We start from the raw sequence: 144,179 nt of genomic DNA, 5'->3' as shown, positions 1-144,179 counted from the left end.
AAATCCATTAGTGCCAGTTTATCACTAATATTTCTGTTTCTTGGCAGACGTTCGAACCAGCGAAGGACAAGGCTGCCCCGATTTCGACCAATAGGAGGCCAAGCACCAGCCCATTACGGTTTAGAGCACTTCATTATTCGGCATGCCACTGTTGTCGTAACAGAGTGCAGCTCGAAACGACACTTATAACCTTCCTCTTGAATTCAATTTAGCCGTGCGGGGACGGGGGGGGACGGGGGGAGGCGAGCGGGAGATTGATGAGGAGAGAGTTTTTGTGATTATACACAGAGAAGCGCTCCTTGAGACCAATAGGGGCCTACATGTAATATTTGTGGGAGAGAGCCCACCTAACGTATGCGCGCATATCGCAACGGAGACAATCAAATCCGTTCATAAAAAAACTATTACCTCCCTGGAACGCCAAGAAATATTTCATAATTATCGCTGCATTATTCTGCTGCGGGATTACTGAAGAGCCCAATAATGGATCTAGCGGACCGTTCCTAGAAGAAGCCAAAATGTCCGCCTGGAAACAAATGGAAAGAGCAAAGCGGGCGGGCTCTCTCCACCTGGCGGCAATTAAATCCCGATTCCGTTTCTCTCATCGCGCTGTTTAGGCAAGCGGCTACCTTAGCTACCTCCTACCTCTTCCCTCGGAGCTCCCCACGATCGAGCGAACGAGGAAAGCCCTCAGCATCTCCGCAATTAAACCCCGGCCTTTTCCCCCACCCCCACCCCCACCCCCAATACGCCAGACGCTCGAAAGTTGGAGGGAGCCGCCAGAGTAAATCATTACTCGTTACGGGCCGCGCTGGAAAGCCGGGAGGGCGGAGGAGATCCGCGCGGACCCCCCCGTTAAACCGCCCTCAGAAACCGTAAACAAACGCGTCAGAGGGAGCTGGCCGCCCCGGCCCCTCGGGGAGCGGTGGGGATTCATCTCCGGCTGGCAGGAGGGACGTTTGGCCTGCGATGCGGTCACCGCGGAAACAAACTGCCAATCGCCGATGCTAATGGCTGGTGCGCCAGGCACATCCCCGGGCCCAGGGTGCATTTAGATGACTGGATATACTTTTCTGTGAAGGGGTGGGGGGGTACTTCAGCATTGTACATTAAGTCCTTAACACTGGCCTACAGCACACAGCAGGTTCTCAGACTGGGGAAACCACTTGTAGCTAGACAGGCGCTGTCATGACTCCAGAGAGGCCCGGGTCGGGCTGTAGCGTCCGCCTGCGGAGTCGTTCCACTGGCAACGAAAAAAAGGTCACTCTGAACGTTTCCCTGGCTCCATGGCAACGCGAGCCTCTAGGAGCAGCGCGTACTCCGACCGGCCGTGTTTAGAACACAATGGCGCCCTGTTTCCCCCCCGATTCGCTTCCAATCGCGCCCGTGCTTTCGAGGGTCCTCTGTCCTCTGTCCTTTCTCTGAACATGGTTATGATCCAGCGAGCCAGGGGAAGGAGGGGGTGGTGGTGGTGGTGGGGGGGGGGGTTTAAAATGAGAAAATAAGAACACACGCAGGAAAGGCTACGTAGGCAATGAGCCGAAGCCATCGCTGTCCGAGCTTTGGGGAAGGCGTGAGCCCGCAGGAGGAAACCGAAGCCGGGGAGCGGAGGAGAAGTAGAGGTACGGAGAGAGGCCGCGGCTTTTTGTTTTTCGCCCCTACCTGTTCAGACTCACCTCCCTCCCCTCGCTCGCCGGGCCCAGCGAAAGGGTGATGAATGGCTTCGCAGATAGCGATCTGGGCGTGCTGAAGTAGGGGGTTCTGCTGTCTGAGCTGCATATAAACCTGTCGAGGTGGGGGGTGGGGGGGGGGGCAGTAACAGGCTGGGCGAGGGGGGGGGGAGGGGGGGGGGGGGGGGCAGGGCGTGGGAGATCCTCACGGACAGGCAAAACCAGAACCGCCACCACCAACGTCACCCGAGCCTACGCCCTCCTCCTTCTGCAGCTCCTGGCGTGTCATATCCTGTTTCCTCGTCCACCTCCTAACACCCCGGGCCCGACGACAACACAGACCTGAGCAAACGCACGCCGCAGGTTTCGGTTTTCTCGCTCTGTGCCCTCCGCTCGTAAAAGGCGTTCCAAACGACCAGTGCCGCGTTTCGGCGGTGAAGAACGGCCCAGAGACGTCCACGTTGGCGTTCCCTTTTTCTTTTTTTTTACACCGCGCTCAGCTTACTACAGACCCGGGCTGTTTGTTATCGTAATTAGCTAGGAAGTTCCATGGCCACTCGGGGATTGTAAAGCAAGACAGGGTTACAATCTGGCCTGTCCTTGATTTTGTAGCACAATAATTGCGCTACAGCTCCTAAGCACAGAGGATAATGGAACACATTGTGCCACAAAAATAACAGCTTTATGCAGATTAGCATATAAATGCAACCTGGCCCTGCTATGTTTGGAGGGACGGGAGAAAAGATTTCGCACGCCTCCCATTCATCAGTCCTTGTTTCCGCCTTGTCCGCGAACGACGTTTCAATAAGGCATTTACATGAGAATTACGTAAACAAATCAATAGGCGGACGTGGGTGTTTCAAATTCTGCAGAAACGGCTGATTGACCAGGACGTAAATAAACAAGGTAAATAAATTTAAAGTTCTGACTACAGAGCTTACAGGCGTCCTTCAAACAGGGCATGACCAGATATGTTTACAAACCACACAGCGCGGGCATTGATTGAAACGCCAGCTGGTATTTACGGTTGGGAAAGGCTAAACTAAGCTCAGCATATGCCTGTGGTAGGAGATAAGTAGCTCTCTCGCTGGGTTCCCATCCGCGATACCATCGTGGATATTCTCTCCCACATCGCCGAATCTCCCGACAAAAACCCGAACCGGAATTAACGTTATTTCAGGGGATGCTGGGTGGCTCACCCTGTTAAGGTGCTGCTCAGAGTGCGGATGAGCCCCGCGGCTCGGGTTCGGATCCAGACTGCACCGCCCAGTGAGGGGAGGAGCTTGGTGGGCCAGGACCAAGCTGCAGATGAGGTGCGGCAGGCTCAGCCTGGGACTGCAGTAGCAAAAGCAGGGGCAGTTTGACATCATGCATTTTTGAGGCAGGAGAGCGCATGCATGAGCCTGCTGGTGAATAGGACTGGCCATTTCCACATGAGGACAGACAGGACAGAAAGGCACTGATAAACACTAGCGCCTTTTCCGCCTTAGAGTATATTTACTGTTAAAAAAAAATTATGTTCCAACAATGTGACTTGTCACTTAAATCAAGGGAAAAAGAACACCCAAAAAGGCAAACCAATTTGGGAATTTTTCCTTTTGGGAATATTTACCCTAGATTTCCAGAAATCTTCTGGGAACTGACTGTGAGCTGGACAGGTATACTGTGAGCTTGGACAGGTACACTGTGAGCTGGACAGGTATACTATGAGCTGGACAGGTATACTATGAGCTGGACAGGTATACTATGAGCTGGATAGGTATACTATGAGCTGGATAGGTATACTATGAGCTGGATAGGTATACTATGAGCTGGATAGGTATACTGTGAGCTGGACAGGTATACTACGAGCTGGACAGGTATACTGTGAGCTGGACAGGTACACTGTGAGCTGGACAGGTATACTATGAGCTGGACAGGTATACTATGAGCTGGACAGGTATACTATGAGCTGGACAGGCATACTGTGAGCTGGATAATTATACTATGAGCTGGACAGGTATACTATGAGCTGGACAGGTATATTATGAGCTGGACAGGTATACTATGAGCTGGACAGGTATACTGTGAGCTGGATAATTATACTGTGAACTTGGATTGGCATTTAGGAGATCTGGCCATTACCACACAGTGGAACTATTACAGCATCTATTACTGGATCAGCCTATCCAGTATGCAAAAAAGGCTGACAGGAGTAGGTGGATCATTATATCCTTTATTTATGTGTAAATAGTTTCTTCTTCAGTTCAAATTTGTTCATGTATGTCTCTGCTTGTTTGCCTGTTTTAGAGAAAAGACTCGATTAAAAAAAAAACTATGATGTAAAGGAAAAATAAGGGCAGACAATATATCACCATTAAAAGATGCTTCCTGTGCTTGTTTCCTGGCACAACCAACAATGAAAACCAACTCTGCCCACACACACACACACGCACACGCACGCGCGCACACACGCACGCACGCGCACATGCACACACACACACACACACACTGCCCTCTGCCCACATCCCCATTTCGTTTTTCTCCACAGGAAACCCGTTGTCTGATCCCAGTTGTTTAACATCTCTTTTGATTAGTACTTTAATCAGAGGAAAAATTTCCTTCAAAAAAAAAAAACACAACACACAAAGCTCAATGATCAAATGCACAGCAGGTACTGCCTTTCTGTTCAAAAGGGCTCCTTTCATTCAGAGCCCGGCCTCAGTGGAAAGGTCACTCGGACGCATCAGTGGGCAGAGAGAGCATTAAAGATGTCTCCTCAGGCTCGTCCAGGACGGGCTTCTCAAAACGCGACGTCAGCGCGGGAGCCGTTTACCGTTCTCAATTAGCACTTTGGGCGGGTCAGTCTCTGTACAGTGTGGAATGAGCTGTTTATAGTGCGAGGTATACCCCATTCATACTGAAGCAATGACCCGGATAAAAAAAAAAAAAAAACCTTTCTTTGACGTTGGTGTGAACGGGCCAACCCGCGTTATCGAACCCAGGTCCACAACATGGGCCATGACCTGGGATTCACATGGGCTCGATGCAGCTTGGCTTCGATATGAAAGGGGGGGCATGGGTTACTCCATGCAGGTTTTGATCAAGTAACCTCACTGGTTCTGATGAGAGGTGCACTAGTTCACATTCATCTCTTTATCGCTGTGTTGAGGCTCACTTAGCAGCCACGCAGGACAGCAAAAAGACTCTTCTCCACTGCTGGCAACTCCTAGCGCTCTCAGCCATATATTCTGCTCTTCTTGATGGCAAAGATTCTTTAAATAGATTGCAAACCATAAGTATTTGCATTAAGCTCTCATTAGTTTAAGTCTAGGATTGTCTCACCAAACACCAGATATCCACACTGGCCACCATGTTGAATCCCCGGTGTAAACATTTTTTTTTTTAAATTTTAAAATGTCCCTTATGATTTAATTTATATTTGTGGACCAGGGTCTTGTGTGAACAGCAAGGACCCGATACTAACCCATGACCACAGTTACATTACATTACATTACAGGCATTTAGCAGGCGCTCTCATTCAGAGTGACTTACATAGCATTTACATTGCATTCTTTTATACAGCTGGATAAGTGCACTGTGAATGGGGCAATGTTCAATATCTTCTATCAACCCTGGGTTTTGTGAGTGAAAGGGGTATAAATCTGGCTTTGCCTCCCAAGAGGACCCTCCCCCGCCCCCAGACAGGTACTGATGTCACTGAAGCTCACGGGACCAACCATCCAAGCACATGTCCCAGATGCAGTCCTTTTTTCTGGAAGACCATCAGTCTGCATCTGCTTCCTGTCCACAAAATTGATACACTGTAGACAGGCCCACCCTCATCCGTCTGTTCTCGGATGATGCAAATTACTGAAAGACTCCCCTCTCGTCTTCTTTCACTCCCATGATGCACTGCAGCACCATGTAAGATTAGGCCGGTGGCTCTGCCCACATCCCAAGATGCACTGCTCAGGGTTACTGCACACGTGTGGACTCCCTCAAGCACACTCTTCCTGGAAATGCCCAAGGGACTGGCACAAGTGTTAAAAGACGAACAGGATTCAAGTTCACTCAAAGAGTAAGTTAAAGAGCCACGCCTACTTCATTCGACTCTTTCTAACCTCTCCATCTTACCTCCCCTCAAAAAAAAAACATCGCAGCTCCAGCATTTTTGCATCTTATATAAGGCATTTAATACCATACAAAATACATCTGGCCTACATTTGAAACCAAAAACATCATGTCCCTTTTCTTTTTTTTTTTTTGCTCTCATTCGTCATTTAGCAGCGACGTCACAATTTCGCATTCACGGCGTGAACGGTACTTAAAAGCCCGAGCGTAAAAAAAAGCCGAAAGTCCAAGGTGAGATCCCTGAAGACCGCGCGATAAAAAACCCTTCCCCCGCAGACGCCAGTCGCTCTTAAACAGAGCCTCTCGCTGACCGCGCGTCAGGCCGTTCAGAAGCCACCGCGCAGAGACACCGAGGAACGACGCTAACGAATCTCTCTCGCGGCGCTCTGAAGGGTCTTTCGCACGGACGCTCGGAGAGCACGCTCCCGTGCGCTCGGTAAAAAAGGCGCGGTCTGCTTTTTCGAAAGGAGTAACTCCCGTTAAGATCCAGGCACAGACAGGAATGCAGAAGGAGTGGGCACTGACCGAAAGACACCGTCACTCTGAGGTCTGGCTCCGGAACCCTGCCCGGCAGAGGAGGCTCACAGCCGTAGTCTGTGCCGAACTCTCTCACTTACGTCTACTCGATCATCACCTTCACAATCTGCTACCCCGAGGGGGGGGGGGGGAAACTGTGCCTATTTAATACCACGGCATCCATTTTCAATACGACACAAGCGCTTAAGAATCTCAGCCCACAGACGCTCCAACGAGCGCTGTTCTGTGAATGGCCCGGTTCTCATCACTTCCTGTTTTGGGTTTCCAGAACTGAAGCTGGAAACCAAATATTGTGTGGTTGGTGGTGGGATAAATCAACAGTTTTTTTGGGAGCGCTCGAATGTCTTGAAGAAGGTGAAGGAATAAGAGAGTTAAGGCCATTCAAAGAATTTCCGGAGTATAACACTGTTGTCTTTGCACTCCCCAGCTATCGGCAAGGTAGGGGAGACAGAAGGATCCTTTTCACGTTTCCCGTTTTAAAGGGAAAGGAAAATATCCGAGATGTCCATCAAAGCAAGCCGAGCACATTCGGAGGTAATGATCACCGGCAATTACCGCGCTTGAAAATCCGCTACTTTTTGCCAGCAAAAAAAAAAAAAAAAAAAAAAAAAAGAGAGAGAAAGAACCAATGAATCATCAAAAGGATCTCAGTTTAATGTGTTGCAGGTTGTGCAGCGAGATCACGGAAGGGTCACGCGAGAGCGATACTGACAGCCGAGCGTGCGGGGGCGCCGCCTCACAGCCAGTAAATCAGTGCGCGGGACGTCCCGGGAGAGACGCTCTCCGCCACAGGCGGGGGTCTGCTTATTCTCTCAGGGCGGGTCTGAGCGGGGAAGCGCTCCTCCGTCTTCCCCCCCGACAGAGCGGCCGAGCGGCCGAGCGCCCTCCGGACCGGACAGGTGCACCCTGAGCTCCGCTTGTCCCTTGGGGCCCGGTTCAATTCGTCCGCGACTCGTTCCGACCTCGGCTTCGAGCGCTCCGCTTCAGCCCTAAAATTTTCACGTTCTGTGCGACCCAGCGGTTCTCCGCGCTCGTAATCGCGTGCGAGAAATTATTTTTACAAAAAGGCAAGGTCCACTGAAGTGAGCCTGAAGTTAGTTAAGCCAATGAGCAAAGGACAAAGGACACCGTGGTAATACTGAGGGAGGTATTCAGGTAACACTGAGGCTCATCTGTCCAACTCATTTTCCAGAACAGGCAAACAAACCCTGCCCTAATTGAGTCTTACCTTTGTGTCACTTCTTCCTCTCGCAGCGTCTGTAAGTCAAAGTTATAAATATCCAGAGGGAAGGCGTTCGCACCTCTCCCGTTTTGTCAGCGTAACAACAGCCGCGGCGAAGAAGAAAAAAAACACCTAAACGACAAAAAAAACGTGCGACTTCTTCTCTTCCCTCCTCTTTTTGTGCTTGCTCATTAACATGGCGAATGTCATTCTTTCAAGTCAATCAACACCTGCTCCACTAAATGAGTGCTAAGAACAAAAAACAGAGAAAGCGAAGCGCGCGCTGATCCACGAGTCTATTCAGCTACCGCGGATTTATCCGCGATTCGCCACCAGGCTAACCATATTCAGCAAAATATTTTTTACATATAATGTTAATTAACTGAAAAAAAACATGGAGCTTCTCTAGGGCCAAGTGTCACAGAGCGTACAGAACAATTCCGTGTTTCCTTATAAATGGCAAAAGATTAGAAACTGAGAGCCAAATTAAAAGCGGTCACTGTTCATCAGGTCTATCCGCTCTTGGGACACTGAAGAGTCGAGTCCAAACCGGATGGCTCTTGCTCTTACACTTCTAAGAGAACTTCGATGACCTCTCATCATGGACTTCTATGTAATACATGAAGAAAAGTCGCCACTTACTTGAAAGAGGAAGCACCATAATATATAGCGGGAAGTGGTTCAGTTATATTCAAACCACGCTACCGCTACTTATGCTCTGCAAAATGTCTGAGGGCAGAAACCATATAGAAATGTGGCAAGAAGCCTTTATTTAATCAAACAAGAAATCATGCATTACAACATGGCACTGGGCATGACACAGAAGGCAAGGGTAGTGGTCCAAACAGGTGGCCACCAACAAACAGCCAATGGCGACAGCCACTTGCCCCCATGTGACACTTAGCAATACTTTTCACTCAGTCTGGTTTTCTCCCGGAGCAGGATAGGCCAGCCGTCTGCGTGCTTGCAAAGAACTGCGCAAAACGCTTGTTTGCGTTGCACAAAACGAAGGAGTCACACATGTTTCTTTTTTCTGAACCCAAAAAAAAAGAAGTGAATCAGCGGGAAAAAACCCACCTGTATCGCATCGTCTTGGACCCCGTGCACCGCCTCGAGCACCAGACTAGCCAGAAACACATGGCCAGTCTCTGTGTCTACCTCTCTCCTCTCTACACTGCTTCCATGAAAACAAACCTTCACACTGGCAAAATGCCTCACTACTCTCTCTCTCTCTCTCTCTCTCACCCTCTCTGGTGTGAAAAACATGATATTGATACAAAAACATGATGCTTGATATTGTATTGGTGATCGATTTCTACAGACTGTTTCTTACGAACATAATTTTTCATTTATTTTACTATCATTTTCTTTTTCCTTCTTCCTTTTTTCCCTCTTTAATCTCTGTTTTTTGGTTTTGGTCTTGCTCAATATTGAAGATGTCTGAGTTTCTTTTTGTCCTTGTATTGTTAATAAAGGCAACATATACCAAAATATTAACCAAAAAGTTCAATCTCTCTCCTCTCTCTCTCTTTTGGTTTCTCTCTCCCTCAAAATTCAATCCGATTCAATGGTGATTTATTCACGCACAACAAATTAAACAAATAACCATGCACGACACTCACAGTATAAAGCATATCTGCATATCTATAAGCACAATTACCAAGCACGTAATTGTGTTTGTTCATTATTATGCACCCTCAGAAAAAAAGGTATGAAAAAGTGCCTCAAAAAGTACAAATGCTTGTCACTGGGGTGTTACCCTATGGGCACATAAAATTATACCCCTAGCCAGCAATATCAAATTCGTTTGTACCTTTATTGCTTTTAAAAGGTGTTTATTAGTACCCAAACAGAACATTATTGTACTTTCAGGGTACACTTGGGAAATATCTTCCTTAAAGGACAAAAATGTATGATGTCATCGTCATCATAATCCTCGAGCTCAGTCTCTGTCTACGCGTCTCTCGTGGTCAAAGGGTGAGGACTTGGTTGGGGGGCCACATTGGGGATTTATTTCCCCCTCTCGGGTTTGAAGGACTCTGCAGAGCGGGCGTATGACTGGGCTTAATCTGGCGGGGGGGGGGGGGGGGGGCTCTGAATCTATCACAGAGATGAAACTGTTTCCACACAGCCAACGGAGCTATCACAAGCCAACAAAACACCGAACCCAGACAGGCCGTGAAGGAGGAGGAGGCGCAGGAGGAGGACGAGGAGGGGGGGGGGGGGGGGTGTTCGCCAAAGTCACTTATTTGTCCATTTCATCACGCTAATGGTAGCAGCTATCATCCCATTATAGAGCTGCCCCGAGAAGGTTAAACAAATGCTGTTTGCTTAAGGTCAGCGCTTTTAAATCACGCACAGCTGAACTCCCCGCTCTGCCCTCAGCCAATCATCAGCTTGTCTATATCTGTTTTATATCTGCAACCCCCTGAACCCTCCTCGTCCTGCTGCGGCTCTCTCTCTCTCCGACTCTCTCTCTCTTTCCCTCTCTCTCTGTCTCTGTCTGTCTGTCTGTCTCTCCCTCTCAGTCTCTCACAGTCTCTATTGCTCTATCGCCCTGTCTCCCTCCATATCTCTCTCTCTCTCTTTCTCTCCTATCTCTCTCCTCCATTTCCCCCTCGATCTTGATCTGGATCTCTCTCTCTCTCTGTCTCTCACGATCTCTGTCGCATTCTCTCTTTCTCGCTCTCAAATTCAAATTCAAAAGCGCTTTATTGGCATGAAATACATCCGTAAATACTGCCAAAGCACACATACAGAAATACAAAGATACATAAGTGCATCTCTCTCTCTCTCTCTCTCTCTCTCTCTCTCTCTCTCTCTGTCTATGTCTGTGTCTCTCTCCCACTCTCGTTCCCTCTCTCGTCCTCTCCGTCTCTCTCCCTATCTCTCTATCTTTCTCCCCCGATCTCTCTCCTTCTCCCCTGATCTTGATCTGGATCTGTCTCTCTCTCCCCTTCTCCATGTCTTTCTATCTGAACTGGGTAGCTGCCGGTCACGTGCCAGCTCTTAATACGACACTGTCTACTGGCCAGGCTTTCGCTAGCCTTACAAGGGTAATTAATTGGATTAATTAACCAGTGTTTACAATTAAACCCAGAAAATTAAAACCCTTGGTAAATAACCATTATACAGACCCAGTTGCGCTCACTTAGTTGAGCTACACGGAACTGGGCAATTTGAAGAAATTAATTTAACGAACCTATGCCCTTGCATGGAGAGTAATTACTGGCGTGGCGGACGATTTTAAGGTATACTAATGAAAGCAAATGGAAGGTTTGTTTTTTCGGGTTGGGCTTTACGTCTGACCGTTGCCGTGGAAGCGGCGGAGGGAGCTCAGGTATCGGAGATTCGCTGCGACTTTGATTGCACGCAAAAACCGCAGGATGAGGGAAGAGGCTCAGCTCCAGCGAGCAGAGAGACACCACGGACATGTGACCCACAAAAGGCTGAAACCATTACGAGCATCTCAGCAGGCTGCCTAAAAACTTTAACTATGAAACTAAATTTAGACATTATAGCAAGAGCGAAAACTTTGGGACGGCTGCGTCTGTTTCTCTTAAAGCCTTGAACCGTCAACACAGCAGCAAACAAGCCAGCTGCCTGTACATATTACTGCAAATTGCTGAACTCTTTTTTTTTACTTTGCCCTTGGACCACCGTGGGTGTCCGCAGATGATAGTTAGAGAACCACACACCTCGATCATTTCGCCAGGAGATCAGCACGTCTTTCCACACGCAGACTCAATTCCTTCCAAGTGTTTTCAACGGCCTTAAGGAGGCCAGAAACCTGCAATGGCACGTGTTTCTGTTCATGCTGTACGTTTGTGATTAAACGACGTAAGAAACGGATAACGCGGAAAACCAAACCGCCGGGCTAGCGATGCCCACAGACACACAAAGAGCCGGGGGACAGGAGCAATCCATCCGCTAAACAACTCCCCCCTTCTCTTCGAGAGCTTCGGAATCGCGGGCAAGCGAAGGACGGAAACGCATTCCTGAACGAGGCTAATTTAAGCCGCGTTAGCATTTACATCACAGCCGAGCAGAACTAAAGCCCAGCTCTAGAGCAACCACGGTCGCTACGAGCAATATTCATTCGGATTCTGTCGTTTTTTAAATATGAGCTAATGGCAAATCAATACCCATTTGGTTCGCTCCTACATATTTATTTGACACAGGTGGAATGCTGGCAGACTGCCGGAACAGTGCCGGCAGAATTCTGGAAGGATGAATGTTGATAGAACGCTGCTGTGACGTTCGCAGAAGGCTGGTATGACTTCCTTATTAGCTCATGTCACGCACTAAAAACAATGGGCAGGGAATGATTATTGAGACTCAATCTAACTGCATTCCATTTTAATGACACGTACTGGGTACAGTACTCTTAATTGTTGGAACGCAGCTGTGGCATGAATATGCAGGTTTATCAAAGCACTTATTAAAAATATGCTTGAATCTACGCAACAGCAGAAGAGTCTCGGTCTGTGAAAACCCGTTCCATCTGCAGTCCTGTTCAGTGGAGGGCACACTGAATCATAACCAAACGCGGTAAAGCCATCACCCCTTCCCTAGCAGTCAAAAGTCACCCACGGGACACAGTACTTAAACACCGCAACTCGGAATTATGGGAATATTAAATAGAATTATTTAAACCAAAGAACATCCCAGTTCAGGATCAGAATTCCAATTTGGAATCAGCGTTCCTCAGGAATCAGTGCTTGGTAGCGTTTTTCCCAATCAGGGGTGTTGACAAGGAAGGAAGGTGGCATATTTCCATTGTAAAAAAAAAAAAAAACAACATATCTTCTTTCTTGGCTTCGCTTTCTTCCCAACAATGCGCTGCCTTGTGCAGCAGGGCCTGGTGGAGAGCCACCGCGGGCCAGGAGCCTCATCAGCATTGCGCCGAGGCTCTCGCCTTTGTGCTCCCGCGGTGCCGATGGCCCGGATTTGGCATGTTTTAACAAAGGTTTACATCGTGCGCAGGACGCCCGATTAACTGGCAGGAAAGGGGGGGATTGGGTAAATGAAAGAGCGAGGGGGGTGGGGGTGGGGGTGGGGGGGACCGGCGAAATGAACTGGCGTTGAAAGGCGGCCCCTGTCGAGTCCAGGAGAGCGACCGTAGCTGCGGCGGGGGGGCTCCGCCAGTTCCTACCCCCCCCCCTCTTCCCTGCGAGGGGTGGAACCCTACGCCGCCCAACCGGGCGCGCTCACTCAAACACCCGCTCAGAAGACGCTGGTCGCCAAACACAGAGAGCATCATGGGATTTCAGACAGTCACCCGGGCGATGCACAAGTATTGCATTTTATTTACACTCTTTTTGTTTTTTTGAAGGAGGGGGTGGAGGAATGTGGCTTAGCGGCAGTTAACCCATTCAAAGAGATGAGAACCAGATTCTGTGGAGCCACAGTGCCCTCTGGTGGACGGTCTGTGTAACAGCGGCTGGGTAACGCTTGCCGTGGGAAAAGTACCGCAAAGCAGGATGTGTACCGTGTCCTTCAGAGGAGAAAAGCCACCTTCAGTCAACTGCAGGTGATGGAAAAACAACAATGGCAGCACAGAAGGGAAGACTGTGGAATGCATGGATTCATGTTACCAGCGCTGTTCTCCAACCACATTATCACTTCGAGTGGCAAAGCCGCTAATACGTCCTTCATTGGACAGCGTCAGGACTGAAGCGGGAACAAATGACAGTCCCGGCGGTCACACAACACCGTAAATGGAACCGCAAGACGAAAAGAAACAGGCGGAATATCACAGACTCGACAGCTGTGCCTTCACTCTAAAGCAAAAGTAAACAGGGCCTGGGCTAGGCCCGATGTGAACTTTGCGTTCGGCATTTGCATTTTTGGCCGAGCGTCACAGTCAATAAGAACCCTGGGAAAAGCCAGCTGAAACGGATACGTGCGTCAGGCGCCGATGGGATATTTACACACGCGCAAATGTGCCCAACGCGTCTTCAACTGAAACGGAGAAGGCCGCCCGGCAGAAGAAGGCGGACTCGTTCCAGGTCAGCGCGGTCATTCCGACACATCACCGCACGGGGGGCGAAATGTTCTTCTGGTTTATAAAAACAATATGAAAAACACAGATACATCCAGAGCACGAGGGCCTGGATTCAATCAACATTCGTCCTGTCGATTTAAATCAAACGCAAGCCCCGGTTTTATTCGAAATTTTTATTCCCTCGCAAAACGCTGTTCGCACCGCCGACGTTTATTTAGCGAGTCAGAGGGCAGACGCTGACTGGATCCAGGGCCCCCCCGCGGTACGTGGACAAAATGGCCACCGACACTACCGTTCTCGCTGAACCCGACGCGTGTCATTTCCTGCGCCGCGCCCGGTTTTCCCTAAATCATTTCCAGCTCTTAAAGCAGGAGGGGGCGTGGGGGGGTGGGGGGGGGGTGGGGGGGGAGTCGGGGCCGGTGCTGTAACGGTCGACGGGCGCGGGGAGAGCTGGCTAACGTCAGCCACGGCTCGCCCCGGCTCCCCGCTAACGACTCGAGCGGCTGAGGGAGGATAATCAGCGGTTCAAAGCGCTCCACCCGGACGGGGGGAGGCCAAACGCTGAGGATGGACGGCCGGACGGTTTTGGACAGGCTCCCCCCCCTCCCCTCCCCGTCTGAATTATGCGAGCTGTCAGCGGACGGGGGCGAGAGGACCTCGGAGCGGCCTGGCCGGGCTTAGGCTCGCCCCCGTCCGTCTCTCTCTCCTCCGAACGCGCCGCTCCGGTCGTAGCTCGTTAGCGCTCGATGCGCCGCGCCGCGCGGCCCAGGAAACAGACGGACAGCCTCCGCCCCCCCGCCCCCCCGCCCCCCCCCCGGCCGCGCTGCTCTTCGTCTCCGAGGCTGACAGATAAAGCCCAAAGCTCTCCCGCGGGTCAGAACGCTGATTAGAAACACGTGAAGCTCGGAGGAACGATCTCAGCGGCGGCAGCACCCCTCGCTCCTGCAGCACGAATCTGCCAAGCCTGCGCGATACTGCTTCTAAACACCGCTCCTCATTGGTCAGGCCTCAAACAGGTCTTACCAATGGGGCTCTCTTTTTGGCAACCGCGGAGACCAATCCGCCCTTCCTTCGCGAACAATAAGCGCTCTGCCGTTGGCCTGAAAATCCTTTGCGGGCTTACCAGCAGTTCTTCTGAGAAACGTTATGTTATTTTATCCTCCGAACATCCACCCAGGCTTCAGAACCCCGCTGACTTACACTTTTCACCCGTAATACCTTTCAAATGGAAAATGCTACGTTTCGGAGCGCCGTTTTGGCAGGCGAATGAATGCGCGCTGCGGTTACTGTGCCGTTCGAGGAGCCCAGAGACTGCCTCCAACCGGAGAGGCCATTACTGCCAGTGCCTCAGCTCAAAGGGCGAAGGCCTGCTCCATGTTGTGAACACATATCAGCTGTAAGGCGTAAACACCGAGAGCAGCCGAAGGAAACCGCCTCGCTCGTCCCGTTGCCCGGAAACCTTCATTCGCCCCCCCGAGTCGCAGGAAGCCGATCGCATTAACTGCGGATCTGCAGCCGGGCCTCTGATGCGGCGACGCAGCAGAGCCGTGCGCTCTCCGGTCCGGCGCAATCGATCTCCCCTCCCGCCGCAGACATGTGGCGTCCATGGCGACAGCGAGCAGACCGCCAGTCTCTGACCTTTGACCTCTTGTGAGCCAGGCCTGGGGACTCACAGGAAGCTGCTCGAGGTGGCCGGCAGTGAACTTGACCCGGAGGGATGCAAAAATCACTTCATTGCTTGTGCGTGTGCGTGCGTGCGTGTCTGCATGTGCGTGTGTATATGTGTGTGTGTGTGTGAGAGAGAGAGATAGAGAGACTGTGTGTGTGTGTGTGTGTGTGTGAGAGAGAGAGAGAGAGAGACTGTGTGTGTATGTGTGTGTGTGTGTGAGAGAGAGAGAGACTGTGCGTGTGTATGTGTGTGTGAGAGAGAGAGAGAGAGAGAGAGAGACTGTGTGTGTGTGTGTGTGTGTGAGAGAGAGAGAGAGAGAGAGAGACTGTGTGTGTGTGTATGTGTGTGTGTGTGTGTAAGAGAGAGAGAGACTGTGTGTGTGTGTATGTGTGTGTGTGTGTGTGTGTAAGAGAGAGAGAGACTGTGTGTGTGTGTATGCGTGTGTGTGTGTGTGTGTGTAAGAGAGAGAGAGACTGTGTGTGTGTGTATGTGTGTGTGAGAGAGAGAGACTGTGCATGTGTGTGTGTGTGTGAGAGAGAGAGAGAGACTGTGTGTGTGTGTATGTGTGTGTGTGTGTGTGTAAGAGAGAGAGAGACTGTGCGTGTGTATGTGTGTGTGAGAGAGAGAGAGAGAGACTGTGTGTGTGTGTGTGTGTGTGTGTAAGAGAGAGACTGTGTGTGTGTGTATGTGTGTGTGTGTAAGAGAGAGAGAGACTGTGCGTGTGTATGTGTGTGTGAGAGAGAGAGAGAGAGAGAGACTGTGTGTGTGTGTGTATGTGTGTGTGTGTGTGTAAGAGAGAGAGAGAGACTGTGTGTGTGTGTGTGTGTGTGTGTGTGTGTGTGTGTAAGAGAGAGACTGTGTGTGTGTGTATGTGTGTGTGTGTAAGAGAGAGAGAGACTGTGCGTGTGTATGTGTGTGTGAGAGAGAGAGAGAGAGAGACTGTGTGTGTGTGTGTATGTGTGTGTGTGTGTGTAAGAGAGAGAGAGACTGTGTGTGTGTGTGTGTGTGTAAGAGAGAGACTGTGTGTGTGTGTATGTGTGTGTGTGTAAGAGAGAGAGAGACTGTGCGTGTGTATGTGTGTGTGAGAGAGAGAGAGAGAGAGACTGTGTGTGTGTGTGTGTGTGTAAGAGAGAGAGAGACTGTGCGTGTGTGTATGTGTGTGTGTGTGTGTAAGAGAGAGAGAGAGACTGTGTGTGTGTGTATGTGTGTGTGTGTGTGTGTGTAAGAGAGAGAGAGACTGTGCGTGTGTATGTGTGTGTGAGAGAGATTGTGAGGATTTGCTGAGGTGCTTCAGCTCTCCAGAGGCACTGTGTCATGGTGCACTAGCTGTCCAGGATCTGCCAGCACTTAACGGAAAACAGATATTTTATTGGCATCATCAGCCTTTGCCCTCACAATGAGTGCCGACGCAGGGCCAAAACTCAAACGCACCGAAGCTAAGGCCCCACTAACAGAGACAGAACTGAAAACGTGTCACTGGCACTGCGCATTCGTTCCGTACGTGCACAGAATTAGTGCGCAATCATCGCAGATGAGCACCAAACGAGTACAAAGTCATTCCAGATGTGCACACCGTTAGTGCCCAATCATTCCAGATGTGCACAGCATCTCCATTTGTGGATGAGCGACTGGACGAATTGCTCTCCAATCAGCATTTTCACACGGGTTCAGCCTGTTTGCTGTTGGCTGTAACTGTCACATTACGCAAGACTCCGGAGGAGAGAGCCCAGCATTCAAAAGACACAGCACCACCAACGCAAGTTACAGCACAGGATTATGGAAACAATGTAATGGAGCGTAGCTTTCCTACGCTAGAGAAGATCTGTGTAGGTGACTGCAGACCTCGGTCTCGAGTCCATGTTTAATTATTATTGGGGAGAGTATCCCCTTAGCACGAGTTACGAGTGTGTCACAGGAGAACGCACATAGCGCACTGTAACGCACAGCGCCCCTTTGACCTGAGGCAGACTGGTACAGCGCGTACGGTAACCCGAAAAAACATCAGCACATTCATCTGGGGTGTCAGGACCCCAGAGCTGGCTTTAACACAGCACCCCGTCACCCCTTACCGGAGTCACACCTGGGGCCCGGCAGGTGTGCGGGAAGAGGGGGGGAGAGAGAGGGGGAGGGAGGGAGAGATACAGAAAGAGAGAGACCAAGGCGGGGGGGGGGGGAGACTGAGGCAGGGAGAAAGAAAGAGGGAGAGAGAGACAGAGAGAGAGAGAGAAAGAGAGAGTGAGGACAACAAATTACCTCTGATTATAAATGACTTCGATGACTTCACAAATAAGTGAAAGGAAATTACAAATCCTGCTAGGAGAAGTGCCAACAGCTCCATTAGCAGCAAAGTACATCTCTGCCTGCCGTTATTTGAGGGACAATGTTTGACCACCAAATGTATTATATTTTATTTATTAATGTATCGATTTATTATTATTAATAATAATAATAATAATAATAATAATATTATAGTCTTCATTGTTGTTGTTACTACAGTTAGATATAGTAATTGTTCTGTTAAATTTATGTGAATGTTCTAATATATTTCTGTATTTCTATATGCACTTTGGCAACATTTACTAATGGATTTCATGCCAATAAAGTATTTTGAATTTGAAAAATTTGAATTTGAAAGAGAAAGAGAGAGAGAGACAGAGCGAGGGGGCCAAGGTGAAGTATAAGGAGAAATGCCTTTAAAGTGTCTGTGTGCGAAGAATTTGAAAGTAGAAGTACAAACCCAGCAGCGTTTTCAGGAGAAGCACGGAGTCTATATTTCACAGAACGTTCTTCCTTTTTTAACTTGGGTGAGCACCAGTGAAAGAGAATGAGAATGCTTTCCACCCTCTGCATCTACATTACTGCTCCCACTAACTGGCCATTACACACCAACCATAACTTGCCCATTTCAGACAAGCAGCGAGGAGGTACAGAACCATCCTGCACACTTTAAGCCCAATTACACAATGCTTTATCCATTCCCAAACAGATTTGGCACATTGGCGCTACATCACTACAACAAATAATAATTACTTGGCAGGTAATTTCGAAAGCGTTTCAAATTATTTTTTTGTTGCGCGTGTTCACCCATTGTAACTTAGGCTACACGTCTCTAATTCATGAATACCTGCTCCTGAAGACAAGCCTAACGTACTGGAATCATGAAATAACCGTTGCGCGGAGAAACGGGCATTACGCCGGCGCATTCAGTCATCCAATCTCATCTGTTCCTCTCGTTCACCTGGCTGAAGCCACTCATCACCCCTCGCTCCCCAAACCGGCCCGATGACCAACGCTTTAAGAGGTTTCTTAATGGGGCTGCACACATCCGAAATAATTAGCGCAAACCGGCCTCCGGCATTTCGATGTTTATTAGGGGTGACGTCGGGTACCGCGGCAATGAACTGCGCTGACAAAAATGTAATCCACCTGGGAAATAATCAACTGGCCAGAAAATGATTTTACTGCAACCTGCACAGTCTCGACTCTCGCCAATTGCCAATCTTTAATTAGGATTAATGTACCGTATTTTCATTACACGCAGCCTGATATTCTTTATCAAGCGCCATCGGAGCGAGGTACGGAAACGACGGCTCCCCACATTCCGACATGAAGGCCAGCACTCGGTCATGTAAGGACGGTAATAAAACCACGCCCACGCCAAAGCTCACATGACGCCAGTCAGCGCATCCTTGCGTATCTTGGCATATACCCTGAACTGACATTTATTATGCTCGTCTTACAATGAAAATCAACCCAGTTTATATTCCATTACCAGCGTGCCAGGTATGCAATCGCACACGGCAATAAAAGTATTCTTTCTTTTGTATATACAGCATTAAAACGATGTATATACAAGCAGGGATTTTGTCTATTGTGTAACGTGCTATAGCTGCTGAGTGACGGGGAATTCAAGCTTTTATGTGGAACAACTCCTGCAGGTTCCACAAAACGCCCAATAGGAGAGGTCCAAGCAAAGTATCCTGGACTATCAGACTGCTCCACCTACAGGACACGAATAACCCCATCAATCCCCTAATGCCATAAAACGAGAGGCTATTGGATTTTAATATTCTAGGCATAAACGTTAGCAGGGACCCGTGGTTCTTTACGGTATTGATAACACTGTTACCTTATAATTGGAGGAGGAAGGTGAGGAGACGTTTGCGAATCACGGTGAATACTGAGTCAGCATCTGTGAATATTAATTTTGTTTTAATTCATTGACTTTTATTTTTGTTTTAGGAATGCCAGAAGTTTCTTTGAAGGCTGAAGTTTGGAACAGGCCGTTCCCCCATTCTAAAGGCAATTTGAGAACAATGATGAAGCATTAAGGAGGATTTGAGTTAAAAGAAAGCATTTGAAACAAAGATTAGCAGTAAATCCTGAGAGAAAGTCAGCTTAATGTACGATTGTACATGACTTGGAATGTGTGTGTGTGTTTTATATCTTGCTGGATGACAATTCCCTCGAGATAAATCAAGCTCTAAACACACTGGATTAGCCATTCACTAAAAATGACTGTGATACTTCACTCTTCACCTGTTCATGAATAAGACTTGGCATGGAGCTTGTCTAAAGCAAGCAATCACAGGAATGAATACTGCACACATACAGAGACGCCCATTAGACACAGCAGCACAGCTGGTGGGGGGTGGGGGGTGGGGGGGGAGGGGGGTTGGGTTGGGCTGGGCTGGGGGGTACACACATTGCTCTCACTCTAGATTGATCCGTACTGCACCCCCCTGAGGGGAGGGTGCTGCGTGTTTCACTGATCCCAGATCAGTCTCTGCTGCTGCCTCTGGTGCTCTCTCTCTCTGTTTCTGTGCTCGCTGCATGTCATTACCTGCTGCCCAGTGACCTAGAGTGAGCATTTCCTAGTCTTCTCTATTTAAATAAAAACGTGCAAATAACAATGAAAGAAAACAAACAAACAGTTTAAGGGGGTTTAATGAGCCGTATAATAATTACATTTCAGCAGCAGCTGGTGCAGATGTTTCCTCCCCGTTCTTCTGGATAGTCCCTGCTCAGTGCAACTAAGTTACACGAGTGAACTGCATGATGGGATATGCAGCGGGCATCCCTTTCCACCATGCCAATCTACACCAACATTACCAGAACCTCACCCCAGACTACCACACTATTCCCAAACCTGCACCATTACTTTAAATGGGCCCCAGGCAACCCCACTATTCCCAAACCTGCACCATCACTTTAAAGAGCCCCAGGCAACCCCACTATTCCAAAACCTGTACCATCTCTTTAAAGAGCCCCAGGCACTACCAGAGCAGCACAAGCATGCCTAAATAATGCACGGTCTCACCGTCCCTCCACTTTATCTGTCATCTGCCTAACTGCGCTGCAATGTTGCTACGATACAGCCAATCCCTGGCCGCGTGTCACTGCTATGGCATTATGCAGTGCATTCGCATCGCAGGAGTAAAGTCAAGTGGGATCTGCAATAAAAGAGAATACGCAATAATACCCGGCATGCAGTTTTCAGAAGCGGGCTGTATAATCCCTAAAAATTACTGAAATAAATTAGGAAAAGTTGCACTACCGCTGATAATGCCACAGTTTAGCTTAACCCTACCCACAAATCCAAACTGCTGGCAAAACTGCAGGATTATGCATGTGAATTACTTGCATTAATAACCTCCACTAGCATCTCACCATATAACTAAGACTAAATCACTATATTTATATATGACACAAAGAGAAATGTTGTATCCTATTTTGTGGAGGCATCACATGGTGGCAGGAGGCAGTAAAAGGGTCAGACTGTGTAGCTTGTGTAATATTCAGAGCTGCCGATTCCAATACCCCTGACTGTGTGCACAGGAATGAGGAGAAATGCTGATGCATATACTGTTTGTATAAAAACTCAAATTCCCAGAGATTCTGCCATTCACTAGAAATCCTCTGCAAAAGAAGTTTCCGGTAACCATTTAAACAGCAGTGCACACTGTACCGCAACCTAGTAGGCTACTCTGCTCATACCAGTTTCAAACAAATGGGAAAGATCGTTATTATAAACATTCCATTATTTTTAAAAATAATTTAATCGTTTTTTTTCCCTCAATTATTCCTGTTTTGAATAACTTACGTGAGTGAAGAAAAAAATAAATAAATAAATAAGCAGGGTGATACTGCGGCCTATCATTTCATTGTGTTCTATATGTTAATATTCCTCCTCTCTGAAAGAGCTGCTCAATCTGTTCTGCTAAGCGCAGCGTGCTGTGTCACAGCTAGGGGGCGGTAATGAAAAACACGACTGCACAGCTAAATGAGGACACCAGGAAGCGATGACTGTGCCGGAAAAAAGTTGAACTGAAACCGCTCGCTACCTGCAGAATCGACATTTGAGAAATGACTATACACTGACTGTACAGACCCTATGTGTTGCCACCTCCCCAAAGGGTCTCTCCTCTTTGAGCCGGTCTCTTCTCTACCCTGGCCCTGCAGGAGAGAAATGAGCTCCCAAAAACACAATACAAAACACCTAATTAAACTGCACCTTAGTACACCTAATGGGTAACTTGATTTCTAATGGGTTTTATAGCCATACATGCTAGATCTAAAACCATATTTCCCCTTTCTCATTTTCTTCCTAATATTACTACTTTCTCCATTTCCTCTTGCACTTTCTCTTACGTTGAAAGGTTATGTACTGTGTGCTACCATCAGCTGTGAGCCTGCTGACTTTGCCTCAGCGCAGCTGGGGCCCGAAACCTGCACGTGTGCACTAACGCTAGTCCTCCATGCTAACTTCCCCTGCTGTACACTGGAGCGGCTCGCGCAGCGCTTCCTGCAGAAGCAAGCGTAGCTGAGCCATACTGTTGTCTGCGTTTGCTTTAACCTGCTGTGTTCCTGGAGGGCAAGTGAGGTTGCAAGTTTTGCTGCGCGTGACAAAAACGTGTTTCCGCTCTCTACAGATTTGCTATTAAAGCCATCGTTTACTGAAGCAGCAGCGGGACCTCTCTTAATTTTGGAAAATTAAAAGTTAAAATTAAACAAATTCGTCAAAAATAGGCCCATGCTTGCTTTTAATTTTATATACCTGACTTGAATTGTAATGTTTTTGCGATCTTAAATCATTGCAGAACATGACTAAGAGGCTGAAGTTGTCAAAGGCTGTAGTCTGTCATATTTGAAAACCAGGCTAGAGGAACAGTAGATATTGTAGGCCTACTACACCGGGAGTTCTCGCTTAATGTTGCAATGCGTTATTGAAACAGATACAGCTCTAATTGTTTGTGGCCCCCCCCAAAAGTGTGTAAAGTTCCAGTTACCCTACTCCCCCCAAACAGAACCCCAGCTGTATCTCTCCCAGCTTGACTTCAGCACCACGTTCAAACAGAATCAAACCTAATAAAATCGCTACGCCAGCCACGTCGCAACGGCAAGCATCGCTTTCCTGATCCCGGTCCGCCGCAAACCTCCTCCGCATCCCGACAGCCGGGAAAACGCGGCTCGCCCCTTCCAATCCCGGCTCATCTGGCAAGGCGCGCAACGTCGGTCAAACCGAAATGATTTTTTTACCTCCAGTTGCTGAGCCCTTTCTGGCGTATAAAAAAGTGTCACAGCGGTCTGCGGGGAACCCTGCCGCCGCTTCTAATCCCGCCGCTCGCCTGTCGGCGGGCAAATTAAGGTGGCGAACGGCGGCGCGCGAGATTTAGCGGCGAACCCAGGGGGGGGGGGCGGAAAAAAAACCCGACGCGCTTTCGAGGGCTTCCCGCACCAGTTAAATGACGCTTCTGAAGGACTCCGATACGCGAGCAAACACAATATCCGCCAAATTACATTTAACAGATGATATTGATTCTGCCGCGTGTTTGCACAGCTACAGCGGGGCCCTGGAGAATACTCCTCTCTCTCCGCGCGCGCCATCACCAGCTCGTGTTTCCGCCGCCGCTCTCCACAAAGCCCTCCGCGAGAGGAACAGGCTCTTTGCGAGGAATAAACCGCTAACAAGAACGGACTTTTAATGGAGTTTGAAAGGGAGGGTATTAACCATCATACATTCTGCTGTCATTTTTATCTTTATAGTTTAGTGACTGTGGGCCCATTAAATATCACAGTGTTACACTACTGATGAGTCTAAACAGGGGGACTTGTTTCTTTAATTTAATTTCAGGGAACCGTAGATGTTCATCGGTGGTCACTAGATCCAAAGCAGTTATCACTGGTAGAAAATGGTGACGATGGCTGCAGTTTTGAGCTTGGGTTATGTCCTTAGTAGACTGCAGGGTGGGGTCAGTGTGGCAGAGCGGGTTTATGGCTGGGTCCTCCCTTCACTGCTGCGTTAGCTTCTCACAAGCGCAGGCACACAGGCTAGCGGCTGTGTTCGGAAACGCTAATCCCGTACTCCGCTCAGCTCTCTCAGTCCCGAACCTCCGTCTGCCCGGTGCGCGGGGTCAGACAGTCACCGGCCTGCCGGAGAGCACATCAATGGAGCAGACGCTCTGGACACGCAGAGGGGATGTATCGTACTGGGGGATGACACGGAGAAGAGCGTTCTGTCATCTCTCCCCTGCTGTGTCTCTCTTCCCCCCTCCCTCCCACCCCTCCCCACCCCTCCCCTCCCCTCCCCTCAGGAAATTCCAGAGGTCCTCAGAGCTTACTGTGGGCTTGCGCACATCTTTGCTCAGGTCTTATCTGGGTCCTCTGGAAAGCCGAGAGCTTACCCGGGTATTACACTGGGACTCACACGGGTTTTACTCAGGGGCGGATCTTACACAGGGCTGACTCAGCCAGTTGACGTTGGCGTCAAAAGAAACAGGAGGAATATTTCAACAACAAAAAAAAAAAAAATCAACCGCCGTTCTGGAAGAAGGAAAAAAAAAGAATAAATAAATGGACGTGGAGCCAGCCAGCAAGGCTTAACAGCGAGAGAGAGCCTCTCACAGAGAAAAGAGCAATGGTGGAGAGGCAGACACAGCTGCCCATATCATATTTCTACATTCTTTTATGACGTATTACCAGACTCCTGCAGTGTCACCTACAGTTACCTGGGAACCATACATAGCCATTTAAATATCAACTTGTTATAATTACTGTAATCAAAAAACAATTAGTACCGTTTTATAGCTGGCCTTATAATTACGGAAATTCGTTTATGCGTATACCAATTATGACGTACAAAAAAAAGTGCTTTAATACATTTAAAGTAAAGTATAAATGGGTGCACCTAAGGTCTCCCTGTATTTGAATGAAGACAGATGAGGACTCTTGTTGAGTGACAACTGTATCAGCGGGATGGTACAGCAAATAAAAATAACTTGATGAAGTTTTTGTCCTATGAAGTCTCCAACCAAGACACACAGTGTTTGTCGTCGAGTAGACAGGGTAGGGTGCGCAGCGTCCTTTAGCCAATCATATCTGTTCTGTCAGAGTCCTGGGAGTGGTCATTAGGACACTCAAATACAGATAGGGTACCGCCCAACACAGGAGTGGTTACATGACAGCACAACAGAAGCAGTGGATTTTTTTGTAATATCCTGTTCTGTCATTTCAACAGTGATTTATATTTGAGAGAAATAAGTCCCCCTGCCCCACCCCATCGGAATAAAACAACTTTATCAACCACTACACCACAGATCAGGTCTAACTCATTCAGTTATTATTCTGGTCTTACTCTAATTAATAACTGAATGAGTTATTAATGAATTAAAATTGTATTCAGGTATTTGTAGAGTATGCATACATAAGCAAGGCCTCACTGCTGTATCTTGTATTCAGACCGCTGTGAAAAGGACCCGTCAGCTGATCTTTGTTTCCAGGCGATGTCCGACTGTACATTTTGACAGTCCCTCTAAATGGCTTTAGTCAGTCTTTGTTTACAAGCAGGCATCATACGCCATCAGCTACAGCAAAACAAGGCTCCAGCTCAATGTAACAGTCATTCCGCACATGAACACCCTTCGGACAGAACTCTGGCTGAAAAAGCCAGCAGCTGTCACTTGTGAGAGAATGTCAAAACAGTTGCTGAATGAAGGTATTAAACCCGTCAGACCTGCACATTCTACTTTCAGACACTAGAGGGCTCACGAGCACCATATTCAAACGCGTCCCTCAGAACGATGACATAACAGTACCGCAGTGTTTCCAGTGTGATTACCTTCCAGAATCACAGCCATACTGATAGCGTGAGATGAAAATAAAAGCTTTTTTTTTGCATTCTTATAAATACTCACCACAATGGCTCTGATAATAAGCCCCAGCATCCTTTAATGTTAAGAATAATGGTACAGAAGCGCCAGTGAATAGCAGAAGAGTAATCTGAAGATGGCAGCGCCACCAGACTCTGCGCCAGGCGGCGTTCGCGCCCACGGAAGCACTCGCGCCAGCCCCTCGTGCCCGCTGCATGCCAGGCAGAGAAGCAGCTCTTCACCGCAGCCTCTTCTGAAGACAGCAACGAAAGGCAAAGGACTGCAGGACCCCATGTCAGGAGGCCGTCGGGGTTTTGCGCGTTCAGACAGGGGTTTGATAACTCAACACAGCACGACAGCACATACTGTGCAGAAGGAGGCTCAGGCAGCACAATGTTCTCCAAGATTTTCTTTTCCTTTTTTTTTTTTTTTTTTTACAGCCTGTCGGTGTTTTTTTTCTCTGCGTCTGTGGCCTCCACGCTGAGTCCCGGCCATCCCCAGCTCTCTGAATGTGCAACGTGATATGAACCACCGAGGCCAACTCGCACCGAGCCATACGCAGGATGGGACTGGTGCAGTCACAGCAAGGCAGCAAACGCCTAAAACACGCGCACTCATTTATGGTATCCTGCACCATTATTCTGACAAAAAAACCAACAGCAAAAAAAAAAAAAAAAAACATTTTACACATTTTTGGACCCAAACCGAATTTCAGACAGATATGAAATCGCACGGCGCACATACCCTGGCTTTTGAATGTTGATCCAGTTGTGGATCTCGAAAGGTTTCAGCTTGTAATCTTTCGAAAATGAATAAATACAAAAATCCGCAAACTTACCAGCATTCACTATGGCGTCGATCTCCAGGATGGTGATGTCACCTTTGTAAAGAGACACCTTGTCGCTCAGAGGGTGCGCATCCTGCTCGTCCACTTCCTCTTTTCCTGCGAAGGCAAAGCTCAGGTTACCGCGGCGATGAGACTCCGCCCACCTCCCTGGATTCTGTGAAGGGCACCGAGATCTCTGATAGAGACCCAGTATTATTCATACGCTCCTTCCTGCTTGTCTGATGTCATTATGACCCGTTTCTCCTCTCGAACGCACATTAGGATCTTTGAACATCGCACAAAGATCCTGGCAGAACAGTGGTACGCATCACAGCAATTATGACGTAAGCGGCTCGAAACTACAGTGTGTGTCACCATTGCAGAGGATTGATAAAGGATCTGGAGGCATAATAACTCTGAAAATCATACCTTTCTTTGGGAGAAATCACGGGGCTACTTCATCCCCAGATCAACAGTATGACGACCTCACCGATTTGGAGATGTTCACATTAAAAATGCATTCTAACAGGCGTGAGTCAACAGGGGTGAAGTGTCTTTAACAAGACCTTTAACCCCTCTAAGCACCTCTCGAGCCACTTAAGAAAATCGACTCCTCGTCTGGAGGAAAGGCAGGTTGATACCTCTCAAAAGGTCAAGCCTGAACTCTGTCAGCCGTGGTTTTGCTCACCGCTCGCTCACAACAGCCTGCCGCCGCTGACGAGACCAGCTCGGAGAGCACCAGCGAATGCGCCCGCGACTGGGCGCAAGAGCCGCTGCTTCTCGAAATGGCTCCATCTTGTGGTGCAGCGAGGAACTGCCTTTTGAGAGCGAATTAGCCAGCTGACCCAGACAGAGACCCTGTCCGCCAGCTGCACTTCAGAAGCAGGTCGAACAGCAGCCGCCGAGCATGTGCTTACTGTGGAGCCCGATGCTAACAGTACACCGGCTCTCATAGCGCAGGCTTGCTTTAGGCACAGAAAAAGCATGCAGAAAAGCATGCAGTCAGAACAGGAAGCCAAAACCTCTGCCAAACCGCACACCTCTGCTGAGCACGGCCCACACGCGAGTGACACCCTGAGATGTACAGCGGGCGTAGCAGGAAGGATGTGATACCGTGGTGATTTGTCCAGGACTGACAGCTAGAAAAGGGCAAGCCGCTGGAGAGTGCTGTACAAACCCCCCGAAAATGCTATAAAAAAAAGAGACATTTAATTACCAGCTGCATTCACCACTGACTCGTATGAAAGATTCAAGGGGGATTTCATCAAAATCTGGCAGTTTCATACATCCTTGAAAATAACTTTTTTTGTATTCATTTTCTGGCTGAATCCAATCCGTTCGAACGCAGAGACATAATTGAGAAAGACAAACAAGCGTGCTTCGATTAAGAAAATAATAAAACAAAAATCTATTTTCATAATTTTCCGTCTCTCTGGCACCAGAAACAGAATACAAACGCGCTGCTTCGGTAGCACCCAGGGAGCCCGGCGAAGAGGCGAGGCAGCACGAGGCCCGGCAAGGTGGCCTTGAGAAATTCAATCGCGAGGCGTAAACTGCCACCGAGGGACGCGTGATTACATTAGCAAGCCATTACACGCCAGCGAGTGTCCTACAGCGTCCAGGGAAATGGAATGATGAATGATATTCTTCCGAGACATAGTCATAGCAGTGGACAAATACCTGGACTTAAATAAAAGACTGAAATAACTGCACACACGCGATCATGCAGGACTCTATATGGGCCTCACGACTCATGACCAGCTAAAAGAAATACAGAGGGCAGGCTTCATCTGCTCCTGTAAAACACAACAAGGGTATTTAAAGTAAAATAAGACGGCGGGCGTGTCCCAGTATTTGAAAAACGCATCCTCCTTTCCTCCACTACCACATGGTCTCCTCCGTGCACCCTAGGAAGCTCCATTTTCCTCAAACGCGTTTCCTCGATTCCTCCATCCTCGCGTCCTTTCCTCGCGTCCTCTGTTGGGCGGAGCTAAGGAGCGAGGAAAGGATGCGAGGACAGAGGAATCGAAGAAACGAGAAGCCTGGGGGCACTGACGAATTGTACAGGAGGGGCACAATTACAAAACTCTGTGCCGGCAGTATTAAAATTCCACCTCATCTTAACCCAACAACCCTCCAGCTCCAGCAGCACAGAGAGTGAATTCAGAGCTCACTTCCTCGTCTCCAAAGGGCAAGCCGGTTAAGAACTCCAGCGCGTTAGCAGCAAGCGAGCAGCGGCGTTTCGGAGAGAGAGAGAGAGAGGGGAGCGCATGGAAGCCAATCCTCAGTGACACACCACGCACGCACGCGCCCGCGAACAGCATCCAATCACCAGCGACCTGCCGGCGGCAGCCGCCCAGCAGCTACTGTTTTTATCATACACATCATACGGTTTTTATCATGTATATCATACTGATTTTAACTATCCCACATTGATGGACTTTTATGTATTATGCTGTTTTATGTAGTGCATTTGCTGTTTTGTGGTTGTCATTTGTATACCTGCCCACGGATTTACAGATGTAAATTAGCTGCTAGCTAACTCTGGTGCAGTTACTTTTGTAATTGTGCACTGTCCCTGTAAAAATAAACGATAAAATAAAAATAAAAATAAATAAATGTGAGCAGCGGGCGCTGGCGGGCGCTAACCGAAGCCCGCCCTGGCGTAGCCGCAGCCCGCCGGTCTGGTCGCGAACGCAAGGCCCCGAGCTCCAGGCGCGGTTAGCGGCTGGGCTCCGCGGAACACAGACCGAAGTCCTCAGGCTTATCCCTCGCGCCTAACCCCAATTCACCGCGAACCAGATAAAAGATTAAAGCTGACACCGGGAGGCTAATCTAGCGTAGCGTACGGCGGCAGTGTAACGGAGCGGCTCAGAGACCGGGCGGGGCCAGTGCCGCGGCAACCGTGAGCGAGGTACTTAACCAAATTGCTTCAGCGAAACAAACAAATAAGAATTCACTCACAGCAATGGATTGTACATTTTTTTTTAAATTAAAAATTGTAAGTCGCTCAAGGTGAGGTCATCTGCGAAGCAAATAAATCATAATAGTTGAATATTATAATAATCTGCTGCTCAGTCCAGGGGACCGCTGTGCAATCTCAGGCTGGGGAAGATCGAGTCGCGCTCCGCCCTCAGTTTAATAGCCAGTGGCGTGATGTGACTGCGCGGCAAAGCCAGGAATACAGCCGTCAGGAGCTCTGGAGTCACTGAGAGCCGTTTCAACTGGGAATTTTACATTTTTTGTTTGCGCAGTTAGTTTCCATAAATCTTTATGGAATATGAACAAATGAATTCCCCTCCCCAACAACATCCCACCCCCCAAAAATGAATGAATAAATAAATAAATAAGCGAACTATTTTTTTACTGTCAGGTTGTCAAATGCAGCTCGGGCAGAAGACAGATTTGGATGATGTGTTCTTTGAGAGTCAGAGATCTGGCATTTTCCATGATGACACACACTGGGGAGGGGAGCATGGGGGGGTGGGGGGGGGGGGGGTTATATTAATGTTCATATTGGTGTGAATATCAAGGTCAGGCTGACAGAACAATAAAGAAAAGAAACAGGTGTCGGTTCACTTTTAAAAGTGCCAAGAGGAGAACATTTCTGAGTGATTTCTGAGAGTGATTCTCCACAGCTTTCCAGAGATGTGACATTTCCCAAAGATTATGCCAAAAACGCCAAAGATAATTAAAGAAAGGTAATTAAAGTGCAAGGCTTCTCCCGGCTCCGCCCCTTACCTTTACTCTTCTCCTGCTTTTTCCAAGTGGGAATCTTGTCCAGAGGCACGTATGAGGAGTACTCCTTACGTCTCTCATCCAGTGTCAGGCCCAGCAACCGTGCTACAGGGATCAAAACAAAAAAAAAAAAAAAAAAAAAAACAACCAAAACACCGACGTTAAAATCTTTACACAGAGAAGCAGCTGAACAGAGCTCGTGTTTCTCACCAGATGGCACGGTTAATTATGAGTAATGGCACGAGAAGCACGCGTGCCAGCGTGCAGTGGCAAGAGGAAAGGCGCGCTATTTCGTCTGAAGAAGGCTGAGCCGCTGGCAGCGCCAACCGAATCTGCTCTGGGCAGTTTGCCTGGCGCGCCCCTGGAGGATGATGGGAGAAAATCCAAAGACGTGCAGGGAGCAGGTAGCGATGCTTAACTGACTATGGCGCTGACAGGTACTGAAATTTACTTTCTTTTCAGGAACGGCCAAAATGTAATTATTTTGCAAAAAAACTGCGGAGGAATTAAAAGTAAAACTTTGAAAAATGTGAAAGTGAAGTTAGATGGATTGAGAAGCACATTTCTATATGCAGTGCTCTAAAGAAATGTCGGGGTATCTTAAAGGAGTACCATGGTGATTTTCACACTTTCTCGGTTTTATGTGCTATTTGCACAAGAGGCATTGAAGAAACACAATGAGCAAAGTATTAAATATGTCCGTTCTGTATTTTTGGAGAAATATGCGTTTTAAATTCATCGTCCTATTTTCAACCGGTTGAGAAAGTTGTAATTTTGCTACGTCACTAATACAGTAACTACTCCCATTTCCACGCCCCGTAAAGAAATCTGACAGCACACACCGTCCTGCTGTTCAGACAATGCAAATATTTGACTAACGTTAGGTTCACTTAAATTAGAGTACCTTTAGATTATTTCTGGTTATATTCATTTAGCTAGCTAGCTAACGTTAGCTAGCTAGGAGGTTTGCTTTCATAAGACAATGTTATCGATAACGTTAGCTTGCTAGTTTGCTTTTATGAGGACGTTATAGTTGTGCTTTTATCTTAACTTGGCTAGCTAGATATCAAAAATTATAATTGGATATAAGTCAACGTCCTTACCTTAGCTATCTACCGATACTTGATATACTAGCCCTACTAAGCTAGCTAGCGTGTGAAAATTCAGTCTCCCAAAGAGAGCGCATATCACGGGGGTAGCTATGGAAACGGGACACGGTCTGTCAATCATAGCTAACGGACAGTTCTCATTACCACGCCCAGACGGTTCGGGTGAATTTTTATCGTGGGAAATTTAGGCTTAGAAAAATACGTTTTAAAGTGCATTGAAATGACTGAAGAATTAAAAAATTATGCACATTTGTTTTGTTGTTGCCTGAAGACAACTGGGAAGTGTCACGTTCAACCACCATGGTACTCCTTCAGTAGAACTGACTGAACACATTTTGAATGTTATTTTGGTTAACACATCAGGCATGAAATAACCTGAAAACCAAATCTCTCCCTTCCATCCCAAACCAAACCAAAGCAGGTTATTCACAGCCAGTCTGCGCTGGCACAGTCACAGTTCAGCTCAGTCACAGCCAGTCTGCGCTGGCACAGTCACAGTTCAGCTCAGTCACAGCCAGTCTGCGCTGGCACAGTCACAGTTCAGCTCAGTCACAGCCAGTCTGCGCTGGCACAGTCACAGTTCAGCTCAGTCACAGCCAGTCCGTGCTGGCACAGTCACAGTTCAGCTCAGTCACAGCCAGTCTGCGCTGGCACAGTCACAGTTCAGCTCAGTCACAGCCAGTCTGCGCTGGCACAGTCACAGTTCAGCTCAGTCACAGCCAGTCTGCGCTGGCACAGTCACAGTTCAGCTCAGTCACAGCCAGTCTGCGCTGGCACAGTCACAGTTCAGCTCAGGATCACAGGGCACTGGCACAGTCACAGTTCAGCTCAGGATCACAGGGCACTGGCACAGTCACAGTTCAGCTCAGGATCACAGGGCACTGGCACAGTCACAGTTCAGCTCAGGATCACAGGCCACAGTAACATCCACAATGGAAAATAAACGATTGCAGTGTATTCCGCATTGACTACTGTGTGCTGCGCACTCCGGAACAAAATAAGCACTGTGCATCACCCAGGTGGATGCTAATGTACGGCCGGGAAGTGGCTGAGGTGCGTCTCCACCCCCTCCTCAACTTCCTTCTAAAGTGCGGTGAGATCCACCAAAGGGGCTGTATAAATGCAATTCAAAGCCACATTTTATCAGAAATACACTATATTGGTCTGTTTTTCATGGTTTGGGCTAGGCCCCTAGGTTCCAGTGAAAGCAAATCTTAATGCTACAGCATACAATGACATTCTAGACGATTCTGTACTTCCCCAACAGCTTGGGGGAGGCCCTTTCCTGTTTCAGAATGACAACACCCCGGGGCACACACCGAGGTCCACATAGAAATGGTTTTGTCGAGAACGGTGTGAAAGAACTTGAATGGCCTGCACAGAGCACTGACCTCAAACCCATCCAACACCTTTGGGATCAACTGGAAAGCCAACTGTGAGCCAGGCCTAATCGCCCAATCAGTGCCCGACCTTACCAATGCTCTTCTGGCTGCATGGAAGCAAGTCCCTGCAGCAATGCTCCAACATCTAGTATAAAGTTTTCCCAGAACAGTGGAGGTTGTTTTAGCAGCAAAGGGTGGACCAACTCTATATTAATGCGCATAATTTTGGATGAGATGTTGGATGTCAGGTGTCCACATACTTTTGGCCATGTAGAGCAGTTATGCATGTCATGTAGAATAAACATCCCATGTTCACATTGTGCTAATTGTGCTACATTGCAAACAAATGCATACAAAAGGTCAATTATTTTTAACTGGTCAAATTAAAGACTCAAGTGAATCAATAGGCCCTTAACAGGGGAAAGTGTGGATGCCTGACCACTAAAACGAACCATCCAGAAGATAATGAAGAATTCAAAGACAAAGCAAATGACAACAAGCCAAACCCGCATTGTGTTGATACGTTTAAGAGAAAAATCACGAAAGAAAATAAACGTGTTCAACCTAATTTAAGAGCCTGACGATTAACCTCAGCCTTTCATTTGATCAAAAAAATTGTGTCCTCTTTTAATGTATGGCCAAACACACATACCTACTGCACTACTCTCCATAATTCCTGGCGAACACACATACCTATAGCGTCACTCAACTGTACATTGTTCCCTGGCAAAAATACAGACCTATTGCATTTTGAAGGGCAGTGCTTCTAGGACAACCGCCTTTAAAACAAAGGCAGCCCAATTAGGGCATAATTGCCCGGCCGGGTTTGATTAAATACGCGCGGTGCTCTCCGTCGTCCCCGAGGCTGCTCTTATTGTAATTGAAAGAAAGAGAGAGAGAGAGAGAGAGAGAGAGAGAGAGAGAGAGAGAGAGAGAGAGAGAGAGCCAGAGCCAGAGCCAGAGCCAAAGAGCCAAAGAGGGAGAGAGAGAGAGAGGGAGAGGGAGAGAGAGAGAAAGAGAGAGAGAGAGAGAGCGAGAGAGAGAGCGAGAGAGAGAGCGAGAGAGAGAGAGAGAGAGAGAGCGAGAGAGAGAGAGAGAGAGAGAGAGGGAGAGAGAGAGAGAGAGAGAGAGAGAGAGAGAGAGAGAGAGGGAGAGGGAGAGGCTGGCAGCCCTTGAGCATGCCCAGGCCCCGCGGACTACATCAGCACGCTTAACCCGCGCCCGGGACGCCGCGGCTTCAATCGCCATGGCCGCCAAGCGCTGGCGACCGCGCCACAAAGGGGCGAGGGGCGAGGGGCGAGGGGCCGCCCCCCTCCCCCCTCCCCCCTCCTACTCACACACACTTCGGATGTGCTAAGGGGGGCGTTTCTGGACGTATTTTCGGAATATGTTCTCAGTGCTCCGCGCACGTGTTCGCAGGGCCTGTGCGGAACGCGGCATAACAGACCGTGCGGTTACGAAAGCCGGAAATACGCTGCTGAAATCTGCCTACGTTTAGCGGGAGTATATTTAAACGGGCGATAGCGCCATCGGCTGCACCTCAGGAGTTCCAGGACATTCCAGCCAATTACACACGACGCGAGTCTGGACTGCATTCTGAAATAAAGCAACGGAGAAAGGACACCACTAGGTGTCAGCACAGTTCAGTTTTTATTCCAATCACTTTCCCTTCTACAAATGGCTTTATCTTCTCAAGTTAAAATTTTAGTTGAGGGTGCGTTTGTCTGTTCGATGTGTTTCTCATAAAATTACTCCATAATTTGTAATAATCTATTATTTGAGTCGCTGCTATGCCGTCCAGCACAAGGACCGCCACTGCACGCGCAAATCCACTCGCGTACCCACCAGCGAGCACGCGATCTCACAACCAGCAAGTCGCTCAGTACCGGAGAGAACGCTGATCTGAGACGCGTATCCCTCACTGTGGAGGTCGGCTAGCATGCGGGCGCTAGCATGCGGGCGCTAGCCGCGGAGTCGCGAAGCACAGTTTTGGCGGCGACGCGAGGAGCGCTGGCCAGCTGACGCACGTTTCTCCCCCGCTGGGAGAAGACCTGCCCTGGGCCGGTCGCTGCAGGCTCCCAGCCTTAGCTGGCGCTATTCGATGCTCACCACTTCCCCCGTTCGAGCCCACTCAACAGAAACCCTGCCATTAAAACAAGGCCCGGCGAGTATCATTAACATATGCGGCCGCTCAAAGATTTCAAAGGACCTGTCACTCGTACAGTACGTTACACTCTCCACGTTCGTGTTTCTGTACGCCTTACGCAACTTGTCTCGATGAAGAACACGGCTCCACTAATGACTCTCTGTTCCAAACACATTTGTGATTCCACACTCACACCACAGAACGCCTGATTAATGTTTGGCTAAAATGGGCTCCTGGGAATAGCGCTAATGCATGGGTATGTCAGAAATACTTCCCTGGAATATATTTCCTTACAGTAAGGACACATGGCTAGCTATTCCCAGTGCTGTAAAAGTGCTCCTCATTTCAACAGACATAATTTAAGATAAATACTCCTTACGCACTTACACATTTTGAGTTAATTTCCATTTTAACTACTTACTTGCCAAAGCCCTGTGTTGGAGTGCATGCAACATCTTGCTCCCACAAGTCTAATCATAAGAGGCTAGGTACTGTAGTAAGGGTGTGACTGAAAGATGCCCAATGCTGCCAGTGTTTGCTGATTGCCTTCAATCTACAACTGAACATTCTCTTCAGATCACAAACTACACTACATTTCCAAAAGTATGTGGACAGCTGAACATCACACCCATATGTTCTTGCTGAACATCTCATGTCAGAACCATGGGCAATAATATGGAGCTGGACCCCTTTGCTGAAGTAGCAGCCTCCACTCTTCTGGGCAGGCTTTCTCGCAGGTTTTGGAACACAGCTGCTCGGATTCACTTCCATTCGGCCACAAGAGCGTTAGTGAGATTGGGCTGATTCTGGGCGTAAGGCCTGGCTCGCAGTTGGCATTCCAATTCATCCCAAAGGTGTTTGATGGGGTAGAGGTCAGGGCTCTGTGCAGGCCAGTCAAGTTCTTCCCCACCAAACCATTTCTTTATGAACCTCAATTCGTGCACAGGGGCATTGTCGTGCTAAAACAGGAAAGGGCCTTCCCCAAACTGTTGCCGCAAAGTTGGAAGTTCTCTAGAATGTCATTGTATGCTGTAGCAAGATACAAGATTTCCCTTCACTGGAACTAAGCCCCAGACCATTATTCCTCCTCCACCAAACTTTACAGTTGGCATTATTTGGGCCAGTACGGTTGGCACTCTGCATTCTGCCAAACCCAGATTCGTCCGTCAGACTGCCAGATGGTGAAGCATGATTACTCACTCCAGAGAATGCATTTCCACTGCTCCAGAGTCCAACGGCAATGTGCTTTACACCACTCCAGCCAACGCGTGGCCTTGCGCATGGTGATCTTGGGTTTGTGTACAGCTGCTTGGCCATGGAAACCCATTTCATGAAGCACTTGACAAACAGTTCTTGTGCTGACTTAGAAGTAGTTTTGGTTTTTGTGGTGAGTGTTGCGACCGAGGACAGATTATTTTTATGCGCTACACGCTTCAGCACCCTGCAGCCCCAATCTGTGAGCTTGCATGGCCTACCGCTTCTTAGCTGAGCCGCGGTTGTGCTCCTACACGTTTCCACTTCACAATAGCAGTGCTCAAAGTTGACTGGGGCAGCTCCAGCAGGGCAGAAGTTCGATGAACTGACTTGTCGCCACGCTCACTGAGTCACTGAGCTGGGATTTGAACGAAGGATCTCCTTGTTGTGAGGCAACAGTGCTACCCACCCCAGCTTTTTTTTTGTATAAAGCCCCTCTTCTAACACACATCCACTCTGGTCATCATATCACATCATACCTCTGAATTCAGCAGGGTAAGACCCATCAGTATGACTACAACTGTCAGTCACAACTCTGGGGAGGAAATATCTAGAATTAAGAGGTGAGGGGTGAGTTCAGACAGGTGTGCTGTGACGAGCTAAATTTCATATTTTCGTAGTTTGAACGTAGCCTCGTCACAGTTGATGCTTTATCTTTGTCGTCTGACATGAATTGATACTTAAACTATTTCTAAATACCAGTCCACATCCACCAAGGTTAAAAAAATCTAAAATTACTTCTTTTTTTTTTTTAGTTTGTGGAATTCATATCTTTTCCAGGCTCACGTGGACAACAATGGGTTACACTACTGCTGAAAGTATTTTAACTGACCTCATAAAATGAAATAACAAATATTTTAGATATTTTATCATTGCCCATATTCAGCATTGGCCATATTCTTGGTCATTGTCCATATTCAGCATTGGCCATATTCTTGGTCATTGTCCATATTCAGCATTGGCCATATTCTTGGTCATTGGCCATATTCAGCATTGGCCATATTCTTTGTCATTGGCCATATTCAGCATTGTTTATCCAAGTACCAACTTGCTCACAAATCCTTTACAAAAACGGATTATATGTTATTAATTAATTAATTTTTTAAATTTACCAATTAAATGTGGATACTGAAAGACATGAGTCATGGCTTTTATGTGAACATTAAATGCTACCAAAATGATTGTTTCTTCTTCTATTCAGCACTCTCCAATAATTAGCATTTTAGCATAAGATGACAATACTATGTAGCGTATTAAATGGGTTTAGTGTGCTTATTTACAGAAATACTGTATGTCTGAGGGTGTACTGGCTGCATAAATGACCATAAGGCAAGCTTAAAAATGGCCCTAGCGTAGAAACATGTCTGCCATGAGTCTGTTGCTCAGTCCTGGTCTACAAATTAAGGCGCACATTTATAAATGTAATGAGTGTTTTATGAGCACTAGGAGCACTGAGAATGCAGATATTAAGGACTCTCATATTCTCAAAAAGAATAGCTACTATTCAGAACAGTTCTATAGCTTCCCCTCTGTTTGGTAGTCAATGTCCCTCACAGAAGCACAATAAAACAAATACATTTTTTTTTTAAGTGCACTTCAAATCTTCAGTGAGAAGCCTGCCTAGAGTGCCTACAGCCCCTGCTCTCGACCAGGTCGGGTCACACTGCTACGGATTCGGAAACTGAACCGCAGGACCGGGACACAGCCCTCGGTCGGCGACAGGTGGGGGGAGGGGGTGCGGTCCTCCCCACCATCTTAGGGACCGCACAACCGGTACACGAAAGCCGCAGGAGCTAACGAAAGTTTAAACTCTGTTTACACTCCGTTTGCTCCATGTTTACTCTGTTCACACACTGTTTACACTCTGTAAGTCTGGCTTAGGTCGTATCAGGGGACGCCAGCTATGGAGCCAAATCCCATCCTTTCACCTCTTCTGAAGAGGATTTGTTATTGCCCCTTTTGAGGAAAAAAGGTTTGGGGGCAAAATGGTTCACGTCTGAGAAACTACAGAGGTAACAGGATTATATGACACCACTACACTTATACTGTAAAATACTGTCCCATGTTAATCCAATTTAAACAGTTTATATGAGTTCAATAAACACAAAATATATTCGATTGGATATCACTAACTGATTAAGCATAATTTTTGTTTTGTTCACTGATCAGAATGATTGATAACCAATTGTTCATCTGTTATGATTTATAGTGAAAATGTATCCATTAACATATTTATCAATTAAAAATTCCTAATTTTATACTGATTAAATCATTTGGAGGTCATAATCACACATTCACAGGTCACTTAATTAGGTACACATACTTGTTAACACAATTAGCATGCTCCACCAAACAGTGAATCCTGCGGTGAAAACTCAATATATGACGCATGCAGACATGGTAAGAGGGTTAGTTTTTAGTTTGATCAAACATTAGAATGGGCAAGATGCACAACCTAAGCGACTTTGACCGTGGTATGATTTTTGGTTCCAGACATGGTGGTTCTAGCATCTCGGAAACAGCTTCCCTCCAGGGATTTCCCCACATTACAGTCTCTAGTTTACAGAAAATTGTAATAAGATGAGTCAGGGGAGTATGAGTAGGTTTCAAGATAACAGAAAGGGCAGAAATGCTGAAATATCAGATTTTTTACAACAGTACTGTGCAGAAGGGCATCTTTGAACACACAACATATCGAAACCTGAAGCGGATGGGATACAGCAGCAGAAGACCACGCCTGGTTCCACTCCTGTCAGCTAAGAACAGGAAGACGAGGCTACAGTGGGCATCTAATCACCAAAGTGGGACGACTGAAGATTGGAAAAACATTGCCTGATTTGACAAATCTCAATTTCTGCAGCAACATGTAGATGGGAGGGTCAGAATTTGTTGTAAACAGCATGAATCCATGGATCCATACCGCCTTGTGTCAACAGTACAGGCAGGCTGTGTTGGTCTAATGGTGTGGGGAATGTTTTCTTGCCACACATTAGGCCTCTTAATATGAATTGAGCATCATTCGATTGCCACAGCATACCAAAGCATTGTTGGTAACCATGTGCATTGTTCAATAGCCACAGATTACCCTTTTGCAAATGGATACTTCCAGCGGGATAATGTGCCATGGCCCAAAGCACACAAACTCAAGCTGGTTCCATGAATATGACAGTGACTCCAGATTACTCCAGAGGCCTGCACAGTCCCCAGATTTCAGCCCAATAGAGCACCTTTGGGACGAGGTGGAAAGGGAGGTTCGCAGCATGAATGTATAACCGAGAAATTGGCAGGAACTGCATGATGCTTGTCAGCATGGGCCAAAATCCTTACGGAATGTTTCCAGCACCTTGTTGAATCCATGCCACGAAGAATTCAGGCTGCTCTGGAGGCAGAAGCAGGTCCTACCCAGTACTAGAAAGGCTTACCTAATGAAGTGGCTGGTGAGTGTACTTTTGCGCTAGAATTCGTAATATTGCAAATCAGCATTTTTTGTTTTTTGTTATTGTTATATATATTTTGTCATTCGCTGTTGATTTTGCAAGTCTATTCAGAGAACAATCTAAACGCGTTCAATTTCGCTGATGGTCTGCACATTTGCGGTGTGTTTTTCAAGAAAAAATAAATAAATAAATAAATAAAACTGTATTCTTAAAATGAAAATTGGTGAAGGCATCTTCTTCATTTTAATCAGACACAACAATAGAAACAGCTTGCAAGTGGCAGCACTTGAGATTTTGACAGCATATTGGGCCCTGTCAAGTTCGCATAAATGCATTTTACTTTCTGCAGTATATTGAGTGCTCATGAGCCCCGAAAGGTTTTTTTTTTCCCCCATCCTCTTTTAGACAGAGTTTCAAACTTTAGCCTGCAAGTATTCTTAGACAAAGTCTGCAGATGAGAGTTCCTGTCCGAGTTAAGAGAGTTTGAGAGAGAGATAAAGTCTGAGTGTGTGTGTGCGTGCATGTGTGTGTGTGCGTGCGTGTGCGTGCATGTGTGTCTGTGTGTGTGCATGTATGTGCATGCGAGCACGTGCATATGTGCACGCGGGCTTGCAAGTGCATGTGCGTGCACGTTGCCGTGCGTGCACGTGCATGGGTGTGTGCATGTGCGCACGCGTGTGTGGACAGGGGCGCATGCGCGTACATGCAAATGAGTGCATGTGTGTGCATGTCCTGCACGTGTGTGGGTTTCGTGCGTGCGAGCATGTGCATGCGTGTGTGCATGTGTGTGCATGTCCTGCACGTGTGTGGGTTTCGTGCGTGCGAGCATGTGCATGCGTGTGTGCATGCAGGGACCCTGCTATCACACTGCAGCAAAAGAAAAGCTCTTCCCCTCCTCTCCTCTCCTCTCCTCTCCTCCAGCGTTAATGCTGGCTGCCTGCTGCTCGAGCGAGCTGCACTTCCCACACAGAGCAGGGTCAGCGGAAGTGGCGGGGCCACGGCACTGGCAACTCCTTACCCGCTGCAGACATGGAGTGGGCGAGGGGGGAGGGGGGGGCACCAGGGTGCACGGCTGCCATCTGCACCACTGTGGGTATAATTATCAGCCAGGGACCACGCAACCAAAACTAAACTCTTCTAATTACCGCCTGGATGACAGAACCAAGGAGAGACCAGTTACTTCCTTTACAAAGGCAGAGACCAGGTACTTCCTTTTACAAAGCGAGAGACCAGGTACTTCCCTTTACAAAGGCAGAGACCAGGTACTTCCTTTTACAAAGCGAGAGACCAGGTACTTCCCTTTATAAAGCGAGAGACCAGGTACTTCCCTTTAAAAAGGCAGAGACCAGGTGCTTCCTTTTACAAAGGGAGAGACCAGGTACTTCCTTTTACAAAGGGAGAGACCAGGTACTTCCCTTTACAATGGGAGAGACCAGGTACTTCCTTTTACAAAGGGGGAGACTAGGTACTTCCCTTTACAAAGCGAGAGACCAGGTACTTCCCTTTACAAAGGGAGAGACCAGGTACTTCCTTTTACAAAGGGAGAGACCAGGTAGTTCCTTTTACAAAGGGAGAGACCAGGTACTTCCCTTTACAAAGGGAGAGACCAGGTACTTCCTTTTACAAAGGGAGAGACCAGGTACTTCCCCTTACAAAGCAGGGGAAAACATGTTAACTTCAGGCAGCTGGTGGATGAAGTTACCCATCACACAAAATGTTTAAGATATCGATGACCAAAATAAATCTCATCAATACAAAGCCCAAACAAGGAGGGCTCTGTGTGGGTTTGTAGCAGAAGCATTGTTCAGCTCAGCGCTCTATATCAGAAACAGGTCCTTCAGAGACGTTCTGACATTTATGCTGATACAAATAAGAGCGAGTAAAATTATTGTCACAATAGAAGAGGGCCACTCAACGAGAAATCAATCCAAGCTGCAGCTCCACTGAATTCAAACAAACATTCCCACAAATGTCTATCTATTGGGATAATGTTGACCGTCTGGCTTTTGGTCCTGAGCACCTAGCAATTACAATAGATGCAGGCTTTGAAAAAAGGTAATTCCTAAACACCCACTCATCTCTTAATACATTTCTCTCTTTTTTTCCCGATTCTGCTGTTTTGCCCTTGTTCAACAGCTAATCAAAAGAGACGTCCATGCTGTTCTCCAGAACGCACAGAGAAGTAAACATTATAAGGCCGATTCATTTATCCGCTACACTTTGCGAGATGATCTTTTGCTCATTTCTGTTGGTTAATAAGGATACGATCCTAAACAGTAGCATTAAGACAAACGAGGCGAGACAAAATAAGAAGAAGGAGAAAAAAAAATCAATACCTGGACTAAGTCCAAATATAGACACGTACTATAGCGCTCAATGCAACACGCTACAGCTGCCACACCAGGGACATCTGCAGAAAAAAGGACGTTAATGCAGTTCTGTGTTATTGCTTTTATCAATTAAGCCACTTGGAAGAATTTTAGCTCTACGCAACTTGTTCATTCGGGGCATGGTTCAAGCAGCCAGGGAATGCATTTAAGAGCAGTTCATTTCTAGTCGCCCACCTGGTTCAGTCTGGAAAGGCCTGGGTCACAGGTAAAAACCTGAGCTGTATTGTTAACCAACCATGACTGGCACAGCCTGAAATGGCAGGATGTAATTGGTCCCTTCCTGTCTGGGGTGGAAAGGGGGTTTAAGTGGACTAGGGATCCTCAGGTAGCCCCCTAGATTAGCTCCTCCCACTGATGTGCCAGGTGAGGAGGGGCTAACAGTGTAAGCCATGAGAGATACGGGGCGGGCGGAAAAGAGTCATAATGGGTAAGGAGCTGGATTTGTAACCTAAAGGTCACAAGTTCGATTCCCGGGTAGGACACTGCCATTGTACCCTTGAGCACGGTACCTAACCTGCATTGCTTCAGTATACATCCAGCTTTATAAATGGATGCAATGTAAATGCTATGTAATAGTTGTGCAAGTTGCTCTGGATAAGAGTGTCTGCTACATGCCAGCAATGTAATGTAAAGATACACCTCTCCACCAGCTCTGGCTGGATCTAGCACTCTCCTTTACTGCTGTGTGGCTGGCAGAGCATACTCAGCTTGCAGACAAGCACTTCAGAGGAGGTCCATCAACGCTCACACCTGAGATATGACTGCAGGTGGGACCGCAGTACACTCCAAAGTGTGGACAAAAAGAAACATTGGGGAGGAAACAAAATGAAGGGAAAAGTTAAAGAATGACATTTCGCTGTGCGCCATCGTCAGTCCTTTCACAAATTAACTTCCTTTCATTGGTTCACTGGAACCCTGACTTCATGTGTCCAGAACAAACAGCACTGCTGTATCACAGCTGCTCTGCACAGGTACTAAAGTACTGTACACTTGTATATTGCAAACACCCTGCAATTCATACCCAACACCCAGAAACTATACATTTACATTTACCAATTTACACAAAGAAGAATAGATTATGCTCCTGATTTGGCAACAAAATTCCCTCTTATATACAGAGCTGTTACAACCTTCAGTGTACATTTTCATGCCATTTTCAAGAATAGCAGATTTGAATGATGTATGGCATCTTCTGCACAGTACTGTCCTTTTGTCCGGAGTACTCCCAGTATATGAGTGGAATGCATTTTTTGGTTGGAGGGCCTGAATATGGGAGCGACAGAACGGAGGAGGGAAAAACCGATAAAAACCTGATAAAAAAAAAAAAACCTTAAATAAAATAAAACAAAAATATTGAGCCAACATAAAACCCAGAAGCCACCGCACACGGGTATCACTTTGCATCTTTTCATACGCAATGAAGAATTCTTAAATCATCAGACTGTGCTACAATAACATAAAGGGTTTGTTGTTTGCTAGACTAGTACCCAAACTGCCATCAGGTACAAAGACAAATTTTCTTTACAACCAAACATTATGAAGTATGAACATCGGTGGGCCTAACGCTACATCACTGAAGACAGACTGTCATCCAGCCCAAATGTTCTCTTGAGGGGCCTTGGTAGTGCGCCAGATGATGATATCCATCAAGGGACAGGCTCCTGTTGATCAATACATCATAGCGATCATCACAGACTACATTTTACAGCCAGCTCCCCAGCACCGAAATTTATTTTGGGTGATAGTAAAATCAGATTCTGAAGGCTGTTCCTTCTAACACCGGTTTACAAGAGTGCCTCCTCTAAGCTTCTCCAAACCATGCAATAATGCATGCTAGGTTTAGGTTTAGGATTAGGGTTAGGGTTAGGATTTGGTTAAATTACTGTTCTCCATTCGCTGTGCAACCCGCCATTGTAATTCAACAATATTAGTTAGAAATAGCGTGTTAAAAACAAGCTATTTTAATTCTACAATCTTTGTAATTCTCAAAGTTTGAGAAAACAGTCACAGTGAATTAGACAATGAGCAACACAGTGAATTGTCCTCAGTAGATCAACATTATTGATCTGTAATTGTCCTGTGGGTTGTCATGGGCATTTAAAATCATTAGGGAGAATGGCTAGTAATAAATAAAACAGTTACGGTTAATCTCCGACAAGTAAGGCGATTCAAAACTTTGGAACGAGCTAGTACATGCACTGTATTCAACAGGTTCCTGGCTTATTCCATTCAAATCGAACGCCTTGTGCGTATTTTGCACATTGCGATTTGCGTTGTTAATAGCCTAATAATAATAATAATAATAATAATAATAATAATAATTAATTAATAAAGACATAAATAAATAAATAAATAAAATGTCTTGCACTACTACCACCACCGATTATGGAGAGTAAACACACATTTCTGATTATCCACTAATAGCCGGTTCACTTTATGCGCATTTCTCTGAATCATCGCTGGCTCTCTACAGGCATGTGAACGACTAAGAGCATTACACCACTCAACCAACATCGCCGCCCTCGTACGAAAGCCATTGTCATTCTAACAGGTGAACTTGGAGAAAAATGTTGCATGGCCTAGCAGACGGCTACGGAGCAACATCAACCGAACACCTTGACGGAATAGCACTTGCAAGCTGTGTGCACGGCCACTGTAGCGACGGTTTCGGCAGGCAGGGGTGTTTTATAATAGCGACGTTAAGACAGAGCAGTACAATTCTGAACGGAGAGAGAGTAGTGGAGCCCAGCGTTTGTACCTACAGATTACAACATTTGCGCGGTGTGCGACAGTACTACACACTCTCCGGATCCGCTGCATTTTGAATCGGTGCATAGGTAGTGAGCTCAGATTCCTTACACTGAAAGAAATGGTCGCTGGCTGGATGCGACGGCATGATACTCAGTCGCAAGAGGCACATCCACGGAGTCAGTGTAAATAGTCTACATTTATTACCCTCAAACGACTTACCTTTTTCCACTTTCCAGTCCTTTTTCTTTTTGCTCATGGTGCCGTGATGGTAGGGCTTCAGAGTGTTGTTTTTTGAGTGTGTCAGCCCCAGGCTCACAGCGAGTGTGTTCGGAAACTCAGAGAAAGTGAAACAGCCCCCGGAGTCGGACGAGATGCCTCACCTGAGAAGCTGTCAAAATATACTAGGAATACTGACCACTCGACCTAGCATGATTTTGTCGTTTTTTATACGACTCACGCTCTGCTCTGTGATTGGTCGTTGCGGACCAGGAAGCAAAAGTGTGGTTGGATTGTTAGATGTGGCAGTCAAAGGAACATTTCATAATTATGTGAACGTGGGTAGGTTGCGCCATCCGCGTTGAACCTCTTAAGCGTGCGAGGCGGTAGTGTAGCAACGGAGGATGAGATTTAGTGGTGTGCTGCAGGAACGTAAAATTTCCCTGGCACGTATAACATCTGCCCTTGTATCCCTGCAGTTCGAAAAAATTAAACAGATCCACTCGCAGCCTGTGTTTATGGATGCTCTACAGCTGTGTAATAATCTATGGAATCATGCAACAAACAAAAAGCTATTGCAATGCGAAAGAATGCTATTTTTAATATGCTGAAAGAAATGAAAAAATAGTCAGATGTGTTTTCAGTATTATATGTGTATTTATATCATCTACAAACCATAACATAGGCCTGAAAAAATATTTCTGACCCTGACCACTCAGATCATCAAATAATCATGGAAATTATCTTAATTCCTTCGCATCAATCAAAATGGAAAACAAGTTCTTGCTCGTGCATTATGTAGGCCTACATACTTAAGTATTGAGAAACCATTACAAATAAAGTATACGAAACTTTACACGTATTCACTACATTTCTCCCCTGCATCCGAAGGCAAAGGTACGAAAACATGATACCTTGCCTAACCTTGCACTCTTAAGTTCAAGGTCCCATACTGTCATTCATTTGCTATCTAATGCAAAAGCACGTTCAGTTTCACACAGAGAAAGTAGACTTTGTTTTCACTGTTTCTTTTTAATGACTGTATTGTATGTATATATATGTGTGTGTGTGTTTGTCTAGGTTTCTTTTCTGCACGTATAGGCTGTATTTATGAAGACAACTTAAGTTTCGATGATGAACCGAAAATGAAAATAGTGCGCTTATCTCATTCCAGGAAGTATTACACAAACAGAACCTTTCGTTATTTTCAGCGCGAGAGAGAAAACACCCTTGTATGCTGCAACGTCTATTACTACCACAGAATGTAAAATGTAACATTTTACTCCTCTAAATTAATATTTAAATATTGTTTTTTTTTTCTTCTTTTGATACTTAACTGTAGGTTGTATGTTAATAGGCTCTGAATTGCTTTTACAGGTCATGTGTTATTTTTCAGAAAAAGGCATACAAATAAAAAGCTTTGCATTTTCTCTGGAAATTCGACAACCTTAAAACGAGTTATAAGTCTGTCTATTCTTTTTGCAATTTTAAGAAGAAAAAAACGCATCTCTGAATGTGTGGAGAAACGTTTTTACAATGTAGTGATTTATAGCGCGCAACAAATTACCGGTGGTTCATTTTCCGTTGAACTCTGGCTTTTCTCATTCTCAATCTCATTTTCTGAATATCTTCCGAATATCCTCATCGGTCACCTTCGCAGGCAAAATCCGTACATAACGCATTATTTGCGCATTTCCGAATAGGACATTCGGGGTCAGACACCGCCCCTTGAATTGGACAGGGCCTGTCCTGGACCTATAATGTCATATATTAAATGTGTATGGTGTTCATTTAAACAGCTCTTTATATAACACAGCAATTCATGTTGAGTACCTAATTGTTCTTACCTTGTTTATAATCGAAATGGTGTGAAGTGGCCATTGTATCTCATTTTCTAGGAATATTTAAAGGTACTGTGGGGGGCGGGGGGTTCGGGGGGGCGGGGCTCTTAAGGGACAGACTCAGTAAAATGGCACTGTAGTTAAAGATTTTGCCTTAAACAGGCATAGTGAGGTTACCTGTCCCACAAAAAAACAAAAACTTCTGATAGCCTGACCTCTATATACAAAATAAAAGAAAATGTGATTTCTACTTAGGCATGCAAGATTACTCCAAATGTATAATTCCACCGGTAGCCTACCTTGTAACTGCAAGTGAGAAGCAAAGAACTCCTGATATCCTGCTGGGCCTCTTGTACAATGTTCCCTTCAGAGGGAGCCTGTTTTCTGCACTACTCTGTTTATTATTTCAAATGTCAGTTTTGAGTTAATCTAGCCATCAAGTTGTCGACCGAGGGTACGTAACATTGAGCCTGCGAAAAAGTGGTCCAAGCGATGTATATTCCATGTGACTAGGCTGCAAGTTGTGGCTGAATTTATAGTCTAGTCAGCGGACATCATATCCGAGGAGTTTTTTTAGCCCAAATGCTAATTTTTTTTTTGACTGCTGGTTTTTGCCAGCCCAATTAAAGAACACCCTGCCTTATGCATAACTCTTTAGGCTGCAGGAGCCCTTCAAACCCACCATTAATCCCTTTAAATCAAATTCTTTCCTGTGCGATGCCACGTTTCTGGGAATCGCTACTAAATCCATGTCTGAATGTATTTACGTCATGAATAAACGTGACCGTTTTATAGTTTTCCTGAGGGCGTCCTTCCGTTTTCAGATCAAGGATCATATAGCGAATGATTCTGATGTCATCTTATTGTACGTGCTTTGATACTTCCTTAGAGTTTTCGTGTGAATATGAATATATGTATGCGTAGATGTATTTAAGATCAAATCAAAATCAATTTCCTTTCAATCTTAAAGATATTAAAATTGGCACCAGTGCAGTGTGGGTAGAGCACAGTTTCCTGTGTGGGTCCCAAAAGGACTACAGTAAAAGGCCCTTATTATTCGTTGAACTCTCTCTGTCTTCCGGGCCTGAGGAGGTATTTTAACCCAGATTTTCAGGAATAGTTAAGCACTGACACACCACCAACATCTCCAATGCACTGTACCTCAACGGAGAACACTTTTTATTGTGATATCCGTTGCCACCAATGATAGTATGGAGCCATTTTCAGCAGTAGATATACTTGTTTGTCAACACCACATCAAGGGTTATTTTGGATACCTTTTTATCAAACATTTTAACCTTTTCCACAGCTGTATTTGACTGTGATGTATATCAAAAGTGCCCTACCTTTGAATCAGACAATGGCACCCTATGATAACAAAACCAAACCGATGCCAATGTAAATAAACCAAACCAATGTAAATAAACCTTTCACAAATGTATGTGTCCCCCACCATGCAGGAATAAGTCACTGCATTTATTCTCAATTGGGTGGCACGATGGTGCAGTGGGTAGGCTGATTGGAGACTCTAAATTGGCCATAGGTATGAGTTGTGTGTGTGAATGGTGTGTGTGCCCTGTGAGAGATTGGCAGCCTGTCCAGGGTGTATTCCTGCCTCTTACCCAATGCATGCTGGGATATGCAACAACACTCCGCAATGTTACTAGAGGCTGAAATGAACCCAACAACAAAAATGAACTTGGATGTACACACTTCAAACACATCGTTTGTCGATACAACACATGAAAATAACTATGACCAATGCATTTTTCCAAGCACGTGAGGTGTTGTATAATTTGTCCTGCTGCTGTCTGGGGAGTGACCTCGGTTGCCAGGGTGACAGGGACCCCAGTTGCACCATCTTTCTCTGTAGCACACATCTCTGTTTACACTAATGGTGGCCACTCATCTGCCTGGATCACTGAGTGGAAAAGAGGTGGTTGGATGACTGCACACACTTCCAGGGATGCATGTGCTGCTAATGCAGTCTTACCAAACGGACCAAGGAGGATGCAGCAACGGGCCTACAACTGGTACAGGGGATTTCAAATCTGAGTGGGAAATGGGTGGAAGAAATTGGCTGCCTAATATTTTTTATTGCTCAGGTTTCATATATAATTTTGTTATTTTTCTCTTTTTACTTTCTGATTTCTCATGTGAACTTTTTAGTGAGTTTTAAACCAGTGGTGTCAAACTGGTTCCATCTAGGGCCAAGAGAACGCAGGTTTTCTGTTCTGCTGAGAGCTGCAGCAGGTGATTTCATTGTATAGCGGATATGTGCATGTGAATAAAGAAGCAAACACTCTTCCAAAATGACTGGGCAGTGGAGCGCGGAACACCCGGATAGACCTTTCATTTGATGTTGTTCCTTCCTCCATTTTCCTCTGTTCAAAAGACGTGTTGCTACCTGTACCTCCAACACACTGAAAGACAACAAGCTTAACACAGAAACAGCTTTTTTTTTATACAGAGAATAATGTAGTTCCATTTTTAGGTCATTGAAACATCACATGATCATTTTCCTTGATTTCGAGGCAGAGAAACAGTCTATTACCTCTGCAAGGCATTTACATACATGCATTTTATGCTGCTGTATTTCCTTCTCCACCGCAATTAAAAAGTAATACCCATCCCACACATCTACATAGAGTAGTCTTACTCCTACAGGGTTCAGAATTCATTTCTCCAGTTTCTGAAACTCCATCTGGAAAGCACTCCTTTTTTTTTGTTGAGGGGGACTTTGGTCAGATGGAGCTGCACAGCCCGTCAGTGTGAAATCAGTATCGGTCTGCCTTGTGTCTGTCATCTGGTGTGCTGGGTCCGCTCCGGTCCCATCTGCTCCGGGGGACCGGGGATATCAGCTGCTGTCAGCTGCCTCCAAGAAAACTGCTTTCTGCTTCTGCTCCGCTTTTTTTTAAAAAACACGAAACCGGGGAGGAAGGGCCCGGAGATCCGGCGCAATTAGCCTAGCGTCGCACTCGCTGAACTCGGTGGCGCCGCAGGGACGGCTCGCGCGGGAGCCGCTGGCCCGTCCGCCAGTCAGTTAGCGCTGTGTTGTAACGACAGCGAGCGAAATGCTCGTTCGCGCCGCGAGCCCGAGTCACGGCTGGCACCCGTGCCGTTTTTTTTTTTGTTTTTTTTTCCACCGTGGGCTTAGGAGTGACTCAGCGGGCAACGAGGGGACGCGCCGGAGATCTGGGCACGGACGCCGCCACCGCGCCACCCTGCCAGAAGTTTCCGTAGCGTCCCGGCGCCCAGCACGAAACCGGGCTACGACACTTTAGCCGCGCTAAGCACAGAGAGGGCAGTATCACCGTTCAGCGGCGCGAGGCTGACCGCGAGGGGAAATCCCGCAGGGCTCCGGTGGAGCAGAACAGGCCTCGCCGCCGTTGGCACGCGGCTGCCAGGGAAAACCCTCGGCCTCGGCGTGAGGCACCTTCTGCTCGCCGCCGCCCGCGGAGCTGCCATCTGCGGTTATCCTCTCCTCCAGAGTCCCCCGTGAAGAGAACTAATGCGCACACGCCAAAGACAATTACCCAGCGCAGAGAGGGACGGGAGAGCGGACGCGCCAGGCTCAATCTCTCCGGCTGGCCGATGCGCGAATTACGCGCGGAACCGATTCTGGACCCGCCCTTTCGTCTGGGTCTCATTTTCAAATACCAGACGAGACAAAAAACAAAAAAAAAGGTTGTTTTTTTGTTGTTGCTCATTTCCCCATCTAAAACATTGTCGGACTTAAGATCTGTTGTTCACTTTCAGGCAAGTTCAGCTGGGAAACCTATTAAGGAACGGGTCCAGAATTCTGCTGGAGCAGAGCTCTCAAATTAACATACAGAGGAAAGCAGCTTAAGGCCCTGTTGTGTATTCATCTACATAATGATATTCCCAGATACAAGCACCTGCATTACCGAGAGTTAAAATGATCATTGAAAGAGACAGATGTTCTTCAGCTGCATGAACAATGTATTCAAGGCAGTTGAAATTGAACAAATGTAAAAAAAATAATAATAACAATAACTCTTGTCAGTGAGGAAACACAAACATGGCACTTGTTCAAGGCACTCACTCACCTTGTTCATTTGCAGATACTTTTTGTGCCTAAAATTGAAAGCTCTGAAGCACCTGTACATAGGAGAGACATATCATGTATTATTTCTCCCCCCCCCCCCCCCCCCCCCAATGCAGGTATAAGATAGCTTTGAGTATCTAGTTTTGATTCTTGATTCTTGGCTTTTGATTACCTTCAGAGTCTGCTACTGCCAGCTGTCAACATGAGGAGCCAGGGTTGTGCCAATGAAAGTCAAGGAAGCCATTATGAGGCTGAAATAAGAAAAATACAATCAGAGACATAGGCTAAACCATAGGCTTACTAAAATCAGTATTGTGCACAAAAACAAAGGTCTGTACATGTTATGAATCCCGTATTGGTTTTTCGTGGAAACATTTTTAAGAACAAAAGTAAGAATGATTTAAGAAAAGTTTTGTGAATTAGGCCCAGTGATCCCAAACACACTGTTAAAGCAACAAAGGAGCTTTTCAAAACCAAAACCTGGAAAATTTTTGCCTGGCCACTTCATTCCCCCAAACTGAATCCACTTGAATATGCATTTCATATGGTGAAGAGAAAGCTCATGGCAACTAGCCCCCGAAACAGGCAGGAGCTGAAGATGGCTGCAGTGCAGGCCTGGCAGAGCATCACCATCGAACATACGCAGTACCTGGTGATATCTATGGGTCACAGCCTTCCAACAGGCATTACATGTAAAGCATATGCAAAAAAGTAACGGACATGACTACTTTCACTTTCATAATGTTAACATGCCCTGAAATAGGGGGTTATGTATATACATTGCTGTCATTTCTACATAGTGAAAACAAAACAGCCATAAATAAAAGCTGAGAATGTTCACTTCAATTACATGTGAATTGTTTGATTACAAATCTAAAATTGTGGAATACAGAATCAAAAAAAAAATATGTGTTTGTCCCAGTCGTTATGGAACTCACTGTACACTTCTCATTTCATGGGGAATGTTCCTCTGTTTCTTTCTTGGATCGTTTGTAGGGCAGTTTGATATTCTGACGTTGTACAGAGGAGCTGTAGCTGAAGATAGCATCTTAATTGGCCAGTTTGATCTTCTTAGGGTTCCCAGTATTTGCTAAAAATCGAACTTCTGATACGAATCAAACTAACAGCAGAGATAGAGTAGCATGTCCTGATTGTCATTGGCACAGATCCACTGACCATCTCCTCTTCTTTTCACACAGAAAATGATTCCGAGGTCACTCAGGACAGGCTGTAACAGAGAAGGTTTTCAGGAGCCAGCGTCAGCCAATCAAACCCACTGTCATTCGTCAAGAACACAGCTCCCTGATCAATCTTACAGCTATATCAACAATCTAACAAATAAATCTCTATACTTCCATTCCTGAGGTACCGCATGCGAGAGTGGACATCAAGCACGAAGGAACCTATTGCCAACTATTATCACTTGTGCCTAAGCTACCACACAAGTAAACATTGTCTGAGAGCCTGCCACTGTTTATTGATCATAAAATGACCATTTTCATTCATTTTGACTTTAATTTGTTTGTTTGTTTTGAGTCAGAAAATAGGGTCGTTTCAGTCTTGATTTGCTTTTGCACCAAGTACAGATCACCAAGAAACAGGCAGAAGCACAACAACATAGATCAAGTGGGCTGAATGGTTGGTCATGCTTCGCCGCAAGGTGAAGACTCAGATTAAATTTAAACAGATCTTGAATATGCTTCTTAGCTTATTCTTCGGTGACAAAAAATGAAAGCCTACATGGTCGGTGGTTTAATCTGAACTCTACAATAAAAAAATTGGGGAAAAAATGACAAAAAGGGCCCGCTGTCTTCAAATGTGAACTGAGTTCTGGACACATTAGCTTCATTTCAGGATTTCTGAATATACAGAACAAACCTCTGATACAACTCAGTGCTTCCACCCAGTAAGTACTCCATACAAACCTCATTTCGTCCAAGTGAAAGACGTTCAATTTTTTTTAAACTTAGAAGACAAATAATTTTCTAGACAGTTAGAAGGTCCATATATGTCACATATAGTCCAGTATTTAATGTTCCAAGCATGTACCTGAATCCACTTTGAGGTTTTATTAATTTTTTTTTAAAGAGAGTGTACGTAAATGTAAAATGGACAGTCCGTTGCCTGAGATATAAACATTTGTTTCTCATTCTTTTGCCAGTACCTGGTCTTTAAAAGCGGCAAAAAGACATTTGCTCAATCTCCTCTGTCCACCTTTGCCTCCCGAAGACAAAAAGACAAATGAAAGTGAAAGAATAAATTTATGGATGTTTACAAGGGGAAATATGGGAAGGAGAACTAATGAACAGAATTGCATGTCTTGCCCAATATCGTAAATATTTTATTTCTAGATAGAATTATATATGACATTTAATACAAAGGGTATTGAAATTCCCTATGCTGTGCCCTGCTGAGTAATTTCATTTTTAATTAAATGGATGCTGCAACATTAAAATGATAATGCCATTCCTTCCAGTGGTTGTTAGTATTGTTGCGTAGTATGAATGTTAGTATTTCCAAACTTGTTATTCACAAGGCTTCCTTCCCTGTTACGTTTGAAACAAACATAAAAGGGACATATTTATTTTTGATGGCTGTACAAGGTCCTTCAGTGTTATATTTTAGGACCGTGCCTTTTCAGTTTTTTTCTCTGTATTTCTCATGCTCCCCTACCTCGTGATGTCATAGGTTGTGATGTCATACCACAGTTGTGGGTAGATGTCCTGCAGGCTGCATGTGGGTTCCCAAATGAGGGCATTACCACTGGACCCATGAGAAAGGACTCATTTTAAGGTATGATGGGTTTCCTGGGTAGGGGAGATGAGTGAGCAAACGTTTATTCTCTGAAATTAATTATGTGATCCGGATTAATGCATACAGAAAATGTATTGTGATTGAAATATTTCTTATTCTGTGTGCGTTTCTGTGTGTTTTTGTGTGCATTCGTCAGTGTGTGCATTTGTGTGTGTGTGTGTGTGTGTGTGCATGTGTTTAGACACCCTTAACCTCAAGCATTCCTGGGTAATGCACTCTCTGCAGCAGAAGATGCAGTTGATAGATTCCAAATTAAATTTAGCAATAATTAATTTGATTTGGGATATATTGCCAAAATCAAGTTAATTATTGTGAAATTTAATTGGGAATCAGTCAACCGCGTTCTCTGTCGTGTCACACCGCGGCTAACCGTGACAACCGGCGCTACGGTTACAAGGCGAGCAGGGTGAGCGGACGAGGCCAGATAAATCACGTTCAGCCCTCACCCGGCCCCGCAGGACAGAGCTCACTGAAGGGAGATCTTTAATTACCTCCCAACGGCGATCGGCTGCTCCTGCCTTGGCTGCGGTATTCTCCGCTCCGGTCCGCTCTGGAGAGGACCGAAGGTGTTCGCTGAACTCAGCTTCCCGTTAAAAGTCTCCGCACGCTGCCTTTTCTGTTTGAACGCTGTGAATGAAAACACTTTTTTTTTTTCTTTTTTTAGAAAAGGCACTGCTGTCAAATATTGTTTCTGTGCTAGGCAACAAATTATTAGGAGCACTTTATCTACCGTGCGGTTGAGCTGCAGAAGGGCGCCGAGGTTCCTCGTGAGTGTAACCTTGACTTTTTGCTTTTCGCCATGTTGTTTTCATGCTCATCTCTCGCATGCTTCCCGGAGATTGGAGAGAACAGTTTGGGGAACAGAGAGCAAAATAACTTACCAGGGGTGCACAGTCATGTGCCATGGAGGGCTGCAGGTTTTCCTTTTGACCAATCACGTCACCTGCTGATTTCAGTAATTAGTTCCCTCCTCTCTGGTCTGGTTGTGTATTCATTTCAGTCGGGAAAACTCATTTATTCAGGTTACATATTTTAACGATACATCTCCCCTACTAGGAGGAATACCAGACATCCCCACCCAGTACCTAGAAGCAGATCCAAACAACAGGTGGTGGAGGGTGAGTACAATTCCGTGCAGTAGCACGCAAAGCATGCAAAGCAGCACAAGCAATGAGCAGCACTGGAGAGATCTGACTGTTGGTTTAAAAGGCACTCCATTGGCTGTGTGCATGCATGTGATTGGATGAATAAGAGCAAACAGGTTGTGTGCATGTGATTGGTTGATCATGGAAGGGCACAAAATTGTGTCAACTGAAGTCGACAATTGGTCGGCAGAGCAAGAGCTCCCTGGCCAAACTTGCTCCGCCCACTCCATGCGCGACGCTCAATACTAATAGATCAGCAGGTGAAGTGATTGGTTGGAATGAAAACCTGCATACTCTCAGTCTTCCATGGCACACGATTGGGCACCACTGCCTGAGAACTTCAGCTTGACCGCCCAGTTTGAAATGAGCAGAAACATGTAACTGCAAAATAATTGTGGAAATGAATGCAGGGGTGGAGTACATTATGATTTACACCTGCTGGGAAAGCCAGTTTAGCAGGTTTGGCTATTAGCATCAGGGTTCTGTGATCATTTCTTTTTATGTTCTCTATAGACAGTTTGTGGTCAGGTTGACTGTGTAGCCCAACCTGAAATGATAAAAACCAAAAGTAAACAGCTGAAATACGGTGATGGAGCTCTGACAAGCACCGAAAGAAAGATTTGACAAAAATAGTTAGCGCATTAATGATATTAAACAATCGTTAAATTCCATTTCACTGAAGTGATTACCCCATGCCGCACCATATTCCTAATGCATCATGTGTTCTTCTGTGTTCCTCTGAGTACCTCCCATGCTTCTGTGTGCCTGAGTCTCCAGCTGTGATCCGACCCTCAGGCCTGTCTCTGTTCTCTTTTTAACATCCCACTGCGGCTTCAGATCCTCCATTTTACAACCATGACCTGAGCATGCCGAGAAGAGTGCACATCCCCACCTCAACCCCCATTATAAAGCTGGGTGTAGGCTGTATTTTCAGTATTTAGCGCATTTAAAAACGTGGCAACTGAACAAAATGCTCGGTGTGTTTACCTGGCAAAATAGGAGGTGTGACACTTTAAACAAACCAAACACATTCTTTGAAAAATGAATGAATGAATAAATAAATTCATGAATAAATAAATAATGTAATAATACATGTGGTGAGAATGGGTTTAGGGGAGGGAAAGGTCTAACAGTAATATATTAGAATAGCATAGTGTGAACCATGTCACCCTCCAATATTTTCATATGAGTTAATTGCTAGACTAGCTAGTATGCTTGTGAGACTTCATGTTTGACTCTATGAGACTATATGAGGTCCAGCAGTGTGTCTCCCTTAAAATCAAAACAAAAACTATCCTTATGTGTGACCACAAAATTGCATGGTCTGGTACACAACCAAATGACATGGAAAACCATCGTCTGAATAGACACATAACAGGTCTATATAGCAATTGGAGAGCAAAGTTTTACGAAACCATTTAAATCCCTGTGGGGTCACTGTGGGTATTGGATCGTCATACTCCGAGCTGGTGAGTGGCTCATTCGGCTAAGGCACCACATCGAATCCAGACTGCACCAGTAGCTCCTTAGAGCAACGTACAATTGCCGATTGGGTCGCCCAGGGAGGGTCCAATTGATTAGTGGTCTGCATTTCACTGCTATCTAGCGACCCCCATTGGTCAGTTGGGTGCCCATCGTCTACATGCTAAAGCCGCATGTGAAAGGTCTTCCTCTGACTCTACTCTGTGTGAGTTAAGCTGTTGTCTGCAGTGTGAAAAAAGCAGCCGGACATTTAAATAATCGGAAATTCTAAATTAGGACGGGAACTCTTTGGCCATCAAATTATATTTATATTTTTAAAAAATGGATTGTCACACTCATCTGACTAAATGTATTTTAGTGATCAATTGTAACCCTCACATTTGGAATGAATAAAACAGTAAAAACTACACCAGGTATGTAACATGTAACAGTAAAATGTAAGGAATGTTACATGGATGGAATGACAAACTCAGAGAAGCCTTTGAGCGGCTAGGTGTGACCAGTACAGTAATGGAGTCAATCTCTTTCCTTCAGTTTGCTCTGACTTACTATGGGCCCAAAAACCAGACTGGCATTTACAGACAAAAGAAAAATCAATCAGTCTGAAATTAACCACGCTGGGGAGTCATGTGTTAGTGGGGGAAAAAAACTGAACTGGGTGGTGGACAAATTTGAGTGCAAGTGTTCTGCTGAAAAAGTTGAATATCTACACATGTAAGAATGGTTGAGCTATTTCCTCTACGAAACAACTTGAGCAGAAGTACATGTCACAGGTTACTGACTAAGATTTTTTAAAATAAGGATAAAACCGTTAATAAAGCCAGCTGACGGCATGTCTGTGGTCACAGACAAGTCGACATGACACAGACAACTCCGCTTTGCACATTTCATTTCTTCCGCGAGGAAAATCAATTACACTCATTTCAAATTTATTCTTGCCAACACTGTGTACCTTGAGTCCATAAATTATGGGTCAGTCGGAATAATTCCTGATTATAATAAAAGTCAAGAAACAGCAGAAACCCTGCCCAACTTCTGACACAGACTGAAGACGTGTCTTCAGATCACACCATGGTTCTCCAGATCCCCTTTAAATATCCTTTCTTTTTTTCTTTTTATCATTTTCTCCCCTTGAATTTCCCTTTGAATAATGTTATAGGCACTGTAAGAGGTTATCTGTCTTATCATACTACAGTACTTGTGTTATAATACAGATTGTTGTTAATATTACACTCAGTGATTATAAATGGGTATTTATATAGGATTATAAACCTCCTGTGACCCTTACCAGGAATAAGCAAGTATAGATAACGGATGGATGAATGGATGAATACACAGTACCTCCACATGAATCTGTTGCTGATGGAGATACTGTGGGCATTAAACTTCTCCTGGAAGAACCGGGTGGATTATAGCACCAGAGTGATGATTATAATGATGATGATGATGATGACAAATCACCAGGAAAAGAGAGGCCTGTCCAAACAGAGCTGGGAGGAAGACCATTGCCAGGCTGCATATGACAGAATTCAAGTGCTGTGGAAACACAGTATATTAGCTGCAGTCGTAGCCCTAAATGATCCTGCAAAATGAATTCAGTGTCAATTTACACGTTTATGTTGTTCTGCAATCCATCGTCTCCCACGACATCCCTGTATCTACAACTGCATGTGAGACCCAAACTGTTTGTATTCAGAGAACTGGTGTACCATGCTCAGCAGAGGCCCAATTAACTGGGGATGGGCCGGCATGGATCTTCTCTAGCTCTGATGTCAGGGAGGCTATGCATATGGAACACAAGCCAGATCAGATTTCATCATCTGAATTCTCGACTGCCAATTATTTTTGACAGAGCTGCAGTGGTTTAAGTGAATTATAGGCAATACCACCTCACACAGCTATAGGAGAGGCCCACTGCTTTCCACCAATAAAAGTGTTCTATTAGATATTTGACTTGTTTTCATCAGTGACTTGTTCACAGCACAGCTTCCTCTGTTTATGGAGCTCTGGTCTCCTGCCTAAAACACAACTGTGATGAAGGCCAGGATTTTGGTGTTCAGGAGTCAAAAAAGTTGCATAGATTCCAGAATTGCAGAAAATTAGCTATCGGATGGCTTCTCTGTATTATAAAACAGCTATAATTTTTTTTTGTGTACCCCCCGCCCCCACTCCATTATTTGACTAAAATGGTTCTATATCTCAGAGGAAATGCAAATAAAGACCTCTGATTTCAATTTGTTTGAATTTGAATTCAAAACGATGGCTAATTGTTTAATGTTTTGACTGTGTCTGGGGTTGATTTATCTGTTCCGCATGAAACAGGGTATTTATACTATCCTCTAAAGTAGCATTGAGCCCAATCACGAAAAAGACGCGTCTCTCACCTGCTGACATCACATTAGCAAACCCCTTTCACCCTGGACGCCAGGTGCCATCCCCAAAATCATGAGCTACTGCTCAGTTGTCATGGGCGTTGAAGAAAGCAGCGTATTACTTGCAAAATGGCAGGACATGCTACAGCTTGTATCAAGTTTAAAACCTTGGTTCCAGCCTATAGGGCAATGAATGGAGCAACTCCACCACACCACCAATCAATCTCCCAGTCTCAACACACCAGCCCAGTGTTTCCATTCTGCAACCTTCATGGTGACAAACTGTTCCCTCCGAGTCAAAACTATTCTGTACCGGCCCACCGTGGTGGAGCAAACTTCCCAAAGCGAGGAGGACAGCTGAATAATTGGTTTCCGAAGCAGAGGGCATACCCACCTCTTCAGACTGCCTCTTGGTTCTCACTGGTGGAGAAAAAGCCTTTGATTTCACCAACAACTAGGATGGCATTAAGACATTAATTAGAAAGAACGATTAAATGCCAAATCCTGTAACTGGCAGAGTTTACATAGACTGTAGCTCAAGACTGAGCTCGTTTCGTCCAGCTCAGGCCTCACATATGGGCACAGGATGTACCATAACGCACTTTCTAACTGTAAGACACATCGCTTATTTATTTATTTATTTATTTATTTATCCATTTATTTATGCCCTTACAAAAGCATTCTGCTGTTTTGAATTCTGCTATCCAGCTAGATTCACTAAGCAATAAACCATAAAATAGGGCGCTGTCAAAAAAATACATTTTTTAAGCAATTTGAAAAATTTGGAATTGCTAATATTTATGGAGACTATAAAGAAGAAGTCTTGTTATATGGGGTTTAAACCTGAAATTGGGCTTTGGGCGTAATTGCGATTGGACTGCATCTACATTCAGTTTGAATGGGTCTTGCTTTAACATCCACAAGCGGTTCACGATCACAGATCCCTTGGATGGTAATTGTTGCCGTGGCCAGCAGGTGGCTGTGTTGTATTATGCTGAACAACTGGTCAAATTCAACGCGTATACGTCATACCAAATGAGCTGCTTTGGTGATAAGCATTGGTCATTAATCAAAGTCCTGAAGCTTGATTATTAGATGCAATGCAATAACAACAACAATAATGAGCTAACTAACTAACTAAATAAAATATAGGGCGACACAGTGGTGCAGTGGGTCACACTGTTGCCAGGGCCATTCTGTTCTGGAGTTTGCATGTTCTCCCTATGTCATCATGAGTTTCCTCCAGGTACTCCGTTTTCCTCCCACGGTCCAGACGTACAGGTTAGATTAACTGGAGACTCTAAATTGCCCATAGGCGTGACTGTGTGAGTGAATGGTGTGTGTGCAATTAAACAAATTCAGTTGCATTTTATGGGTTTCCAGTCCGAAACTGCTCTTTGCTATTTAATTTAAAAAGAGAGAAACCTCAGGGCTGCTGAGGTCTGCATGGTGCGTACACTGCATATGGGAGCATACCCTGTGAGAGCATCCTGACAGTGCCATGGCGTGGGTGTACCATTATACACATGACACTCCTTACTGGGGAGAAAGTGGTGAACTCTCAGTTTCAGCTTATTCTGACTTTCTTCGTCGTCACTGAATATATAGCATCGCCAAAGGACACATGCCATGAGGTATGCTGCGAAGAGTGTGATACCTTCAATTAAGCGCAGAGCGGTGACAGAGTATAACCACAAGGGTACCTCAGCCTGAGTTTCTAAGCGCTCGAGTGTGCTGTTGAGATGTCAGATCACTTAGTTTTCTCATATTTAATGACATCCAGATGACAAGCTCTCTTAGAAAGATATGTGGCATGTCATTGGTATTCCTCTTTACATTTGTAAACAGGGAGGAGTTAATCAGTCAACCAATGAGCCTTCATACTGCAGCATCTGTGCTGCCGCAGACTGGGGCACTCTGCGCTTGACCAGCCGTGCGTCACTCAACGGGTCTGAGGGGCATTGTGAGCCTGATACATGTTAGACATGTTCTCACAGCAGTAACAGCCTAAACCAGCAAATGCAGCAATCCACAGCTCTGGTCCTGGAGGGCCACAGCATCTGTGCAGCTGGAGGATCTGTCCTGCCCGCAGTGCTTCGGTGGCCTAAATTCAGCGACGCTTCTTTGCACAAAGGTTGTCTCCAGCGGCACGGTGTTTGGGCAGCTTCGGACGACACATTCCCTTTGGACAGGGGGCGGGGCAGCAGCACGTTTCCCTTTGGACAGGGGGCGGGGCAGCAGCACGTTCCCCTTTGGACAGGGGGCGGGGCTGACTCACAGAACATTCCTCCACTTCAAGTGCAGCCGTCAGTCTGAGCAAGCCTGGGGTCTGCCACTGCCTCACTCGTCATAAGGCCCCCCCTCTGCACCCCAACCCTACACCCCAGCCCAGCATGTGCACCATACTTCTGCTTCCAGGATGTGCTGGGAAATGCTGTACAAGGGCATCTAGTCCAAAACCACTTGGCATCAAGATTTGACCTAAGAGTGATCATGGAATCTTAACAAGCCATTTAAATTTGCTATGCTATACTGTGCTATGCTATGCGGTTCTATGCTATGCTATGCTGTATTATGCTATGCGGTTCTATGCTATGTTATGCTGTATTATGCTATACGGTTCTATGCTATGCTATGCTGTGCTGTGCTATGCTATGCTGTTTTGTGCTGTTCTATGCTATGCTATGCTGTGCTGTGCAGCGCTATGCTGTGCTGTGCTTCAAGCCTCTGGCAAAAAAGTTCTTTCCCAGAGACTGTGCAGCATTTTGCCTTGGTACTATCTGTCACCAAAGTGAAAAAATGTAGAAAATGTAGAAAACTTTACAAAGCAAACAAACACAGGGCCGCAGTTGGGGCAACATGAGTCCTCCTTGACCTTGAAAACAACAAAGGGGTAAAATAATCTGATTTGCTTTCCCATGTGTAAATACACACTTGCCTGGTGTCTGTTTGTTCTCTGAATTACAATCAAAGCAAACAGTCCTTGGTACGAGTTGCTGGCAAGACTATTCAAACCCACAGCCAGAAGTGTCAGAATCCTACTTATTTCTTTGTGCAGTTCCTTATTTTCCATGACATCATAAGGAGGTACAACATGTAAACCGGGGAGGAGGTGGGGAGGGTGATGGTATGGTTGGGGGGGGAGAGAGAGTGATAACAACCGCTGCACTGTTTAGACACACTGCCTCATTGTTATGGATCCTGTCTTCATCAAACAGGTTTATTCCAGATGACACTTCCTTTGATGGGTGGCCAGAAGATGCTGCTGCAGATGTGGACTTGGCTGCTGACTCCAACCACCCCACCCCCCTCCCCCCCTCTCCGCTCCTCGCCCTCCCCCCAATACTTCAACTAAATGGCAATGGCAGCTTCAAACGTAAAACAGGACAGGGGCAAAATTACAAAGTCCAAACAAAAGAGATCTCCATTAGCAACTGATAATACAAAGAAATGTCCCACCCCCTGTGTTGCCCTGTACAGTTGTGTGCAGTCAGAAACCTCATATGTATAGTTAGCTGATGAACGTAAAGAGTGTCATCACTCTTAGAGACAGAGTTAAATGCATTCGGTTCAGTATTCTCCACCAGGTTTATCTGAGCTCTGGCTGCATGCTGTAAGAGTTAGCAATAGGATTTGAACTTGGTGAGGTGCATTGCGCATTCCAATCCAGGTGTGGAGAGTTATTTGTGAAAAGAAAAGACGGATCTTCCTGCGCACATCCAGCAGTAGGCACAGATGCGCGGCGAAGAGACGAGGTTTCAAAGCTACCGTAAATAAACAAGTACAATTTTGACTTACGCGTCTTCAACGCGTTTGTAGAAACAGTGTAGGAGACACCCGGTGAACAATGCTGATTGGGTAGATGGATGAATGAGACCCTACGCACTGTACCTCTGTAGTCCGCAGGACGAGGCCATGGAGGTGGAGAACACCACTGCAAACAAGAATTACTTATTTTCACTTGTAAAACATTTACAGAAACGCTAACAGATGCGTAGCTCATCTGAGTCCACACCACACTAGCACACGCAGAGAGATACTGAGTTTATTAATATTTGACAAAGTGCTTTCAGCACAAAGTTTAATAATGGTATAAATTCAGCTCCAAAGCAGCTTTGAATTGCAGTGTCCTGAAATATTGGAGCTGAGAAACTGTCTGAAGTAATGAGTTTTCAGCACCCGGAAAACAGGCAGTGACTCAGCAGTTCTGGCTGCGGCGGGGAGCTCGTTCGTTAACATGGGGCGAAGGGAGAGAATTGCACTCGCTAATTTGGAGAAATTCTGTCTGCTTCACATTCCAAAGGACCTGTATTTAACGGCTCTGTATTAACCTCGTTTTTGTACGGTATTCAAGCACCTGTTGACCCTGTACTTTGAATTAAATCATTGGGTGCTGGTTTTATGCTATGAGTATGAGGACGTTTATTTTCCACAGCAACGTGTTTAAAAGCTGCAGTTATAAACCAGCAGTGATTTGGCATTTAGGTCACACAGAAACAGTTTAGCAGCTGCCTGGTGGAAAGCAGTCAAAATGCCATTAAGTAGGCTACACGTTTGACGAAATGTTTTGTAGTGTCACCTGGACGGTAATGTATATGTTTCAACAGGAAATGATTTAGAAAATCACATTATGTATGCTAGGCAACTTGGTTATGACGCAAATAATCGCCAAACCACCTGTTTCATTCTTTTTCATCGGCTAACCTGTGAACTATAGTTTCAGCTCAAATTCAGGTGTAATTCATGCATATGTACTTTAGCACAAGCAGGATACATTGTGGGAAAAAAACAGCTGAAATGGAATCCATTCGTAATGAATCAGGACCCACCAGTCATGTTTAAACTGTGTCCTTTTCTTGTTCATCTTTTTATTGAGCCTGCTATATTCCACGTCAGGGATCATCAAATCTGGCCCTCAAATCCAAATCTTCTTTCCTCCCAGGTAATTACCTGAACAATTAGCGCTACTGATTGGTCAGACTGTCTCCACACCCGACTCCCAGGTAAAGGGAGAGTGTAAAACCGTCAGTTCTCGGCCCTCAAGGACAGTGATTTGATGATCCCTGCTCTACGTTTTTATATAATTCATTGAGACCATATCTCTGGCCCTTGCAGGAAAATAAAATCACCGGAATTTAACAGCAACTGTAGTCATTTGACATACCCATATGAGCCTGTAGGGGGAAGCAGTAATGTAAAAACTAAAAATGATTGTGTAAACCAAAGACACTTGATCGTTCTTTAGACAGCGTGCATCAATAATACATTATACGTGTTTTGTTTACCCTTGAAGTGATACACAAATACGCAGAGAGATTTGTATTATTAAACACAAAGGCATTCATTTTCCTAGGTTTCCAGACCTTCCGTAGGCTAATTACAGTAAAATGATGAGGATGACTAAAGCATAGTCGAAGCATATCATACGCGCATTTTAAGATGAAAATAAGCACAAGGTCAAATAACTCGCAGATCATGTGCATTCTTACCAAACGGAGCATATGAAGTCCTGCAGGAACTTGTCCCCCGTCTTTGGGGAGCCACTGCGCTGGCTTGGAACAGATGTTAGGCGGTTCAATTTGGAGAACACAAATTCGAAATTCGAATGACACGTCGTACATCTCAACGGATATCTTCTCCCCTCTGTTGAACGGTGGCGTGTGGAGTATACAGATTCTCCCAGCCTCGGAGCCTTGGCCTGTTGTCTTCTTTGTTCGTGTAAATTGAGACAGGGATTACTGTCCAACACCAGCCTTGAGCGCCCACACTTTGGGTACCGCAGTTCTTACAGCACAGCCCAACACTTGAATGGGTTCTAATGGGTTGTAGGCACTTCTAAAACAGGCTGTGCTGTATTGTCTTGGCTATTTCATTTGCCCGCTATGACAAGTCACAGTGGTAGCGGAGGGACTCCACAGGTAAATTTAAAGCTTAAGGGTGTAAATTGGCCATGGTGACTTGGGGTGTCAATTATTTGTCTCCCCTTACAAAGCCCGCAGACTAGCAGCTGCAACCCGTGACTGATGCACCTCTCCTTAAGCACACGCTAGTTATCTGGCCCGTAGAGCATAAAACAGTGACTGGCTCGCAGGCATTTGCTCATTGCGTTGATGGTAGGCTATAAGAATGACTCGAAGGCTGGGTTGGGGGTTTCGGGGAAGCACAGCAGTAAAACGACACACTGTTTGTGTTTTGTTTTACGCCAGGCACCAGTTTTTTTTTCACAACGGCGAGCGCATGATGGGCTCCCACAGAGTGAGCGAAATGCTGAAAACAGGCCGTTGTGATCTCTGGGTAATTCTCTCTGTGAACGCACAGGACATTGCAGAGCCTAACCTCAACCAAACAAACACAAGCCCAGTCGACCCTGTAATCATTAGCGGCAGAACGCGCTCAACTCGTGAAAACCGTAATGAGTTCCAAGTTGTGGTTATTCTCGCTCGTTCCCTTCCTCTTTTAAGGATCTGAGGGCAGGGGTTTGAACAGCGCTAAAACGCACCGGAGTGCTGGAATACGATGGGCCGCCACCGTATGCTCTGGCCCGGACCAGAAAAGGCTGGTCTGCTGGCTTTCGCCGAAATGAAAAAGTCAACATGTTGGAGCGGTTTGTTAAGGATTCCTCTGAGGTACACGTTGGCAGAATGCCTTCCAAACTGCCGTGTTTATTTTTGCATGTAACAAAGAGTTTACAGCGAGGGTTTTTTTTTTTTTTTTTTGCACACTAAAGCATGCCTTCCTGACACAGTTTAAAGAAAGGAATGTTTTGTTTTTGTTAACAGTATTTACTTTGAGCGGAGCTCAAATTCTGAGTATTTTGAAAAGTTTTAGCACCCACTGCACCGAATTTGCAATGAGCCGTTGAAGTACAGTGACTGTGGCATTACTTTTCTTGAGCTGTGACCCTTTATGGAACCCACAGCTCTTAAAATGTGTATGCACTGCAGGTCACACTACAGTCACTGTAGACAGTTCTGAGCACTCAGGTGTAGTTTCTGGAAGGGCCTTTCAAAGGGACCAAGGCAAATTACATATGAAGGGTATATAAGAAGACTATATGTGCCTCACATGTAAAAGGTTTGCATCTGAATGGTTGGGGATTTTATTTTCTATCCCTCAGAACCTCTGACTTTCCCATAAAGACTCACAGCTTTTATGAGAACCCAGCTTTTTCTCCATTGCATCATATATTATGTAGCCACGGGTAATAAAACATTTAACCATTCTGGCATTATGATAGCTAATATATGTTGTTATGGACTGGCATTGCCATCTGGAGCACTGAAAGTAGTTGGGAGTCTTGTATGTACTTCCATTCCAGTGTTAGGCATTCTCCATTTCTGTGGCTGGAGGCCTATTGACCTTCAGAAATGAAGGCCTGTGGTTATCTCTCCTAGAAAAGCAGAGGATTAAGACGAGATATAGTGTAGGAGTTTCCTCTGCAAAACCCCTCATTCAATTTTGCCTTCCTCCAGTCACACTAGCACACACACACACACGCATGCATGCACGCCCACACATGCACATACAAAGACACACACACACACACACACGCATGCATGCACACACTCACGCACGCGCTGAGCCTTTATTTCTGGCAGGGTCCAAGGTGGGGGTAACCTTTATCTACGGGATGCCCTCCAAAGCAGTGTGTTTGTTTGCATAGTAACCGCATGCCAAGTGAAACCCATCCGGTACTCGGCACGGCGGTTCACGGCCGCGGTCCCCCCCGACGGCCTTGCCGCGTGCTTTCATTCGGGCGGGCGAGAGCCAATGTAAACATCATTACCGGGCCGTATAGGATTAAAGAAAATAAACCTGTTGTCAGTCCGTCCGGGAGCATACCTTCGATCGTGCTGGCTTCGGAGGGGGGTTGGAGCCTCGGCTATGTATCTGGAGTGTCAGTTAGTGGCTGCCACTGCTCTATGGATGCACGCATAGCCCTGCAGAACCCAAGCTGACAACACTGACCTTTAAGACTCTTGTTTGCCCATGTCTGTTTAATCTCCTTGATAATCCAAGGCTTCCTTTACAGCCACAATTCACTCCTATACTCTTGTGCAGTTCGCCCATAATGGACTCTTGCACTTCCCAAAAAAGAAGTGTATAATATTCTCTATAAAGACTGTGGTCCCTCCTGTCTTTTTTAGAGAACGTGCTGGAATTAGCGCTTCCTCTTCCTCCCTGCGGAGTCTGAACAGCCTGCAGCGGTGAACTTGCTGCCAAACCGTGACCTTAATCATTCTGTTGTGTGTGTGGGCGTGTGTGCGCGTGTGTGTGTGCGTGTGTGTGTGCGTGCATGTGTGTGTGCGTGCGTGCGTGTGTGTGTGTGTGTGCATGTGTGTGTGTGTGTGTGCGTGTGCGTGTGCGTGTGCGTGTGTGTGTGTGTGTGTGCGGGCGTGTGTGTGTGTGTGTGTGCATGTGTGCGTGTGTGCGTGTGTGTGTGTGTGTGCGTGCGTGTGTGTGCGTGTGTGCGTGTGTGTGTGTGTGTGCGTGCGTGCGTGTGTGCGTGCGTGTGTGTGTGTGTGGGCGTGTGCATGCATGCGTGTGTGTATGTATACGTGCGTGCATGTGTGTGTGTGGGCGTGTGTGCGTGCGTGCATGCGTGTCTGTGTGTGCGCATGTGTGTGTGTGCGTGCGTGCGTGTGTGTGTGTGTGTGGGCATGTGCGTGCATGCGTGTGTGTGTTTATACGTGCGTGCATGTGTGTGTGTGGGCGTGTGTGTGCATGCGTGCGTACATGCATGTGTGTGTGGGCGTGTGTGTGCGTGCGTGCGTGCGTGTATGTGCATGTGTGTGTGTGTGTGATTGTGTGTGTGTTCATGCATACGCGTGTGTTTTTCTCCAGGTTAGCACTGCCACATATGTGTCTTTTTCCTCACAGAAACTCTGAAATCTCCCTATGCCTGGGGCACATGCTGGCATTTCAGCAAAAATGCTCAGTTTCCTATTGTAACTTTGTGAAGCAGTCTTCACTATCTGCCAGTCGATCTTGTTTAATTCTTGGCTATTATACCTAATTTGCGACTAGTCACTGGTGTAATTAGTGATATTAAATTGATTAATTGCTGATTAATTGCTTAAATGTGTTTTTTTAAGAGAACATGAATGGAGCAATCAAAATAATAAGGAATCCAAGTTTGGTTGTGTGTAGATAGATGGCAGTGTAGATTAATAACCTCAAGGTAATCATTTAAAAGCATTGTTTACACAAAATGCCAAGTCCATAGAAGATGTCTGGGGGCTGTATCCATTGTAAACAACATGAACAGATGTATACATAATGTATGAGATCACATGGAACATTGACTTGTCCAAGTTGCCCTGTGCTTTAAGAACAATCATAAAACTGAATCATAAAACTGAATGTGACTGCTCTGTTCTTGCTGAAGAACTAATGTGTCTGAATGCATTTTATACTCTTATAAACTTATGGTTTATAGTCAAGGTTGGAAAACAGTTTAAAGTCAAAAGAGAAGACAGCAGATTTGAAAAAAGGACACTACCACAGAGATTTCTGTAATTTGAAATATGGAGAGCTGAATTTTCTTTTGTCTGATCTCCGATTAGCTCCTGTAGGGACTTTTTTGAGACACAGCACTGTGTGCTTATTCATACCGCCTCTATCTGACAGATTTGTTCCAACCCCTGTTGATTTTAATTTCACTGCCATGATGTAAGGCAATAAAATAGCTCATTCTTAAGTCTAGACACATTGTGGAATCACCTGGAGGCGGATGTCTGATGGAATATGTAAAGTAGGGATTATACTTTGCAGGTGTGAACTGCAGGGATTGAGACGTTCACTTGTAATCCCAAAAACCAGAAGGGGATTCTGACTACAATAAGTAACTGAAGTCACACTTTGGATTAGAGCACAAATCACAATGTTGTGTTACAGGTTATCTGCTGTTGAACGAGAGCACATAAAGATTCCTGTTACCAGTCTCTCTGAGAACTAATTATCCATACCTGATACAACTGAGTCCGTACGATTCCACAGTTTTTATTGGGTACGCATCAAGGCGTGCACATGAAAGTAAAAGGGGTGTGACTAATTGTGATTTGGGCCTGTTGCCAGGTGTCGGGGAGTCGTGGGCGGGGAAGGATGGGGAGGGCGGATCTGTTTATGGATGATGAAGATGGGTTTACAAGCAGCAGAATATGAGATAGAGGAAGAGAATGTACTGGTGTGGAATGATTTGTAGAAGAGAGCGACATCTGCTGAACCTTCACCACTCTTCCCAGAATTGCTTTTTGGAATTAGAGTGAAGTCACATGATTCACCTTGCAACTTCCATGACCTTTAACCTTGTCTCTGGACGTACCATCTGTAATTGGGTATCATGCCTGTGAGAGGAAACCCCTGTGACCTCTCCATCACAAATACCAGCTGCTTCACACCAGCATTTCACTGTTTGCAGTTCTTACCCCAAAGCAGGCACATACTGAATAATTATGCTTTGATGTACATAATGGTTGAAGATATAATTTTGGTCTTTTTGCACTTCTGGTTTGATAAAGTTAACTTTGATAAAATACTTTTCCACAGTGGCATAGAGTAAGGGACAATTAATACTCAGTGAGGCTCGCTCCATCAAAGAGAACAGATTGCATCTGCTTTTGTAATGCTCAAAATAGTTTATTTCACATGAAGATGAAGCCATCTGTTTGTCGTAAATAAGACGTAGGCTGGCAAAATTTTTCAATAAATATTTCCAGATGTGGGCCATACAATGTTATCAGCCCTTATGTAATGAATTGGAAACAGATAATAAGCTCTAATGGACCAATAAGCCAGCATGTGAGGCCTGGAGTTACCTGTTATTCTCAGACTGCTTTAAAGACTCAGCTGTATCGCGTTGTCCTAATGGTACCAGAAAACCAAATCTCATAGTTACTGTAGGCTCTTAAGTGCAACCAAGTTTAATCACAAAAAAGTATAATTTATCAGTTTAGATTTTTTGAAAAGTCCCAGCAATATGTAGGCCTACTTCTTGCTTACCATTTCTCAAACTTTTATTTGATGACAGACTGACGTTAAAGACAGCTATGCTCGCAGAACTGTGGGGAGGAGCCACTGGGAGGAAGTAGCAGGAAGTGGGCAGGAACAGGAAGTGCTGTCCATGCTGACCAATGATGCTGACCAAAGTAGCATCTTCCCTCCCTTACTCCCTTTGACTTCTTACTGATCTGAGGTGACTGCTGATTGACTAGAGAAATTATCTGCCATATTTCTGGAGCCCATCCATGGTCAGTTGAAAAGAGGATGATCTTAATGGCATTTTTACATTTATCATGCTACCTGGTTAGAAAACATCTGTTTCTAGTTGAAGAAGTGACAGGAAGCCTTACACATTAGAGGCACTGCCAGGAGTATCCAAGAGTATCCTTCTGACAGTCAAACCATTTTGTACAGTGTTTGTTGCAAAGGAATTGCCCTTAAAAAAACAAAAAAAAACAAAGGTTATTTCTCTGTGGAATGTATAGTTATAAATGCTCTTTGAAACCTATGGTATGAACAACTGCTGGGGAAAGACATTGCATAAAGTCCTCTGCTGTACCCTTTTTCAACTGCTTCAGGATGGTGGGAAAAACAGCTAATTTTGAAATCTTACCTTTGCATTTCTATCTCTTCCATCTCAAAGCTAAAAGGGAAAGTATTTTTCAATCATAGAGTATGGAGCAAGCTTGTCAATAAATATAGTCATTAAGATTATGATTATACACTCTTCCGAGTCTTGCAAGGAAGAGCCACTCAATTGTGTTTTCTGTGTCTGTTTTTTTCCTCCCCAAAGACCCAGGACATTTCTGTTTTCTGCATCACACACTGGGTTTAAATATCATATCCAGGGCTGTAAGCTTATAGCCAAAAAGCAAGTGAATAAAATATGGCAGCTGGGCTTGCATGTATTTCTTCTCATTAGAGGTCAGTATTTTCAGCATGTACTGTGTAAACTGGTTTCTGAACTTTTCAAACTGAAGTGAAATCAGTTATTTTTCTTATGGTATTATTCTGCATTGAAGTGAAACTGCTCATTACTTTCCCCATCCATTGCGTTATTTTGCTAAATTTGCAGTCCTCAATTTTATTTTGAATTTGGCCCACTAGCTCACACCAGTCAGAGTCCCATTGCCCTTACATGGAGGAGAAAATCAATGAACATGTATGCTTGCTCCAATAAAGAATATAAAATCCTTGAAAAGTTTTATCTAATAGAAAAGAGAATGACTCTTTATTTAAATATGAAATGTTTTTCTTTAACTGGTCAATCTTAAGGCAAATCCATGAATAAATAAATAAGATATTTGATAGTTTTGTAACATGTTTCAACGTTAATAGCTAAGTTAAAGCATCGGTATCCAAGCCAAATAATTCAGAATTAATCACAAATTTAAACCCAAATAAAATACTCAATATACTCAATTGAATATAACTAGCTAATTCAATTGGAAATTGGTTGTTTTCAGTATCCATCCAGGGTTCATTCGGTTCAGCGGTGCAATGTTTGAATGGCAGGAGAAATGACACAGAGTTTCTAAAAGGTGCTGGTATTTTAACTATGTAAACTAGCTATATTCATAGTAAAGAGTGTAGTACAGTAATACAATTATGCCATTGTTCGCGTAAGAGTAAAAGAGTAAAAAGACTGACCATGTATTTTCTCCACCAACATGCACTAAACCAGCTGATTCTAATTAGCATAACTCTTCAGCATGATAGGAGAACTAATTATTGTAATCAGCTGGTTTAGTGCATGTTGGTGAGGAAAATACATGGTCAGTCTTTTTACTCTTTGAAGCCGGGTTACCCATCTCTGATTGTTAGTATTCTCGCAGCCGTACCACTTCTGTTCTATTCTAATAACCATAACCTAACCACAGTAGGCTATTCTAGTCGCATGCCAGATACCAACGTTTAACTCGGGAATGCCGACTATTCTGCACATAAAATCGACAAATTGCTCCCCATGGGTCAGTTTCTGTAAACGACAATTTGTGGTACTGCTTTCTAGAGAGAAAATGGGTGTTTCCAATCTGTATGGGCTTGATAAGCACACACAAAAACGGAATGTTACTTTTTATTGTGCGGAAAACTTAAATCTAACGACGGTCTTGGTCGCTCTGAAAGTCTCTACAGTTACTTCCGCAATTGTCGCGTTCACAAAATTTGCTGGTCAGTGACAGCCAATGAACTATTCCTATACAGTTCAGTGGCGACAGCGAAGGCGGAGACCCGCATCACGTGACGATGTGTGTCACTGAACTAGGAAGTGATTTGGTTCTGAGGTTAGCCACCGACGACTTTGGAATGTACGAATATCTGAATACTTTCGTCAGCGGCGCCGGAAATTTCGTTTGCGATTGATCGCTGCAAAGTTGGCTAATTGTATTGACTTTATGAAGATTGATTTCTCAGACATTTAGAAACTAAAATGCACTCGTCAAGTTGCAATTAGCGGGGTAGTTGGCGTGAAGTTTTCTTTCAGAGTAAGTCTGCATTCTCACAATACGATTGTCACTCAACTTCAGTTGAGTTTAATTGGTGAAGATGTTGCTGGTTAGCAAGCAAGCTAATAGTCGCGGAATTTTTTTGGATGATGCACACATGGTTTCTGCTAAGTATTTTTCAAGCTCAAATGTAACCACAGTGCATGGTTGAATTATTTTGCTAGCTACTGCAGCTAGATAAATGTAATTCGGATAGCAGAAATATTACATAGCTTGCTAATTAGCTTATTGCTTTTTAATATTGCATTAACTAACAAGCAGCTGAAATAAAAGGGACCATGTCCCCCTGTATTTCTGCCAGTAATTCATGACATTTGTTTGCATGTTCTGTGTTCATTGACTTGCTTGCAAGCTGGCTAGAAACGTGAAATAAGTTTCTCATTTAGCTAGTAACTTGCTATGTTGCTATATTATATTGGACATGAGGAAGGCCGTTGTACTCCTGTAATCCCTGATCTATATGATATAAAGCTTTCCAACTGCCTGTTCTAAATCTAAGCCATTCTGTGCAGTTTGGGTTATTCTGTCTGCGGTTCCATGCTGTACTGTTTTACTGTGTCCACGTGACTGTCATTCCTTAAATGCACAGTAAGCCTGATGTATAATAACACAATTTAACACAACACACAGAGTGGCCCAGCATGCACTGGATGACTCCAGATGTAGGTGACAACTGGATTACATTTATGCAGTAACAGTGATCTCATGATCTCAAATGGGAACTCCCCTCAGCCACCACCAATATGTAGCACCAACCTGGGGATTAATTGCAGCCATTTTGCACAAGAACACAGCAGCAATTTCTGAGTGTGTTACTCAGTTACCGTCTTATGTGTTTTCCCCCTGTCCCCCTATGCTGGGTTGTGGGTGCAAATGCTTTGAGATGGTGAAAGGGGCCATGGGAATTGTGATGATGATGTCATCCTAACAGGACTTGCTGCCTGCTGAGATGCGTCCCCTGTGAGGGTGAGGCGGGGCATGATGCTGGGTGGGCTGGGCTCGGGTAATGGAGAACCCAATCAGCACGGCCGAGGCGCGGCAGCCCTCCCACCTCCCGAACGTCGCCGCCCCCTCGGCGCCCCCCCCGCGGCGTGACGGCGAGCAGGGCCCCAGTGGGCACGCTGTGGGTTTCGTGCTGGTGCACGCAGGTTTGTGCTCACGTTCCGCTCCGAGTTGTGCACGGTCGGGTACGCTATCACCCACAGGAGGGGAGGCGAAGCGAGGGTAGGGAGGTTTGTGGTCGGCGGGTTTTTTCAATGCCGAGTGTCATTGCTTGAGAATAAGCTCTCTGACAGGAGGAATGCCTGCTTTCTGCCTGCGCTGGCTGTGCATAAAGTACAGGTCTCCTGTACAGTGCAGGTGTAATGCAATGGCTAGCTGAATGTGCTTTGGAGGACATATGTGGCAGTCTTTGTTCTCCCAAGTTCAAGGATACTGTAGCAAATTCATTTTTTTTAAAGTATAATATCTAGCAATGTTGAAAAAAAAAAAACATTTCAGGAGGTTATTGGTACTGACCAATATGAGAACTTGGATACTGTTTATGAAGGGTCTGGCTATATAATTATCTGGCAAAGATAATCTGTCAACACAAATCAGTTGTGACAACTATTTTTTGGTTTTGTGACTGGAGTTTACACATAAATGTGTTATGGTCCATCATAAAGAGATTGTTTTTTTGTTTTTTTACATATTCAGTAGAAACCACTCATTAAAATAAGAACAGAACAGACAGAACCGTTTACAACCAGACTGTGATTCTGTCTGAGAGTTTCAATTGTCTTTGGTAAACAGGAAGACAGTGTATGAAATGCATTGATTTATTGCCATAAACTTTTCCATGAATTGCCAAATAACAAAGTTACCTTTGAGAAGGCAACAGAACAGTATGAAACTCATAAAATGAATGAACATAATGCCATCTTTTCTTTTTAAAAAAAGAAGTCTTGAGGAGTGCAGTACTCTGACACTTAAATGCAAATTTACCAATCTTCTGTTTGTCTCTAGAGATGGTGCAAGTTGTCATACTTATCATTGGTTCCATCTCTGCTACATTAGGAGCCAGTAAGAAAGAGAGCTGAGTTTGTTTTTACAGCCAAAAAATGAAATGTGGACGTTAGTTCACTGGTTGTATAATTTAATAAGGTATTAGTTTTGCCTTCAAGCTGATATTACCTTTGTCTTTTGGGCTATAGACTTTGAAGGCTCTGAGTGTGTGCTCTGGACTGTGCTGTACTCAGAACAATAAACATTGCAGGCCCTGGGATCCTGCCAATCACAGTGTTTTTGTTGATAATGAATGTCTCATAACTTCTCCTTTGAGGCATTATCATGTAGTCTTCTGTCAAGTTAGAGGTTGATTGTAATGCACCTCAAGCTCATTTTAATTAGCGCAGTGGTCAAACTCACATGATATTTTTTATATTTATGTTTTTGTTTTTTTTTAGGGGCCGGTTACCACTCAGAATCCAAAGCCAAGGAATATAAACATGTCTGCAAGAGAGCCTGTCAGAGGGTGAGTCTGAACATCACCATGCCCCTGTTCATTGGTTTAGAAGGGGCACTGAATAAAAAAAGATTTTAAAGGTTTAAAAAGGGGCACTTGTGAAAGAACTCTAACTCTGAAACTGATTGAATTGATCTTGTGGCGCCACCCCCCATACAGTGAATACTACAAGCCCCAGCTTTCCCTTCTGACTGTTAACAGCATCGCCATTCCTCCCAGGTTGTCAGGCTCCCAATTAAGTCCCAGTTATTTTTAGGACCTCGCCAAAATGAGCAGTTTTACTAAAGCACAATTTTTTCCACTGGTTTAAAGCCAGGCTGGGTGTTCTTATGTGTCGGCTAGCTGTTCAATAATTAAAAACAGACAAATAACAAAAAATGGTTGATATTGGCCAATACTACCCTACTCAGATTGGGTCGGGAGACAAAAAAAACTGGTTCAGGACATCTCTTATTCCTAAAATCTGACTTGTTGGTCTTTTTTTATCGAAATCTTTTTCATCTTTTTTTTGCACTTGAATTTTACATCCTTGCTGAATTCTTTTTCTGGAGAGTCTAGAAAGTTTTCTCACAAGCCTCAGTTCAGCTTAGTTGTTAAAGTATGACGGTAATGAAGTTCCCGGCCTGAGAAAAGTCAAATGTGCCCAAGAAGCAAGAAAGTCACTGATCACTGCTTTGAAGAACTTTGAAGATCAGATTTGAAGAGTTGAATCGGCATTCCGATCTTCTAAAAAGGATAATCTAATTTTGTACAAGAGTAAAATGGTCAAATAAGGTCAAGGGGGGACCTGTATCATTGGTAATCACGAATGACCCGTGAGCTGAGTAGTCAGGAGCCCAAGCGTGCCAGAGAATGTAATTTATGTGTTGATAACTGGACGTCGGCACAGTTTCTCATCAAGGGTGACTTCAAAGCTCTTGGGGAGTGGCTGCATGCTTCTCGTCTCTCGGGAACCAGACTCGGTCAGAAGCCTTTCTTTAGGTTTGTAAAGTGGAGATTCTTTTTTAGGTTTGTGAAGTCTTTACAGTTTTGATATAAAGCTCATGAAAATTTCATGTTCTGGAAATCCATCCCTTGCGAGTATACACGGGAGGCATAATTCACATGCGTGTTCTTGTAGTTGAACATGCAGTTGCAATATAACTGTAAGAACGAAAAAAATCATGTTTGGACTGAGAATAATACCCCATGAATCACGTTGCCTCAGGAGGACAATGCTGTTCAATTCCACAAGAGCAAACCATCCCAGATTGCATCACCATAAAGGGACCCCTGGAGTCAGAAAAGCCACTGTTCCAACTTCAGGAGAATGTCACTGTGTTGTAATAAACAAGTTGAGATTAAGTCCTCTGGGAAGGTTTTAAAAATTGTACTGAGTAGCATCTTCCCTTGAGGTGGCTATGGATGTGATTTTTGCATTGAATCCAAGGGTTTCATGAGATTAAGCAGCTGTGGGTGTCATTTACTCAGGGATCACCTGCCCTGTACTTGTACCCGTACCTGTGCCTGTACCCGTACCTGTACCTATACCTGTACCCATACCTGTACCTGTCTTTTTAGGCGGTGGAGAAGCTGAAGGCCGGAGCCATGGCAGTGGATGCAGTAACCGCTGCTCTTGTGGAGCTAGAGGTTTTTTTTTTTTTTTTAATTCTTTATTTTACCAGGGTAGTCACATTGAGATTTACATCTCTTTTACAAGTCAGCCCTGGCCAAGACAACCACACTACATGAACATAAAATACAAACAACAAGACAAGTGGAAGACTTAAAATAGTGGAATTTCTTCATAAACATGATTAAGAACATACATTCTCTTTGCAGCAAGTCTAAAATTGCAATTTGCTTTTTACTGCTGACAGATTATTATAAGTGTGCGCCAAGACCTTTTTTTTTCTTTTTTGTTTGAGAAGAGTTACTTAGCTTAAAAGTCACCTTGGGTTGTTAATTGAGAATGTAAAGTTTAGGGACTAGGCCTTCTTGCCCACACCTTCCGTTTAATAATATGAGACTGAGAGCCATGTACTGTACCGGGGATGTGCCAGGCACTTACAACAGAACACTAACTTTGGGTTTCATGTGCAGATGGTTGTTGAATTTTATGTTTAAATCTCCAGTTTATGACATATACTGTGAGCCATTGCTGCAAATGCAGCATCTGCAACCTCTGCCTGGAGAGGGTTTTAGTGGCAAACGGTTTGTTGTGCTGGTTGCTTTAGATTTCAGATGCACACATACAGTTTGTGGCATAAAGGGATGTTAACCTCGACCCGTAGTCTCAGACGTGCATCGTGCCTTGCCTGGGGCCCGATGGAACGTACTCAGAGCATAGCGGTGGTCTTATGTAAACAGTGCCCATTAAAGAAAGGCTTCAGGTGATAGTCTGGAGTTCATCATCATTTTGGGGCTTTGTGGTTTAATTACAGCCTTGCCTTATATGGGGGTTTCTTCTCTCCTGTCAGCGAGACTCAGTTTACAGACCCTCACCAGTCCATCACGTTCTGCAGGAAGTCTGAACAGAGTTTTTTGAAATTCGCAGGACTCTCCGTTTACAAACGCAGGGACGGGCTCCAACTTGAACCTGTCGGGGGAGATCGAGTGCGATGCCAGCATAATGGACGGAAAGTCCCTGCATTTCGGGGCGGTGGGAGCCCTGAGCGGTAGGTCTCCAGTTCCCCAGTGGAGAGTTAGGCCTCCATTTCCTCAGTGAAGTGGCGACTGAACTGTAGTATTCTTTTTCTGCTAGTTATCAGATGTACCAGAAAAAAATAGGGTGTCTGTTGGCCCAGATTTAGGCTGCTTGCTTTCCCGTGTACATTTCCTCATAATCTTTCCCTCGAAAGTAACACCAAATGGAGGCTGGATCCATACAGGTCCATAAAGCAAGGCCGCGACCATTTGTCTTCAATACGCCATGGATACAGCCGCCTTTTAGAACCGTTCATTACAGCCTTTTCATCGTGCGGCCCAAACTACTGTCAGAGCCATTCGGCCTGCTGTAGCCGCCATTTTGTACGGCTGCTTCATCCTGAGTCATCACTGCTGAGTCATCATCACTCCCGCTGCCTAAAGCTGGGAGTTTCCTGAACAGCACATGAATCTCATTTATGGCCATTATCCATTATCTGACTGGCACAATATGCATCTCCAGTTTTATGAAAATATCACTGAATACTGCACGGACAAATTAAGTCTGATGGGAAAAGTGGACAGCATAAAAATAATGGCCTATGTTACTTACTGCCAGTGTCTAACTATTGAGTTGGAACAGTTAGGTGGGAGAAGGGGAATATGTGATTAACTGGCAATTGGAACATCAAGTGATGTGGATATCAGGATTCCATTGGTTATTACATTTTTGATTAAAAAACAAAAGGGTTGAAGAAAAGTCCGGAATTCTTTCTTTTCTTAATCCAGGCGTAATTTAGAGAGCCTGTTTTCATTTAACACTGCAATGAATGAGGCCATTAAAGGAATTAATCTTTGACTAGAAGAAAATTCTTGTCTGACTAATGTTTGCCCGGAGCCAGATGCATGATGCTATTTCAGCCTGGTCTTAGCATTAGACAAGTATTTTTCTTCCTGTGTTATATTTCTTGCATTACTTTATGCAAATTCATCAGTTGCATAAACATTAAGACCAAATTTAAGCCCCAAAATGAGCCTCCTCACACCTTTGCCAGACAAAATGTGGACTCGTCAATTTTGAGTTAAGCCTACTGGCTATCACAGCTATGCCTCAATGTGCAGTGCCTGTCAGATATTGTACACTACTGTCTTTCCACATTCGGTTTTAATATTGTTTCTGTTTTTGATGCTCCAGTTTAGCACTGTTTAGATTGGAATTTCGCTGCTTTTCTATTCTTACCATTACGTCTTCATTGTGAAAGCTTTTTATCTATTTCTTGCCTTCCATATTTATTGTACTGATGTAGGTCTGATCACGTACATTTGCTGCTATTAACCCACCCTAGTTCATCAGCTACACAGATCGATTACGATTACTAGCCACAAGCTGTACCTGTGCTTTAAATGTAGAGATACAGGCTAAAACTTTTTGTGTTCCACTGCGAAACTTTGTTTTAATCTCCCTCTGTTATACAGGCATAAAGAATCCAGTTTTGGTGGCAAACAGACTACTACAGGAGGCACAGAAGGGGAAGCTATCGGCTGGCAGAATTCCTCCATGGTAATACCAGTCTGCTTGTCCTGCCCTTCTGGTCCAATATACTATAATTTTTATTTGTACATTTATTTGCATTTATTTTCAGTGCTGAACTGTAAGGAAGCAGAGGTTAATTCCTCACCCTCACAAGCTCCTCCACTGGTTTCTCTCTCAGCTTTTTAGTGGGAAAAGGAGCATATCACTGGGCAGTGCATCATGGGATACCTCCTTGCCCTTCGGATAAAATGGCCACAAGTGAGTACCAGCTGGCATTCATAAATATCCCACCATCACCTCGTGCAATAGATCTTCTGATACAACTAGGAAAATTTGACCTTTTCGAAGATAATAGAAGTAATGCATAAATTATTTATCCTCTTGAGGTACTGCTGGCTTTTCTTTTATTGTAATACCGGAATGAAAAATCAGGAGGGGACGAATATGAGACGTGTGAAAATTAAGTTAAATTATCACACGTCTCATATTCGTCCCCTCCTGATTTTTGCACACTCATATATGGACCCTCAAGTGCGTCTGTATGTACACTACTGATAAAAGCACCACCATGCCCAACACATGCCTGTCTGAAATGGTGGTGCTTTTATCAGTAGTGTACATACAGATGCACTTGAGGGTCCATATATGAGCGTGCCAATAAGTCACACCCACCGATTGACAGCTAGCCTGGGTGGCGTTACTGTGAACCGCGGAAGACTCCGGAAGAGAGCCTTTCAGGGCCAAGGTCGGGGCTGAACCGCACCGACTCGCGCAGCACATGTGTCCGTGCCCACACCCGGTCTGTGGGTGGCTCAGAACCGACGGGGAACAGCTGAGTTTGCAGGCTGTAAACGCAGAAAAAAAACCCAGCCTTCAAGTGGGTGAATAATAAAAACGAGGACATTTCATTTGAAAGGTTTTTCTTTAAGTTTGGAACTCACTGGTGGGTTTTCATTGGACAGTGTTTCTGCGCCTTGCGGATCTCTCACACGAGACTTTAAGATTTTCTGCCAGACGTGTGCTCCCTGGATGGAGCTCTCTTCTAAAAACACTGTTATAGACGCTTAAAGCTGATCATTAGGGACTTAAATGTTTTTGAGGGAAATGATGTCCCGTGATCCAAAGTGCAATTTTTTTGATAACGGTAACATGCTTTTACCTTATCAAAGAGTGCTGGCGAGTGGGTTTGCATGTTTTCCCGCTACAAACACGGCTTTTTAGCATTTGCTTATCTTGCATTTGCTGAGTACCATATTTGTAGTTTTTTGAGCCAACTGACATACCACCGTATCACGTATGAATTTGGACATCACATGTCCAGCAGTGACGTCATCTTGATGCTGTAGCTCGTTGTCATGCCTCCTAGTTTGACTTAACATTACTCTCTGACCTGACCTATGCTTACTGTGTGAACCGGACTTAATGTGTTCATGGCTATGAATAACTGTCACATATTGAGGATTGAATCTTATCGTACCTGTGTTTCGTAGTTGTTGCAGTGACCTTCGGAATGCGCTTACTGTACGTCACTTTGAATAAAAGCGTTTGCCAAATAAATATTATGTGATGTGACGTAGTGATATTTTTTAACTGGCAATGTGAACAGAAATTGGAAGACGCCGGTGTAAAATGTTTCTGTCTGAAATCGACCCAGCAATGCGCAAAGCTGACTGGTGCCTCTCTCCCGCAGAGTTTAGTCTGTCTGCGTACAAGAGGAACAAACGCAAGATGGAGCTGGCCGAGAAGGCGGAGAGCGAGTACAAGCAGGCCAAGAAGAGAAGACAATCAAGCGAAAACGTGAGTGACTGCCACAGCAGGCTTCCGGATCTTTCTGTCACTCGGTGAAATGTTTCAATGGCGCTGGGTTTGTAGTTCAGGGTTTCTCCTCAGCAGATTCCAGCTCCAGACTCAATTTTGAAAAGGAAATGTACACTGAGTTGGCGTTATTTCGTTTTTTTCCCCCCCCGATTGCTCTTGCTGTAAATGAGCCGTTGAGTTTGCGGAGCCGCAGGGAGGTGGGCGGAGCTAAGTTTTAAAATGGGTGACGAGGAAGGGCCCGGTGGGGAAACGGGCTCGGGCTCGGGCTCAAATTCCGTCAGACTTGCTCACGCCGCCACGGTTCTGCCGGTCTCTCATTTCCCGACCTTAATGAGAGCGAAGCCGCCGCCGCCGCTGCGCGCGTTCGGCGCGCGTTCGGCGCTAAATTAGAGCGTTTCAGCGCCTTTGAAGGGCGGCGAGAGGGGGACTGGATGTTTTGATTTATTCGTAAACGCGTGCAGGGGATCCCCGGTGCAAAATGAGCTTTGGTCGGCGCTGTGGGGGTGGCAAGATGGCTGACGGTGGCTCAGCTCACTGTCTTGTGGGTAGCAGTTGCCATGGAGACTGTAAAGACTAACTCTATTCCATGATTATTTATTTCTGTTAATTCTTCTGCATTTAATTAGTCTTAAGCATAGAGTAACAGGCATTTCCTGGTAGTACCGCAAAGGCCAGCGACTGTGGAGTCTTCTGATTGGCGGTGGCCAGATGTCTAGGAGGGGCAAGCTTGGGGGGGGGGGCGTAACGGTGGCCTCTGGGGTGTAGGGGCTTCAATCACTCGAAATGAACGCCAAAACCCAATAAACATCTGCGCGCATGAAAATCAACCACTTCCGCGACTGTGATTGGCTGTCATAAACGGCTGAGAAAAATGGTTCACAAGGCTGCCTGCTGGGGAGGGGGGGGGGGTTCCTAAAACGGAGTCCCAGCTTGACCCACAGGATCCCCCACTCCAAGGGGGCAGGTGATGGCAGTTACTGCTAGCGGTCACTTGGTGGCGCCCTTCAGCAGCTCAGAGTGTGGACTCATTCAGCCAGTAAAGAGTGCATTGCTGAGGTGGTTCAGTGGGAGAGAATAGTAATGAAATAATAATTCAGCCCTGACAGTGCTCCCATGGTTAAGGTGTGGTGTACGGTCTTTATAGCCTGACCAATGTGAAACAAAGCTAACTGCAGTTCAGAATGTGGGTCATTTATTCAGCTCCAGTTGCACAGTTATTCAGCCGGAAACCTTTGTACAAGGAGGATAGCGGCAGCACTGTAAGGGTGCTGACAGAGGTTGTCTGGCTATGACACTCACTCACCTGCCCGTGCAGGCACTCACTCACTCACCCACCCACCCACTCACTCACTCACTCACTCACTCGTTCAGGCTCTCACTCACTTTTAGCTGAGTGCAATTTTAGCTCATTGATAATACAGTGCGCTGTTAGCTCATTGCTAATACAGTGCTCTGTTAGCTCATTTCTCTGTTAGCTCATTGCTAATTCCATGCTCTGTTAGCTCATTGCTAATACAGTGCGCTGTTAGCTCATTGCTAATACAGTGCTCTGTTAGCTCATTTCTCTGTTAGCTCATTGCTAATTCCGTGCTCTGTTAGCTCATTGCTAATACAGTGCTCTGTTAGCTCATTTCTCTGTTAGCTCATTGCTAATATAGTGCTCTGTTAGCTCATTGCTAACACAGTGGTTGTTTTCTTTGTGTTGTTACAGTTCTCTGTCAGCTCATTGCTGATACAGTGCTCTGTTAGCTCACTGCTAATACAAGGCTCTGTTAGCTTATTGCTATTACAGGGCTCTGTTAGCTCATTGCTAATAGAGTGGCTGTTTGCTTTGTGTTGTTACAGTGCTCTGTTACCTCAGTGCTGGGTTTTCTCTCAGAGTGGCCTTTGCCATAGCTGTCAGTTCCAGGTCTGATGGTCAGATGAAAGGCACGCTCTGGGCTAATTCTGCGTGGGGTCCTGTTCTGCAGGACCAGGGTGTGAGCTGCGGGGTCAGCAGGAGAGAGACGTTTGAGGCTCTAGTCCCAGCTCCGCAGCCTTCTGTAAAATTGTGTTGCGCATGCCCTTTGAAGTGCATTGTGGGTACGAGTCCTCTTTTTCATCTCTTCCATTTCACGGCTTCCCCCTCTTCTCTTTCCATCTTGAAATTATTATGTTAATTCTTGACCGTATCGTGCTTAATCTCGTTACTCTCCTCGTTGGGCGCGAAGCACGTTCAAACATCAGAGAGAACTTTCTGGGCTCTTTTTGTGCGTGCGCGGGGAACGGGGTGGGACTTGCAGGGTTGCAGTGGAGACTTTGGGGGTGCGGAGGTGTCGCGCTTGCCGAAGGTGGGTTCGCCTTCGGTCTCCGCACGTGAAACGTAATTAATCACACAGGTGCAGGTGCTAGTAAATGAACTGAACGGGTCACCCACAGGTTATTACACATAAATCCTACAGATGACATCATAATAGAAACCTGGAGAACGTTTGCACTGGTGCTGTTATTCAACAGGAAAGATGAACACGTTAAAACCCTCCTCCCAGGCCGCGTCTGGCTTCCATGCTGTACAGATATTATGGCACTGCAGGGAAATGGGCTGTCATGTGAGAGCGGGGGGGGGGGGGGGGCGGGCGGATAAGTACCCCGAACTGTGGCAGTTCCGTGTGCTCGGGGGATTCTGAGACGCCTGATCTGCTTTTATTTCTCAGGAGCTGTAATCTCACTCTCGCTACGGGATATTCACAGAATTGAAATCACAGTGTCAGCTGCAGTCTATCATTTCTGTGCACTGACAGGTTTATATTGGGTTGTGAGAGGACGGCTGTAATAGCTATTTGCTGTGTGTGCTAGCATTCCTGTGTTATTAGTCTTGTGTAAGCATGATGTCTGTGATTGATGTGTGTATATTGCGCTGGCATGCTTGACTGCAGAGGGTTTATATTTTATATTACATTTATATTTTAGACATTTTGCTTCTCACTCTTCTCCTGGCGGTTTACTCAGCTTGAATTCTCGGTTCATACAGTCCGTTTATACAGCTGCATATTTACTGAAGTCTTTCAGGTTAAGTACTTTGGTGAAGGGTATAATGGCAGTGCCCCACCTGGGAATTAAACTTACAACCTTGGAGTCACAAACCCTGGTCCCTAACCAGTATGCTACAGTGCCCCCCGTGGCCAGGTTTTTCCTCTCCTCCACGATGCCCTCCCCTTGCTGCCACTGCTGTCGTTTGTGAGACGGCCCCTCGCAGCCCCCCCCCTTTTCCCCTCAGTCCTGAGCTCACGCCTGCCTGCTAGACATAGAGAGTGTCAAATCAACCCTGAACAGCACCCCCATGGGGCCTGGAGGTGTAAGTGCAACAGCAGCCCCTGTCGGGGCTCTAGGGAAGGGTAGGATGGAGAGTGAGGTTGGGGGGGGGGGGTCCTTCGTCCTGCTGCGGACACTGTGACAGACACCTGAAACGACCCCCGCGCTGAGCTTCGGTGTGCAGTTGTGTCTTTGTTGTTCCAGGTTAAAGGTCATCCGCAGTGATTCAGGTTCCCTGCGCCCGTAGGCCTCTCATTAAGCCTCGTGGGGACTAAAATGAGGGGTTTTCACAAAATCCCAGTCTCTGTGCATCGGCCTTATTAAAGAGCGCTGCCGATCGCATGATAGATGCTGATTACAGCTCGCCTGCTTTTGATTTCATACACCATTTCTTTTCCTGTTTCTTCAGAACATTTACGTTCGCCAAGACATAAAAATGCTGATTATTATGTCTTTTCTTTCCTCCTCTCTTTTTTTTAAAGCCAGAAGCAGAGCACCTGCTCCATGTGTAGCTGTGAACTAACCACGAGCCCGGGTCCAGATTTCAAAGAGAGGCCCTTCGTTCCGTGTTTGTCCTGAAAAGTTTTGGATAGGCTTTTCCGCAAAACGCGCGGACCGATGTTTTCTGTTTAGTTCTCTTCTGCGTTACATTTCCTTTACATCCTCTGAGGGGGGGAAAAAAAAGTTGAGCGAGCCAATAGACGGAATTGTCGGAGAAGCTTTTTTTTTTTTTTAGAAACAGAGCTAATGTCTGAAATGAAAACTTCAGAGAGAAATGGTCTGGAACTGAGTTTGCTTTGGAGATGAATAACAACCTGTGGTGGAGAGGGAGGGGGGGCTGTTACTGCACCAGGTAGAGCGGTCAGGGCCCCCCCTTACGGAGAGAGAGAGAGAGAGGGCGAATTGAAAGGACACACCACACTCCCCCCCCCCACCTACACAAGCGCCTTGCTAGAACATTCCGACGGACACGCAAGCGCACCTCTTTCCAGAACAAACTGGGAGTCAGGCGAAGAGAAACAAAGCTGAAAGCGATCGGTTACCAGTGAAGAACGAGGAGCCGTGAATCTGTGGCCAACACCTTCGCTGTGCTCCAGGTTTTAAAACAATTTTTTTTTTGTCCTGTTGAAAGGTGGAACGAGGCTTTGGATGTTGCCTGCAGACTCGAGGCCGTATAAACATAGGCTTAAAGGGACAGTGTAAAGTCAGCATTTTCTAAAAAGTTATTTCAGGTTTAGTAAACGTTTTTGACCGACTGTGGTAGTTTTTGCATACATTGAAGGATATTTTAGATACTTAGGAAAGTTTCTCCTGAGCTGCTGACTTTACAATGGTGAGAATCGAGAAATTTGGGCATCTGTGGTGTAAAACAAATGAATATGCTTCAAGTAACTCCTAAACAGCTTCTTCAAAGGCATTATGTTTCCAGTGGTTGTACATGGGTATATTACCTGATTATTCTTCAAGAAATGACACTGAATTTTTTTGTTTGAACTATTCCAATGGTCAGGGAGTCTGTTCTGGAGAAAATTGTAGTATGGCTTCCATCAGCAGTACTGCATGGGTCTTGGGGAGTGAAGCACTTGCCCTGATTGGGATCTGCGAACAAAATATGCTGTGTTTGTGTGTGTTTGGTATCTTGTATTGTGTATTATATTGTGTGTATTGGCATGCGTGTGTGTGTGCTATGTTTTGTCAGCTGCAACATTCATGTCCAAGAAATTTCCCTTCAGGGATAATACAGTTTTTCTTGAGTTTGTTGGATGGATCAGATCAGTGTGCATTATAGATTGTATTGGTTGCTCAGCCTGTTTGTTGTGTTTGAACCTGTTTCAGGGGGGCCTAGTGGACCCCGCCCCCCAGCCGGACGACGACTCGGGTTCCTTGGATACGGTGGGTGCGATCGTGGTGGATGGGGATGGGAACGTGGCGGCGGCAGTGTCCAGCGGCGGCCTGGCGATGAAGCACCCCGGCAGAGTGGGCCAGGTAACGAGCTTAACGAGGTCACCTGTCAGGTAACGGGCTTAGTGAGGTCACCTGTGAGGTAACAGATTTAGCGAAGTCACCTGTGAGGTGTAACGGCTTTATGAGGTCACCTGTGAGGTGTAACTGCTTTATGAGGCCACCTGTGAGGTAACGAGCTTAACAAGGTCACCTGTGAGGTGTAACGGCTTTATGAGGTCACCTGTGAGGTGTAACGGCTTTATGAGGTCACCTGTGAGGTGTAACGGCTTTATGAGGCCACCTGTGAGGTAACGAGCTTAACAAGGTCACCTTTGAGGTAACGAGCTTAACAAGGTCACCTGTGAGGTAACGAGCTTAACAAGGTCACCTGTGAGGTGTAACGGCTTTATGAGGTCACCTGTGAGGTAACGGCCTTATCAAGGTCACCTGTGAGGTAACGGCCTTATCAAGGTCACCTGTGAGGTGTAACGGCTTTATGAGGCCACCTGTGAGGTAACGAGCTTAACAAGGTCACCTGTGAGGTAACGAGCTTAACAAGGTCACCTGTGAGGTGTAACGGCTTTATGAGGTCACCTGTGAGGTAACGGCCTTATCAAGGTCACCTGTGAGGTAACGGCCTTATCAAGGTCACCTGTGAGGTGTAACGGCTTTATGAGGTCACCTGTGAGGTAACGGCTTTATGAGGTCACCTGTGAGGTGTAACGGCTTTATGAGGTCACCTGTGAGGTGTAACGGCTTTATGAGGCCACCTGTGAGGTGTAACGGCTTTATGAGGTCACCTGTGAGGTGTAACGGCTTTATGAGGTCACCTGTGAGGTAACGGCTTTATGAGGTCACCTGTGAGGTGTAACGGCTTTATGAGGTCACCTGTGAGGTGTAACGGCTTTATGAGGTCACCTGTGAGGTAACGAGCTTAGCGAGGCCATGATTAGGCTATGTTTTGTACTTGAGCCAAAACTGGTGCGCTCTCTCCCTGTGTTGCAGGCTGCCCATTACGGTTGTGGCTGTTGGGCTGAAAATGCCTGGAACTTGAACCCTTACTCTACAGCCGTGAGTACCTCAGGTACCAGTACAGTCTCTGCTCAAGCTGCCCTGTGTGTGTGTGTGTGTGTTTGTACGTTTGTGTGTGTGTGCATGTGTGTTTTTGTGTATGTGTATGTTTGTGTGCTTGTGCGTGTGTGCACATATGTGTTCGAGTGTTTGTATATGTGTGCTTGTATGTGTGTATGTGTGTGCATGTGTGTGTATGTTTGTGTGTACGTATGTGTGCACGGGCATGTCTGTGTGTGTGTGTGAGTGCGTTCGTACATGTGTGTGTGAGACTCCCAGATTTCTCCTGGGTCTGTGCAGTTTGGGTTCACTGCCCCAAAGCACCATGGGAAAATCCACATGAAATCAGTCCTTCATAGTTCCACCGGTTTGGATCTTTCATTCAGCCTGTAGGTTACCAACTGCAAAATGACCGCGAAACTGACCGCTATCCCTGAAATAAGCCTTTGGCTGTTGTTGTTTCGATGGCTAAATCTTCAGATTTGTAGTTCTGTAGTATCCCTCTGTACCTTATCCTAGTGAAGAGGGTTCGTTGGGAGATCTAACGCTCGTCTGTGGAACTACTTGCGGTCGGGGCGACGTAAGCATCGCCTCCATCGGAGGCTTTTTGCGTGACTCGCGACGTTCCGCTCGGAGAGGCGGGCGGGAAGCGATGCGGAACGCGCGATGTGTCACTTTTACGAGCAACAGGTGGTGTCCTCCCTCCACCCCGCCCCAGGCGTGGGCCCCCGAATCGATCGGCCGACCTCATCGCCGGGGCGCTGCGGCTCTCTGTGACTGGCGGGTGAGTCAGTGGCGTTCCCGCTGCGTGGCGGGGATACGGTGGTTTGCTCCGAATCCTCAGTGTTCGTGGTGGGTATGACTGTACTTGGCTGGACTGGCCTGGAGGCTTCCACTGTTTGGGGGCTTGTCTGTAACTCGTGTTCTGGTGCTCAGTACGACAGTGTTTGTGGCTCATCTGCTTAATATCTACTGTGTGAATTACACGAGTTGCACAGATTCTTTGCTCTTTACTGTGTGTCTTATTTTCATGAGCGGGCTTGTTTTGTGGAGTTAGAGTAGTCGCCCTGTAATGTCCTCTCAGTAGATGGCGAGATGGCGGGATGTGGTGAAAGCAGAACGGAGCCTGAGGGACCATTTTCTCCCTGGGTCCTGTACCACAGGGGGCGCTGTCTCTCGGATGTGCTGTAGGGATTAACCTGTGCTCTGTAATCAAATTAGATAAATCAGTCACTTTTTTACTAAAGATATTTAGCATTTTAGTGCACGTAGGCAAGTAGGAGTTTTATTCTCAACTGGGAGAGTAGAGCGTGTGTGTGTATATAGTGTGTGTGTGTGGTAGAGTGTGTGTGTGTGTGTATATAGAGCGTGTGTGTGTGGTAGAGTGTGTGTGTGTGTGTATATAGAGCGTGTGTGTGTGGTAGAGTGTGTGTGTGTGTGTATATAGAGCGTGTGTGTGTGTGTGTGTATATAGAGCGTGTGTATGTGTGTATGTATGTGAGTAGAGCGTGTGTGTGGTAGAGTGTGTGTGTGCGTGTGTGTATATAGAGCGTGTGTGTGTGTGTGTGTATATAGAGCGTGTGTGTGTGTGTGTGTGTGTGTGTGTATGTATGTGAGTAGAGCGTGTGTGTGGTAGAGTGTGTGTGTGTGTGTGTGTGTATATATAGAGCGTGTGTGTGTGGTAGAGTGTGTGTGTGTGCGTGTGTGTGTATATAGAGCGTGTGTGTGTGTGTGTGGTAGAGTCCTCTGTTCCTCTCTCCTCCTGTCTGTGACCTCAGCCTCAGTGCGGATGACCCTCTCAGACAGGCTCGGTTCATAAAGCAGCGCTTATGCGGCCCAGCTGTGTTTCGGTAAGGCCGGATCAGCGCCGAGCGGGAGCCCCACTCGCGTGTGAAACGCGACTCCTTTCCACTGGAGCTGCCGGAGCTCTTTCAGGACGTCCCGCCGTAAACCTGGAGCGACTCACCCCCGGGGCATGGGGGACGGCAGGTTATTGCATAGTTTCCGCAACCAGCGGGACATTTTTTCTCGGCTTCAAAAGGGTCGAGCCCCATCCGTGGTGGAGAACTCGTTCCATGCCAAACCGGCGATGGTGTGATGTTTATCGCTCTGTGATTTGTGACTTGAAGGACAGATGCTAGTGGTGCTCGTGTTGCAGCTATGGACACGCTGAAAATCTCTGGCTTGTGCTCAATTCTGGCATGGATGCCCCACTGAATGTTGCTACTCCAGTTTAATGAATGAAATTTGGCTTGGCAGCCATGGGAAGCTTCTAGAAGGGAAGGCCAGAGTTCCGACGAAGGCCCAGGTTGGGGCCAAAGTGTTCCCCATCCTGGTGGTCGAATACATCAAACTCGTGTTGGAAAAGATAGTTAACTTGGCATTTTGCACTACGATGTTTCCTGAGTGTGTTTGCTTTTTGCTTTTTTTTGCTCAAGGCCCAAAGTTTGGAATTTGGGTGGCGGGTTGTGGATTTTGGGATGTGAATTGAGTCAGGCTTTGTGGTATGTCCCATGCCAGAACATGTGCCACAGTTTTGCTCTGTTCTGTAAATCCCTATACATTTTGAAACCGCATAGCATTTTTAAAATATTCTTTTGATGTATATTTCAAATTAGCTTCCAATATACATTGTGCCTTAAGGTATTGGTTTTAGTTGGCAAAAGGACAAAATACTTGTTCTGAATCGAGCGCCATCCTGATTGAAAGAAGAACATTTTCTGTAGAAAGTGTGTTTCACCCTGTGCACTGCTGATCTGTGGGATTTGGGCTTGTGAAGGCTTCTGGGTACTCGTGCAGTGTTACGGCTGAAAAAAGGCTGTAAAAAGTTGAATATCTTTTTTTGAGAAAAAATTCAGAACTATTCAGAACTCCACTCAATATATAACCCTTATCAGACATTTTATCCTTCTATTGTATATGTTTTAACTGAATGACGTGTTCTGCTAAATTGTGTCATTGTGCATTTATGCATAGGTATGAAAGGTCCCTGTCAATGTTAGAGAGCTGAACACCTGCTCACCAACGCTTTGGCTCTTTCAGAATTCCTAAAATCATCGACCACCCTGTCTGCGCACAGGTTTATCTTGCCTTGACCTTATCGCTGTGTTTACTTTACTGCAAGGCAGCTTAGGCTAATGAGCTTCAAATAGAGAAGGCTAAAGGCTCTCCTTAGATCCTTTATTATCCTGAACGTATGTTTAAGTGGGTTTGCACTTGAGTCACAAGTGCGAACAGGAGCTGTCATTTTTATGCCTTTACTAATTTAAAGATTATTTCACACTGAATAAGATTGGATTTGGGGATTGCATACTTCTTCTTTATGCGAATGGTATTTTGCATCGATCTTAACTGTATGAATTTATTTGTCAAATTCTCATAATTCTAATATCCATCTTGAGTCTGAAAGGGAAATGTGGACTTGTGCTATACACTATTCATATCAGGAAACCTGGAGTCATTACAATTCAGTAGTTTGTAGCTGGATGCCATAATATAAAATAAAATATTACCCCACTACCCCAAAAATGTATTTTGATGTGTTCAGTCAGTAATCTTCATAAGGACATATATATATGGTTTTGTGCTGTGTTTTTGATTCTCACAGAGAGAAGCCTCAGGCCGCTATTTTCCCCTTAGTTTTATGCTTTAAACTAATGCAGCCGGTGCATGAATGAATCCCTCTTCTCTTTTGTAACAAAGGCAGCGCCATGCATACGCAGCGCCACTTATATAACCTGCATGTGTGTGTCCGACTCTTAAAAGGCTGCTGGGACTAAAAGCTTCTCCCCGCTCAGCAATGTTCGTCAGCAGGACCAGAAACACGCCATTAGCCTTTAGAAGGTACGGTTTTTTGAATGGACACCACGTCTAATTGCCCCGCGGGGAAACCTGACCGCTTCCTTCGGTCACCTGAAGCGAAAAAGACCTTTTGAGTGAGGACATCCAGCTCAAGCCAGAATGAGCTGCAGTAATGGGGGGGTGCGGTGCGGTGCACGCATGCATTACCTCTGTCCCCAAAGCGGTTCAGAGCTCACTTTAATTAAAATAGGGCTTTCCTCCCCCCCACGTCTGTGGAGGCGTGGTATTGGAGCAAGGGTAAAAATAAGGTCTCAGGTCAAACCACATGCTTGTTGAGAGCGAACGGTTGAATTTTGACTGGCAGAATTCCCTGCTTCGGTCCGGCCTATTCTGGGTCTGGGGAACACGGCCTCTTTTACAACCAGGAGCCTCGTAAAACCCCGCCCATGCCTCTGTGTGGCGCACGTGCCAAATGCTAAAACGGCCTTTCCTCAAGGCTACGCAGCGCGTACACACCCCCCTCTCTGCCCCCGGTGACTGTCCGCTCCTCTCCTTCTAGCCAAAGATGGTAGTCCAAGTGCAAGAAAAAAGTGCTAGGTGAAGATAAAAGAGTAACACAAAAGTGTTAGAAGATCAAGATCCAAGGATACAAGTGATATAAGGCAGTGATCCGAGATTGGGAGTAACCCTGTGGAGTTGTGGTGTTAAGAGTTACTCAGGGTTCAGTCTGCAGAAATTGGCCGTGACCGAGCGTTTCGTAGTGGGGAGCGGGGAGTTTGTTTCAACACTGGGGAGCTAGGGGGGGAGAAGCTCAGTGGTCGGGACGAGCGAGAACCCTTCACCTGGATGGCAGACTTTGCCGGGATGCGGCCCGAACGCTCTCACAGGGTGCTGTGGGCAGGCGGGACGGGCGCGTGTTTGGGCGGTGCCCGCGTTGGGGCCGGCTGGCTCCGATTAAGGCCCAGACCCCCACGCCAGGCGCTCTTACCTTCAGCCCCACAGGAAATCAGCACGGTACCTCAGGGAAAGCTGGAATTAAAACTGCACTCAAAGTCAGTAGTGAAAATACAGACCTGCTAAAAGATTTATGCTATATGCCAGTTATTACTTGAGGACTTATTGTCTCATGGTTCTGTTGTATATGTTTTCAGACGCAGATGAGAGACATATTTAGCTTTTTTTCCCTGCTCTACTTTTTGTCAGCCCTCACCTCCTTTCTTTGTGTTATTCTTCCCCGTTGTGTGAAATTGGAAGCGCGTGCTGGCCGGGGCGGTGAGCGTGGACCTGTTTTCCTGAGCCACACCTGCTCCTCAGTTCTGACTTTGAGAGCTGTCCCCTTTCGCGAGGAGCGGAACAGGGCTGGTTTTTGTATTCTGATGGACATGGTGGCGTTCGGACCGCTTCCCCGGACCTCCTCTCAGCTCTGCTTATCGGTCTGGCTCTCCACAATCCCCATTTTGACCCCTCCCCAATACCTATTTTGACCCCTCCCCAATCCTCACTTTGCCCCCTCCCCAATCCCCCCTGGCCCCTCTTCAATCACATCTTTGGCCCCTCCCCAATCCCCCCTGGCCCCTCTTCAATCACATCTTTGGCCCCTCCCCAATCCCCACATTGGCCCCTCCCCAGTCACATCTTTGGCCCCTCCCCAATCCCCACATTGGCCCCTCCCCATTCTCATGTTTGGCCCCTCCCCAGTCCCCTCTCTGGCCCCTCCCCAATCCCTGCTTTACTCTATCCTGTTCCCCATGTATACATTAGAGATGTTTGTTTCTGACTCGGTCTGTGTGAGCTATGTGTTTTTTTTACTCTCATTACAGTGTGAATTCTTGTCAAAGTTGCCTTATTCAGCGCATGTTTACTGTATCGATTCTTGTCAAAAACTGTTAACTTGTGACACCTCCCACAGTGTCCATTGTCCTTGTGTTCCTCAAAAAGTACACAGGACTTGGCAGCAAGGGCAGGAGAACAGTAACATCACCCTGTTTGCTGAAATATAAAGCAGTTAGAAACGCCAGCGGATTACAGCAAGTAGGCAGTCGCTATGGCGATAACTTTAATATCGTTTTGTTTTGGTTACCTGGCATTAAACGAGGCCCGCTTTTTCTGTTTACTGAAAATACGAGGTTATTTTATAGTTTTAAGTTTTTACTCTAATCGGCCTAAGGCTGTTTGGTGTTCACTTTCTGTAAAGCGTGATTGGCCGAATTCCCTCCACAGCGTGCATCGAATCAGACATCGCTCTAATGAGGCAGATTTTATCACCACTTAAGACACCTTGACATTTAAATGGATTTCATTATTGCTGTGGTTCGAGGAGACATTATCTAGAATCCGCACTCCTTTAGTCTTCCTGCTGGAGACCCGGTGGAATGTTTTTAGCAGGGAGGAACGCGGCCTCCATTTTGAATTTGTGAGTTCGGCTGATGGTTAATGAGGATGGACAGCCTGGCTGGCGTGGGGTCTGAGAACAAGCTCTTTTTTCTTTTTGTTAAAACCTCTTGATTTTTCACATTAAAACATACACAAACACACAAAAATCTCAGCAGTACTTACAGTAGAAAATCATGGTGGGGTACAACAGAATCAATTGCAAGAATATGCAGTGTTATATATCAATAACTCGTAACAATTCTATGTAATATAATATTACATTACATTTATTTAGCAATTATTTATTAACATGCCTAATACAGGGTATTATATTTCACAATTAGATGATATGTGGAAACAATAAATTATTATACAGTATTAAATATGAAATAACTGCATTACCCTATAATGTCTATAACTGCAGCTGTAGCACTCGTCTGTCTGTCGTGGCCTTTGCTTGATATGAAGTCTGGCTGTGGCACGCTCCAAAATAGAAATATCAGAACGGTTGTTTTGACATTTTGTGTATTATTGACATCCCCTCTGGACCCGTAAAGCTGCTCAGGGTCTCAGCCCCACAACACTGCAGGAATGCAGGACTCTGGCAGCAAACTGCACTTCAGCAGAGAACCCAGGCCTGACTGTGTGTGCATGTGTGTGCGTGTATATTTGTGTATATGTGTTTTTGTGTGTGTGTGTCTGTGTGTGTCTGTGTGTGTTTGTGTGTGCGTGCGTGAGTGTGCATGTGTGCGTGTATATGTGTTTTTGTGTGTGTGCATGTGTGTGCGTGTATATTTGTGTATATGTGTTTTTGTGTGTGTGTCTGTGTGTGTTTGTGTGTGCGTGCGTGCGTGAGTGTGCATGCGTGTGCGTGTATATGTGTTTTTGTGTGTGTGTTTGTGTGTGTGTGCGTGCGTGCGTGAGTGTGCATGTGTGTGCGTGTATATTTGTGTATATGTGTTTTTGTGTGTGTGTCTGTGTGTGTTTGTGTGTGCGTGCGTGCGTGCGTGTGCATGTGTGTGCGAGTGAGCAAGTGAGTGCGTGCATGCATACGTGTGTGCCTGCCTGCATGCGTGTGTGTGTGTGTGTGCGTGCGCGTGTGTGTGTGTTTGACTATATGTGCGTGTACGCGCGTGTACCTGTGGTTACCGTCCGCAGGCCCTCACCGTCCGTGCGTCTGTCTGTCCCGGCAGGCTGCGGGGAGCACCTCGTCCGCACCATGCTGGCGCGGGAGTGCTCGACGGCTGTGCAGTCGGAGGACGCCCACCAGAACCTGCTGGAGACTATGCAAAACAAGTTCATCAGTAAGAGCCCCGCCCGCCCGCCCGCCTCAGCTCCACAGCTGCGTCTCACACCCTGAAGAAACGGCTTTATTTTTCAGTATCAAAAATTTAGCCACCGGCTGTGGAGTCCCTAAAAATAAAGCGGGGCCCAAAGCTTTGATTTACGGAACAATTTTCGTTTTCGCGAAGTGGGGGTCGGGAAACATTCCCCGGATCTGGGGTTTGACAGCCACAGGAATGTTTCGGGAACATAAACAGGCTGTTGACAGTGTATTTAAAGACCGTCGCTCAGAAGTGGTCGGCTTTTCGTAAGCTGCGGTCTGCTGGCTCCGCCCCCCCCCCCACCCCCCAGGCCCCGGTGGACCGTTTGGATCGGGCTGTAAGGTGGCGGGACGGAAAGAACAGATGCGCTGGGACTGTGCCGGAGCGGTCGGCGGTTTCTCCGTTTTGGCCGTTTTTTTGGGTCTTGCCGTTTCGACTCGAGGCCGTGGGGGGCTGGGGGGGGGGGCTATGCTTCGACGCAGACATCTGTCCTGTTGGGATGGACGGTCGGTGGTTTGGATTTGGTAATCCTCTGCTAATTATCTTGTTGTTTTCTTTCAAAGGTCACATTAATCATAGGAGAGCCTTGCAAAGGCACCATTAGAAGGAGATTTGAGCTTAAGCCTTCATGTAGTGTCACGTTCTTGCGGTTCGTAATACGTACCCAAAATTAAAAAGAGGGTTTAGAAAGATTTCTGGAATTTCTACGCTGTGGAGGAAAAAAAAGACTTTTCCGACATATTGCTTTGGCATTCTTGTGTATATGTGTGTTACGGCCAAAAATGTTTGCAGGAACGTGTAATTTAGCGTTTGGTTTGTGTCCGCGTTTACACAGGCAGTTGGGCACTTTGGCACTTTGGCACAAAGCAGACAGGGTTGAGCGTTAACAGCACTTAGGGCAGTGGACAGGCCATTTTTTGGTGAGCCTTTGGATGTAGTCAGTTGTTTTTGTTAGAGCAGTGCAGGGGATTTTCTGAGGTGGTGTTTTTGTGTCTATCTGTTGGGAACATCAGGCAGACAGGTTCTTGTATTTTGGGGTACTACGTTCGTGAAGTGACAGATGGTAGCTGGGTCCAGTCTCTTCCCAGAGGTTCCTTTAAGATTAACTCTGAATCCCAGGGAGAGGAGGCAAATGTTGGTGGCTGGTGGTTGGTTTCTGTTGCTGTCACCCGTGTGAAAACGTTTGATCTACTTCAACGTTCGATGGCTTTCCATGTGATTACTAAATGAATTTCCTTTCAAAGCAATTGCCTTGATTTAGATTAACAGTGCAAACACAATCTACGGTACTGTTCTTAGGCTAAAACAGCTTTGCAGTGACACACCTCTGTTTATTCCAGGCTACAAGAAGTAGACTTATAGTCATGAGAGCAGTTCACAAAAATGTCACATTGATTTGACATTGAGTATGACATAATAGCCTACGAGTCATCAATATCCTATCTCTTGCACCGCACATTTATTCGTTGTAGGCCAAAGCAAGTTGCACATGCGAGTGTAGCTTTTGAGATAAGGTGCACATGATTTCTAAGATGTAGTCTCGCTCTCTGTATTTGTTTAGAACCGCTAATAAAACACTTATCAAATGTGTACTAATTACATTACAGGCATTTAGCAGACGCTCTTATCTAGAGCGACTTACACAACTTTTACACAGCATTTGCATTGCATCCATATAAACAGCTGGATATACAATGCAGGTTAAGTACCTTGCTCAAGAGCACAACGGCAGTGACCCACCCGGGAATCGAACCTGTGACCTTTAGGTTACAAGTTCCCTACCCATTATACTACACTGCCACCCACTAAAGCCTAATAATTAGTCACAGTAAAGTTCTGTCAGTCTGCTGCTGCAAAACCGTCTTTTGGCACAAAATAAAGAAAAAACAGAGCTGATGCCAGAGAGCTTGGTGCTGTCTGGTAACACCATATGCCGGGGAATGTAGAAATATTGTGGTTTTATTTTCAGCACTGCCTAAATTGGAGCGCATGCTCTTTTAAACAGAGACCTGGCATGAAGGGAATAGTTTTACTGCAGCGCCAAAACTCATAATCCCAATACTGTGTCAGCATCGTGAAAATTCCCTCTTTGTACTCAGTGCTCATACATACAAGTGATTGAATTCTGAAAGATCGACTATGAACCTTATTATTACATTACATTTGTTTGGCAGACACTTTTGTCCAAAGTGGCATACATTAAGTTCATACCGAAGGTCATTGGAACAACTACGAAACACAGGTCTGCTAAGGTGCAATATGTAACAGTTATTCATAGCCATGAACACATTAAGTCCAGTTCACACAGTGAACATTATTCTGGCCCTAACCTATGCTAAGTCAAACTAGGAGGCATGACAAGCTACAACATCAAGAAAATGATACAAAGTACAATATGTCCTGGGTGGAGGTACAGTACATTTAACATGAAAGTGGCACAGGAGCTACATGTGTAGCCTGAAAGTGTAGAATATTACATGCTTACTGTATGTGAATATTGTCAATCAGTTTCTATTATTAAATAAATAAATAAATTGGATAGATTAAATTGACGTGTGCCTCATGCCTTGCTGTGTTTCAAGGATGGCATGATGGTGTGAAATTCTGCATACCATCCATTCCTACCCTCCACGTTCAGGCCATTTTTAAGTATTTTTCTGCTTGTTTGCATTAGTGTTAAATGCTAACGCCCACTGGCGAAATGAATAAGTGAAATATCTAGAAATGTTCTATTATTCTGGTGTATTTATGGACTGCAGTAGACTATTGAGTTACTATGGAATATTTAATAAGGTTGAGATTTGAGTCCTTTCAAAAGTAGCATAAATACCATACATTTGTGTGAAAGAAATCCAAACTATATTTTTTGCCGCAGAGAGGAAAATGTTAAGGGAATAAAAATGAAATGCAATATAGCAAAGAAGCAGTTCAGAAAGGACAGTGATTGGCTGTGTGCCACGCATTCCTCCAACTTATTTCTCAAACTTTTCACTGTTCAGAGATAAACTGCAGTAATCAATAAATGAATTACTGTTTGCTGGATTGTCAAGTGCAGTAGTTTTTACATTCTGTGCACCTGCAACATATAAAAAGCTGATTCCTGCCATTTGAAGCTACTTGTTTATATTTTTGTGCTGTGCAATTTATATCTCTAAAAGCATGGCACCTTTAATTACAGTCTTTATCCCCAGCCATATGTTTATATCACTAATAAATCATTTTTATGGTGAATTTTGCCTGTTAATAAGGAAGTGGGAAAAAAAGAAGTACTTTTTCATTAATAATATTTAGGACTGCCATTAAGCTTTTTATGAAAAAACTACACAGATTCAAATGACCAGGATATTAAGTGCTACTTCACTCAATAAAACATTCTGGAAAGTGAGGTCTAATTCTTTGCTTTGGCCCTGAAGAGTTAGATTAATGTATAGGTTGTGCAGGATATTAAAAACCTCCTAGCCCTGTGAAATTCTTCATGGGATACAGATGGAACAACGTTTAGAAACAGTTGGGTGGTGACACAATACCTAACTGATGTCATTTTCAAGAGTCTGTTATATGCTTTCCTGAAGAGTCTGTTACATGCTTTCCTGAAGAGTCTGCTACATGCTTTCCTGAAGAGTCTGTTACATGATTTCCTGAAGAGTCTGCTACATGCTTTCCTGAAGAGTCTGTTACATGCTTTCCTGAAGAGTCAGTTACATGCTTCCCTGAAGAGTCTGTCACATGCTTTCCTGAAGAGTCTGTCACATGCTTTCCTGAAGAGTCTGTCACATGCTTTCCTGAAGTCTGTTACCTGCTTTCCTGAAGAGTCTGTTACATGCTTTCCTGAAGAGTCTGTTACATGCTTTCCTGAAGAGTCTGTTACATGCTTCCCTGAAAATAAATTAGCATGAACATATCGAGCCCTGCTCTCTTTGGTTCTCCCCTTTCTCTCACTGCTGAAAGCTCGGGACAGAAGCGCTGTTCTCGGGGTAACCGAACGCGCTGATTCGGCACAATCCGAGCGGCGCGCGTACCGTCCGCCGGCCGCCCAGGTGACTCTCGCTCGCCTCGAGCGGCCAAAAAAGGCCCACGCTTTCCCCCCCCGCGGCTGCCCGTAGCTCGCCCGCGGCGCGCCATGTAAAACAAGCGCCGCTCCAGCTGGCCCAGCCGCCCCCGGCGGGAGGCACAACCGCTTCGTTTGCAGTTTCTGTTTTTTTTTTTTTTCCGCCAAACCGCACTCGGACGCCCCTCAGCTCGCACGCGTGGGCGATACAGGCAGGTCGTCCCGTCTCCACGACAACATCTGCACCCTTGGAGCGTGACTGTCGTGAAACCGACATTTCCACCAGGGTCACGGCACGCGGGACATGTCCCCAGCCGATATTGGGAAGGCTGATTTGCCCTCAGCAGAGTCGTCATAATGTATATTTCCATGTTCAGAGTGGGACATGGGAACATTTGGGGGTCATAGTTATGCCACAGAGTGCAACTGGGCAACAGTATTGAATGACCACACTTTGACATGTCTGTGATGTGTGTGTGTGTGTGTGTGTATGCACGTGCGTTTGCGTTTGCGTTTGCGTGTGCATATGCGCTTGCACGTGTGCTCTCCCTGCCCTTTAAATGAAACAGATGGGACCCGTCGGCGGGGTCAGGGGTCGCGGGTTTCAGATCCTCCTCAGGTCAAGGGTGACGGCTTGGGCAACCCGAGCGGCGCTCTGACGGACGGCCTGTCTGAGGAGCGTTTTTCCGCTGCCCTCTGAAGGTCAGGGGAACGCTCTGAACGCGTCTGCAGAGCGCTGGAAGTTGTGAGTCTGGGCAGACTGCAGCTCAGTGCCCACCGCTCACCGTACCATCCAGCTCAGTGCCCACCGCTCACCGTGCCATCCAGCTCAGTGCCCACCGATCACCGTGCCATCCAGCTCGGTGCCCACCGCTCACCGTGCCATCCAGCTCGGTGCCCACCGCTCACCGTGCCAGGGACCTGTGCCCAGCGTCTGTACAGACACCTTTCACTAATATCAGCTGCTGCAGAGCAAAGCAAAGCAGTACCGTTCCCTGGGAGAATAATCAAAGTGCGACTGCTAATCAAAGTGGACTGTAGCTTTGGCTTGAATGATCACCCAATGAGGATGAACTGATAGTCATACACAGCGTGTGTTCTGCCTTTCCATCGTCACTCACATCATGCCCACCAATACCCCAAAGGTGAAGTCGCGTCAGTGGCCCAAATGAAAACCAAATGTCTGTCTGGGGTAGCACTACGGTTAATTACCAGGGCTGTCTAGATGTTGCTGGTTGAAGTCCTTGATGAGACTGTTGCAGTGCTTTTGAGGTAAAGCGCTTAACCTAACTGATGAGTAAAATGTCGAGCTGTATTGGGATTGTGTTACAAAAGCTGAATAGGTGTCTGCTGAGCAGATTGATAAGCATTAATAGGTAGTGTAATAACAGTTGTAGGCAGTGTAATAAGCATTAATAGGCAGTGTAATAACAGTAATAGGCAGTGTAATAAGCATTAATAGACAGTGTAATAACAGTAATAGGCAGTGTAATAACACTAATAGGGTGTGTTATAACTGTGTTCCTCTTCTGTGCTCAGGTTCGCCCTTCCTGGCCAGTGAGGACTGTGTTCTTGGGGGTGTCATTGTCCTCAGATGCTGCAAGTGTGTGGAGACACAGCCGCCCCAAGACATCCAGGCGCTGCTAGGTGAGAGGCCGCCGCCCTTGAAAATAACCTTGAACTTTCTTTCACCTGCCCTTGAGCACTAAAGCAGAGCCTTGGTGCCAGAGCCTTCCACCTGGAGCTCAAGGGCAGAATGACTCTCTATCACATTCAACCACCTGCCCAAATTCCAAGACCAGCATCTGATCACTTTAACAACATTCACTGCCTGCATTCATTTTGACTGTGCTGGTGTATATGAAATTCAGGGGTGGGGTGGGGGAAAATGGACAGACAAAGCGATGACAGTTTGTGGGCGGGTCGCGGTCGTTCGAGCGGTAATCGGCGTAGCTTGCGCGCTTGTTCTCAGGACGGCGGGAGGGCGTTCGCTGCCGTGTCGGAGTAACCAGGGGGATCGAATCTCCGCTCCTCCACGCCGGCGGCCTCCCTTTTGACCGTCGTATGGAGCTTCGGTTTCACGCCCGTGTTTCACGGTGATGAAGAGCAAGAGAAAGCCGCACTGGACTCTCTGTCAGCTAATCCCAGGATTAGTGAAACCCTAAACACGAGAGGAGCCCTGTTTGGTCATAGTTCACATGTCGCATTGAGCTACCATTTTGTCTCACACAGTAGATCCACAGAAAACGATAAACGATACAGGAACTTCTATACATCGGTACGACTAAAGGTTTTTAAACTTGGTATCAGCTTTTACGTTGTAATTTAAGTTCTTTGGACTTTAAAGTCATCTTAAGACCATGTAGTCAACATGCAGCACTCAGAGTTATCAGAGTTAACACGCCTCTCTTCTGCTGTGACTTACAAAATCTTGAGATACTAACATGGGTTCTTCTTAGTTTGTTGAGGTTGAGCTGAACTGGAGGCAGAACGTTATTATGGGTAATGAGAAAATAATATTGAATTTGGTGACCATACTTTCTGAAGGCTTGCATTACCCAGAGACTGGGGTTGTTTTTTGTTGATGACAGGCAACCTAACTTAACCCATGAGTAAAAATACTCAAATTTGCTCATGGTATCGAATTGTTCTGCATATTCAAAAAAATCTGTCAGCTAGCACATTTCGTAAAAGACGTGGACCGCCAGCTGAGTATCCAAACATTTTACTAAATTATCCTATTTTACAGACATGTTGATATTAGAGAAAAAAATAACAGAAAGTTCTGTAATGACAAGAAAGCGGCATGTCCAAAATAAAGACGGAAACCGCCTGATTTAATGGAGGGCGACCGAACAGGATCACAAAAAAATGTGCTAACTCTGTCAGTGAGAGTCCAGCACGAGGAATCCAGTGCATACATACCGCACTGAAATAAAATACCACAGGTCTTTCTTTCTAATGGGCTGGCATGTCGGGCTGCTTTTTCAGTGGCACGTTCATCGAAGAAAGATGACTGTTTTTTTTTTCCCCCCATTTCAACTCCCGCAGCCAGGCTGGGTCGTGAACGTCAGTCACGACCTTTTCCCCGCTGAAAGAATGTCTCCTGTTGTTATTTCCTGTGCGGTGTGTGAAAAGGGCTCTTCAGTTCAGTCGTTACGATGGGGAAATTCGTTGGAAAACATCTTTACGATCTTTCTGTTGACAGTTAGGTCTGTGGATTTAAAAAAAAACAAAAAAAAAAAAACGTATCTCTTCTACAGTTTATGTTTCCCAAGTGTTGTTTCCTAATGCTTCGGTACAGCATTTGAAATCTTATCCTGAAGTCCTGTGTGTATGAGGACAAACGGTGGAGTGGATTTCAATCAGTTTTTTTTTTTTTCAGTGCTGTAAAATGTAATGCCCTGTAATGCAGTCTTCATCTGTCTGTCTGACTGGATGGAAACTCCAGGGAACATCTCTCCTACATGCACAGTAGTCCTGACAACCGCTCCGTCTCCAGACAGACTCCGCTCTTCTTTCATGAAACTGGCTTCTCCACTCAACAGATAGAAAGTTTTGCTGCAAGTGTGGCATTAATGCCTGTAGAGCTGTATCTGACGTGTCTGAGCATCTAAAATGGATTCTCTCGCTCACTCAATCTCGCTCTCATGCATGCATGCACAAGTTCTTGCCTGGTGTAAATACAGTAGCATTCTTTTTGTCTGTAATTTCTATTCTTTCTTTATTTTCTTGGTTTTTGAGTGTTTTCTCCTTTTTTTTAAAAATGATTCATTTTGGAAAAAATGTCCAAATCAAAAGGATGTTAGAAAGTTGAAGTGTTAAAATCTCTCTCTCTCTGTCTCTCTCTCTCCCTCTCTCTCTCACTCTGTCTGTCTATTTATCTCTTGCCCTCTTACTCTTTCACTCTATCTATCTCCTTCAGAGTCTTGTGCTTTCTCTCTCTCCCTTCCTCCCTCCTTCCCTGCCCCCCGCCTCCCCCCTTCCCATGTCTCTTGATGGAACACAGCGCAGTCCTGCTTTGCGGGCTCAAATATGATTGTTCCAGAAGTTTCCCTGTGTAATCCATCCCTCTGTTTGCTTTTTGGTTTGGCAGTGGAGTTCCTGTGGAGCCACACGACAGAGAGCATGTGCGTGGGGTACATGTCAGCCCAGGACGGCAAGGCCAAGGTGAGCTTTTAACAAACGCACAGCGGAGTGGCGGTCCGTGTTTAAGTCTAACACGGCTAATGGCACCGCTTAGAAGCTCCGAACACAGTCCTCCTGGTGTGCTTTCACCAGCTCTTTTAAAGCCACATTTTCAGACGCAAAATATATGAGCCTTTTATCGTAATTTCAGAAAAATTAAAAATGACCAAAATTACAGAGAGAACTTTTTGCTCTACAGTTGTTCCATTTTTTTTTTGTTGTCTTTGGACAGAATTGCATACCAGTTGAGTCAATTTATTCTTGGCAGTGCATAACCTGCCAACATAGACAACCCTGTGCCCGTTTAAACAATATAATGCTGGTTTGGAATGCAGCATATAATGACAAAGTGCATTTTATGCCTGAGTATACTGTAAATGCCTCACAGGAACTCTTAGTGCAGTCTGCTCCAACACTTAAGAGTAATACCATATTACCCAGCCATCTTGTTGTTGGCTGAAATGGTTAGAAAAGCCCAAACAGATTTGTGTGCCCACAGAGTCCTGACGTGTGCCACAACAGGTGTCACAACCAAACCAGGACCACTCCACAATGTCATGTGTCTTTACATTTTGCATGTCGTTTGATGTCTTTTTTAACTGACAGTGTTGTTATGTTGTGGTAACTGAGTCATTGCTAACTCGGGTTCATGGTGATTCCTGTGTTTTCCTTGATAGCCACAAAATTGTGTTTTGAGATTTTTTACTTCTAAAGCGTGGCTTGAATGAAATGCAAAACACACCGCTCTAATGCGATACTGGAATGTGAAGTTCATTTCTGGCAAATGTAAAACAACAGTGAAACGAATGATACAAAGACATCATTGGTGTGTAGTTTTATTTAAAAACGTAACTTCAGTAAGTGTGTATTTATCAGCATGGTCTTTTATTTATTTTTAATTACGGTACATTTTTTGTGTTTTCGAGCTGAACACTAGCCAGTGCTGTTCAGACGGTCGATCCTCATCTCCACTTCTGTTCCGTTTCTGTTTTCCCCTCGTAAAAGTCTATAGAGCAGAATGTACCCGCGGTATAACGGGGTCGTAAAACTTCCCTTTTTAAAAGGGCTTCGTGCCCCATATCCCGCGTCTAACATTTAATTCATCACCGGAGTCATTTAATCCATCGTCAGAAATGTGTTTTTTGAACTTGCGGTTCGACGCAGCGATGTACTACGCCGAGAGTGTGTGCAGAAAAAAGCAGGTGCTCTCCTGGATCAAGCCGTTTCGTGAAAATAGCACCAGATGTGGTGTCCTGAGCCATTTTCTATGCGCTTTTATCATAAATGAAACAGAAGTGTGTACATATGAAAACGAATTATATATGTATATATGCGTATATATGTGTCACAAGGTCGAAATATTGCTTACATTAACGGGCGTAATTAAAGTCGATTGACTTGCTATAAGAAGCGGTAAGGGCAATGTGGAAGCCTTTTTTTCATAATTAGGCTTTAGCCGGAAATAATTGTCCGTGCTTTTTTTCCTCTTTTTTCTCGTTTTCATGGCTTGTGGTTTGAGTCATAGACTAGCTGCGGGCCGTGTTGGAAGTTGTTTCGCATCAAATTTTCCAGAATTTACGACTGTTTATTAGAACAATATGACAGGGGAAACAAATTAGTCCTTCGGAAAAATGCGTGCTTTTATTTCTCTCCTTATTATGACTTACGGGTTGTAAAACGTGCTCCGTGGGGCTTAAAGCAGGGCAAATGCGATCGTGTAAAAAAATGATTATGAAAAACGATTATTAAAAAAAACTTGCATGAGCTGAACTTCGGGTGGTACCGAAGACCACAGGTAGTGTGAACGTGCAAAGAAAAACAAAATGTTCGCACTTCTGTCGCGAGGTTTACAAAGTTTTAGCATATTGAAACCTTCCTGGACTGAAGTGCCTATTGGGAAACGGGGTCACCAGCAGACTTTTATTCATCTCCGAGTCTGACACAGAGGCTGGAGTTACTCCTGCTCTGTTAATAGGTTGCTTCATATTTTATGGCGGTTGTAAAGTCCACAGATTTGCACACCCTTGTGTGTGACTTTCCAGCGCTGCTTGTAGTGATGGCTATCAGAAGCAATAGCAAAGCCAGATTAGTGTAAAAAATGAAATAATTCTTCTCTGGACAGTTTGTCACTTGTGGTGATTCCTGCTTTTCTCTCCCTTGTGTTTCTGTAGTTTTGTTATACTGGCTGAGATCAATTTGAGCCCTGTCTGTATGGCTAAATACAAATGTAATAAAAACTTGCTGTTATTTTCTGTTATAAATTATGTCTTCTGAGATGCCTAGCTTTTTTTTATTTCCAGGGAGGGCTGTTGGCCTGGGAGCCATTTAGTGAAACTGCAACCAAAAAAATACCTGTAGCAGAACATGGTGGTATCTTACAGCTGCCTAGTTGCTATTGCACCCATTGGCCAGAAGTAAATGGGCTTCTCGTTTCAGTGTTCGCACCCAAACTCACAGGTGATACCTGGGGTGGCCAGAATAGTGCGTTCTGAATGGGGCAGACGTGCTGAAGGCCAGGGCAAGGCCCCGCCCCCCTCGTTTCTGCGCACCTGCTGGCGATGTGGGGGCAGCCTCACCTTTGGCTGGGGGGAAGGGGTGCGGCGGTCCAGGGACATCTGGCCGGCATTGTTTCCAGCCCCCACGGGCTGACAGGCACAGCTGCTCCCGGCTCCTCACTTTAAAAACGAGGCTTTTGACCTTCCTTTAAGGGAGCCGGTACCCCCCCTGCCCCCCCCCAGCCCCACGGCCGCTAATGCTTTCCAGAGCTGGCCCCACAGATGCCTGCGCTGCCAGTTTCTATTGATCAAAAATAATCCCCCCCTGTCACACGGACAGGAATCCGCCTATATATGGCTGGCTGGTCCCAGCCCCGGCTGAACCACCGCTTCTGAAATACCGGCACGGCTCGGGTTTAGAAAAAAAAAAACAAGCATCTTTTTTTTTTTGGCGGTTGTGTGTATGCAGTTCCGTGCGTCTCCTCTTGTTTATGTTTGCTTCTTCCTTCATACCCGGAATTCTTCCAGTCCGAAGGGCGGAGGAGCGTGTTTTCCTCCTGTAGACATGAAAAGGCCCGGTGCATCTCTGTCTGTAATTACAGCTGCATGAAGGGTTAGAAACCTTACAGCATGCTCTCTGTTTAACGTGGAGGGAGCACCCTATGCGTGTGTTCACTGTGAGGCACCCAGTGTGTGTCTGAAATGGAATCTGCCTCACTCGGTAATATCTACCTGAGACTTGTTTTTGCAGGTTGACAGATTTTGTGGTCAGTGCCCCTCCTTGCTTTGTTTTAAGAATAGAAGTCGTTGTCACTGTCATTTGGAAAGTGTCACCCAAACAGTGCACCTGCTTTATTACAGTTCCAGATGACCAGGCCTGGCAAACTGTCTTTGCCTGCACCTCATTTGTGCTTGACTAGTGGCCACTGCTCCAGAAGGTCTTTAGGTCTTGATTTCAGTCGGATTTAGCATTTAGCCTTCCTTGAATCAGAGGGATCTGATGAATAACATTTACCATCTTGTTCTTTAGCCACGCATGCTTCAATTCCACTCCAGTAATATTCAAAATATTTTTGTTGTGGAAATCTGAGCAAAGGTTAGCCTTCAGTTTTCTGTGCGTGCGAATGCAACATTCCATTTGGGTTCTGAGGCCAGCTGAAAAGGCTGAAACTTTTATCATTTATTGAATGAAAAAAGTTATCAAACACCAATATAACATTAAATAAATGAAAAAATGAATGTTTTATGTTATTCAGTTTCCCTTTGTATAATATTACATTTTGTCTAAAGATCTGAAACCATTCAATGTAACAAACACGCAATTATAGAGGAAATCAGGAAGGGCGCTATGCTTTTTCACGGTGCAGTACCGTATCGCTGATTTGATGTTGATGCGCTGGTTGCAAAGTCATTAAAATGCACTGTGGTGTGTGGGAAAAAAGTCTTAATCCCTCGCAACTCATTTTTCACTGCTCATCTAAAAAAAAAGTTGGAGCTCACGCTTCGGGGCAGGTTGCTCTGGCGAGGTGGCGGAAGCCCCTTAATGAGCAGTATCTGTTTTAGGGCTGTGCCCGTTGGACTGAGCGCAGGGACTGCGGTTATTGCCGAATGCTCTGCCCCCCCGCCCCAACCCCCCCACCCGGCGCTCATTAGAGCCCTGCGAGCGTGCTCCTCCTCAGCCTGCTCGTTTGCACAGCTGCTCTGGTTCTCTAATTAGCGACCGCAGTTTGGTAAAGAGCAGCTCCACCCTGGAGGTGAGGTCGACCCTCGTGCACGCATCGTGGGGGTGGGGGTGGGGGCGGGGGGGGGGGGGCTGCGACGCTGGGTCGCTCGCGGGTGCTGGCGAGGTTTGGGGTCGCGCGTCCCCAGCGATAACTGCCCCGGGTTCCGCCGCGTTGCTCCCACGCACTTAAATACAGCTGAGCTTCAGGCTCGGGTTTCACTGCTCAGTTAGTGGGGCCAGTGGCTTACTGGCTAACTGGTAATACGAAAATGTTGGACGAAATTCTGTCCATGTGCAAAGTGAATTAACAGTGTTTTTAGAAAATTACAGCAGTTCACATGCTCCATCCTTATGTAGGCTGCTAACGTAGGTCTTAATAGTTCACATTTTATGGGTTTATATGGGCTGAGACAATTCTATAGCAGCATTTACATTTTCGGAACCTCAATGATGACAGATTTGCTTAGCAAATGTAGTTGGCTACATTAGCTGCTTTCTCATTTGAATTTAGCAGCATGAGGAATCTGCCTAAGCAGTGAAACCAAGGCAGTCTTACCCAGGCTGTGCTACCCAGGCTGTGCTACAAGGCTAGGTTACCTGTGGTGTGGTATGGCTATGGTACCTCTGTTTGGCTTGTCCCTTGTAGGGGCTGATTTGTGACTCGATTGAGCATCCCTCTGATGCTGCCATATTAAAAAACTGTTTGGCCAATGGGGGGCAGCCTTTCTTCTGGACCAAACAGAATTCCACTGACCCAGCAGTGATTCGGTCACTGTAGAAGACTTCAATCTTCGGATCAGAGGCCCTGACTCACGGTGGTCATTCAAGTTTCCATGGCGCTTTTCAAAAGAGGTGTGTTAATCTCGCTGTCCTCATCAAAGTCCCATTGGCCACCTAAGCATGCCCTACATCTGATTGGCTCACTTCCATTTCCTACTCACTCAGTCATCCGGTGACCCTACCCTCACCCCCACTCATAAAGAAGCGCTCCTTTCTTCTCTTCTCGGCTTCCTTCTGCCCGGTGGCTACGGCTGCCCATGTGAGGTGATGGATTTATTTGGGTCCTGGCAGGAGGGAAGGAGGCACTTCAAAGGTGTGAAGAGTAGGACGAGAAAAGCTCTTACTGAGCGTGTGTGCAGTGCCCCACCTTAACCTGAGCCCGGGGCGTGGGGACTCACTCGTGCCTCACCTGCAGATGTCCAAACGATCGCCTTTGTTTCCGTGACGATGCTGCTGGGTGTGTGGGTTTTTTTCTTTCTCTTTCCCCTCTGCTGCAAACGTTCTCGTTTCACGGGGCTAGCACTGGTGCAAAGCTGCCTGTATCACAGTTTCCAGCCTGAGACGGGCTGTGCTTCTGCCTGCACAGCAGGGCAGCCCGGGTCCCCTGTCCCGTTGGCCATTTTGGAGGAGCTGCGTAGCGCGCCTCCTTTCCCCCTCAAGGCCCTCTGCGCATTCCAGAGGCGTTACGATCGCTGTCCCAGACATTTACGGCAGGTGTTTTTCAGCAAAAAAAAGTGGCGGGTTGATTATTTTGGGGAGCACATTAGCAGTGCATTAGGGGTACTGTGGTATATATGGGGGGGTTGATTATTTTGGGGAACACATTAGTGGTGCATTAGGGGTAATGTGGTATATATGGGGGGGTTGATTATTTTGGGGAACACATTAGTGGCTCATTAGGGGTTCTGTGGCATAGATGGGGGGTTGATTATTTTGGGGAGCACATTAGCAGTGCATTAGGGGTTCTGTGGCATAGATGGTGGGTTGATTATTTTGGGACCAGTCTGCTCTTCCCTGAGGTGGGGGTGCAGATGTTTTGGGGGGGGGGGGGGGGTTTATGCCCCTGATTGTCATCACTTTGACCTCTGGACCACTGTCTGAGTCATTTTGATGATGAATAGATTTTTCATCACAGTTCACATTTTGTTTCTATTACAGTGAAAGAAAAACACGTGAGGGCTGCTTGCAAATATGTTGTGAAACCACAACAGAGGTAGCAACAATGTCGCAGTGCTAATTTCATGTGTCTGTCACCCCTGCAGGATAATGGTGTCAATTTTCCTTCCCTTAAACACACATCAAGTTATATTACATATTACTTTTTGTTTAATACAGGAATGCCGGTTTGAACACATTTGGGTTCAATCTTAATGCAAACCAGCTTTACTAAGAAATAATTATGATTTAAAGGAGTACCCCCATGGTTTTACGGTCATTATGGACTCCCCACATATAGCTGGAGAACACACACAGGATTAATCGATCGATAAAGTTTTATTTAGAGCACCGTGCCTAACAACGGTGTTGCTACACACCACTTTGCATTGAACAACAAAACAAAAACAATCTGTATGAAAGATTCAAATAAAGGTGATTAAATGACCTGTTGGCGTAGAACGTTGTATAATATGTGTTCAGTTATAAAAGGAATCAAATTCAGTGCAGTGTTGTGAAATCAGCTTGCTGCTGCGTAAATGATGGTTATTATATAAATAAAGATAAGACATGCCGTGACAGAGAAATATTAAGAATGATTTCATTTCAACGACCAGAGCTGTAGCTCACAATAACTGTCAGAAAGGTTGGAGCGCAGTGGGAACTTTCCAGAAGAAATAATAATTGAAAATAATGTACTTTTTATGATTTTTCTCAGTCATGCTAACATGGCAACCTTCATCGCTACCGCGCTTGTCGATCTGTGAGAGCGCAGACGCGCACGTGCTCGCCTCCAAAGCAGGCGATGTCAGCCGCCACTTCTTAGCACGCCGCGGTTGACGAGTCGGAGGAAGACTTATGAAAACATACAACTTAACTTACAGTCTTTGCAACAGATCCTGGGATATCGGGAACAGTAGGGCAGTATGTTCATCTAAGTTTGATACCCATCAGAGCAAGGTATCAATTGGTGAGGTTCGTTTCTTCTCTTATACTGTTTCCATGGCAGTGCCTGATGCTTGTCCTAAATTGTTATAGTTTGCTGGCTCATGAGGTCCTTTGCCAGGAACACGCACTTTTCGCCTTTTGGTGACCGTGAGTGTTTTACTTTTTCTGTATTGTTTCGTATGGAAAGGGGCAACTCAAAGTGATTTTCACGGGTACTTCAAAAGAAGGATCAGAGTCATTTCTGCTCTAAGATCTTTCATTTCAACATCCTGAGCTGTGGAAACGCTGTCTCTATTGAGTCATCGGCAGCACGATCCCTTAGCTTATATCAGATAGCCCAGCCGTGACAAGCAAAGCGCTTCTATTGAGGTGAACCACAATGCCATGGAAACAACCGCGAACAAAAGAAAGAAGAACATCTTTCACAAGTCTGGCAATAGTCATCCCTTCACTTTGCAGTGCTTTAAGTCCTTCTTAGCGTACATTGTGGGTGTTTGAATTAAGATAAAGAGGAAATCTGCAGTTACCCAAGGTTCTTTGATAGAAGGGTTCACCTTGATAGCTCAATGAGACATATTTGGATCCAGGTTGTGTTGGGTCGAATTAAATATATTACGCACCAACTGTTAAAAGAACACCTGTTCCTTATCAGATATGTACAGATTTGCGTAGAATAGGTTGTCTTTGCCAGTACTTTTTGGTCTCCGTACGGTCAGCTCCAGGGCATATTTGGTCTGAAACGGATCTGTCCGTGTAATGACGTAATGACTCGCGTATTTTTTAGCCCCTTTGAGGCTAATGCTCTCCTTATTTCCTCAAAGAAAACTGAAACTCGGCCTTTGTGTGTACACACCGTGTTGGATGTCTGTTGCTATGGACACGGGAATTCCTCCTTTTTATTTTGTTTTTCCCAGATTCTTTGTCACAGGAATGCTGTTCAGTGTTAAAAGTGCATTTGGGAAAGCTTTGATGGCACACCGAATGTTGAACCAGTATTCCCAAAAACTGAAGGTGATTCAATGTCTTGACTATGTTATCCTTCTTGTTAATGGTGCAGTTGATTAAGCCAATTTACAGCATTGCGGAATTAGGCATTATTAATGGTGCATTTAGTTTTTTAGGCACATTTTTAGATGGAATTACATCCATCTAACTTCAGTTACTTCAATTGTGGCAAAATGACACAATTTATAAAAACAAAAGCTGTACTACATTGGTAAACTGGTCAAAGTAAAATGAACACATTGGATATACACAGCGCCCCAATTATAACACGTCCTGTTCAAATCCATATATGAATGGAGGGGTTATAATGCGTCATGTCCAAGTCACTTCAGATGACTGCATGTGAATGGGAGAGGTTATAACGCTTCACGTGGTTCAGCAGAGCTTCTGCTCTCTCCGTCAGTTCAGTGACTGTGCAGAAGCAGCAAGGAGGAGTAACGCAGGTGTAAACTTCCTTTCAATGGCGTCCTGTGTCTCCTGGGGGGCGGGGCCGTCTGCCCCGCCGACGTCTTAAGGGCAGGGTTCAGCCCTGGGAACGGTCCTGAACAAAGATCGCACCTCCGCGCCAGCGTGACGCAGATCGCTTCCCCCCCGGCGAGGCCGGGATGCGCTCGACACCCTGTCCCGGGAGGACGCGGGGCGGCTGGGTCGCTTTGATCCCGCGGCCAGCTGTGTTTGCCCGCTCTTCGTCCTCCTCCTCCTCTTTGTCAGCGGCTCTGAACACTGCGGACTCTGTCTCTCTTGTTCCCGCAGACCCACATCTCCAGGCTGCCTGCCGGAGCCGTCGCCGGGCAGTCGCTGGCCATCGAGGGCGGGGTGTGTCGTCTGGGGAACCTGGTGGACTGAGCCCGGAGTCTTCCTCAGCAATATGTGACCTGCCCCCAACCCCCTCGACCCCCCCAACCCCCCCAACCCCACCCCTAAACGCAGACCCCCAGCAGTAATAAGCTCTAGCTCTTTAAATGGACATGACTGGGGGCACATCAGTATGTGGGGTGGGCTTCTACTTGGTGCACTATAGGAACCCCCCCCCCCCCCCCCCGCCCAGCATCAATCCCTCTTCTCCCCCAGGCGGAATGCTGCCCTTCATAGAATCCTCCTCTGCAGTCTCACCTTAACCTACCAGAATACCCTGCTTACTGTGTCTCTAACAACACCAGACAGAATATCCTGCTTTCTGTGTTTTTAACTACACCTGATAGAATGTCCAGCTCTCTGTGTTTCTAACTACGCCTGATACAATATCAGGCTCTCTGTGATTCTAACTACACCTGATACAATATATCCAGCTCTCTGTGTTTATAACCTCACCTGATAGAATATCCAGCTCTCTGTGTTTCTAACTACACCTGATAGAATCTCTGTACTCTTTGTGTTTCTGACTACACCTGATAGAATGTCCCTACTCTTTGTGTTTCTGACTACACCTGATAGAATATCCAGCTCTCTGTGTGTCTCTATACCTGACAGAATACCCCTGCTCTCTGTGTCTCTAAGCACCGCCTGTTGTACTCACGTCTTTGCTGTCTGTATAAGCTACGATCTTGAAAACAGGGTGGACAATGACTTTAACTTACTTCTTTTGTTAAATTTATTTTCTAACGTGGGACACGTCACAGTCGTTGCGAGTTCGCTTTTTGAATTTGTTGTAAGATGAGAGGACCCACTCTTGTGTTTCTGTACACTGTTTGAAGAAGTCTTTGAGCTTTTAGAGGGGTCAGGAAAGTTGCATTTATTTTCCTTACTAATTTATTCCATAGTGACTAAATGCAATTAAATAACCAGATGTACATGTACATACGATTATAAATGATGTAGGAAACACCATTGTGTATATTGTAGTATTTACTCATTCCTTTACTTCTTAGTTATTTGAACTATCTATTGCTGTATAGTTAAAGTAATATACATAAAAAATTCTTATTACATGCCTCTTGGTTATAAACATGGAATATTGTTGTGTATTTCTCTTATTCATGGTGTCGTAGAGTTCTACCAATCCCCGCTAAGCATAAAACGATTATTAAAGAAACCTCACCAATGTGTTGGCATGAACTGCATGTGAAAAACGATGCACTTTGATAGACCTGTGACTGCAGGTGGGTGGTCACCTGGATCATTGCAGGTTGGTAGGCCCCTGGTCTACCTGTCACTTGAGTGACACAGATCCTGTCAATGCAGGTGTACTGTCCAGGGAATTTGTCTTCCCTACAGGCTTGCAGTCTCTTGGATTTTACTCTGCAGGTGTGCAGCGTCTTAGTCGACAAAGTCGCTGCACATGTGTAATCCGGTGGTCTACTTGTCACTGCAGGTGTGCAGTCTTTTGGGTTTACCTGTTGCTGTAGATGTGCAGTCCATACGGTCTAGCTGTCACTGCAGGTGTGCAGCCTCTTTACCTACCTATCTGTCACTGCAGGTGTGCAGTCCAGGAGGGGGTCTGTCTGTCACTTTAGATGTGCAGTCCAGGGATCTACCTCTCGCTGCAGGTGTACATTGTCTGGATCTACCTTCCTATTACTGCATGTATGCAGTTCTAGCAGGGGTTTTGCTGTCCCTGCATGTGTGTGGTCCTGAAGGAATTCCTGTCTCTGCTGGTATGTAGTCCCAGAGGACTTCCTCTCCCTGCAGGTGTGTGGTCCAGGGGGACTTCCTGTCCCTGCCGGTTTGTGGTCCAGGAGGACTTCCTGTCCCTGCAGATGTGTAGTCCTGAAGGACTTCCTGTCTCTGCTGGTATGTAGTCCCAGAGGACTTCCTGTCCCTGCAGGTGTGTGTTCCAGGAGGACTTCCTGTCCCTGCAGGTGTGTAGTCCTGGAGGACTGCCTCTCCCTACAGGTGTGTAGTCCTGGGGGACCTATTGTCCCTGCAGGTGTATAGCCCTGGAGGACTTCCTGTCCCTGCAGGTGTGTAGTCCTGGGGGACCTCCTGTCCCTGCAGGTGTATAGTCCTGTCAGAATTCCTGTCCCTGCAGGTGTGTAGTCCTAGAGGACTTTCTGTCCCTGAAGGTGTGTAGTTCAGGAGGACCTCCTGTCCCTGCAGATGTGTAGTCCTGGAGGACTTTCTGTCCTAGCAGGTGTGTAGTCCTGGAGGACCTCCTGTTCCTGCAGGTGTATAGTCCTGGTGGACTTCCTGTCCTTGCAGGTGTGTAGTCCTGGAGGACCTGTTCCAGCAGGTGTATAGTCCTGGCGGATTTCCTGTCCTTGCAGGTGTGTAGTCCTGGAGGACCTCCTGTCCCTGCAGGTGTGTAGTCCTGGAGGACTTCCTGTCCTTGCAGATGTGTAGTCCTGGAGAACCTCCTGTCCCTGCAGGTGTGTAGTCCTGGAGGACTTCCTGTCCTTGCAGGTGTGTAGTCCTGGAGGACTTCCTGTCCCTGCAGGTGTGTAGTCCTGGAGGACTTCCTCTCTCTGCAGGTGGAGGGTTTGCCACAGGACTGCTCAGGTAGTGTCACATGACTCTTCCAAACAAGACTGTTACTGACTCGCTTAAAAATACAGTATATATTTGTATAGTTAAATTTACAGAGGCCTGTATTTTATAATGAATAGAGAATATAAGAAATAATAAACTAGATATTTATAAATGTCAACTGGTGCTGTTATGCAAAGTACACAAAATGTGAAAGGGAAGAGAATTTAGATGTTAACTGGAGTTTCTCTGAGTAACCCATATTAAGAAATTATCTATTTGTGAGTTTGATTTTAGTATTCAAAAGTTTCATTGGATCAATGTTATTAATCTGTGCTTTTTAACTGGTTTATTATGTAAAGATATTAATGTATATATGATTTAATGCTTGTTTTGTACGCAGTTTCAGATTTGGTTACTTGAAATTAGTATTTAAATATGACCAGAAGTCTAAAGCTATCTCAAATGTGAGTTGTGTTACTCTCTTAATGCTGTGCTCAATAAACCAATGAACATTCCTGAATGCCATCCAGCTTCATTATTACATAATCTGCTTAATATCTTTTCATCTAATCTCCAGTATTCAGTAATTTGGCTGTTATGTTTGTGCATGTTTTAACACAGCAATGTTGTTATTATTATTATCATTTGTGTTATTTGTTCTTTTATTATATGTTGTTCCAAGAACTTTAACACAAGTAAGAGTAAGTCGGTGATAAAAAATAACTTAAGCATAACATAGCATTGAAAATGAGACAAGGCAGTTAAAATAAGCTGCAATTTATTATTCTGAATTTACTAAGACTGTTGAATGTGTTTTTGTTGAACTTTGTTTTGGCAAACAAATGTGCATACCTCTAGCCTCTGGATTAACCAGGAATTTGGAAGCAGGGGGGTAGTTTCTAAAATACAAATCCAAATGAGTCCATTTGCGGAAGCAATTTGTTTTTTTTTGTTTTGTTTTTATTTTTCGGTCCTCTAGACGGTGCAAGTCTTTCTGCCTGCCCTCCTTTCAGTCTGCTTGCACACATCATATAATCTTAACTGTTGGCTGCCAGAGATTTATAGTCTAGAAATAAATTACACGCTGGACAATAACCTAGGGCAAAAATAGACCATTCCAGAAAAACTAAAGCGGGTGAATGTACAAATCATTTAGTCTGATGTCAAATTACAGATAATTGACAGGCTTATGACAGCCTTAGTGTTGAGTCTGTCGAGGCCTTTTTTCACCCCTGTGTTGTTGATTTTTTTTTTTTTAGGTCCTTAATGAGTGCTTAAAACGTTGCCCGTGTCCTTCTGGCTACACGTCCTGTAGTTATTGCTGTAGCGGCCATAAATCAGGCGCGTCACATTACTGTTAGTCCCAGACCTGATCGCTTCAGCAGGCCAGTGTGGGCATTGCCTGTGTTTTAGGATGCCCCTGAGGAACCCTGGTGCTTGGCCCTGCCTGTGTTTTAGGATACCCCAAAGAGTCCTGGTGCTTGGCCCTGCATGTGTTTTAGGATGCCCCTGGTGAGCCCTAGTGCTTGTGTGTTTTAAGGAGTAGTGGGTGGCAGGCTGGTTCTTGCCACCCTGAGTGGGAGCTGTGTGAATGTCATGAAGGCGATCACTGATTCTGATGTTTGCATAAGCATTATCAATATGAGGGCCCCCTGGGTCTGGTATTCAGTTTGAGGCACTTGTTCCATGTGTAGCGATTCACGCTTGGTCTGTCTGGCCCTCCGGAACTGACACGGGTCATTGCAGCTTTGGGACGGTTATAATTTAGGCTGTCAGTAAACTAAAAATAGCGAATACAGTGTTTAAAAAAAGGAAGTCTTGCTATGGTTTCTTTTCGTCTAACACAGTTTCTTATTTTAATTCCCCGCCGACCGAAACCGTCCGCGGTCGAAATGAGCGGCAGCGACAGAGCACGGTCAAGAATGTCGGCACCGTTATTTTTAAAGCGAATGTTTCGGTTTCTTCCTCCGTCCCAAGTTTGGCCAGCTGCTGGTTTTGGAGCGGGGCCCCCTGGCCCGTCTGTGGGGAATGCGGGATGGAGACGTTTACGCGCGTAAATATCTTCCGCTCCCCTGGAGAGGGATTCTCGGTTGTCACCATCGCGTGTTTCGGGCGCGAGTGAATCACGCACGAGTGCTGTCCCAGGACCGGGTCTCACAGGTGAGGCACGCCAAATTCCAGCCCTCGCATTGGGGGGGGGGGGGGGGGGGGGGTGGGGGGGGAGTTGGAGGCGCTCTCTCTTTGAAGTATGAAACTCACACCTGCCACCTCGGCTTGTCTGTGCTATTGGTGGCAGCTTTCCGCTTCCCGACGGAACAGAAGCGTTCCCCGTTGCTGGAGAGCGTTCACCTTTTCGACAGTGTTAATCTAGGGCCCCGTGGGTCCCTCGCGTTCTGAGACCCCAGGGGTTTTGGCAGCTGTTGTTGCCTCTTCCCCCCCCCCATGTCCCGGGTGTTTGAAAAGGGACGCTGCCCCTTTAAGGTGAGACGGGGGGGGTCCTCGATCCCTCTCGGCGCTCTCTGCGTGTCGAATGCCTCTCTCTCAGCGCGGCCCTAAATCCAAACCAGGCCGCAAATAAAGATCAAAGGCACCGGCCGCCCCCCCCTTTGAGATACCGAGCGCTCCTGTCAGGATAAATCACGCCGTCGAGAAACCACCACCCCCCCCGTCCCCCGCGCACGCCCGTTATCAACAAGCTGCCCCATCTGCTTGCTTCCTCGCGTGTCCCCAAATCCTGTCCCTGTCCCCCCCCACCCCTCGCTCCTGGCTTTGTCACAGAAGGACTCAATGGCCAAAAATACCATCCAGACGGGCGTGACCGCACACCCTCCCCCTGCAGCGAACGGCGTTGGGGCTTCAGAAAGGAGAGTGCTGCTTCCCCCAGGTGCACTGCAGAGCTTGTGCAATGCTGCAGCAGCCTGCTCTACAGAGCCTGTTAGCGAGGCAGCTAAACCCCAGCAGCCTGCTCTACAGAGCCTGTTAGCGAGGCAGCTAAACTCCAGCAGCCTGCTTTACTGAGCCTGTTAGCGGGGCAGCTAAACTCCAGCAGCCTGCTCTACAGAGCCTGTTAGCGAGGCAGCTAAACTCCAGCAGCCTGTTCATCAGAGCCTGTTAGCGAGGCAGCTGAACTCCAGCAGCCTGCTCTACAGAGCCTGTTAGCGAGGCAGCTAAACTCCAGCAGCCTGCTCTACAGAGCCTGTTAGCGGGGCAGCTACACTTAGGCTACGGCAGCCCTGCTGTATGCTTCAGTGTCCCGCTGTGAGTGAACTGCATAACCTTGCAGCTGATATGAACTCGCGCGTGCCTATCTAAGGGACGCGGCAAGCTCGCTAACGGCTCGCTGCGAACGGCCGGGCTCTCTGTGCCGTCCGTTTTCACGGAGCCGTCTCCGTCTCCTGGAGGCTCCCGCTCTGCCCTGGCGGGACTGCCCTGGCGCTGGCTCAGAGCGCGCGGATCTGTCTCCGCCCCTGGCGCGCTGGCGCGGCCGCCCCGGGTAGCGCCACGCACAGAGGGACGGTCCCCGTCACCGCCCCACAACACCGCGAAAACAAACAACTGCAGATATTCACCTTGGGTGCGGGGTGCCAAAGTTTACATTGCGAACAAGTCTTTGAGTTTGGGGGGGGGGGGGGAAGAGGCATTTTTTTGACAGCTGTTGAAACGGTGAGGTGTGAAGTTGAAGACCGTCCCACACAGGAGAACTGAAGCGGTGCAGTACGAGTCCATTCCCACAGGAGGACTGAAGCGGTGCGGTACGAGTCCGTTCCCACAGGAGGACTGAAGCGGTGCGGTACGAGTCCGTTCCCACAGGAGGACTGAAGCGCTGCAGCACGAGTCCGTTCCCACAGGAGGACTGAAGCGGTGCAGCACGAGTCCGTTCCCACAGGAGGACTGAAGCGGTGCAGCACGAGTCCGTTCCCACAGGAGGACTGAAGCGGTGCAGCACGAGTCCGTTCCCACAGGAGGACTGAAGCACTGCAGCACGAGTCCGTTCCGACCGGAGGAGAAGAACCAAGGGATGGGGTCAAAGTGCAGGCTGTCCCGAAGAGCTCAAACACAGGGCTGCAGAACCTTCCTTTCTGCATCTGCACTCAGAGCGCCTTCAGTAACGGGTGTGTGTGTGTGTGTGTGTGTGTGTGTGTGTGCGTGCGTGCGTGCGTGCGTGCGCACACTGTGCACATTAAACAGTCTGTACAGTTTCCATCACACCAGCTTCTGGACCGGCATTCAAAGCCCCTAGTTCTCCCCCAGACTAAAGCTGTACCTGCAGCACAGTTTCTGTGAGCGCTCAGCACAGTGTACAGCTGTTCTGTGAGCGCTGAGCTCAGTCTACAGCTGTTCTGTGAGCACTCAGCACAGTGTACAGCTGTTCTGTGAGCGCTGAGCTCAGTCTACAGCTGTTCTGTGAGCGCTCAGCTCAGTGTACAGCTGTTCTGTGAGCGCTGAGCTCAGTCTACAGCTGTTCTGTGAGCGCTGAGCTCAGTGTACAGCTGTTCTGTGAGCGCTGAGCTCAGTCTACAGCTGTTCTGTGAGCGCTCAGCTCAGTGTACAGCTGTTCTGTGAGCGCTGAGCTCAGTCTACAGCTGTTCTGTGAGCGCTCAGCACAGTTTACCCCTGTGAAGCTCTGCCTGTCGCCCCTCTCCCTCCCCCCATCTCGCGGTAGGGGTTAAATGAGGCTCTGCTCTTGGCTCAGCAGTCACTTGACCTGTTTGTTCAGCTGTGCTTCTGGCATGCTTCTGCCCCCACCCCCCCCCGTAACCCCTCCCTTACCCCCCGCAGAGCCCCACCGGGCCCCCCGGTAGCCGGGCCGCGGTGGCGGTCAGGCTCCCCAACCCCACGTTCCGGGTCAGCCGGGCCCCAGATTAGAAGACGCGGAGAGGCGGCCCTCTAATTACGCGCTACCCCCCACCCCCCACCCCCCCCCGCTGTAAGGACCCTGAGGCGTTTGCGGTCAGACGCTTCCTGCAGCGCGCGACACCACCCATAAAGCAGCGGGAAGAGAGACGGGGCTAAAAAGGGCTCGCCACATCTGCGCCGTGTCGGGGGGGGGGGGGAGGAGGAGGGGGGGGGGGGCGTGACACTGTGGCTAGGCGCTAGGCGCTAAGCGCTAAGCTCTGGGCCTTGTTCGTAAACCCTAATGCACCCTGACTGGTTCTGTCTCGTCTGTTTATACCGCCTGTGAACCCAAAGGCTGCCTTTTGCACGCTTTCCTACAGTGCCCGTCGAGGGCAGGGCCGGCCACCCTCGTCCAAGCAGGGCCGGTGTGGGCGTGGCCTTTTGTTGTAGTCTAGCCCTATAACACCTTATTCAGCTTATTGGGGGCGGTGCCTGGTGGAGAGAGAAAGGGGAGGAGCCACCCAGAGGCCGCCGCCCACAGCCCTGACACATCATAGTAAGAAGAAAAAAAAGGCCGCCTTTTGGAGATCCTGGCTTTCACAACTCACTCTTGGATTGATGGGAAAAAGGGCGGGCCTTTACCTGTTAGGAAATTCTAATGGCATCCTCCATGCAGATGTGCTTTTAACAGGCAGCTATAAGGAACAGATATGGATTCATAAGACTGCTGTTATATATAGATTATGTTATATACAGGAAATTGAAAGCTTTCTTTTGAACAACCATGTCACTGTTTTTCTAGGGGGCTAGGAGCAACTCATCCAAAGGTCTCAAGGGGAGAAGCGTTTTAACCGTGTGGATGTGCCAGTCATGAAGGGGGGTGGGTTGACCCTGATGTGCTCTGACATAATGAAAGAAAATGACAAGCCCTCCTCTTTCTGTTTTTGGGAACGACGGAAAAGCGCTGGACGGAAGGGACGGGCGCACAGGAAGTCGGGGGAGTTGATGGGACACCTTCCGTTCCGAGACGCCTCCCGGAGGAGCATTGGGGCTTCCTCGCCACGAGGAAGAGTCTGCGCATGAACAGGACCATGGCCCGGCCTACATGGTCACGGATCAGAACCGAGGGGCTTCCTCACCAAGGGGAAGATTCTACACGTGAATGTGTGCGAGAGTCTACGTGTGAGCAGAACCATGATCGTGGATCAGAACCAAGGCAGCCCCACTGCCTGAGCATAGACCCTGCAGACCTGCCAGATAAGAAAACCTAACAACCTAAAAGAAAGGCGTGTTTTAGACTGCACTGTTCATAAATACAGATGCTGAGGAACAGAATCTGGAGTGCTGACTGAGTCTAAGTGGACGAGCGGTTGTGCTGCCGTATACATGTAAGAGCGCTCCGACCATGACTGAGCAGGTGGAAGAACCCTGGAAGAGTGGCTTCTCCGCAGAGCGACGGTCGATTACTCTGACACAATGGCTAACACACTTACAGAGGGAGAGGATAACCGCAGGCGTTTACCATGACCTGGTTGAAGCAAAAGCCTTTCTATCCTTAGTGTTAGTGTGTGTGAGAGAGAAAGCGTTCCCGGAGAAATTAGAGGGGAATTTCAGTTATTCCTGTCAGACAGAGGCGGAGAATTTGAGCCACGTTGTATGGGAGACGAGATTCTCTCGATGCACAATTGCATCTAAAGGTGAGCTTGCTCCATCGTGTGGGATTGGAACCAAGAAACTTGTGCAACAGAATCAGCTGTTAGATCAGCAGAATCAGATGGCTTGACTTGATGGGATTAATACTTCCTGTCAAGACTAATGATGTCAACTAAACACCAGGTCAACTTAGCCTTAAAATCAAGGAAGGGGTTGGAAAAAAGTAGGAGTGGAAAAAAAAAGAATAAAATCAGATGCTATAGCAGAATGTTTCACAGGTATAATGTGTATAGAACAGCATGGGGGCATTTTAATGTTCAGTTCCATTTATGGTTTTTATTTAAACATTCATGTCCCAGCAGCCCCTCCTCTTACATGTAGCATGTAGCCCAGATGTCCTTTTATGTACACTAAATATGGGCCTCATCCTGTAAGCAGACCCAATGAATCAGATGCACAGAAACTACTGATCAATAAATACTTTACAAAAATAATGGAAATGGGATTTCTTTTCTTACAGCAAAAAACGGGCCTGGACCAGCAAGAAAATAATAATTATACAAGAAAACGAACAGGCTTGTAGATTATTTCTTTTAAAATGGTGCATGCTAAATAAACAAGCATATAACCTTGCCTAGGAACCTGAATACTGAAGCCAAACCAATGCACCAGGACAAGATCAGACTTTTTGAACTAAAAACAAAACAAAAAAATAACATTGCCTCCCTGACTGTAAGGAACTTGCAGGCAAATCCCAGACTGCTCTGGCTGTTCAATGTGCCATATCCCTTCATAAAAGATGAAATTGAACGACTGTGGCAGCGTTCCCCCGTTGATTGTGTCAGAGAACTGCCCTGGAAACAATGCATTAACATCATCGCAGAGCTGGCACCTTACTGGTAACATCACTCCATTCGACTCTCCTCATATTCCACTATGACATCATCTAAAAGCTCGACAAAGACGAAGCTAACAGTCGCCGTCCAAAAAGGTCCTCGGCGAAGTTTATTTTCTCTTTTGTGCAACACAAATTAAAATGATCCCTCCCTTTGAAGTCCGCCCAATGATTGACATATCAAACGAGTCATTTTCCAAAGAGAAGTTATATAATTAAGTCCGCGTACAGTTTTGCTTTGAATAGCACTGAAAGATTTATGAAATTACAGCATGAAGAGTTGGACAGCGCTTTGTCGTTGTCACCGAAGCCAACAGGAGTTCCCTTTCTGCTGTCGGAGAGAGGAATTCAAATTAAACTGGGCAGCACGGTGGGGGGGGGAGCCTCGGTTTCGCTGTGGAATTCTGGGTAATATCCAAATGAAAGCCGCCCCGGAGCCACGCCGCACCCCTCCTGTTTTGGGCGGGATCGTCTCTGAGGAACGCGGGTGACTTTGTTCGCCAAGCTCCCCATCCCCGCTACTTCAGTCCTCTATCTCCCCACCCCCCCCCCTCAGAACTCCCTGGCCTCCTCGAACTGCTTGTGGTAGTCCTCGTCCGGGGGGTTGTCGGCGCACTTCCTCCCGTTGTTGGGGGGTCGGGCCTGGTTGTAGCGGCTCCAGTCCCCTTTGCAGATGATCCAGGGCAGGACGTCCACCTTGTAGTGCAGGTCGGCGGAGAACTCGGTGCTGATGAGGTTGGGCGAGCCGGCGCCCTTGCCGCGGGTGACCAGGCGCATGCCGTCGTCGTAGCAGCAGTGCTGCGAGGCCAGCGTGGTGGAGTCCAGCGAGAGCGCCGAGCGGACGCAGTAGCGCGCCGACGGCTTGTAGATCTCCAGCCGCTCCTTGGGGCCGCTGGCATCCTTCCAGCGGAAGTCGCGGCCCGCGGCGGGGTCGCGGAGGTCGGCCGAGCCGTAGGCCACCTCGGTGGGGTAGGAGCAGGGGCAGGAGGGCAGGTCGCTGGCCACCTTCAGCATGTACTTCTTCAGGAACTCGCTCTTGCAGTTCATCCAGCGCTCACAGCTGTCTGTATCTGCGAAGCATTAACATCACCGCCCTCAGGGGAAAGTTTCTTTCTGGGCCAGCACATCATCATATATATCATATATATACATTTGACATTTCACACACATGGTATTATTCCCAATAGAGTTCTCCGTTGCATTGGAGTGACAGGGATTTGTGCCACCTCCATTGGAAAGGCAACTAAGGGAAGCCATTGTTAATTATCCAGATAGCTTTAAGAGCTAGATGGAAGTTTTCTTTGCATTGTGCATCTGAGTTAACAGGGTAAAGGGGCAGAAAGCAGGAGGGAGGCGTGCGTGAGGGTGCTTCTGGGATCGGGCGCAGGAGGCGTGCGTATTCGGACAGCGGAATGCTGCACTGTTCCACCGCCCGGCTTTCATCTTTCCGTCGGAATGTCACACGCTGCGGAACTCCGGAATGTTAAGAGGGCTTCTGGAATGTTTGGGCGGACGCAGATGCCGCGCGCGCGCGCGTGTGTGTGTGTGTGTGTCTCTCTGTTTGACGGTGTAAGAACCAGCTGTCCAGATGACAGATTGACCAGAAGACTGGTTAACTGGAAATGGGTATGTGTATGTTTAGAGACAAAGGGAGGAGGGGAAGGGGGAGGGGGCGGGGCTCACCAACGCCAAACAGCTCTGTGGCATTGAAGCCATCTGTTCCAGCCAGGATGCTGACTTCTGTGGCAGCCGTCCTGAAGGCATCTTCGATTCCTATGCAAGAAAACCAATTCCAGTCAGGAAAATCTTTGTGCAACAATGAAGAACAGAACAGCAGAGGTGGAGAAGGACATACACTGCCCCTTGGGCATGTTCACAGCAGCAGAGTTTGTGTATGACACTGGATTAACAAACATGCACACACACACACACACACACGCAAACTGGACTGACATACACACACACACACACATGCGCACGCACGCATGCACGCACACACACACTGGACTCACATACACACACATGCACACATGCACACGCACGCATGCATGCACGCACACACACACACTGGACTGACATATGCACACGCACAGACACACACACACACATGACACACACACACACACTGGACTGACATACACACACGCACACACATGCACACACATGCACACGCACGCACACACACACACTGGACTGACATACATACACAGACACACACACACACCTGCGCAGACACACACGCACACACACACACTGGACTGACATACATACACAGACACACACACACACCTGCGCAGACACACACGCACACACACACACAGACACACACCGGACTGACATACATACACACACACACACGCATACACACACACACACTGGACTGACCTGGGCAGCCTGGCATGTCGCAGGTGCGGGACTCGGTGGCCGTGCAGGCGTACCCACATGACCTGGTCCTCTTCTGGTTTCCGTTGCCACAGGAGACGCTGCACACTGACCAGGAACTCCAGTCCCCATCTCCGTCAATGTAATCTGGATGGGAGGGACAGACAGACAGACAGACAGGAGAGAGACAAAGGGAGAGAGAGGAGCAAGAGAGGAGAGAGAGTGTGTGAGTCAACAGGTTGCCAGGTCCAGGCCAGAGGTGATTGGATCCACATGTTGCTGGTACCTCAGGTCAAGGCCAGCCACACCAGAAAATAATCAGCATACCTCTCTAACTGGCTGGCACAAGACTGGGCCCTGTTTGTACATTTACTCTTTCTGAAACCAAGACACACACGCACACACACACACACACAAACCTACAGAAACCCACCCATGGAGATAAACAGACACAAAAACCCACGCAAATTTACCGACAGATAAATGGACAAACACGGCCACACACACCCAGACTCTTACATCCACATAAATTCACACTTCTGATTTCCATCCCTGTGAGGATTGCTTTCTGATTCATGCCCTGCATTCCTGTTCGGTGACTGAGGAAACACGAGTCAGTGCTGAGGAAGTTCAAATGACTCACAACTGGAGCAGTACTATCATATTCTGGCCCTGGAACTGGAGCAGCACTGTCAGACTCTGAGCCCTGGAACTGGAGCAGTACTGTCAGACTCTGAGCCCTGGAACTGGAGCAGTCTGTTAGACTCTGGCCCTGGAACTGGAGCTGCACTGTCAGATCTGGCCCTGGAACTGGAGCAGTACTGTCAGACTCTGGCTCTGAAACTAGAGCAGTACTGTCAGACTCTGGCCCTGTAATTAGAGCAGTACTGTCAGACTCTGGCCCTGGAACTGGAGCAGTACTGTCAGGCTCTGGCCCTGAAACTAGAGCAGTATTGTCAGACTCTGGCCCTGGAATTAGAGCAGTACTGTCAGACTCTGGCCCTGGAACTGGAGCAGTACTGTCAGGCTCGGGCCCTGATAGCTTTGTATCTGAATCCTCAGCTGTAGCCTTGCAGTGGGAAACTGGGGCCAGCTTTTATAGCTGAATGTGAAAACATACTGGCCAAAAATCTTCAGGCCCTTTACGGATGCATATATAATTTCAGGAAACACTGATTGACTTAATACAGTTCCAAAGCACATTTAATGCATACAGCCGGTTCCATTCACTGCACACTTTAAATTTGATATCATGACATTGTGGCATCAGCATAGTAAATAAGCACCTGCTGAATTCTGGGACAGCAATTTAGGCTCTGGTCCAGTTCACCCCCATCACCACTGTCACCACGTGTAATTACTGTCATGACTATGGACACCAGTTTAAATTCAGCATGTGCCCCAAAATGATTTCAGCTTGCATTACCATCCGAATCCCCATGGGGTCACTGTAGGGACCGGACTGTCGCAATCACCTGGCTAATTATACAATTAGTGATCAAATTATGTCCTTATATAAAAGATATCAGATAGGGCCAGTGTGGGTGCACACACCTGATTCTCTTATCAAGGTGCTTAGCAAAGACACTCGAGGTTGATTAGTAGAATAATGTGTGTGCACCCACATTGGCCCTTTCTGGATAAGACTGGAGACCACAGCTCTAAAACATGAAAAGCACCTAATTAAGAAAAATTAACAGCTTTTTAAAATTCTGGGTTTGCAGTTGAGGTTGGAATGAAAGCCAGCATACCCAATGGTCCCCCAGGACCGAGTTTGAGAACCACTGGTTTAGAAAGAATCCGTTAAAAAAAAAAAAAAAAACAGAATTTAGCCTTGGATAAAAGTCATCTGAGATTTGACATGTGCATAGAGTGCAAATATTCTACATGGAAAAGTATAATCCAAAATGACATGCATTTTTAAATGGGAATGTAAGAAATGGTAGGGATATTCTGCAAAAATAGGTGCCACAGACTCACATTAAGATAAGGTCAACAGATAAGACAGCCAATTATGTTTTGCAAATTTAATTTGCTCTACCAGGAAAATCAATTACATCTGATTTAAAAGTTATTCTTGTTGACACTGTGTATAAAATTGAATCAAAGTTTAAACCTTGCATTTTTATTTCATTTGAGTTAATCTGTTTAAGCTGTTTATTTTATTTTTTTACCATTTTCTCCCATTTTCTCCCCAATTTAGTCGTTATACCAATTCCCCGTGTGTATCACACAGTCCTGGTCGATGCGCTATCTTCTGTCAGTCTGGGGAGGGTGTAGACTACCACATGCCTCCTCCGATACATGTGGAGTTGCCAGACGCTTCTTTTCACCTGACAGCGAGGAGTTTCACTGGGAGAGCGTAACGTGCGCAGAGGTTCACGATATCTCCCCCAGATCCCCTCCCTGCTGAACCAGTAGGAGTCGCTAATGCAACGATCAGGACTCATACCCTCACCGGATTCCCACCCGCACTGCCAATTGTGTTTGTAGGAACGTCTGACCAAGCCGGAGGTACCACTGCCGGGGAGTGAACCCGGGTCTCCCGCTGCGGGAGCCGTGGATAGTTACGCTTAACTTCCCTTAACTTTTACCGTTCATTCTCAACGGTAGTTCTTAACACTACGGATGTAATATACTTTCGGCCGCACGTATTTTTTCGCGGCGCTGTTCCGTCCCGGATGCAGGAAGACCGTTTTCGTCTCTGCCCTTACCTTTCCCCATTCATTCTCAACGGTAGTTCTTAACGTTGCGGGTGTAATAACGTTTATTTCGTGGCGCTGTTCCGTCCCGAATGAATGAATGACAGCGTATAAACAAATATATTCGAATATTAAATAAGACGTTTTGCGGTTATTTTGTGGTACATACGCTTCGGTAAGTCTTAATAATTTTATTACAAACAGGTTCCTGTTTTATATTGATGTCATCGAGGTATTCTGTCATTATTTCAGCTAAAAGATCAGTAGTTTAATTTTTCCTATTTGACTTAATTATTGGTTTTTACGTCCCGTTTGTTGGCTTGTCCGTACATAATAACACTTTTATGTGAGAATACTGCAGGTAAATGGGACATGTGTATATGTGCACGTTTGTGTCTCAATACATCAGCTATTATTACCATGGCCCTGCAATCATATTAGGGTTTAGTTTACAATATGTTTCATTTCCCCCTCACTATATTATTGCTGGTATCATCATCATTATTGGTATTGCCCCCTTTACATGTGCCTTGTGTAACACGTCACGGTCTGGACATACATTTAAAAACAAATTATTATTACTTATTACACTATTGCTGTCAAGGCAATAAGTAATGCCATCTCTAATTGTTCATTGTCAGTACTGTCATTCAGCCATCTTAACAAACGCTTTCCTATCTATATGTTTCTATACTTACCATTATTATTATTATTATTAGTCAGTTTAACTATTCAATATAGAACAGGACACAGTACAAATATTGCTGCCTCCACCTGCAGACAATACAGAATTTGTGTAATGCAATTCATATTAACTACCCCTCCCACCCTATCCCCTGGATTGACAGCACACAAAAAAGGGAGATCAGTGGAAAATCATTATAATAACAATAATAATTTTCATGTTGAGAATTTGATAATACTGGGTGATAGAGCTACACAAGGTTGTGTTTCAAAATGACAAAACATAAGGTCAAGGGCATAAAGAACCTACCATTTATACAGCATCATGATGTACAGTTCCCATGAAAATATAAACCCTCCCCAAATTTTACTGTCCAGGTCTCTGTTTTAGAGTTAATGTTATTTCATTATAGCGAGAATTCTTTGGTCATCAACCGTATAGGTCCACCTTGGCCTACCAGGCCCTTTATGATTACTGAGCTCACCAGTGCTCTCGTTCTTAATGATGTTGCAAGCGGTTGACTTTGGTAAGCTTAAGGTTTGGCCAATGTCTCTGACTGTTTTTTCATATATCCCAGCCTCATAATGGCTTCCTTCCATTGGCATACCTTATAATTGTACTGAAGAAGCAATTGAACACACCTGACTAATCAGAAACGCATGTGAATCCATTTGTCCTGAACATTATGGCACCCTGAAAATATGTACGTACATCCCCAATTCTAAAAAAGTCGAGACGGTAAATTAAATGCAAATAAAACAGGAAGCAGTCATTTTTAAATTTGCTTTGACTTGAAAAATATTGCCCAAATTTAATAAGCGTTATTAAAAGAAATGGTGATGTTACAAAGTGGTAAACACTCAACTGTCCCAGCTTTTTTGGAGCGTGTTGCAGTCAACAGATTTGAAATGAGTGTATATTTTCAAAAAACAATTAAATTCACAAGGTAAAACATCAAATAACGTGCTGTTGTAGTGTTTTAAATATAGTGCAGGGTAAATAAAATGTACAATATTTAACATTATCACTCCCTTTTGTTTTTATTAGCATTTTCCATACTGTCTCGGCTTTTTTGGAATTGGGGTTGTATGTATGTAGAGAGCGCTGTTATTTCTACAGGGTGAAATCAAAATGTATTAAAATAATCTTTCATAAGAGCTGAGAGCTGATAGCTGCACTTTAACCACATGTAAATTGTTTGATTACAAATCTAAAATTATGGGGTACAGAACCAAGTAAAGAAAATACGGCTTTGTCCCTAACGTTATGGAGTTCACTGTATCTAAAAATATAATTTCTGCTTCAGAAGTGGCCCATGAAGTACTTGGCAAAAGCAGACCAATGCCAGTACTTCTCTTAACACCCAAGCTCCAGGAGCTCGAGCTTCAGGAAACCCAGCAGCCGCGGCAGCACGCGACTGCAGGGAGTCCGACTGCATGTGTGCCAGTTGTCACCTTGCAGCCTCGGTAAATCCGCCTGCTCCAGTCCCGGCCCCAATCCCATTTCATGCTTGTGCATATCAACCCTGCTAATACTGTTACGAAGGAAAATACAAATATAGCTTTACATTTATACTTGGCTGTTTATGTGTTTATTAAGAATTGTAATATGTAATGTTGTAATCCTATTTGTACTGTTGCAATAATTGATCCGATGTAAATACTTTGATAACTTTATATGTATTGATTTGGCAGAAAAGATTTCCTGATCCTCTCCATAATAAAATGGAGGTGGAGAACAAATATCGTGTTAATATCAAACCTAAAAACGAAGAAGCGTTAACTGAGACACTTCTGTGAAGAACGAATCAATTACGAACGATTATTTATTTGCCCGCGGGTGGATTCGAACCCTCGTTTCCGTGGGACGGCGTTACACCTATACACGGCTGGCCCTGCTGTGGTAGGCGAGTGCTTATACCTCTACACTACCCAGACGGCCCAGCTTTCATTTTTTATGAGCCTACCTACCGTAAACCATTTCATTGTTATGATTAATCTTATTCAACAATATCTGTGCTTGTAATATTGTTGCATATTTTACGTCTACTTCTATTAAACTATTTCTGAGCAGGTAATATAGCATTTTTTATGTGCACTTCCCATTGTTTGAAATAGAAAAAACCTCCCTGCCAACACTAAAAATGTCTGCTGCGGTTCTATGCACTTAACGCAGCAGGTGACCGTGTGGGAGCATTGCTGCCAATCATCATCAGTGCCTAATTAGTTGATGTAGATTACTGGGGAGGAGAATGTGTTCTTTGCCATTTTTTGTTCTTCTGTTACTCTAAAGCCTCTTTGCGAGAGTTTTCCGTAAAAAGTGCTATACGTATAAAATTTAAGGGATATAAGGGATGACTGAATTGCAGGTGAGAGAACTGCCCTAGATAAACTGGTGTCCCTCCTCATGACCTATGACTCAGGGCCCAGTATCAGACAATGGGCTGGGCCAAACCACTGCAGCTTAGCCTAGCTTAGCCTAGCCTATCCTAGCCTGGGCCTGAACCCTGAGTCACCCGCTTCAGCACACAGAGGGGGTAATGTGCAATCAGAGCCCAGGGGGTTTATAAGGACCTGGTGCCCAGCTATAATGGCGGCGGTTGTTTCCGTGGGGATAAACCCATGTGATTAAGAGAGGGAAAAGGAATACCATGAGATCGCCTCTGCAGCATGATCGCACAAGGGGGATGGCTGAGGCTAAAGACCATGCAGGCTAGACAGGCCTGTTTCAGGAAACACACACGCATACACACACGAGTACACATGTACACACACACAAGCTCTTGCCCTTCCCTCTCACTCACCGTACTCAGTCTGGGCCTTGCTCGCCCCCCCCGGGGACCCCCTGTGGTCCCAGTCGCCCAGGGGTCTAAGAAAGTTGCTGTCGTCCGTGTTGCCGTCGTAGCGGTAGTCCTGGTCGTCGGGGCGACGGGCGGTGACCGCCCGCTGCCACCAGTTCCTCCAGTTGGGCGATGCCCAGCTGGGCTTGCTCTCCTTGCTCCGCCCCTTCTCTGGCTCCGCCCCCTCCAGCCCATCCACCACCTCGATGGTCACCTGAGGACACAGGAACACCCATCTGACGGGGTGAGCGGACCGGCGTACCCCCTGACCCCCTGAGGACCAGTGTCCAAAGGCCAGGGGTCAGTCACATCCCACATACACCTCTCAACCATCTCTCTCATTTTTTAACTTTCAGCATGTGTTTACACATCACTCGCCACCTTAACCCCGATTTCTGTGGCTTTTAGAGATTATTCATTCATGGAGTAGTCAGTTAGCTTTAGTCTTTATCACAGTGAAAAGAGGGTGTGAGAGAGAAAAATCACTGCACTTTAAAAAAAAGAGAAATAATTAGAGAAGTTAAGAATGCCACAAAATGTCACCACATTTTTTCATATGATAAATACAGGGTATTGACTGCAATACTTTTTTGAAAAACATGGAAAAGCCTGCATGCAGCGTGTGTGTTCTTATTTAGGCAAAAGGGATGTCTGTAAGCATGCAAGTCACCTGAATGTTTGGGTTCTGTCCGTTTATGTCGGCCTTGGAGAGGTCGGGGAAGTTGTGGAGGTCCAGCAGGAAGGCCCCCGGCCCGTCCCGCTGCAGGGCTCCGGCGTGGGACTGGGGGTGCGGCTGGGGCAGGGGCTGCTGGGACGCCCGGCGTGGGGTGGCCGGGTGGCGGTCGCCCGGCAACAGCGGGGAGGAGGAGCCGCTCTCTGCATTGAGGCTGTTCTGTGGGACGCCAGATGGACAGTTACATCACGTGTGGTTACGTTTCCCTTCTGCGGCTCAGGTAAGGCTCAAACTGAACTCTTGGGGTGGCAGCAGAATGTCTCACCGCCATCTCATCATCTGTCTTAAGCCTGGGTATCAGAATCCAGTCCTGGGGAGCTGCAGTGCCTGCTGGTATTGGTGTGTTTCAGCACCTGTGATTCATTTCAGTCATTGATTGGCTAAAGAGTCCACACACCTTGTTCTCAAGACCTTCTGACTGAAAAAGAAACTACAAATACCTGCAAACATTGCAGCCTAACAGGACTGGAGCTAAACCTGCAGACACTGTGGCTCTCCAGGACTGGAGTTAAACCTGCAGGCACTGTGGCCCTCCAGGACTGGAGTTAAACCTGCAGGCACTGAGGCCCTCCAGGACTGGAGTTAAACCTGCAGACACTGCGGCCCTCCAGGACTGGAGTTAAACCTGCAGACACTGTGGCCCTCCAGGACTGGAGTTAAACCTGCAGATGCCGCGGCTCTCCAGTACTTATGTTTGATACCCCTGATATAACATGGATTCACTCTGACCAGGAATGATGTAAACTCTGACCTCCCTTGGAAAAATAAAACCAAGAGCCCTGCAAAAACCCTTGAGCAGATAAAAGCTATTATGTGTCCTGCTAGAAGGCCACTTAGCAGCACTAGAATAATATTTCAGAAAGACAGGAGTTCAAACGGCTGTGACCGTGACCCCCCCCCCCCATCCAAATCATAAATCTAACCGTGGGTCTCCTGGGACAGGTGGAGCCAGGGGAAACCTGGGTCACGCAGCAGGGGAAGGGGTCGACACCACATCACATGACCAGGGGGATACCCTATCCCTTAGAGGGGAATCAATAACCACCACTGGTTATGCTATACTCATTTGATCCTCCCCAAACAGTCTCCACTCCTTAATTTACACCAGAATATTGTAGCTAATCCTTCTTCAGATTACTCAATTTCCCCCATGAGAGATCCACTGCTCCTGCGCTACTGCAGCCTAATTCACCAGCACGATGTAAGGGATGAATGAAACACTTACTGTGATCCATAATTTAAGCTGCAGCAGAATAACAGATTCAGGAACATGAATATATTGTTCTCACGCTTTTTATCTGTCTATCTCCCCTGAGTCATCTTTACTCTCCCGGTTGTTGTTGGAAGAACTAATACCGTTACGTGCAGCTAGCAAGCAGCAGTGCGTTCTGCTTGTAGAGCCACTAGCGTGCTTTATTATTCAACCACAGCAGTTTACGTTATTCCCAACCCGTGGATAAATTTGAGAAGTACCCTTAAACTGTGTGTTGATGACCCAACAAGTACAACACATTACGAAACACACAATTTAATTTCAACGATCGCGTTAGCTTGCTCATGCTACCTCGTGCATGGAATATCAGTCATCGGTAATGAAATTTTTTTTATCACAAATCATGGTTTCCCATGTTTCTTTTAAGGAAAGTATTCAGGCCTTTGATGCCTGGCCTTAAGCCCTAGCCGTAATGATCCTGCTCCTCAATCCCAGAATCCCACGGGCTTTTCGCACTGACGGCTGAAGCAGCATTGCAGAAACTTGTCACACGACGTTCCTGGCTGATGGCAGTCTGCGAGGGGACGTAAATACATGGCTGAGGATAGACGAGGCTTGCGTTCCCTGTCGTACGTACAGAGAAGCGGCCAATTACACCCCACTTACAGCAGCAGCTAAACGCAGACAGCTATGTTCTATACTTACACAGCAGACAGCGAGATCAAAGCACATCATCAGTCTCGCTTTTTCCCCCTTCATTTTCCGTCTGTGTGTGTGTGTGTGTGTGTGTGTGCATGCATGCTTTTTTTCTGTTTTACCCAAGTACTGAAAGCACGGAATCTCCCCTCTTAAGTGTGATTGCCGGTTGCATACATAGTTTCAACTCGGCCGTGAGTTAGCATTAAAAAAATGTGCTCACGCACAGAAGATAAGACTTATCTGAGACACACAGCTGAACTTCTTCATAGGTGCCAATGGGAACTGGCGTATAAAAATACAAAATCAACTTAGAAAGTTTTCTTTTAAAAAGGCCCATATTCGATCTACCTGTAATTCCGTAACATTGTTTGGAATACCCATATTCTGTCTTTAAAGCAATACTGACATTGCTCAGTCCCACAGCATTCCTGTAAATTATGAATATTCTGCTGAAATCTAACCAATGGAGGCACTTAAAGCGTAGGCCACTTGTAATTTTAGATGGCAAATTGCTTGTCATACATCACAGCACTCAAAAGCTGTAAAGGAAAATGGCTACATTTAAAATGTATACATATGAAATATGCGCGTATGATAAATTAAACGAGGCGATCGTTTATGACCTAAGGGCCAACAGGCACAGAGAGCCCTTTTGATTTAGGTCGGCAACTGTGGCAGGAACTTTGATCCCGACGGATGGTAGTCATTTTAGAAGAGGTGACCTCTGCACCTCTTCTGACTGTACGTGGGGTGTGCCTGAGTCATGGAGACATCCATGGAGACAGGTCTCCGATCTGCATGCAATAAAGCTTCCTCTTCGGGTTGCTCCTCCATTAACCCTAAGGTCCTACTCTTCATTGCCGCGAGGGCTACGCTAGGCAAAATTCAAAAACCTGAACTGACAGAGGCTAAAAATGGGGGTAAACTTTGGTTTTATATATATATACATTCAGCGACCATGTATTAGGTACACCTATCTAGTACTGGGTAAGACCCCTTCTGCCTGAATTCTTCACAGCATGGATTCAACAACGTGCTGGAAACATTCCTTAGGGATTTTGGTACATGCTGACTCCATAGTACCACACAGTTCCTGCAGTTTTTTCTGGTGAAACATTCATGCTACAAACCCCCCATTCCACCTCATTCCTATATGTATATATAGTTTCCACTTTAATCGGCACAAAAAACTGCCTTTTGAAAAATTAGATAATACATCAAACTGTTCGCATCCGTGAGCTTCCAGTAACTGAACAGAAGGGGGAAAAAAGATACATCTTATAAAAGGCGACACCGTATGTTTTTGCATAGTTTCCACATGAATCCACAGGCATCCTTCATAACCCCGCTCTTTCATTCGGCTTTATATTACATTTACGTACGGGAATGCAAACTTTGCCCTTCGCCTCCCGTTTGATCTTCTTCATAAACCGTCTGAACTCATCCTTCACACTTTCTCATGTCTTATGTGGGGGGGGGGGGGGGGGGGGTTGTGGAAATTCTACAGCTGTGCGTTGGGTTTCAAAGTTAAGAGCTGGCAGTCTCCACAGACGCCTAAAGTCGATCACCTGTTGGATGGGCTCCTGTTTATGGGATTCCACCACGCAGGCCGTTCAGATCTACCTCTGCATTGAGGGACAGCTGCCACATCCAGCTGACTAAAAACCTAGTTTGCCCCCAGCCCCCTTTACGTAAAGTAGGCTAGGGTAACAGTAGGCTAGCCATAGGGTGTGTGGCAGTCAGGCTGCAGTTCCCTAGCGAGACCCATGCACTGGTTCACTGCCCATAAGCCCCCCCCCCCCCCCCCACTTCCTCCCAGGGCTCTTAGGCAGGAGTGACGCTCAGCTGATCTCCGCTCTTCCTGGAGGGCGGTACCTGCCCCTGCACACCTGCGCTGCCACTGGAGAGGATAATATTCTGTCCCGCCCACTGACCACGCCCACAGCCGCCCAAACACATCGGGAAAATCATATCCCCTACCAACAGTTCAGCACTTCAGTTGATCCTCACCGTTAGTTTTCCAGTTTTGAGTATATTGCACGTAGGGCTGGGCTATAATACCGTACTGCCACAATAATTATCGAATGCAATAAAGGTCATCGCCACTACGTGGCGTGTTGCTTTTTAGTCTTTTTCTCTTTAGTTCTACTCCAAACTTCAGAGGCCGTGTGAAATGCTTCCAAAGAAGAAAAAAAACATCATCACTGTTATTTGTTGGGTGTTGATAAGACAGCCACTCAGCAGCAAGCTTGTACAGCCTGTATATGATCATGTGATGTATTTTTGTCAAGCACAAGGAAGCTGCACGGCTTTGCTGCTGATTGGCTGTTTTGTCAACATCCAATAGATAAGTGGTGTTTTTCCATTTGAAGCACTTCATGCAGCCTCTGATATTTGCACATTGACTCCTGCATCAGGTACAATTAAAAAAGGACAAAAAGAATGATCTTTATTGCATTCGACAATTATCCTTGCAGCATATTGCCCAGCCTTAATTGCACGTTTCCAGTATCTAGTCGTTATTAGATTTTTCTCTTGGATCAAAAAAAAAAAAAGCAATTGTGCCTGGTCATGGTCACGTGTGTTCACTTATAGATGATACATCCCTTCACTTCTGTAGATTCTTCTCTCCTCTCATAAACGTGTTGCCCCTGGAGGAGCACTTCATTACGGAAACACGCACAGCACTCGGCGCTATTAATCTTAGCCTGAAGTCCTTACATTCTTCAGTTTCCAATAAATTACCAGTCAGGGTCCAATCAGCTGCCTGTACCCCTCTTCCCTCTCCTCATCAGCGGCTCAATTAAAATGAAATTTTACGACAACGAACATTTTCTTTTTTCAAGGCACGGAAACAGAGGGTAATGACATGCAAATAGACCGGGGGGGGGGGGTGTTGTGAATAAAGAATAAGGCATTTCACGGTCAGTCCCTGATTAGCTGACTCCCCACTGATGCCTCCCCTGAAGAATGCTTCTTAATTTGGGAGATCAAAGGTAACATGCCATTCTTCAACTCATCCTGTTCCACCGGGCCTCCCAAGGGCCTCCTTAAAAACCATGAATGAACACTCACCCCTCCCCTCCTCCCCTTCCTGCTTTCAGTCTTTCTCACTCGCTGCCTCACTTCCTCCCTCCTTTCATCAGTAGTAATTAACTAGCGTCCTTAGTTGTCGTCACCCACTACTTGAGTAAACGCAAGGAAAAAATCAGCTTGTCCTAGCGTTGAGAAAATCAGAAAATGTACCACCCATATCATGTGTGTGTGTGTGTGTGCGTGTGCCAATCCACATACAAAGGATTCATCTTCCAGTGCTCATCTTGAAGTTAGCAGCAGCGAGCACCTCTCTCTCTGGCTTCATAAGGATGCGATACATCTTCTCGTGGTGCTGAAGGAACCCTCTCTTCCACATCGACGGGTCTTGTTAAATGCACTGGTTTGAAAGTCACACAAAAAGCGCAGATGCTTTTTGAAGGAAGGCTTTTTGTTCCGAGCTTCCTCTGGGAACCGTCTTTCTTCACAAAACACAAACCTCTTAACCGATTGCAGCCATTTCTCGACTTTACCTGGCAGTGACCACTGCGCACCCTCCCCACCTTGGCTGTACTCTGAACACCAGGAGTCGTCTGAGAGGGCCTCTCTCTCCCGGGGGGGTGGAGGCAGCTTCCCGCTGCTTCAGACTGACACCCCCCCCCCCCCGTAAATCACCGGGGAGGCTCTCAAAGGGACGTGCTGTACAACGTCCTCTGCGGCTCTGACCCGCCATTTCTTCCTAAGCCCTCTGCTCTCTGCTCATTCCGCACGTACATATCCTCAGACGCATTAACTGCGCCAAGCGGCCAAAAGCAGGCTGCGTTTCTGACGCTCGCTTCCTTGTGTTGTCGACAGACGTTGCTCACTAGCGCCAGTGCGGTTGGCTCCAGTATAGGTGTTTCAGCCACCCGTTTTAATGAAAGTCCATGCACACAAGTAATCTGAGACTAAACAACAGCTACACGTCACCATATTTCACATCCTTGAAAGTCCAGGAAGACGTACTTCCAGTAGCCAGCATATCTGGGCGAAACCAGCAACACCCACATATCAGCTTTCATTTTTATCTCTTTTCACGCCATCGAACCCTCACAGGCACAGACACTTCAATGGCGCACTAAGAATACTTTTTTTAAAAACCAGCAGCAGCTGGTATCTAAGAAACCTCACAAAAAGCCAGCTGATCCTAGGCCCCTTTTAACCCTAAATCCTGGATCTGGAAGTTCTCGGTGCGCACGTGCGTGTGTGTCTGTGTGCTACCGTCGCACAGGGCACGGAGAGGCCGTTTTAGCGCCATCTGGCTCAGAGTCATGCGAGCCGGCTGGGCTTCCCTCTGGCCCAGCAGTCTGCGGAAGGACTACAGTCCCCAGTGGCCTCTAATCTCAGAGCAGGTGATTGGACGGTGTCGGTTTTTAGAGCGGCTGTTATCAGCCCTGCTCCCGCTGTGTGTTCCCCCAGGGCGTGTCCCTCGCCTCCAGGCTCACACCGGGTGTCACATGCGCACCCAGATGACAGGTTGATGCCGGCAGTGAGTGTCGCCCAGCAACAGGCAGAATGAGAAAACAGCCAACGGTGATCTTTACCACTGAGATTCAGCATAGCATGTTTTGTTGCCACTGCATTAATTTTGGCATGCTTTTTCATGACAGATCCCAGTAAGAAAACAACATACAGTATGTCATGATACTGTAGCACCAGGATATATATATGCAGTGCTCTTCTTTGTGGCAAAAGTAACTTAAGAGGCTTATTATTGTTGGACACAAAATGTGGAGGGGTGGCTGATGAAAAGATGAGGAGCTATCCGCGTTGCCATCTGTGGGTCTATGTCCACCCCTGGTGTAGTTCACCTCTCTGACACCCCCTACAGCTCAAGGATGGTTCTATGAGCTAAATATCTCCCCAGCCCTGGTCCCAGAGAGCCACAAGGGCTGATGTCTTCCTTAAATCCCTCTTGCTCTGGCCCATTCCAGCCCGGTCATAGCCACAGCCAGTCCCCGCCCAGTCATATCAACAACCAGTCCCCGCCCAGTCATGTCCACAGCCAGTCCCCGCCCAGTCATATCCACAGCCAGTCATGTCCACAGCCAGTCCCCGCCCAGTCATATTACAGCCTGTCATATCCACAGCCAGTCCCCGCCCAGTCATATCCACAGCCAGTCCCAGCCCAGTCATATACACAGCCAGTCCCCGCCCAGTCATGTCCACAGCCAGTCCCAGCCCAGTCATATACACAGCCAGTCCCCGCCCAGTCATGTCCACAGCCAGTCTCAGCCCAGTCAACACAGAAACGCAAAAAAAAAACTCTAGTTAATGGCATGGAGACATTCACAAAAAATGGCAGATTATTAGAAGTAACAAGGATCTATTTTTCCTGTGTCTATAGGCAATGGAAAAACACCCGTTGCCAATTATAAAAAAAATTATTTTTTGGGGGAATATTTATCCCTGATTTATTTTAAACCAAACTAATATTTTATTTGGAAAGGTTAGGCTATATTCACATACAATGAGATAGACAACACTTTGCTAAACACAAAGCACAGCATAATTTTATAGCAATAAATGTATTTGAATAGCATGCTTTCTGACGTGTGGTTAGCATGTGCTGCCTACATATCCTACATCCATCAATGCTGGTGTCTGTGATGCCAAATGTATTCTTCTTTTAGATGAAAAAAAAACTCCTTACAGCCAGTGATGTTTGAATCCATCTAAAGCGGTACCCAAAATGCATTGCACTGTTGACATGCTGGTATTTGGCATGCCCTGTGTTGCTAGAGGCCAGCAGAGTAAAATGCCAAAGCAACCTGAGCCTCTGCCCGCCCCCTCAGATCTACCCGCGTCAAACACGGCTCAGCTCAAATGTGCCCGTGCACAATTCAGACGCAAGCAACCAGATTCAAGGGACGTGTTCACTGCGTAATCGATTGCTTTTACTGGTCTGTTAAGCGCTGAGTAACAGTGAAAACTAGCCTCTTCGCTAACATCTTTCAATACAAAACGCTATTTACACCCACTGCTTGCTCCCGTCTGCTGTTTTGACTCAGGTGATATTCACATATGGAAATACGGGGCTGTCTCTGGAAGTTCAAAGGCCAACACCCAAGATGTTAATTCTCACCTCTCGCTGCTCACGGGCAATACGCAATTCACTGCACTTCGCTTGCCTGACTGGTCAGAACTACACACTTTCCCGTCAAATCATTCCTAAGAGGTGACAAAAATGCCGTTGCGTTGCCGTTGCGCCTTCCAATGAAAACGTGCCTGTCTACTCCCGTGTGGTCAGGGCCGGCCTTGGTATTTTAACACAAGTCACAGATTAAGCAACAGTACTTTGATTGTCCTCTGTCCATCACCATCAGTATCACTCGTTATTGCAACAACGACATGCATGAGCTCACAACGATTCACAACTGAAATTCGTTGATATATTAACAACTGTTTTTTTCAGTGAAGATACACCGATGAATACGACATGCAACTTTTAACAAACACCGCCCCCAGTGATAGATTTGTGAACACTTTGCTGGCGTTTTTCCAAAGCCTCTTCTAGTTCAGTCTTTTGCGTCACCGTTACTGTAAACGTTCTAGCCAAACCTTAAACCTTGCCTCCTTTTGAGATTGAGATATTTCTGCGCAACTGTTTGTTCATCCTCTTTACTGTTGTCTTTTTTCAGTAATGGATTCCCTTGTCTAACCCCATAATAACCGCCACGAGTTTCCCTATGTGCGGCGCCCGTATTTGAGGGTCTCTACAAGCCCGTTTTTCCGGCATATGGTTCTATTTTTCATTTTCAAAGACCACAATCGAATTTCAGAGATTTCCTCGACATCAAACCGCACCACCCGATAAGCCATTTGACGCTTTGAAATGCCCATGTCTTTCACTAGGCTACTTAAAATTGTTTTGGCACAGAAATGACATAATGTGGCTAGCCTACTGTCTAACAAACCATTTTTCAACTTGGTGCCCTACATAATATCCTACTCATTCGTGTAGCAATAAAATAATAGCCTATTATTAGTAGCCTGAAACAAAGTCAGACATCGTAGGTTTTAAAACACCACGCGCATCCAGTTGCACCCACCCACGTGTGCCAACGAATTGTGAAACTGATAGGCTATTAAAGCATGTTTAGACCAGTGTCAATTTACGGAAAATCACTTCCCACAGAACTGTAACATGACGGTGCTTTAACTTCTGCGAACGACTGTGCTCTCATAGGCTATTGTGCTCTTGATGGAAGTCCGACCTTGGCAGAATTCCCAGAAAAAAACTTTTAACCTTCCTGAAGGTACGCAGGCACCAACCTTCGAATTTACCTCTGATCATTAAGAGAGCGGTGCGCCAAAATTAAGGCAAACAAAGGTGTCAACTCGGCACAATGTCTTAAAATATAAAATATGGACTATGTATATGTGTGTGTGTGTGTGTGTGTGAGAGGATCTTGTAGCCAATGTTGCACCAAGCGACAGATGGCTAGCTGTTCATTACAGTGTATATATAAATATATAACATAATAATTTATATAACATAAAGTGTGCTAAAAAAAGAATAGGTAAAATTTATCAAAACCTTCACCTACTGTTCGACGAGTAAGCTGGGCCTACTTGAAATTGTGACAGTTCAGTAAATCAACATTTAATTATATCTGAAATATTCAGATTGACGTACATTGATGTGAAAAGCAACACGCATATGCCATGCAATTTTGAGTTTAAAAATAGCCTAAACACCAAACCTACCTCTGGGAGCAGCGTGCTTTGATCTCGGTTCAAAGTCCCATTTCCAGAATGCAGCGGACTGCTCCGTAACACCGTAATGTGCAAAGTCAGGAGAAGTAGTCCCAATAGCAATAGTAACTCTGCTGCTAGCCGAACCATTCTTTTCACCCGACCGGTTTTGGGACCCTGCGCTGGAACAGGGGTTCCACTACTGCCTCCTCCCGCTGCAGATACTCCGATCTCCGGATCCGCCGCGGACGAGGAGCCGCAACACCACTGCGGAGCCACTTCGGGGTTCGAAATGACAAAATTAAGGGGAAAAATCTCAGGAAATTGAATAAACACTACTTTAATTTGGGTCTTAAAATCTGCAACCAAGTCCGTGTGCAGAGATGACGACGCTCCTTAATCTGGTTTTTGGCTTGCATGTGCTCCAATTTAGGATAGAATATTAATTATGTGAAACAGGCTGTTTACCACAAATGTTTAAAATATATATATAAATAGGCTATCCAGGTAGTGTCACGGTGCCTTTAGATCCATTGACATTCCAGTAGTCGAGACTACTCAGATTCTAAAGTGCTAATAATCGTTATTCAGGCCAATTTATCAATATTGATAGTGGAGTAGAAGACTCCGTGTCCTAGACTTCTATACAGCGGCTGGCGCTGCCGAACAGCACGTGAAGAGGCAGTTATATGAACAGCAATAAATGACGGATGACAGGTTCACCAGGCGAAGTTTGAAGATTCTGTTCTTTGATAGAGTCCAGGTAAATTTCACATTCACTCGATCCAGAGCCTCACTGTTGCACTCCTGTTCAGCTTGTAATTTTGCCACATTGCTCTTCTGCTTCATCCAACGACTTTCTCTTAACGTGGAAGTTCCATGTTTACCTATCTTTGCTCTCTGTTGACATGGCAGGCTAGATTTGAACTCATTGCAGATGTCTTTATATTTACCGTGCACCGCTTTATCAATAGTTTAGGCTACTTGTTTCTCCAGTTTAACCGTTTTTTCAAGCCAGTTTTTATTTTTATTTAAAAAAATAAATAAAAAACACCTTTATATAGTCCAGTTTTTGGGAGTTTCTACAATAACGCACCATAGAGTCCCGACAATTGTCCAGTTCGTTCGTGCAGAGAAGTTCAGTCCTGTCTGGCTGTTCGTGTGCTCTCCAAGTTTGCACAGTTGCAAAGCGCGCTTCTTTGCGTGCAAGTAAACGGCTCTTCTCAGTCACACACGCGCTGTTTGTGTCGTACGAGTTCTCTCTAATGTTTTTTATACTCCCCTCCGCTGGTTTGCTGTCAGGTCCCCCTCCCCCCGTTTTTAACCCTTCAAGAACCGTTTCGAGCGCCTGTGCCGATTGTAGGAATCATCAGACACAGTCATCAGGCATTTCAAGTAGGCCAAACAATGTAGTAATGTGCCGGGTTTTAATTCTCAAATCTGTTGTTTGTGTCCATTTGTGCACTGCCTTTTTAATTAAGAGTGTACTGACGTATTTACAATTGAAATCAAAATTACTGTTGGATAAAAAAATATGTGCGTGAAGACAAATGTGGGTGAAAAAACTAAAACAAACCAGGAGACCTTTGAAATGCAATCGGTAATGACACCCTGCGTTTCAGACATGTTATTTTGAAAGGGTCTGTGCTTGGCAAACTTTTCCCCCTCAGGGTGTAAAGACTGTTAACCTGTTGCATGTTGCTCAGTGCCACCGCCAAGTGCCTAAGGAGTCCGTTTAAAAGCGCCAGCTCGTTTGCATTTGTAGATTTCACTTGTCGTGCTTCAGACGGTTAAATGACAAGGAATGCATAGTTCAACACCTCTCGCAAACAAACGGCGCTCTAGGTTTGAACACCTTTAAAAAAAAACTTTATCGAGGGTTTCAAAGGATGACTGTAGTGTCAGGTTAAATGCCTTGACGAGGAGTTCTTTTTAGAGCCACTTTGCTCTGCTTGTGCTTTTGAACAAATGGTGGTTTATTTTGGTCTTCATTCTTAATTTTTTTGTCAGTATTCTTTCATTCCATTCAATGGTTCACTTTTTACAAGGTGTCATTTGCCAGAAGTTATGGAAACAAGCAAATATAAGACTTCTAAATGGTAAACTCTCAAGTGAGGTATTCAATAATAATTCCGTCTGTACGTCTGATATCGGATACTGACAGAGTTGAAAAATGATGTTTTTAGCTTAATATACATTTTTATTTTCAAGAGTAAGCATCACACTCTTACTGAATTATATACTGTAGGTCGAGCAAGAAAGGACTGCATAATCTTTTGTTAAAGGGATGTGGTGTTGAGGGGGGTGGGCACCAAAAGAGATTTGCAGCGTGAGACAGGCCATCCTAAATCCTAGAACTGTGCCAGCGATTTTACCAGCCCCTTTGCTTATTCCCCCCTCCCCCTCTGTGTATAGATTGATCTTCTTAAAAGGACTCTGGGTTTACCACATAATAGAAGTAAGCTGTTCTGTCGTAGGACTGCTGCTCTGGAGTCTGAATGTTGAAATGTGTTTCTGAAATTTGTATGTATGACATAAATTCTCTTAATGGTACTTAGCTTTAACAACCCGCTTGCTCACAGACCAGAATAAAGTCCCTGAAGATGGAAATTTGAAAACCTAGTGGACTTCCAAATAGGTTGTGCCTTGTTAGGCAGCACTTTAAACTGAAGGTTAAGTCCAAATCTCTGGACCTGTGTTTCTTGTCAATGACAAACATTAAATCAATGTGAACCAAAGCTGACGGTTTCCAAAATTAAATAAAGATTTTATTCAGTTTTTTTTTTTTGTTTTTTTTTAGCAGAACACCTGTCTCAAATGTGTTGGGCTGCCCTGCCCCGTCTGTTCCACCTCAAAATCTCACCAAAGGGGAAATGCAAAGCAGAGCACAGAGACCTCGCAGCTCTGGAGATATTGACCAACTTCAAAGCATCAGTGGAGCTAACCACCCCCACCCACCCCCCACCCCCTCGGTAATAACTGTGCCATGCCCTTCCAATAAAGACGCGGCCGGCAGGTCTGCAGTTCAAAAGATGGGGGGCCGGCGGGGACGCGGGGGCGCTGGTAGGAAAGTGGGGCACCCCGCCACCGGCGCTCCGCGAACCCCGCCGCACCGCCTGGCCCTTCCTCGGGCCCTCGACCCCCTCCTCCCCCCCCCCCCCCTTTTGAAAAACGGGGGAAACTGGGACGAGAGACATCTGCTCGCCAGGCCCCGGGACCCCCTTATCCGACGCGGAGGGGCCGAGCAGAACGAGAGCCGGGGCTCAGCGGGCCCCCGGACCCCGGACCCCCGTTTCCCGCCCGGCTGCTGTCTGACGTGGCGCCCTGCCCGCTCCGGCACTTTCCGCACGCCGGTGTCCCCCCGGGGAAGTGTCTCCGCTAACAAGACTGGGACAGGTAATATAATCCCTCTTCCCTTCTGTTAAGAGTCAGAGTCACAGACCTGAAGCACGTACTCCACACATTTAAGAGTGTTTACGCTGAACTGTCTAACCCAGCGGTAACCCACCGCGTTCATGGAGATATACCGTCCCATAGGCCTTCATTCCAACGGAGCGCAGCTCATTCAACGGCTAGAGCTCTTGAGCTGCTAATTAATTGAGTCAGGTGTGCCAAAGGAAGGTTGAAGTGAAAACCTACAGGGCGGTAGATCTCCGGGAACAGAAGTGGTTCCCATTGGTCTAACCTGACTGGCACTCGGCCAGAGTGTGGACTGCAGAGAAATCTATGCCTCTTTGTCACAGCGAAAATGGGATTTAAAAAAAGTTTCTCATGGATGCGCATCTGTCTGACCACCATGTCTGTGTACACTACCCTGATGAAATAAGCCACTGCATCCACGAATAACACGTGTAGCGACCAACCAATGGTTTTAAAAAAAAACTGGGCAAC

General features: G+C 46.2%; 3 protein-coding genes across 7 annotated transcripts in view; 1 reads left to right on the top strand and 2 right to left on the bottom strand.

Moving 5' to 3' along the window:
- macrod2 (mono-ADP ribosylhydrolase 2) overlaps window positions 1-44,841 on the bottom strand; it is a 562,649-nt gene extending 517,808 nt beyond the window's left edge. For 2 of the 3 annotated variants that reach the window (XM_035400443.1, XM_035400444.1), the window contains exons 1-3: window positions 44,619-44,841; window positions 29,934-30,035; window positions 26,205-26,309 (exon numbers count right to left, since the gene is read on the bottom strand). In XM_035400443.1, the coding sequence (XP_035256334.1) occupies window positions 26,205-26,309; window positions 29,934-30,035; window positions 44,619-44,655 (244 nt within the window). In that variant the 5' untranslated portion in view covers window positions 44,656-44,841. The remainder of the gene's footprint in view (window positions 1-26,204; window positions 26,310-29,933; window positions 30,036-44,618) is intronic. The other variant, XM_035400445.1, reaches the window with a different exon arrangement.
- A 26,300-nt stretch (window positions 44,842-71,141) lies between these two features.
- Window positions 71,142-111,377, top strand: tasp1 (taspase, threonine aspartase, 1). Of its 3 annotated transcripts, none has more exons than XM_035400785.1 (14): window positions 71,142-71,158; window positions 72,778-72,994; window positions 74,294-74,361; window positions 75,913-75,981; window positions 76,889-77,009; window positions 78,454-78,538; window positions 78,690-78,769; window positions 80,202-80,308; window positions 85,457-85,606; window positions 86,570-86,648; window positions 94,003-94,113; window positions 99,722-99,829; window positions 102,279-102,352; window positions 111,230-111,366. In XM_035400785.1, the coding sequence occupies exons 2-14, from the start codon at window positions 72,853-72,855 to the stop codon at window positions 111,320-111,322; spliced, it is 1,287 nt and encodes a 428-aa protein (XP_035256676.1). In that variant the 5' UTR covers window positions 71,142-71,158; window positions 72,778-72,852; the 3' UTR covers window positions 111,323-111,366. The 3 variants fall into 3 exon arrangements, 2 of the variants coding, with proteins under 2 accessions (XP_035256676.1, XP_035256675.1); XR_004763388.1 differs by lacking the exon at window positions 71,142-71,158 and adding an exon at window positions 71,605-71,825 and having other exon boundaries at window positions 86,570-86,635; window positions 111,230-111,297; XM_035400784.1 differs by lacking the exon at window positions 71,142-71,158 and adding an exon at window positions 71,605-71,825 and having other exon boundaries at window positions 111,230-111,377.
- A 9,258-nt stretch (window positions 111,378-120,635) lies between these two features.
- Window positions 120,636-141,543, bottom strand: ism1 (isthmin 1). Its single transcript, XM_035399600.1, has 6 exons — window positions 140,301-141,543; window positions 130,544-130,765; window positions 129,838-130,087; window positions 123,651-123,794; window positions 122,949-123,038; window positions 120,636-122,335 (listed from the first exon to the last, which is right to left on the bottom strand). The coding sequence occupies exons 1-6, from the start codon at window positions 140,436-140,438 to the stop codon at window positions 121,818-121,820; spliced, it is 1,362 nt and encodes a 453-aa protein (XP_035255491.1). The 5' UTR covers window positions 140,439-141,543; the 3' UTR covers window positions 120,636-121,817.
- Window positions 141,544-144,179: the final 2,636 nt, after the last annotated feature.

The sequence above is a fragment of the Anguilla anguilla genome, chromosome 18 (genome assembly GCF_013347855.1).
Source record: "Anguilla anguilla isolate fAngAng1 chromosome 18, fAngAng1.pri, whole genome shotgun sequence".
Taxonomy (NCBI): domain Eukaryota; kingdom Metazoa; phylum Chordata; class Actinopteri; order Anguilliformes; family Anguillidae; genus Anguilla; species Anguilla anguilla.
This window is presented reverse-complemented; position numbering and strand designations above follow the sequence as displayed.

Excerpts from the sequence above, each read along its gene's own strand:
- ism1 (XM_035399600.1), bottom strand. The coding sequence starts at position 140,438 with ATGGTTCGGCTAGCAGCAGAGTTACTATTGCTATTGGGACTACTTCTC. Across the intron at positions 123,795-129,837 it reads CAAGGCCCAGACTGAGTACG|ATTACATTGACGGAGATGGG; the intron begins GTGAGTGAGAGG and ends CCTCCCATCCAG. Across the intron at positions 123,039-123,650 it reads CGACATGCCAGGCTGCCCAG|GAATCGAAGATGCCTTCAGG; the intron begins GTCAGTCCAGTG and ends TTTCTTGCATAG.
- tasp1 (XM_035400784.1), top strand. The coding sequence starts at position 72,853 with ATGGAGAACCCAATCAGCACGGCCGAGGCGCGGCAGCCCTCCCACCTC. Across the intron at positions 72,995-74,293 it reads TTTCGTGCTGGTGCACGCAG|GGGCCGGTTACCACTCAGAA; the intron begins GTTTGTGCTCAC and ends GTTTTTTTTTAG. Across the intron at positions 85,607-86,569 it reads ACCCCGGCAGAGTGGGCCAG|GCTGCCCATTACGGTTGTGG; the intron begins GTAACGAGCTTA and ends CCTGTGTTGCAG.